Genomic DNA, 144,179 nt, shown 5'->3' on the forward strand with positions numbered 1-144,179 from the left:
GGCGCTTATCAAGGTTCTCCAGGATACTGCAGTCCACTCTGACAACACTCTGCACACACGAGGAACAGCTGCAACGGTATTCCTCGGCTTTGCCTGCAGCTCCAACACGTAGCGAGTGCGATCCTGCCTTTCTCCACCCTTCGCGGTCAGTGCGCACACTCCAGAGCCGGGGTGAACGCGTGAGAGGAAGCCCAGGCACACGGCGTCCATCACAAACCTGCTCATAATAGTCGCACGCCCTTTCCGCACGACCGCCGGAACCACAAGCTCGCCGTCAGCGCGAAGCCTGCCGGGGGAGACACTCTCCCGCCTCTCCCAATGGCAGCGAGCTTTCGGTGTTGCTGGGCGGGGCCGGGAGGACAAGATGCACGAGACACACCGCGCCTGCGCACTCTGAACCTGCCCTCCCCCTGCCTCTCGCTCTAGTGTACAGCGGGCGGGAGCGCGCGGGGCGGCGGTGGCGTGGAGCCGCTTGCGCTCGTGTCCGCGCCGGTGCAGAGGCGCCTGGGCCGCGCCCCTCCTGCCATCGGCTGCCGGGGCAGACGCAGGTCTGCAGGCCTAGGTGAGCGGGTAGCCTGCGCTGCCCCTACGGCCTGGCCATGGCCGACCGTGGGTGCCTGTTGGAGGCGGCGCCGCTGCCTCCCGAGGTGCGCGAGAGCCTGGCCGAGCTGGAGCTGGAGCTGTCGGAAGGTGAGCGCGGGAGGCCGTGGGACCCCGCCTGGGATCTTACACTCAGTCCTCCCACCCGGGACCCTGGCCTGCACCCGAGATCCCCACTCGAGACACCCTTGAGACTGCTGCAACCTCTCATCCTGGATCTCCGGAACCTCTCACACCAGATGCCAAGAACCCCGCAACCATGCATCCAGGAGCCCCCGACCCCGACTTTGTACCCCGGAACTCCTCTTTCGGGATGCCCCGCTATCCTTCACGCAGGACCCCATATCCCCACCCTTCCCTCACTTGGGACCCTGAAACCCTACACCCAGGATTCCTGCAACTCGTCTCTGGGGACCCCTGGAGTTCTTCACCCAGGACCCTGCCAGGCTCTGCAGCTAGGATCGCAGTCGCAGAGCCCCCGACTCCCCAGGCATCTGGCCCGGGGCCCATACTTGGCAGGGGCTGCTGGCCTCCCTAGGTGCCCACCTTCCAGCCCCAGCCTGGGACTACAGATTATGCACCCCTGGGCCTCAACTGCCTTACCTGTGAAATAGGGCAACAGCACTTTCAAGATTTTGAGGCTGAAATGCCCTTGAACACTGTATGTGCAAAGCGCTTGATAGTTAGGTTAGCCCCTTTTGTGGGACTTTGAAAAGTTAAACGAGCCCCATAAATGGTTGCCTGATTGATAACCACAAACCGAGGGAAATAGGCTTGGGAGGTGGAGGGTGGTTGATTTGATGTTGCCTCTCCTCAAGGTCTGGGTCCTTATAGCCCATTCAGCTGTTACTGGGAGAAGAGTAAGTTCTTCAGTAGCATGAAAGCCTCGTGGCCCTCGAAGAAAAGCCTATATTGTTTTTAAACTTTGTTTTGGAGACTGAAATGCATTTTCAGTTTTTAGAACCTGTGATTTCATGATCTTATTTTTGATGTAAGTTTTTAATTGGTATGTTTTGCTAGGGCTGGTGTAAATTCTTAAAATAACACCTAATAGACACTGGCATGTATTACCTAATTCTTACCGATTTTAGGGAGGTGGATGCTGTTATCTTTGTGGTGCCTGACTCAGGGCCACATAATACACACAATGCAACATCTGCAACTTTTTTGTATTTGCATTGCATTTTTTTTTTTAAATTTGGACTATGTGGCACATTTTAAAAAATGGAAGTGCTATTAAGATATGTGGATTTGAGTGATTAGATATTCTTGGAAAGTCTGAAATTAATGGTTCTGACAGGATCTGCTGTATGCATTTGTTAAAGCTCTTTATTTAGGGAGAATCACAAAGTTATTGTTTAGCTTTTTTATCTGCAAATGTGTTTTTGCAGATTGCTCCAAAATTTCTGCTTCATTATAGTCATTGTTCTCTCAGTTCCTTGTGGTTCTTTTTCTGTTTAGTAGGAGTTGACAGTTAACTAAATTGTTTCTTTTCCTCAAAAACTTCTTAATTTGTGTGACAGAACACAAGTATTTCAGTGAAAGGTATTTGTTAAGTAAACTGTTTATTGGTTCCATTTATACTGCCATTTTGGACAGATGTGCAGAGTCTGCACATCTTACCTTTTTCTAGGTAAGAAAAGGGAGTAAGATCGTGTAACAGAAAGAGGAACCTGAAACAGTAGTTTGAGCTTAGAAAGGGGTTGGGCAGCAAAGTGTTAAAGGAAAGAGACGTCAAAGTGCAGTGGCAGCCACGGAGGCAGCAGCCCTGGCATATTTTCCCTGTCCTAGACTGGCCTGACACCTTTCTTTGGGCCAAAGTAGGTCAGCAATTACTTTGGCACAGTCACACTTGGCCCTGCACCCAGGACACTTCCACACCTGTAATATTGGCTTCTACAGTTTTGTGTTGTGATTGTTGTTGACATGGGACTGGCTAGCAAAAGGGACCATGTTTTAAATAGAATTTTGAAATTTACGTACAGTGGCTGGCATCTATTATGTATTTCAGAATCTCCACTGAAATGTGACCTCTCAAAAATTGGGTTTGATCAGCTATAAGAGGAAGTAAACATCCGCCTTATTGACATTTCAAGGTTCTGGTAAAGAGTCACTCAGTATAGTGAGTGTTTTGAAACTTGCCATTGTGTTGGCACATGTTTGTAATCCTAGCACTCAGGAGACTGAGGTAGGAGGGTCACCACAAGTTCAAGCCCAGACTGGGCTACATAGTGAATTCAAGACACTGTCTCAAAACCAAACTGAACCAAACTAAGCCAAACCTCAAAAAACCAAAAAAACTAGTAATGTGGGTGTGTTTTTATTTTTATTTTTTCCCTTTGTGGGAATCAGGAATTGAACTCAACACCTTGTGCTTGACAGGCAGGCAGGTACTGTGTAGTAATATGTTTTTATAAATTAAAAGAGGATAGGGCTGGGGATTTAGCTCAGTGGCATAAGCACCTGCTTTGCAAGCATGAGGTTGTGAGTTCGCTCCCCGGTACTAAAAAAAAAAAAAAGAGTGTATTATTAAAAAAGCATGTATTAATAAGGAACTACAGTTCTACACCGAAGTAATGTTTTATCATCATTATTTTGATCAAGCAGAGGTTGTAAAGAGTGGTACTCTGTCTCTGTCCTGTGACCTTATCCTTCCCATATTCAGGGGTGAGGAGAAACTATTTTAGTTCAGAATAAAGTCTTGTCCAAACAGTGCTGGATAGCACTCACACTTTAGAGTTGTTCACACTAGGCAGATTAGAGGGCTACACTTTACTACAGACAAGACGCTGCCTTCTTGGATCCTGCGGGTGATTGATTCTCAGCCTGAATAGTCCTACTTCTATTCCCTCTGCAGTCCACAAGTAGACAACTGGATCTGCCCCCTGCCTGTTCACAGCTTCCTCTCCAGCAACCTCAGTGGTCTCTTATGAACCATTGTAACTAGGCTGTCTCTCATGGAAGCCTCTGGTCTTAGGATGCCATTTCCTCCCATAGGGAGGATTTACTGATTTTTTTTTTTAATAGATTCCCAAGAGAGTAATCCACCACAACTGGTTTCTCCCTAGTTTTTCTGCCTAGTTTTGCCTTTGCTGATTTAGGATCTCTTTCCGATTAACATTAGGGCAACTGGTGGAGCTACATAGAATGCCACTCTTTCTTAGGTCTTCCCCAACTATGAATACATACAGAGGAATTCTTACATTGGCTGCTAAAAGCATGTCAGGATGTTCATGGATGAAAGAGAGGTTATCAGAAGTATAGTTTTGATTATTTAAAGAATCCCCAAACCTTTGTGCTTTACTTATGATTGTAAAAAATACCTTGGACACACCTCATGTCTGATTTTGGCGTACACATGCCCTACATATCTTGAAGTTAGGAGTGCTGAACTACTTTGAAAACATGGACAATGATGTAAGGTTTGTTCTTTGTTGTGGTTAGAGATGAAATGCTCACACAATAGGTTGCATTTGTCCCACTCCTGCATCTTTATTCTTATTATTAGAATAAATAGACCAAGTTTTAACTGTGATCTATTTTGTCTCTTTCTGCATTCTGATAATGTAGGGACTCTAGCCTGAATGGAGTCAGATGAAAAGAGGTTGAAAAGCTCAGTTCATACTTACATGAAAAAGGCTCTTTCAAGAAATATTAAATCTTTTTACCTGTCTACTTTCTAAAATCTGAAGCGTGATTCTTTGTTTTTAAAATGATATCCTGACGTTGCCTTCAGGTTAAGAGATGTTTGGTGTGCTTCCTAAATATTTTGTGAAATGTAAAAGTTCTGATCTCTAAATTCTGCTCATCTGTGAAGTCTAGCCTAAACATCTTACTCTGAACCTTTCCTGATCCTCTGTGATGTGACATTTTCTTAAAACTCCCACTTCACTTGTGCCCTCTCCTGTAGTTCTTGACATTTTTTGTTTTTGTGTTTATTATACATGTTCATTAATTCAGGATTATTGAGTGCCCACTGGGTGCTAGGTAGTGTTCCTTAGATCTGTTTTTTTTAATTGCTCAAGGCTTTGCACAATGTTATAAAAGTTATATACACACACGGCAGAGACATGGATGCCTTCAAAGGAAGTTTGGGATAGAATGAGACTCCGTTTCAGGCTTGGTGTTTCCCCTAGGTGACCCTTTGTTGTGTTTCCTTCCAGGAGTAATCTCCTAGTGATTCCCAAACCATAGCTCATAGATCTTACAGGGTCCCTGAGATCCTTCCTGGAGTCTGTGAGGGAAAATTATGTTCACAGTAGTACTGAGATCCATTTCCATGTTCACTGTCTTGACATTTGCAGTGCTAAAGCCAGTCAGGGAGAACTCTTGGTACTTTAAACATGGTCAGCACAGGACATCCAAACAGCATTATTCACTATACCCACCTGCTGTTCAAAAAAAAGTAGCACCACTTTGATATAGCCACACCTTAATGAAGCAGGAAAGATGAGTTGTTGAGGATCACTGACCTTGAGAACTTACCTTTGTAATGGTATGCGTGAAGAATGTGAGGAGCCCTCACACTACATCAGAAGGTACAGTGCCTGTTGGAGGAGAAGCAGTTGAGCAGTTAGAGTTGTGATGAGCAACATGACCAAGTTGGTTTTGTTGTGAAATGCCACATTTAAGGGACATATGGATGGCAGACAAACTGTAGTTAATCCAGATTTGGGTATTTGGTTGATATTTTCCTGAAAACAAATCAAGGAAAATAATGTATTTTTTTTTTTCTTCCTCTTACTGTCCATCCCCCCATCCGTGGTGCTGGACATTCAACCTCACCCTTTACACTGAGCTAGATCTTTAGCTCTATTTTTTTTACTCTGAAACAGTGTCTAGCTAAGGTGACCAGGCCAGCCTCAAATTTGTGGTTCTCCTGCCTCAGCCTTCTGAGTAGCTGGGATCACAGGCTTATACCGTTGCACCTGACTGCATCTGCATAATGCTGTGAACCATGTTTTCCAAATGATCCTTGCACCATATTACAAAATGATCTAAAAGATCACTCAAAAGATAGACCTGTAGATGTTAATGTTGCAGTATGAAAAGTTCATTGATAAGCTTCTACATTTCAACTTTGCTTTAAGAATCTACCACTTCACTAGCTGTTGAGTAGTATCCAAAAGAGATTTATGGCAATCTGAAAGACTACTGAAATGCTCCCTCCTTTTCCAGCCACATCTTTTTGAGGCTATAGTTATTTAATAGGCTTCAGCCAGAACCACATGGCAGCAGATTTAATGCTAATATGAATATAAGAATCCAGTCATCTTCTATGAAGCTAGACATTAAAGTTGTAAAATGTAAAATACCTCTCCTCACTCGAAGTTTTTAGTACTCTATATTTTTATAAAAAATATTTATGTTAACATTTAGTAGGCTTATTGCATAGTAATTTAAATGTTTTTTAAATTCTGTTTTGTTTTTAATATAGTTTATGTTGATAGATGGGACACAAAGAGAAACTCTTGCTTATCTGCAGTAAATTTTAAGAATGTGAAAGAATCCTGAGAACACTGAGAGCTGCCAGGTCCAAACAACGTTAATAGAACTTTCAATGGAATACGTAGGTGTCACCATGTACTTATTTATATTTTTATAACATTTTAATGCTGTTGCCTGGCATAGTTGAGATTTCTCTTTATTTATTTGTTTGTTTGTTTGTTTGTTAAGATAGGGTCTTGCTATATAGTGCGGGCTGGTTCCAAACTCACTGTGTAGCACAGGCTGGCCTCAAACTCTCAGTGATCCTTGTGCCTCAGCTTCCTGAGTGCTGGGATTATAGGCATGCACCATCACGCTCAGCAAGATTTCTGTGTATGTACATAAAACAATTATTGTTTCAGGTGTTTAAATTTATAAAATGTACCTTTGAAAACATTTAAAAAGTACATTTTCTGACTACTTGCTTATGTGTACTATGTGGACAGAATTCATTGTTCTTGATTCATGAATGTTTCCTTTACAATTTTTTCTTTTCCTAGTAAATCATCCCAGTAAAATTGTCTCTGTAGATTTTTTTTTTTTTGGGTACCAGGAATCGAACTCATAACCTCACACTTGCAAGGCAGATGCTTGTGCCACTGAGCTAACCCCCCAGCATCTCTGTAGATTTTGATTTATAAGTTTCTTGATGAACATCAAGAACATCAAGTACCAGGACAAGTATCACATGAATATAGAATCTACAGTGTTGAACTCATAGAAGCAGAGTGGTGGTTACCTGAGGAGGTAACTTTTAGAGGTGACAGCTCGGTTTATGGTGCTGCTTATGTTGAAAATCTCTTGGATGTATACTTCAAACCTATAAAGATGTATACATTAAACATATGCAAGTTTTTGTCATTTGTATCTCCATTTAAAAAGGAGTATTCAGTACTGTGATTTCAATTTTAATATCCGATAACTTTATACATGCATCATTGCCAGCTATTCTGTACCTGTTCAGTTCCTGCCTTTGTCTTATAACTTAAAGTGTTTGCTTGTTTGTCTGTCTAAGGGCCGTGTTGCAGAGTGTGGGTGGTGGGGAGGACCGGAAAAGGAACAGTTCTCCAGTGCCCTCTGGAGGTCTGAAGGCTGCATTATTCCAGGGGACAGGGCACTGTGCAGGAAGGTTGTCATCTGACTGGTATGTGAGCAAAATCTTTGTTCCTGAGGTAAAACTGGACGAGCAGAAAGAGGCTGGGGGCAGAGAGTAAGGGGCAGTAGAGACTGAGCTGGCACTGGTCAGCTTGATGGCTTTGCTGTTTCAAGAATGCACTAAGCTGCCACATCCAGTAAATGCTTAGCAGAGGCCTTGTGTAACAGGTGATGTGAATGTTGAGAATTTGCTGTCTTGATGCAGTCACCTTCACTGTTAGCCTCATAAGTGAGGCCAGATGTGCCTCCTCACTGCTAGTGGTACAGCATTTCTGTGAGAAGTGACCTGCAGAATTAGGAACTGTCCACTAACTCCTTCAGTTTGCTGGGGGCCCCACCCTTTCCTGTGACACATACACCTCATCCAGGGGAACTTTTTGTAAAGAGGTTTTTCTGGAGATCCTTAGTCTCGTGTTTGCTTTTCGTACTTAGAACTCCTGGGGCCTGAAGGGCTGACCATTGGGGCTGGCCAGTCTTCCAGTGGTCCTGATCTTAACGCCAGGTGCTTATTGGTAGGAGGAAGGGGGGATGGCACGTGTTACCTCCTTGAGAGAGAAAGAGATGTTCTTCTGAGCATTACCAAGTGTGTGGCTGTTTGTGGGTGGGTGTTGCACATGGGCTACATAGTTCCCATCTCTCCTCTCAGCCTTAGGCTCCCTAAGTGAGATGACTCTGCATCCAGGGTTATAGAAGTTTGGAGAGATTGAAGGGCGGGACACAGGAGGGCTGGAGCGAAGAGTCTGGATATAGGGTCACTCTTGCAGTTGTGAGTGTAGGGAGCAGTGTCACCCCATGTCTGGTGCCTGGTGCCCCTTTCATGTCTGTGTCCTCAGCCAGCACTATTGATATGTGGCTCCTGTGATCTTCCTCTCATGACTAGGGCAGAGCAGGGCGCAGGATAAGTGTCCCATCTTTTGAGAGTTGGAAATAAAGATGACACTAAAGAGTTGTAATTTTATTTTTGAAAACATATTTAATCTTTCAGTGCATTAATGTCTGGTGTGGTATACAGACATTGAATGTAGAAATGAATTCATGGGAAATACTTTGTTAGGTCACTATGATATAACTGAAGAAATGGTAGAAATGAAGTAGGATTAAATTAAAGGAGAGCTTAGTTTATTTGACCAAGACATTTAAATTTTATTTTTTTAAAGGTTATTATTTAGGATCACAGCAGCTGAAGCAGAAAGCATGAACTCTGTTGCTCCGGGTCTCTGCACACAAACCTGTGCCCCAATATCGAGATGGCATTCCTTGGTATTATAGTTTGCTCCTGGTAGTGCTAACACAGTCCTTGTTGTTTAATGTTTATACTCTTAAATTATCTAACATTGCAAGTAGTATACTTGTCTGGGTAAAAGACTAAGAAATTACAACCTACTTGGCAGAGAAAGAATGTGTAGTCAATTAAGGCAAAACAGCTAAAGATAATTGTTACCTCTGCTATTTACCAATAAATAATAGCTTGGCATGCTATTCCAGGCTGCCCTCTCATGCACAGGAGGGAATGACCTCTGTGCCCAAAGGTTTCCTGGTTTGAAGGCTGCAACTCAGATAATGGCTAGGGAAAATGACCTTGCAGGGTTTCCTTTGGGGCTCTGACTTTGATGGACTGGCGTAAGGAAAAAGCAGAAATTTTGTTTCTTCTTCAGCTTACACTGACTATTCATGACTTAAGAACACTATTTTGGAAGTAATGGAACAAAGAATTTTGCTCCCTTCAGATTTAAGAACTTATGCAGTTATCTTTAATTAATAAAGAATCTTTGCACTGGGTCTCAGCTGGCATACTTGTTCATAAAACCTGTACCCACAATGCATTATATCTATGTTAGGCTCCATATAGAGGTAATGAATAGTAAACACAGTCATAGCGTGGTACCTCACGCAGTAGGACTGGTGACCTAAGAAGAGGAAAAGGCACCAAGGACAGGTGTACGAGGAGCAAAGGCCTTGAGGATGCAGCTAGAGGTAACTTTCTGTAAGCTGAGGCAAGCAGACCCTTGGCTGCACCTGAGTTTGGGAGGTGAGGATGGGTGTCTGTTGGTTAAGCCCCAGTCTGGTAGCTGAAACAGCCTGAAAGTGTGTTGGAGCAGAGTAGTCAAGGCTGCACAGGTCGATGAGCAGGTGGCTGGTGATGGGGTTTACATTCCATGTTAATGAGTTTAGATTGGGTTCCCTGGGGTCTAGACCTGTGTTGGAACAAGCTCTAATGCCTCGGGCAGCCAGTTGCATGTTGTAGATGCATGGGGGTAAGGAAGGACTGGCAGCTGTTGGCTCTAGAGGGATGCTTTCTGAGGTGATGGAGTGTTCTTTGCTGTCCACCATGGTGGCCACTGACCATGTATGGCTATGAAACATTTGGAATGTGGTCAGTGCTATTAGGAAACTAGGTGTTCAGTTTACTTTATATTCACTAATATTTAAAGAACAACAAATAGCTGGTGGCTCCCATATTGGACAGCATCGCAAAGTGCGTGGTCTACTTAAAGGCATTCTGTTAATGGGTTAAGAACCCTCAAGTCCCATTATGTGTGGTTTTCTACCCATGCTCTTACCTGTGGGGATGAAGTGGAAATGGTGGAAGTGTGGTAAGTGTGCGCATTCAAGAGCTCATGAAATCTTGTAAATAGTGATGGCCAATTTTCTGTTTTGAAAGGGACCCCCAGAGTGGTTCCTTTCAGGTGCTTGTTGTTTGTTTGAGACAGGGTATTGTTGTATAGCCCAGGTGGGCCTCAAACTCACAATCTGCCTGCATCAGCCTCTTGAACGCTGGGATTAGGGGTGTGCACCATGCACCCAGCTCTCTTAGAAGCTTTATTTTAAATAGTTTTTCCTAAATAAATGATTGAGCCAGCAGTTTGTTTTTTTTTTTAAGGATATTAAACAGTAAATTAAACCATACCTGTGTAATCTTTCTGGCTGTGTTTCTCCCCTCCTCAAACTGGTGTTTTTTTTTAATCTTCTTTTTGATTTGCAAAGATTATGCTGGCAACATGTGAAAGATAGATTGGAGGGGTCTGAAACTGGGGACAGAAAGGTTGGTTTAAAAACCTGTTGGAACCCAAATGGGCTGAGCCAGTGTGATGGAGAAGACATCAGAAGTTGAGCCAGCGGGCATTTGTGTGTAGCGGCTGTTGAAGGAGGCCACTGGTGTTTCAATGTGGGGACCAGGCAGAGGTGGTGTTGGATACATGGAACACCGAGACTGTGATGCATTAGGGGCACTGGATAGGTGGGCCTGGTACTTTTTTAGAAATAGCTGGGTTAGAAATAGCAGTTTGCGTTATTGGCACATGAATAGTAATTGAGGCAGACAGATATGATTGCCCAGAAGGGAGAACTGAATAATGCAGAGGGCTTATGACAGAAACCCCAGGAAGCCAAACCCGTAAGGGAAAGCAGAGAAACCTGGAGAGGCGCTGTTGCAGGGCTGGAACAAGAGCACAGATATTTGTGCACTGACACGGAAGATGGTTCAAGAAAAAGGCATGAGTGGAAGTGGAAGGTGTTCTGGTTGTTACACATGACCAGCCATTAAGCAAAGGAGACTGTCTTCCAGCTCTCATTGATAGGGTTAAAGATATTGTGAAAAATGAAAAGAAACTCATAGCAATCTTGATTCTGGAAGTCAGCATGGAGCATCAGAGTAGTGAGAGCTGTCTGATAGCAGATGAGGAACAGATGCAAGGCACCCTTTGCTGAGCTGGGTGGCCTGGAAGTAAGAGTCATGGTGGCGGGGTGGGGTTCCCTGCTTTTCTAGAGTATTCCCAGGCCTGCCATTAGGAGGCACTGTGGGTTGTATAAGCTCAGGGGACCTCTGGGACCCTTCTACAGTGCTTATTGTTGTTAGAGTTTGCAAGGGAATAGATTTAATACAGGCCACATAATTCATAGGATTGTTTTATAATATTAACCCAAAAAGTCAAATATAGAAGAGTGTAAGAGGTCTATTGGTTTGCTCAGAGGGCCCAATGGAGGTTTTCAAGGGTGAGGCCCCAAGGTTAAAGAATGCACATGTGCAAGACATCAATAACCACAGCAGGCAGCATGGAGCAGAGCAGAGCACAACAGTGCAAGAGCACAAGGACACCTGCATCTTTATTGTATAATTCTTATACAGGCTGTTATCTCATATTTACATTCTATATAGTAATATAACCAGCACATGTGTGTTTACCTTTGCTAAGTCATGGTTACATAACTGTATCCCTCTGTGCAGCTCTACTAGACAAGTGGCGTCATGTCCTCGGGTACCCTTAGATGTCCCTGACCTTTGAAGCAGTCTGAGTGGTTCCCCACATGGTCTGTCCATGCATAGAAATCCAAAGAATTCATCTGAGGGCCTGTATCCCATAGGACTGTCCTGCACAAGTCCACCTGAAGACCTAGGGCCCACGGCAGTGTCCTCCTACATGAGACCAGCTGGAGGCCTAGCGGTCTACCAGTGAGGTGAATGATCTGTGCCAGCAGGCTGAGGGTCTGCACTGGAGCCAGGAAGTGATGCTCAAGGTAAGGACCAGAGAGACCTCCCTACCCCAGGAGAACCACAGCCATCCTCAGCGATAGCGAGAACCTGAGCTCCTCTGCCAATGAGAACGTATCAGGAAAACCAGCAGGACATGCTTCTCCAGGAGAATCAACAGCACCATCTTCCCTTCCTGTTCTCCTTTTAGTCAGCGATCCTCAGGTGGGCCTTCCACACCCAATACCACACTGACTCAGTTCAGCTGGGTGTTCCAAGCTGACCCTTAGTTACTCCACTGTAGTGATCATCCGAGTGCTTTCCAGGAAGGATGCTGAGTGGGTTGATGTTTACATCCTTCTAGTTGCAGGTGTACTTCCAGTTTAAACACAGAAGTCCAGTGAGGGTAACACCATGGTGTGATTTCAGCTTACCGAGCAGTGTTTAAAAACCTTCTTCCATTAAATGTATGGTATGTTTAAAGGTTTATTAAATATCTACACATTCATGTAATAGATAACCAATTATTCTCTGGAATAATTGCATTTCTCTTCTCTGTGACAGTGTTACATATTTGTCTTTATGTCTCCATGCATGTGTAGGATCTTACTTGATTGAAATGGTATAATTTAAATAAGGTCATGAGCAGTGTAGAAAACAGGGCTTCTCTTCAGAGAAATGTGTATGTATATGTATATAGAAGAGATAGTTAAGATAGGTATATTACTGATTTCTCTGATTTCACTGAAGAGATATTTGTGCTAATTGTGCTAATAGTGCTAATAATATTTGTACTAATATTATTTGGACAGTTGAATACAGATGTCTTGTGCTATGGGTGAATGGTTTGAGGCAACAATGTGCAATGTATGTACAATTGTTGCTCCCTGTTTGATGTGTTTTGAAATTTTATTTTTGTTTGTGTTTTTTTTTTCCTCTTTGAAATAAAATGGACTGTCGTGAGACCTTTGGATGGAGTTACTTAGACTGACTTTAAAGATTCATTTGGAGAGGAATGATATTGCAGGTTTTGGTCTTCACATTTCCTAACATGATATAGTTTGTATTTCCTTAGGTGGTCTTTGATTTATCTCAGTCATGTTTTTAGTTTCTGGATAGTAATTTTACATATAGATCATTAACTACCGGATTTGAGAAGCAGTATCTTTCAGTTGTAGGACTTTGTGTTTTTAAAAAATTCACACTGCTGCTTTTTTTAAAAAAAATTTTATTTAAAAGGAAAAAGAGAAAAAACAAAACAAAGCGGTATAAGGGTACAAGTAATACAGAACTACAAAAAAAAAAAAGTAAGAAATCACCAGTTAATAGATTACACATTATCATCTTAGAGATAGTTGCTCAAGTCACAGTATCAAAGCATACAAAGTGAACATTCAAGCAGAGAGACTGCAAACAGTTGTGTTCAATGATCCAACCAAAAACATTAATATGGTCAGCTATTTAACACCCCTAAACACACTTGCAGTTGTATCCTTTAGAGCACTTTTTTCCCCTCTCTTTTTTACAACAAAATTTACACATTTTGGGTTTTATTACTCTTTAGTTCTTATTACTTTTTTTTTTGGAAGAGAATAAAGTCAAATATGGCAAAACAAAGCTGTCAGTCAAAACCAAGGATAGACATAGTACATGATGTAAAAACAGAGTACAAGGTTATCAACAATGGTTACCATAATGCCTCTTGTTTTCTTAAAAAGAATTGTCTATCTCATTAGGTATTATAAAGTTGAACAAAACAGTAGAGAACAAGACCAATAAAACTTAAACATTGTAAACATTACAGGACTTCCAAAGGAGATAATAGTCAAACCAGAATGGGCATCTTAGTGAATCTTACTGCCTTCAAAGTAGTTGCCTATACCCTTAAACTTGATGCTATCATACAGAATGGAACAGAGTCTAATCAGTCAAAACAAGATAGTGGGAGTATTACAGGACTTCAAAACAAGTTAATAGGAAATCAAAAAAAGTTACTATTGGGCTAATTTTTTAAATTTTTCCCCTTAATTAAAAAAAACATAAAAAATAACTAAATTTTTTTAATGAATAAGGGAGAGATTGAGATAAAAGAGGACATAACAACATAACAATACAGGTCAAAGCATGACTGTTTCAGCAACCTAGTGCTTCACCACCAAATAACCCAGCTTAATAGTAGTTACCATAGTGTCTGTCTTTTTCCTTGAAATATTTGAATATAACTTCATATACTATAGCTTCAAATATTTCCATATCAAGAAGCCCAGAATAAAGCCTTTCAATTAATGAGTGAAAACTTTATAAGGCTTCAAGGCCACATAATGGGGAATCATGATTACCACATACTTTTATATATTTGAATCATTACTTACATTAGGGAAACTATTCGGTATTCACACATCACACTGCTGCTTTTTAATTCCTTAAACATATTGGTCATGATGACTTTAAAGTTCTGTCATATATTTTTTCCCTGATTATTTCTCAGGTTCTTAACTGTAGCTTCTTGTTACCCTGTGTGCCTGGTTCTTTTTGATCAGGTACTAGGCCTTGTGTCTGGTAGTGATTTGTGGCTGAGATGTCACTGTACTCTGCAGTGAAGGGCTGCTTTGCTTTGCAGCGTGGGGGTTGGTTATCAGAAGGGAGATCACCTGGTTCCTGTGGAAAAGAAGTGGGCTCCAGGCCTGTGCTCCATTTGTGCCTGTGGTATGATTCTTCTATGTCTGGCAGGCATCCTGGGTCCTTCTCAGAGTGGCAGCTCACAGCTCTACAGAGCTCTACTTATTAGTTCACTGCCTGGATTTGCTTTTGCCTTGCAGGTCTGTCCTAGGCAAAATTCACCCCAACTCACTTCTTTATTTTGTCACTTTCTGATTAAAAAAAATCAAATCAAAAATCAAAAATTAAAAAATTTTTGAAATGCAACCTTTCTAGTTGTTTTAATGGTCAAAATAGTCTTGGCCTCCTAATTCTGCCAGACATAAATGGAATTGCTCTGTATGTTTCAGTTTAATGATTGCATTTCCTCTAGGTTATTAAAAACTTTGAGATAAAAGTTGTATTTTTAAAAGTTGATGTTCAGAAAGTCTCCTTTTTATTACAGATGAATGAGACAATATACTTTTAAACTCTACTATTGAAGTGGACTTAATGTACATTGCTCAGTGTTGAGCATGAATGATTTAAACACTGCAGTTAGGTTTGTTCTGCTTTTGTGTATAAGGTCTATGTAGTTAAAGAGCTTGGTGGTATGTGTGTGTGTGCTCGTGTGTGGTAATTGGGAACTGAAACCAGGGACTCACATTGAGCTACATTCTGAGCCCCTTTTTTAGCTTTTACATGAGACTGGCTTTCACTAACTTTTGATCTGCCTGCCTCAGCCTCCCAGAGTGCTGGGATTATAGGTGTGTGGTGCTATGCTTGGCTTGTTTAAAACCTTGAATATGGAAACTAACTTGGTATCTGCTTGAATATAGGACCCATAGTTACTGGCATGGTGCCCATATAAAATGCCCATCTCTGCAGATTTTCTCCTGTTCTCTACATAACAGGGTAGTAACTAAACTTCTTTTCTTTGTTGTGATCCAACCTAATAGTAGGAAAAGGATAAGAGCAGAAATCAGTGAAATTAAGAACAGAAAAGCAAACAAAAAACTAGTGGAACCAAAATCTGAGAAAGATAATAAAATTGATAAATTTCTAATAAGACTGACAAAATAGATTACCAAAATTACAGAAGACGTGCGTTACCAGTATCAGGAGTACAAGTCACTGTTGACCCCACAAATCTTGAGACGGGGATGGGGCATTACATACTTTGAATCTCTGTGCATATGCTTTCAACCACGTATGTGAAATGGACCAATTCCTTGACAATCATAAATTACTAAAACTCTCCCATAATGAAGCAAATGACCTAAATAGTCCTATAATTTTTTTTTTTTTTAGTAATGGCGATTAAAACCAGGGCCTTTGCAATGGAATGCATACACCTCTAGCATATCCATTTGTGTGTCCATCTGCCTACCTGCCTATCTATCCTGTCTTAGGCTTTCTTTCTTTCTTTCTTTCTTTCTCCTTTTTTTATACAATCAGATTTTGGTCGTACATTTTAGGTATATATAATGATCACATTTATCAGAGAATCTGTAAGCGTGCATGATATAACTTGTTCCTTTTTTATCCCCATTCCCGTTCAACCCCTCTCCCCCTCCCCACTTACAAAAGCTGTTTCCATGTTTTCCTCCTTTTCGCTCTCTTTTTTTTTGTTGTTTTTACTTTTTCCTTCCTTTTCCCCTCACTCATCCCTTGCCGCCCCGCCCCCCCATTTGAACATTTTCTTCCTGTTTCACTGTACTTGTTATACATTTTGGTCCTTATTTACACTTTCAGTTTTTCACCAGAGAAACAATGCATTTACATGTGTCTCTGATTTATTTCACTTAAGAGTATAATCTCGAGGTGCCTTGATTTACCTAGGAATGTCTCAAGCTTATCTTTCTTTATGGCAGAGAAGTACTCTATTGTATTAAAAAAAACCCACATCTTTGGTTTCTTTTTTAATCTTTTTGAGACTGGGTCTCGTTACACAGTTCAAGCTGGCCTTGAGCCCACTTTGTAGCCCAGGTTGGTCTCAAACTTGCAGCGATCCTCCTGCCTCAGCCTCTATGCCTAGGATTACAGGCATGGGCCACCATTCCCACCTTAAAAAAAACCACATCTTTATCAGTTCACCAGTTGATAGGCATTTGGCTGTTTCCAAAATTTGGCTACTATAAACTGTGCTGCTATAAATGTGGTGTGATATGATTCTTTTAGGAAGATGCCAAGAAGAGGAATAGCTGGGTTGAATGGAACTTCTATTCCCAGTTTTTTGAGGAATTTCCGTACTGATTTCCACAGTGATTACATCAGTGTACACTCCTACCAACAGTGGAGAAGGGTTCCTTTTTCCTCACAGCCTTGCCAGCATTTGTTATTGTTTGATTTCTTGTTAATAGCCATTCTTTATGGGGTGAGATGGAATCTCAGCATTGTTTTAATTTGTATCTTTTGAATAAGTATTGATATTAGACATGTTTTCATGTATTTATTTGCTATTTGTACTTTTTCATCTGAAAAGTGTATATTCGTCTCAGATGCCCATTTTTGGGTCTTTAAATTTGGAGAGTTTGGTATTTTTGTGTTCTTTATGTGTTCTCAATAGTAATATGTTATTGGAGGAACAGCCTGCAAACATTTTTTCCCATACTGTGGGTTGCCTTTTCACTCTCTTGGTGGTTTTCTTTTGCTGTGCAGAAGCTTTTTAATAAGATGAGATCCCAGTTGTTGATTCTTTGTGGTAGTTCCTGTGTGTTTAGGGTTTTGTTCATAAAGTCTTTGTATATACCAGTGTCTTCATGAGTTCTACTTAGTCTGTCTTTCAGCAGATTTAATGTTTCTGTTTTAATATTTAGATCTTTGATCCATTTTGACTTTAGTTTAGTGCATGGCAAAAAATTGTTGGTCCAATTTTAATCTTTGGCATGTGCAAAGTCAGTTTTTCCAGTGCCATTTATTAAAGAAGCTTTCTTTCAGTGAATGTGTTTGGCATCTTTGTCAAAGACAGGGTGTTTTTTTGTTTTTTGTTTTTTTTTTTTTTTTTTTTTTTTTTTTGGTACTTGGTATTGAACTCATGACCTCACACTTGCTAGGCAGGCACTTATGCCGCTGAGCTAAATCCCCAACCCCATAAGGTGTTTTTTGTTTTTTCACTTTTTGAGACAAGTTCTTACTCTGCAGTTCAGGCTGGCATTGAACTCCCAGTGATCCTCTTGCCTCAACCTTTTGAGTGCTGGGTTTATAGCCACCATGCCCGACTGCACGGGATAATTTCAATTCTTTTGCATTTATTTAAGCATGTTTTATGAGCTAATATGCAGTCTGTTTTAGGTAATGCCCTGTGTGCATCTGAGAAGAATGTGTATTCTGATGTTGTGGGGTAGAACGCTCTGTAGACATCTACTAAGTCCATTTGTTCAAGAGTTTGGTTCAGTTCTTATATTTCATTGTTGATTTTTGGGGGGTCTGTTTGTAACAGTGGGGTATTGAGATCCCACAGTGCAATTGCATTAGTGCTTATTCGATTTTTTATGTCTGTTAATATTTGTTTATATAGTTGGATGCACTGGTATTTGTTGCATACATATTTATGAATGAGTCAATGTGAGGGCAGCATTTTAGATACAGAAGACAAATTGTGGTTAGAGATCAAGAAAAGAAAGATTTCTTAAAAATAGCAAGGGACCACAGAAAAGTCAATCCAGCATTGCTAGACAGTGCCAGGGGCTCTAGGTCTTCAGTTGGACTCGTGCAGGACATTGCTGTGGGATCCAGTCCTCAGATGCATTCTTTGGGTCTCTAGTATGTGGACAACTTTCCCATACTCTTTTGCATTTGACTCTTGAATATTATAAAATAATCGTATAAATTATGTGTCCCATGTTAACATTGTTTCCCTTGAAACCCAGACTACAACACCCAGGCTGGGCTCTAACATGCATTCCTTCAACTTTTGCCTTTTAATGTGCTAGAATTACAGGTATGTGTCACCATGCCTGGTTTGTCTTATAACTTTTAAAGAAATCCAATACGTGGTTTAAAATCTTCTGGAAGATAAATCTGCAAGCCCATATGGTGTTGTTGGCAAGTTTCATCAAACACTTGAAATAACACCAATTCTATATGGTCTATGGCATATATTTTTAAATTTTTTCTTTAAAATAATTTTAGACTTAGGAAGTTGCAGAGATAGTACCTAGAAGTCATCTAGTTTCCCTCAGTACCATGTTATATAATCATAACACATAGTGGAAACAGTCTGCCACACATATTTTATTTTTTGAGACTGGCTCTCATTATGTAATTCAGGTCAGATTTGAACTTGCTGTGTAGCTCATGCTGGCCTCCAGCTCTTGATCCTTGTCTTAATCCAGTTTCTTTTTTTATTGCTGAGATAAAATACCCAACACTCAAGATTAAATGAAGAAAAGTTTATTTGACTCACAGTTTTTAGAGGTTTTAGTCCATAAGCGGCTGGCTCCAAGGCAGGATGGTACATGGCAGAGGGACAACAGTTCATTGTGGCAGAAGACAGCAAAAGGAACAAAAAGGGAAGCAGGAGAGTATCTTATTCAGACTGTTGTGATTAGGGCAGTGTCAATCCAATCAAATGGACTGATCTAGCAATCACCTACTCTTAATCCCTGCACCCTTAATCCTAGCACTGAACCATGAATCAATCACAAACTCTGTAGATTCAACTACCTCTGAAAAAGTCCATCTAAAAGTACATGAGACTTTGAGGAGATATCTAGATGCAAACCATGACATTCTTCCTGCCTCAGTCTCTCGAGTACTAATATTACAGGCTTGTACCATCATGCCTGACTGCCATGTGCTTTTTTTTGTCTTTTTGAGGCAGAGCTTCACTATATAGTTCCAGCTGGCCTCTAAACTCACAGTGATCCTCCTGCATCAGCCTTCTGAGTGGGACTACAGGTGTGCACCACCCTGCCTGGCCTTGCCATATGCTCTTAATGTGATTATTATGCTAAAAAAATTTAAATACTTAGAAAAGTATATGAAGTAAAAATTGAAATGTTTCACCCCTTCCAAAGCCAGATAAATTGATAATTGTGCAACCTGTCTATTTTCTGTATGCAAACAGATATATGCCTATACATACATAATTTTATTTACTTTCTTCGGAACAGTATCATTTTATACATGTATACTTGCACATTTTTTTCAACTTGTCATTTTTACTCAGTAGGAAACGGTAAGTCCATGTAAGTGACCTCACCCCAGTACCCCAAGTGCCAGGGCATGTTTTCATGTTGACAGGTTCTCTGGTACAGATGGGTAGCAGCTATGTGGCTTCGCTTCCTGGTGGACATGGAGCTGGGTCCTGTGTGTGCTGCTGCTCTTCTTGTGACCCTCAGGCACGGTGTCCAAACTTGTAACTTGCCTGGGTCTTGAGTGAAGAGGAATTGTCTTGGGCCAAATATAAAATATATAATTTAGCATATACATTTTACTTTTCAGGTTATTTTATGAAACAACCCAAACCCAAATTTAAAAAATAAGACTTAACCTGTCTACTTTGTAACAGTAATCACCTTTCTTTACTGGTAAACGTATTTGTAGGTTGATTGAAATACTATATTCCTGAGAATCAAGCACCCCACCCCCACCCCCAGTAGATGTTTCAGAACCTCTTGTGAGGATGACCATATATAATATAGCAAATATAGGGGATTTCTTTCTATCTTCTGTTTGAAGGCAAAGGTTGTTTTCACTGTTTTGTTTTGTTTTGCGCTATTCAATACTCTCTTTCAATTGGTTTTATAATGTTCTGTTTTTGGTTTGATTTTGCTATACCTAATTGACTGGACAACTATTGTGAAGATAATGAGATATACTATAGTACCTGTTACTGTCATTCCAGTATCCATCTGTGAAGTTCTGTACCAATTTCACTGCATTGTCTCGATTGGCTTTGTTGTGTCTTGTTCTGTTGTATTTTTACTGCCTTCAAAATAAAATTAAAAAAAAAAGAAATACTGCATTCAATACTTGCTGCATTTTACTTGCTAGGTTGCATGAGTGCATATATTGTCTGACGTGTGTGGGTTTCCTCTGGATTGATGGCAGCAGAAAGAGAGGCAGTTCATACTGGTTGTGGCATGCCCCACACAGCATCATCTTGTCACCTATGCAGTCCGTGCTTAAGCTCTGTACAGTTGAGTCATCAAAAATATAGCTAAGCTGAGCATTGTGGCACGTGCATTTGGGAGGCTAAGGCAGGAGGATTGCTTGTGCCACTGAGCTGTCTCTGGCCCCCACAAGTTAAATTTTATAAGCAAACCCATTCTCTTGTATCCTGGACTCACGGGAATAGTAGCTGCAACACAGAGTGTGCTCAAATGGGCAATGGTTGCATCAGGATCTATGAGTGTCTGGTGCATGAGTCAGATGAAGAGACTGCAGGGAAAGATGACTGTATGCTACCAACAGCACTGAGGTCAGGGTACTACATCAAGCATGCTTGTTGCAGTGAGGATGGGTTAGTAGTAAAAATGGTGAAGGAAGTAGGAAATAGATTCGTGACACGGTGCTCCTCAGGTCAGGTGAAAACACATGGACAGAGAACTGCACCCTTTCTACAGAACAGAGCAGTTGACTGATGCTGGAAGTGAAGCATGGTGTGGACAGAGGGATGAGTGCAGAAGGAGGAGACAGAGCATGGGGGGTGGGTGCTCAGTAGCCATTGTCCCGCTGGCTCTCTAGGAAGTCTGGACTTTAGCAGCTGCCTCAGGTTCTTCCCCAGCATGGCATTCAGTGCATACCCAGAGCTTCCAGTATACTTAATTTAGGTGTCCGACATTTAGAAGTGTCCACATTTTCATACAACTACCACAGTCAGAATGAATTCAACAATTCATCTAAGGGAAACACTTGGTGAAGCATTCAGTGACAGCAGCCTGATCTTCAGATTCTTCTTCACTGCTCTTCAGGGCAGAGCAGACGGTGAAGAGGGCTTAGAAAGCACTAAAAGCATGAAGGACAGTAGTAATGAAAATTGTACTAATGTATAGTTGTACCAAAAGGTAGTATTTAAAATTGCTGTAATACATACTTTTTGGTCTAAATACTGTCTTCAGAAAAACATCAAAGACCTGCTATTAGAACCTCACTTCTGTATTGGAACCAATAGATCAGGATGAACTTCTGTGGACTGGGGTGGAGCTCAGGGGCAGTACACCTGCCTAGCATGTGTTGAGGCTAAGGGCTTCATCCCCAGCACTGCAGGAAAAAGTGTGTTTCCCTGGAGGCACGTTTCTTCTTTGTTCCCAGGTGTTTTACCTTGTTTTGGATGTCTTTGTGACAATGATTGGAATAAGCAGTTCTTAAGTCCTCATCCAGGTACTTTGCCCAGATTGGGCTTCAGTTTGGTGGGTCCTTTTGTTTAATGCTTTCAAAATTTGAACCTGCACAGAAATCAGATAAATGCTGACGTGAGTTCTGTTGATTTGGAATGTAACCTCAGACTGCATTTTTGCCGAACTCCTGGGGGTTACTGTCTTAGTTACTTTTCTTTTTGCTGAAGAAAATTCCTGATGTCCAAAGTTAAGGAAGAAAAGTTTATTTAGCTAATAGTTCATAGAAGTTTAAGTCCATAATTGCTGGCTCCAGTGTGGTGGCTTTGCAGAGGAGACCAGTTCATGGTGACAGAGTTAACAACTTCCTTTAACAGTATCTTTCTGCCCCTCTTATACTTTATGGAGGCTTCTGGGATTAGGGTGGTGCCAGACCAATCAGTGAACTGATCACATATCCTTAATCCCAACATCACATACTCTAGATGTAGCCACCTCTGAAAAGTCTGCCCCCTCTGAGTGCATGAGACTGGGGAGACATCTAGACACAAACCATAATAGTTACTAATCACGATTTTAAAAAACTGAAGCATTATTTATATACAGTAAAATTCACCCTTGTAGCAATTCTCTGAGTTTGTGACAAATTCGTGTAGTTATGTGACTACCAACTCCATGTCATAGAACAGCTTTACACCTTACATTCCTTGTAGCCTCTTGACAGCACGTGTCTGTTCTGACTTCACAGTTCTGTCTTTTCCAAAAGTCATGTAAGTGGAATAATTTGAAGTGGGGCTTCTTCACCAGGAGCTCACATAGATCTGCCCACATGGCTGTACCTGTGCTTACTGCTGATTTGTAGTCCATGGTGTGAACCTATTAGAGGTGACCGACCCAGTCACCCAGTTCAAAGACATTAATGTTGTTTCCAATTATAAATCAATTTTTAACGAAAAATGTTGGAACTTTAGAACAAATTTAATACTCTTTTTCTGTTGCTTTAGGTGACATCACTCAAAAAGGATATGAAAAGAAAAGGGCAAAGCTGCTGGCACGATATATTCCACTTCTTCAAGGTAAGGACAATACTTTCAGGTGTTTTATTTATTTATTTCAAATCCAATTTACTCAAATAAAAAAAAGAAACTACAACGAAATTTCAAAACACGTCAATTTGAGTAAGAGTGGTATATACATTGTACATTGTCATCCCCAGATCATTGACCCAGAGCACATGACATCTGCATTCAATTGAGCAATACCAGTACAAGTCTTTCTCTTCAGTGAACTCAGAGAAATCAGTAGTATAACTATCTTAACTATTTTTTTATATACATATACATGTCTTTTCTTTCAGTTTGTCAAACTAATGAAATAATATGATGTTTACACATGTGTCTTAATTTCATTAATGAGTATGTTCTCAAGGTGTATACATTTACCTATAAAAGTGTCCAGTTTATCATGCTTTATGGCTGTATAGTGCTTTATTATATAAAAATACCACATCTTTTTTATCCATTCCTCAGTAGATGGGCATTTAGATAGTTTCCAAGATCTGGTTATTACAAATTATGCAGCTATAAACATGGGTGCACATATATTGCTATGGTATGTTTTCAATTCTGGGAAAATACCCAAAAGGGGAATACCTGGGTCAAATGGAATCTCTGATCGTAGCTTTCTGAGGAATCTCCACACTGATTTCCAGGGTGGTTGGACACTCTACACTCCCACCAACAGTGCAGAAAGGTTCTCTTTTTCCCCTCCACAGCCTCTCCAGCGTTTGTTAACTCATTGATTTCTTGATACTAGCCATTCTTTCTGGAGTGAGATAGTATCTTAGTGTTGTTTTAATCTGCATATCTCAAATGACCAGTGATGTTGAACATTTTTTATTTATTTGCCATTTGTATTCTGTAACTGAGAATTGTATATTCATCCCGATGCCCATTTCTGGATTGGGTCTTTAAATCTGGGAGGACTGATTTATTTTGAGTTCTTTATATGTTCTCAATTGTAATCATTTGTCTGAGAAGCAGCTGGCAAATGTTTTCTCCCACTTTTTAGGTTGTCTCTCCACTCTGTTCGTGGTTTCTCTTGCTGTGTGAAAGCTTTTCAGTAGGGTGAGATCCCAGTTGTTAATTCTTTATGATTAGTTCCTATATTAGTTCCTAGTTCTTTATACTTAGTTCCTATTAGTTCTGGGTTTTGTTCATAAAGTCTTTGCCTACACCAGTGTCTTCAAGAGGTTTACCTACTCGACTTCCGGGAGAACATGGCGGACAGATAACAGCAACTACCGGAGGCTCTCTGAAAAACTAGGCTCAGAAGCCAGGTATGGTGCGGACTAAAGAGACATAAGCAGGTAGAGTTATGCTCTGTTGACTCAGGAACGAACTCGGCTGAGAGAAACCAACTTGGAATGCAGTCCTGGTGCTAAAACAGGAACAGAAAAGTCTCGCTGCTGAGGCTGGACCCTGCGCCATTGGAAGCCGCGATTTGGGTTTCCCGCCGCGCGGTGGCTGGCTGCCTCTACATCGGCTCGGCAAGGAGAGAGACGCGCGGAAACTCTGAGAATGGGAGTCTGCGAACGGAGTCGAAAACAGGACGGGCAGGGAGGCATGTTCTGACCTGTGGCGAGGTGAGTGAGAGAAACTGACACTCCACCACAGTTTGACTCCAGTGGACTTTCTGGGCCCGAGCAGTCCTGCGGGAGCAGGGCGCTGTGGCGACTCCAGCCACACATTCCCCTCTCGGGCGGGATTGGTGAAAAGTGCCTGGCCTGCGTAACGCTGCTGGCGGACCCCGTAGGCTGGCCCAACCCAGATCCCAGAGCCTGACGGAGGCCGGGAGGGGCGGGCCCCCGCGTAGGCTGCCTGGTGTGCAGCAGTGAGTGGGAACACCTAACCGGCGCAATTCGATCAGGCTGTAGCTGACAGAGAGAGAAGCTGGGCCTCTCATATAAGCTTGCATATATAAGGAACAGAGAACATGGGAAGAGGCAGCAACAAGAAAGGCTCCTCAGCCCCCAATTCTGAGAAACAGGCAATAGCAGACACCGCACCGATACACATAAAGCACCATCTAGAGAGCTTCATAGACCAACTCAGGGATGAAGTTATCAATGACCTGAAGCTAGAAGTATGCAAAATAGTTAGAGAAATGCTAAGCCCCACCCAAGAAAAAACAGATGGTGGAATGGAAGAACAGAAAAAGAGGGGAGAATTGTTTGATGGAGAAAACAGGGAAAGCATAGAATACGTGAAGCAGGTTCAAAGGGACTACCAAGATACTAAGAAGTCTATTGAAGACTGGCATAACAGCTTGAAAGAAACTAAGGACAGACTATCTGAACTGGAAGGCAGAATTGTAATATGGGAGAATGAAATGAAAAACTTCTTAAAAATAACAAAGAAACAAACAGCAATAATACAAAGACAAGAAGATGATAAGAGGATCCATAACTTAAGGATTAAGAACATAGAAGAAGAAGTAGGGACACAAACAAATGAACTACAAAAGCTACTCACAGAAATAATCCAGGAGAATTTTCCTAATTTAGCAAAAGGTAAAGATACTCAGATGTATGAGGCATACAGGACCCCAGCTACCTACAACCCAAACAGAGCAACACCCAGGCATATAATAATAAAAATTCCAGAAATTCAATACAAGAACAGAATATTAAAAGCTGTCAGAGACAAGAAACAGACCACTTACAAGGGAACACCCATCAGAATTACAGCAGATTTCTCTGCACAAACCATCAAATCATGAAGAGCATGGGGGGAAATAATTCAAGCTTTGAAAGATAATAATCTCCAGCCAAGATTGAGATATCCTGCACAACTGTCCCTGGAAATTGATGGAAAAACAAGGTGCTTCCAGGATAAAGAGGAACTGGGGGAATTTGCAACCACCAATTCAACTCTACAGAGAGTATTGCAGGATATTCTAAAAAAAGAAAAATACAAAGAATCCAGAAATAGTGAGGCCACAACTAATGGAGCAGAGAACAAAGTGAAGAAGACAAACTGACAGCTACTGACAGAATAAGAGCTCAACAGAAATGAGGCAGAGAAGATTGGATGATAGGAACAGCTATTTTGGAGAAAATGACATCTTAATAGGTAATACTGATTTAGTATCATCTTGTTTTGAAGTCTCATCTAGCTTTTGTCCTTCTGTCTCCAATGGTCTAAATAGGTTGTATCTTACTGGATTTTATTATGTACGATAATATAAGCAAAAACCTTTTAAAGACAAGGAGATTATACAGAAACCATTATTCATTTTCTGTTAGTCGATTCTAAATACTCTGTAATGCTGTCATTCTCTTAAATGGTTTTACATTGTTTTGATATACTTAATGCTACAGTATACGAAGTTGTACTCAAGGATTTCAAGGAAAGAGACAATATGGTAACTACTTTTAGGTCAGGATTATCTGGTGGTGAAACACTATTCTGCTTAAATGGTTATGTTTCGATCTGTGTTGTTTCGTTGTTATGCCCTCTTTTATCTCAATCTCCACTCCATTATTTACTTTTTTAATACTTTTTAAAATTTTTATCCTTTTAATTAAAGGAAAAAAATAGCAGGATATATTATAGTAACCCACTTTGACTTTCTATTACCTCGATTTAAAGCCCTGTATTACTCTCACCATCTGGTTTTTAACTGATGTTCCCCTATTCTGTTTTGCTGGATAGTATCAGGTTCGAAAATTTAGGCATCAGCTGTGAAGATAATGAGATTCATTATAACGCCCATTCTCGTTGACTTTTATCTACTTTTGAAGACCTACAATGTCTCCAATGTTTTGGTTTTGTCGGTTTTGTTCTTTACTGTCTTGTTCAATTGTATTATAACTAATGGTATAGGCAATTCAATTAGAGATAGCGGGAGGCATTATGGTAACCATTGTTGATCACCTTGTATTATGTTTTCACATTATTTATTATGTCCACCCTTTTGACTTGACCGATTCTGTTCTGTTATGTCACATTTGGTTTTACTCTCTTCCAAAAAAGTAATAAGAACCGTGAGAGCAATGAAACCCAAAATGTGTAATAGTCATTGTACAAAAGAGAGGAAAAGAAAGTGCTCTAAACTATATAACTGCATGTATATTTAAGTGTATAAGATAGAATATGATATCACAGAGTTTTATTGGATCATTGAACAGAACTGTTTGCAGTATCATTGTTGGAATGTCCACTCTACAAGCTTTAATTTTGTGACTTGAACAATTATTTCTAAGATGACAATATGTAATCCATTAACTAGTGATATCCTACTGTTCATTTTTTTTCTGCAAATTTGTATAACTTGTACCCTTTCTCTGCTTTTTTTTTCTTTTCTCCTTAAATAAAATTTAAAAAAAAAAAAGAGTTTTACCTACTCTATCTTCCAGCATATTTAATGTGTCTGTTTTAATATTAAGATCTTTGATCCATTCTGATCTTAGCTTAGTACATAGTGAAAGATATGGATCCAGTTTTAATCTTCAGCATGTGTAGGGCCAGTTTTTCTAGCACCATTTATTAAAGAAACTAACTTTCTTCTAGTTAATGTGTTTGGCACCTTTGTCAAAACAAGATGGCTTAGTGTGTCTGCAGTTGTTTCTGCATCTTCTAATTTATTCCATTGATCTTTGGAATCTCTGCTTTTTGCCAGTACCACACTGTTTTTGTCATAGTAGTTTTATAGTATAATTTCAAGTCAAGAATTGTGATACCTCCTGTCTTGTCTTTGTTACTCAGGATTGCATTTGCTTTTCTAGATCTCTTCTGATTCCAGATGAATTTTAGGATTGTTTTCTCTAATTCTATGAGATGTGCTATTGGAATTTTGATTGGCATCTCACTGAATATGAATAACAGTTTTGGAAGTATGGCCATTTTCTCTTTATGGGTACTTCCTATCCAAAAGCATGGATAGCTCTCCATTTTTTCTTTTCCTTTTTTTTGGTACCAGGGTTTGAATTCACACCTTGCACAGGCAGGCACTTATGCCACTGAGCTAAACTGCCAGCTCTCCATTTTCTAATATCCTCTTTAATCTCTTTTTTTCAGAGGACTGTAATTTTCAATGTAGAGGTCTTTTCCGTCCTTCGTTAGATTGACTCCTTGGTATTCCATTTTTTGGGATGCTAGTCTAAAAGTATTATTTCCTTGATTTCTCTCTCAGTGAGTTTGTTATTTGTATATAAGAAGACTATTGATTTTCAAGTGTTGACTTTGTAACCAGCTTGGTTACTCAATTTGCTTATTAAACCTAGAAGTCTTTTGATGGAGTCTTGGGGATTTTTTAAGTAGAGTATCATGTCATCTTCAAATAATGATACTTTAGCTTCTTTTTTTCCTATCTTTATTCCTTTTCTTTCTCTTACTTAATTGCTTCACCTAAAGTTTCCAGGACTGCGTTGAATAAGAGTAGAGACAATGGACATCCTTGTCTTGTTCCTGATTTTAGAGTGAAAGCTTTCAGTTTTTGTTCATTTGGTATGATGTTGGCTGATGGTTTGTCATAGATGGCCTGTATCAGATTGAAATAAAGACCATCTATTTCAGTTTTTCTGTAGGGTTTTTTTATCCTGAATGGGTGCTGGACTTTGTCAGAAGCTCTTTCTGCATCTGTTGAGATGATCATACAATTTTTGTCCTTGGCTCTGTTAATGTGGTATATTACATTTATGGATTTATGTACGTTGAATCATCCCTGCATCGCTGGGATGAATATCACTTGATTATGGTGCACAATCTTTTTGATGATTTGCTGCACTCTGTTTGCTAGTATCTTACTGAGAATTTTTGCATCGATGTTCATTAGGGAGATTGGCAGGTAATTTTCTTTCTTAGCTGGGTCATTTTCTGGTTTTGGAATCAAGAGTAATGCTTGCTTCCAGGAATGAATTTGGGAGTATTGCTTTCCTTTCAATTTCATCAAAGGGTATGAGAAGTAGTGGTGTTAAGTCTTCACTAAACTTCTTGTAGAATTCAGCAGTAAATCCATCTTGGCCTGGGCTTTTCTTTGTTGATAGGTTTTTAATTACATCTTCAATTTCATTTATTGATATGGGGTTATTTAGGATTTTCACACCTTGATTCAACTTTGGTAATTCATATGTATAAGGAATCTGTTGTCCATTTTTCTGTGTTTTTCATCTTATTAGAATACAAGTTTTCAAAGTAAGTATAGATGATTTTCTGGATTTTTGTAGGACCTGTTGTGATTTAGCCCTTTTCATTCCTAATTGAGTGGATTTGAGTCTTTTCTTTCCTTTTTTTGATAACTTTGGCTAAGGGTTTGTCAATTTTATTTTATCTTTCAAAGAATCAACTCTTGAATTCATTGGTTCTTTGTATTGTTTTTTAGTCTCCAGTGTGTTAATTTCTACTCTGATCCTTATAATTTCCTCCCTTGTACAAGCTTTTGGTTTAGCCTGCTCTTCTTTGTCTAAAAGTTTGAGGTTCAGCATTAAATTGTTTATAGTGCTTGTTCTGTTTTCCTGATATGGGTATATACTGCTGTAAATTTCCCTCGTAAGACTGCTTTCATTGTGTCCCACAAGTTCTGGTATGTTTTATTGTTATTATCATTCAACTGTAAAAGCTTGTAATTCTTCTTTAATTTAATCTGCGAACCATTGGTTCAGTAGGCTGCTATTTAATTTCCATGTGTTAGGGGCTGGGGATATAGCTCAACGACACAAGCACCTGCCTGGCAAGTGCGAGGTTATGAAATTCAATCCCTGGTACAGAAAAAAAAAAAAAAAAAAAAGAAAGAAAAGAAAAGAAAAAAGAAAAAAAGAAAGTAATTTCCACATGTTTATAAAGTTCTTATGGTTCCTTTTGGCATGGATTTCCAATTTCATTGTACTGTGGTCTGGTAGTATGCATGGAATAATTTCAATTGCTTTGTACTTACTTTAGCATGTTCTATGAGCCAGTATATAGTCTGTTTTCAAGAATGTCCCATGTGCTGCTGATAAGAATGTGTAGTCTGATGTTGTGGGATGGAACACTCTATAAACATCTACTAAGCTCAAAAGTTAGATTTAGTTCTAATATTTCATTATTGATTTTTTTGTCTAGTTGATCTGCCTTTTTGTGACAGTGGGGTATTGAGGTCTCCCAATACAATTGTATTAAGGCTTATTTGATTTTTCATGCCCATTAGTAATTGTTTTATATAGCTAGGTGCACTGTTACTTGTGTGTGTGTGTGTGTGTGTGTGTTTGGTGCTGGGGATTGAACTCATGACCTTACGCTTGGCAGGCAGGTAGTTAAGCTGCTGAGCTAAATCTCTGGCCCTGTTATTTGTTGTATATATGTTTATGATTGTTATCTCTTCCTCTTGAACTGTTCCTTTTACAAAGGTGTAGTAACCTTTATCTCTCTTCATCCGTCTTGGCTTGAAATTCACTTTGTCTGCAAATAGAATAGCTATTTTCAGGTGTTTATAACAAATACATGTTGTATACAGCTTGATTTAAAAATTGACCTAGCAGATAAAACCCATCCCATTCTGCAGAGCACCCACAGTATGCAGGCACTTGGGTCACTGAAGATTGAGAGTTTCAGCAGGCCTTTCCAGAGTTCACTGCTTATTTGCATCATGTTGCTCTGTGCACAGGAGTGTTCCTCAGACCCTGGGCTGTCGCATTGCCACTCTTCACCAACAAAGCTCAGTCCATGCAACACTGAAGGCCAAAATAACTCTCATAGAGATAGTGGCAGCGTGGGAAGTCTCAGAAGGGAGTGTTGCCCTTGGAGCACCTTGAAAGCACACCAAGTTGGCTAGTCAGGGACCCTGAGGCCACTGATAAAGAAAAGGAAGAAAATGGCTCCTCCAGAAATCAGCGTATCATTTCCTTGCGGAGCTGAGACTAGTGGCTTCTGAGTCACCTGGGCATTTCATTTCTTAGCCTGCCAGTGGCTACATTGATTTTGTTTTTCTGTATAGTTCTTAAATTTAAAAGCATATAGAAGATGAGCTTGGTGGCACATGCTTCTAAACCCAGCACTTGGGAAGAAAAAGTCATTCAAGGATAGCTTGGACTACATAGTGAGTTTAAGTCCTGAACTTTATATTGAGATCCTGTTTCAAAAACCAAAAATAAAATAAAATAAATAAAAATCAGAAAGCATGTATAATGCTTTATACTGCCTGTGTTAGTGTGATAGATTTTATAATAAATTAAGAATGTTGAACTTATGTAAATTTGAGTAAGAAATACCCAAATGATTAGGTCAGTATAGTTCTAAATGTAGCTGAATGGATTTAATGAGGTCAGAAGACCCACTCTGGGTATAAATGGCACCAACCAGTAGACTGGTAGCCTGCATGAAATAGAAATGGGAACCAAGGAGTGTCTTCCAGAAACTCCTGTCTTCACCTTTGCTTTGGGCATCTCTCTCCAGGCTTTCAGTGCAGAGCCTTCAGCTTTCAGCCACTGACTTGAATGGGACTACAGTGTGCTCCAGGCCTTTGGCTTTTTTTTTTTTTAAATTTTATTTAAGGAGAAAAAGATAAAAAAAGCAGAGAAAGGGTACAAGTTATACAGGTTTAAAGGAAAAAATAAACAGGAAATCACTAGTTAATGGATTACATATTTTCATCTTAGAAATAATTATTCAAGTTATAAAATTAAAGCTTATAAAGTGGACATTCCAACAGTGAGACTGCAAACAGTTCTGTTCAATGATCCAACAAAATTCAGTAATATCATTATCTATCTTATACACTTAAGTATACATGCAGTTATATCGTTTAGAGCACTTTCTTTTCCTCTCTTTTGTACAATGACAATTACACATTTTGGGTTTTGTTGCTCCCACAGTTCTTATTACTTTTTTGGAAGAGAGTAGAACCAAATGTGACATAACAGAATAGAGTTGGTCAAATCAAAAGGGTGGACATAATAGATAATGTAAAAACATAATACAAGGTGATCAACAATGGTTACCATGATGCCTCCCGCTATCTCTAATAGAATTGCCTATATCATCAGTTATAATAAAATTGAACAAAACAGTAAGGAACAAAACCAACAAAACCAAAACATTGGAGACATTATAGGTCTTCAAAAGTAGATAATAGTCAACCAGAATGGGCGTCATAATGAATCCCACTATCTTCACAGCTGTTGCCTAAACTTTCGAACCTGGTACTATCAAAGCAAAACAGAATAGAAGAACATCAGTCAAAACAAGATGGTGAGAGCAATACAGGGCTTTAAATCAAGATAATGGAAAGTCAAAGTGGGTTACTATAATATATCCCGCTACCTTTTCATTTATTTTCCCTTAATTAAAAGGATAAAAATAAAAAAGTAAATAATAAAATGGAGATTGAAATAAAAGAGGGCATAACAGCAAAACAGCGCAGATCAAAACATAACCATTTAAGCAAAATAGTGTCATGACATAAAAGTAGTTACCATATTGTCTCTTTCCTTGAAATCTTTGAGTATAACTTTGTGTACTGTAGCATCAAATATATCAAAACAATGTAAAACCATTTAAGAGAATGACAGTATTACAGGGTATTTAGAATCAACTGACAGAAAATGAACAATGCTTTCTGTATAATCTCCTTGTCTATAAAAGTTTTTGCTTATACTATCATATATAATAAAATCCAATAAGATACAACCTGTTTAGACCAATGGAGACAGAAGAACAAAAGCTTGCTGAGACTTCAAAACAAGATGATACTAAATCAGTATTACCTCTTAAGACGTCATTTTCTTCAAAATAGCTGTTCCTATCATCCAATCTTCTCTGCCTCATTTCTGTTGAGCTCTTATTCTGTCAGTAGCTGTCAGTTTGTCTTCTTCACTTTGTTCTCTGCTCCATTAGTTGTGGCCTCCACTATTTCTGGATTCTTTGTATTTTTCTTTTTTTAGAATATCCTGCAATACTTTCTGTAGAGTTGAATTGGTGGTTGCAAATTCCCCCAGTTCCTCTTTATCCTGGAAGCACCTTGTTTTTCCGTCAATTTACAGGGATAGTTGTGCAGGATATATCTATCTTGGCTGGAGATTATTATCTTTCAAAACTTGAATTATTTCCCCCCACGCTCTTTGTGATTTGATGGTTTGTGCCGAGAAGTCTGCTGTAATTCTGATGGGTGTTCCCTTGTAAGTGATCTGTTTCTTGTCTCTGACGGCTTCTAATAGTCTGTTCTTGTATTGGATTTCTGGAATTTTAATTATTATATGCCTTAGTGTTGCTCTGTTTGGGTTGTAGGTGGCTGGGGTCCTGTATGCTTCATACAACTGTGTATCTTTACCTTTTGCTAAATCAGGAAAATTCTCCTAGATTATTTCTGTAAGTAGCTTTTGTAGTTCATTTGTTTGTGTCCCTACTTCTTCTTTTATGTTTTTAATTCTTAAGTTATATATCCTCTTATCATCTTCTTGTCTTTGTATTATTGCTGTTTGTTTCTTTGTTATTTTTAAGAAGTTTTTCATTTCATGCTCCCATATTACAAATCTGCCCTCCAGTTCAGATAATCTGTCCTTAGTTTCTTTTAAGCTGTTATGCCAGTTTTTGATAGAGTTTTTAGTTTCCTGGTAATCTCTTTGAACCTGCTTCATGTATTCTATGCTTTCTCTATTTTCTCCATTAAACAATTCTCCCCTCTTTTTCTGTTCTTCCATTCCACCATCTGTTTTTTCTTGGGTGGTGCTTAGCATTTCTCTAACTATTCTGCTTATGTCTAGCTTCAGGTCATTAATAACTTCATTCCTGAACTTGTCTATGAGGCTCTGGAGATAGCGCTTTATATCTATTGGTGCTGTGTCTGCTATTGTCTCTTTCTCAGGATTGGGGGCTGAGGAGCCTTTCTTATTGCTACCTCTTCCCATATTCTTTGTTCCTTATATATGCAAGCGTATATAGGAGGCCCAACTTCCTTCCCTGTCAGCCACAGTCTGATTGAATTGCACCGGCTAGGTTTTCCTGCCCACCGCAGTGCACCAGGAAGTTGCAGACCAGGCAGCCTATGCGGGGCCCGCCCCTCCAGGTCAATCTACCTTCAGGTGCTGGGACCTGGGCTGTGCTAGCCTACTGGGTCTCAGCCAGCAGTGTCACGTAGGCTAGGCACTGCTCACCAATCCCACTTGAGAGGGGGATATGTGACTGAAGTCACTGCAGCACCCTGTTCCCGCAAGTCTGCCTAGTCCCAGAATGTCCTCTGTTGGAGTCTCCTAGACCGTGGAAGAGTCCCAGTTTCTCTCACTCACCGCAGGTCAATGCACAGCTCCCCGCCTGTCCTGCTTTCAACTCCGTTCACTGATTCCCATTCTCAGCTTTCATGAGTCTTTCTCCCTGCCAAGCCAATGTAGACGCAGCAGCAGCGGCAGCGGGGAAACCCAAATTGCGGCTTCCAATGGCGCGGGCTCCAACTTCCACACTGAGGCTTTTCTGTTCCTGTTATAGCACCAGGATTGCATTCCCAGTTGGTTTCTCTCAGCCCAGTTCGTTCTTGGGTCAGTGGGGCATATCTCCTCTTGCTTATGATTCCTTACTCCGCACCATTCCTGAATTCTAAGCTGGGTCTTTCAGAGATCCTCCGTAGCTGCTGCTATCTGTCCGCCATGTTCTTCCGGAACAGGCCTTTGGCTTTTAACTGAATCTTCTGAACCTCCAGTGCACAGACAGACCTTTTCCACTGTTTTATATCTGACAGCCACTGTAAGCCTACCTTGCAAATCCTTATATATTCGTGTAGCTTATATTAAATTGGTTTCTCTGGTGAGCACTGATGGATGCATATGCTGATTTTTTAAAATCAAAAACAAAAACCCAGAGTAAAATTAGAATTGATGGAAGCTGTTAAAGTATCTTATAATCCATTTGCCAAAAACACCAGCAACCATCAGACTAAACAATCACATACTTAGCAGAGTTGAAAAGGAAGGTTTCTTATGCCTACTTCTTTTATATTGTTTTGGTGGTCACCAAATCTATGAGGAAACAAAGCTGGATAAATATTAGGAAGCAAGCTACAATCATCTTTATTTGTGGGAAATAACATTTTATACCTCAGAGATCCAAATTGTGGCTTATTTAACTGTGAGAATAAGTAAGTGTCCTTGGTTCTATATGTGTAAAGAGAGGAGACAAATATGTAAGATCAATGGCTTTTCTTTAGCAATATGAAAGAAGCCTCATTTATGATGAAAATAGATTATTAAATAGTAATACATTTTACAAGAAAGATATAAAATCTATATTAGGATCATAAAATCTTTTTGGAAGAAATAACCAATACCCTAAATATATGGAGAAAAATACCAATTTCCTAGGTGAAAAAACTATAAAGCTGAGTTTCTTTTTTTTTTTGGAGGCAGGTTTTCACTATGCAGTTCAGGCTGACCTTGAGCTCACTTTCTCGCTAAGGCTGGTCTCGAACTTGCAATATCTTCCTTCCTCAGCCTCCTAAAGTATGGGATTACAGGCATATACCACCATACCTTGCTTAAACTAGAGTGTCTAAATCAGTGTGTGAATATAATATAGTCTGGCCCAAATAACAGATTTTTTTCTTTTCTTTTCTTTTGTTACTGGGGATCAAACTCACAACCTCATGCATGCCAGGCAGGCGCTTATGCTGTTGAGCTAAATCCTCAGCCCTGATTTTTTTTTAAACTTACACTTGGATAAGAAAAGCCCAGGACGTGTTGATTCACTGCAGAATTTCTTAGAGATGATCTAACCACCAACACTTCTCAAACTCTTTAATGAAATCAAAAGGGAATTGGTCATTTCTGAAAGAAAGTCATTCCTGATGCCCAAACTAGAAAAGGACTCTACCAACAAAGGACCAGTCTTTTTAATAAACATAGGTATAAAAATCCTCAGTAAGATACTAGCAAACAGAATGCAGCAAATCATCAGAAAGATCATACATCATGACCAAGTAGTATTCATTCCAGGAATGTAGCTACAGTTCAATATATGCAAATCAGTAAATGCAACATACCATGCAAACAGAAGCAAGGTCAAAAACTCACATGATCATCTCAATAGATGCAAAGAAGCCTTTGACCTAATCTAACATCCATTATGATAAAAAAGTTCTGAAGAAAATGGTTGTAGAAGGTCTTTATTTCAGTCTGATAAAAGCCTCTGTGACAAACCAATGGACAGCATCATATGAAATGGAGAGATGCTGAAAGCTTTCCCTCTAAAATCAGCAACAAGACATGTCTACCAGCTCCACTCCTGTTCAGTATAGTTCTTGAAATATTAGCCAGAGTGATTAGACAACAGAAAGAAATAAAAGGGATATGAATAGGAAAAGCAGGGCTGGGGATATAGCTCAGCGGAATAAGTGCCTGCCTGAGTTTGATTCCGGGTCTTTTCCCGCTCGTCAAAAAAAGGTGAATAGCAAAAGCGGCAATCAAATTATCATTATTTGCAGATGACATGATTCTTTATATAGGAGATTCCCAAAAACTGTACCAGAAAGACTCCTAGAATTAATAACCAAATTCAGTAGTGTAGCAGGACTGTAAAGTCAGCACTCAAAAATCATTAGTGTTCCTGCATATCAATAATAAATTCACCAAGAGGGAAATTTGGGAAACAATACTTTTCATAACAACATTAAGAAAAATGAAGTGGTTAGGAGTTTGCCTAACCAAGAAAGTGAAAAACCTCTGCACCATACTACAGTACTCTAAAAAAACTCTTCTACAGATTAACACAGTATGAATCAGTATACCAATAGTATTTCTCACAGAACTAGAGAAAATAGTCCTAAAATTTATTTGGAATCAGAAGAGACCTAGAATAGCAAAATCAACTCTGGGCAACAATGACAAGACAAAGAACATCACAATCCTGGACTTCAAGTTATATTATAAAGCTGTAGTGATAAAAGCAGCATGGTGTTGACAAAAAAATATACTAGTATATCAGTGGAACAGAGTAGAGGATGTAGAAACAACTTCAAATACACTCAGCTAGTTGATCTTTGACAATGGGGCCAGTTACTCTCACTGGAGGAAAGATAGCCTCTTTTAACAATTAGTGGTGGGAAAACTGGCTATCTGCATGCTGAAGATTGAACTTAGACCCACATTTATCCCCTATACTAAACTAAGAATGGATCAAACACTTAAAGATTAAATGAAAAATAATCTACTAGAAGACAAAATAGGTAAAACTCTTGAAGACACACCTGTACACAGAGACTCTAGATATAACCTCAGTTGTATAAGAAATAATACCAAGAATCAACAAATTGAATCATATCAAATTAAAAAGCTTCTGCATAGCAAAGGAAAACAACCAAAAGAGTGAAGAGACAACCTACAGAATGTAATTTTTTTTGCCAGCTACTCCTTAAAGAACTAGTATTTAGAATATATATATATATATATATATATGTATATGTATTTAAAGATAGTAAAATCCAACAAACAAAACAGAACAAAGCCAATCAAAACAACACAGCAAAATTGGTTCAGAACTTCAAAGCAGGATACTAGGAAATCAACAATAGCTACTATAGTATATCATGTTATCTTCACAATAGTCATTCCATCAGGTATAGCAAAATCAAACCAAAACCAAAACAGAATAAAACAAATCAAAACAATATTGAATAAAACAAAAATAATCAGAACAAAGCAAAACAGAACAATATTTTGTTTCAAAGACAAGATAGAAGGAAACCCCCATATTTAACACTATCATCCTCCCAAGGGATGCTCAGACCGCTGGCTCCAGACCTGCAAAATCAACCAGACAATGCAAGTATTCAGTTGCTTTATGTACCTTTGTTGCAATAGCTCAGCCTGTCCTCTGAACCTGCTAGTTGCTTGTGGGGTGGGGTTGTATTTGTTTCTCAGTCCATGCATTCATAGACTCATGGGAGGTGGTGACTTTTCTCTTCCTGAAAGACATGCGGCTTGCACAGCTTCCAGAAAGGCTGGCTAGTTGGCCTCTTGTTGGATCCTCCCAGTCCCAGATGGCTGATTTTTGGGAGGTGCTGACTTCTCTTCCTGGAAGCTTACCAGAAAGGCTGGCTAGTTGGATTTAGGTAGAATATATAAACAACTGAAAAAAATTAGACATACCCTCAGATTTAAAGATCCACTCAAAAAATGAACATCTGAAATGAATAGATACTTCTCAGACAAGGGAATACAAATGGTTAACAAATATATGAAAAAGTGCTCGACATCACCGGCCACTTGTGAAATGCAAAATTAAAACAATCCAGAGATTCCATCTCCCTCCAGAGAGAATGACTGTCATCAAGAAATCAGAGAACAGAGGCTGAAGAAGTTTGGAGGCTATTCACAGGCCCCTTCTGCATTGCTGGTGGGAATGTAAACCAGTGCCACCCAAAGGAGATTAAATCAGTATGGAGACTACTCAAAAACTAAAACTAAGGCTGGGTGTGGTGGTGCATGCCTGTAATCCCAGCACTCAGGCTGAGGCAAGAGGATTGCTGTGAGCTCAAGTCCAGCCTGGGCTACAAAGTGAGTTCAAGGTCACACTGAATTGCATAGTGAAACTCTGTCTTAAAAAGGCAAAAACAATATAAAAAACCAAGCAAACTTAAAGTAGAAATTATATTTGACATAGCAGTACTTCCCAAAAGAGGTAAAGACAGCACATTACAGTGATCCATATACACCTATATTTATAGCATAATAATTAAACTCTTGGAAGCAGCCCGTATGTCATCAGTATATGCAATATTTACACTCCATGGAGTACCACTCTGCCATAAAGGATAAACCTGAGTCATTGTAGGAATATGGTGCATCTTGAAACCATCATGTTAAATGAAATAAATCAGATGCACAAACTTTTTTTTTCTTTTCTTTTTTTTTTTTTGAGATGGGGTCTCGCTATGCAGTTCAGGCTGGCCTTGAGCTCACTTTGTAGCCGAGGCTGGTCTCGAACTCACAATGATCCTCCCACCTCAGTCTCCCGACTGCTGGGATTACAGGTGTGAGCCACCACGCCCGGCAAGCTATACAAACTTAAATGCGGCATGGTTTCTCTGACATGAGAAACCCAATATACAGTGGTACCTCCATTCATGAATGCTTTTGTTTCTAAATAGTTTAGTTCACAAACAGAAGCATTTGGCAAAATTTTGTTTTTGTTTGCAAACTGTGCATCAGGTGACAAAAGACTGCAGCTATTTTTCCCACACAAACATAAATAAAGTATAAAATAAAAGACAATAGGAAAAATAAAGCCTGGGGCTTGGAAATAATGATGCATTAGAAAGAGAAAAGTTCTAAGAGTATCTAGTAAATTTTGTTTTTTTGGTACTGGGAATTGAACTCAAGACCTCACACTTGCTAGGCAGGTGCTATGCCACTGAGCTATATTTCTGGCCCCAAGGCCAATAAATTTTTGAAAAAAATAATACTAGTGTGAAAGGACTGATCTTTGAAATATTAAGCCTGAGAGTGTAGGTCCCACATAATCACAAGTGACTATCTGTGTGCAGAGTAAATGTCAGTGGAAGAGGAGGGCCAGCAATGACCGAAGATGACAGGGGGCAGGATTTATTTCATTGCTGGTGCTGCCTTTCTGGAGGCAAGAGCTCTCTTCCTCTCCAACATCTGTGACAGCAATTTCAGAAGAATCAAAGCCCTAAATATGCTTTTAGTTATAACAGTTACTAAATTCAAGAGAATATTCAAAATACCTTTGAGTGTTGTCTTCACAGGCAAGTTTGGAGACCTGGAAGCTGACAACGAAAACACAGTGTTAAGACTTGTGTCTAGATGTCCCCCAGAGCCTCATGTGGTCATAGGTGGAGCTGGGTGTGTGATGCTAGGATTGAGGATGGGAATGATTCACAGTGGGACGCTAGGGTTAAGGGTGTGAGTGCTGTCCACCCCAGCCTGGATAAGATACAAAGGACAGAAAGAGCTGCGTGGTTCTTGCTTGTTGCTTGCTGCTTGCTGTCTTCTCTGCGATGCCCCTCTGCCATGCCACCCTGCCTTGGAGCCAGCCAACTATGAACTGAAACCTCTACAAACTCTGAGATACAATAAACCTTTTCTCCTTCAACTTTGGGTGTCAGATATTTTATCTCAGCAACAAGAAAAGCAACTAAGACAGACAGCCACAGACGTAATTGGCAGCCCAGACATCCAGCCAGGCCACAGCTCTGTGGTGCATGGTCCAGTGCATCTCAGCAAAGACCTCTCCTTTGGGTGGGACTTAGTAGCTGAGAAAAGTGAATAGAAATTCAAAGGTGAGCAAATGTAAATGGGCAATAAACATTATGTTCAACCTCTTTACAAGTATAGAAATGCAAATTTAAGTGAGGCATATTTCTCTTACCAGAGTGGGAAAAATTTTAAACTTTTATAACACACATTCCTGACAAAAGATGTGGGGAAGCGGCACTTTCATACATTGCTTGTGGGAGTGTGAATCACTGTAACCTTTTTGAAAGTTATCTCTTGATATTTGGTATAACGAAACATACATTTCTTTCATCCAATAATTTTAGATTGAATTTTGTTTGTATCTTTAAGTAAATCTATCTTAAAGAATTAAAGCATGTATATTTTGGCATATGAGGATGCCTGTTTACTTACACTGTCATACCTTGGGTACTCAACTTCTTTTTGAGACTTGTTACATTTGGTACTGAATACATATTTTTTATTTTTAAGATAGGGTCTCACTGTGTGGCCCAGGCTGGCTTCAAATTCATGGTGACCTCCTGCCTAAGGCTTCTGAGTGCTAGCATTATAGGCATGCACCACTGCAGACCAAGCAGGTGGTGTAGCCAGGGCTGGCTCTGCTGGCCAGAGCACTGGTCTCTGTGCACCTGGTAGCCAGTGTCGCCCTTGTAGTTTGCTCTTGCTACTCTTTCTTCCACCTTTTCACCTGTCTCTATTTGGGGGCCACTGCTAGCCCCCTAGTGATGAGATGTTCTCACTTAGGGTTTGCTGACACTGGGGACAATGCTGGGAACAAGTGGCACAGGCCATTCTAGAGTCAGGAGACAGCTATATTGTGGAAACAGGCTCTTTGACGGTGTTCTGTAGAGCCCACTGCTTCAGGGACCAGGGGCTCCCACATTTGACTGAGCTGCTGGTCCTGTGTTGCCAAGGGTGCTCAGAGGGTGTGACATCTGCTATACAGATGGCAGTGTGGGGAAAGGGTTGCATGGGCCTGGACACTGCTCTGACCCCAGGCCAAGGCTGTTTTGTGCTTGGAGGGCCACACTGTGTTGTTGCAGTATACAGTGTTTGTAGGAAACGTGTTTTAAATGGATTTCCATAACTTGGAAATAAATTGTTTATAGAAAATATTCCTTTAAAAATATGTTTCAGGAGTAGATCCATGCCTGCAAGCAGAGAATCGACTCTCTGGGCCCTCCCTGACCACAGCTGCACTCAAACCACAGAAGTCCCGGCCCACCAACTCCAGGGATGAGCGCTTCCGGTCAGGTAAGCTCACAGCCAAGACTGAGAGCTGGGCTGGATAGACACTTGTATTCCTGCCACTGAGGCTGTTGGTTAGTTTTTCTTTGTCAAAATCCTTGCTAAGGGAGCTGTTTTTATTTAAGCAATGATTTACATCATCATCAAATTATCATCATGTTGTTCAAAAAAAGAGTTTAGGTGGGCATGGTGGTGCACACCTGTAACCCCAGCACTTAGGAGACTGAGGCAGGAGAATTGTTATAAGTTCAGGGTCTTGTCTCACAAAAAAGAAGTTTAACCTTCACATAACCAGTCTGTTTAATGTGTCACGTCTCTTACATACTGGTTTTCTTAGAAGAAGCTTACAGAACTTGGGAGAAATCTTTCTCCCACCATAACATAATTGTGTATGTAACCGACTTTGTCCACTTTTGTACAGGGAAGTCTGGCTCTACTGTCATAATTTCTATGCATTATGGAGTTGCTATGTATTTTGCTATTTCTTTACTTTGTAATCTATAATCTTGGGGATTTCCTTTTGATTTGATTTCTGTCACTGTCAGTGCTTTTATACATATTTAAATTTGTTTTTAATTTGGGATTATCCGAATGCCTATTGAAAAAACTGTTTTCAGTTATAGTTCACAAATTGATAGCTTTTGGGCATTCCACCTGTTTAACAACATTTTCCTCTTGTGTAATTGTATGTTTTTTTAGCATTTAAGTCCTTCTTAGGGAAAGTTTCAGTAGGTATAATGAAGTGGTAATTTTAAGACTATCAGAAAAGAACATAAAGATTTTAAGTGTTTTTCTTCAACATGGGAATATGAAGAAATTGTTTAAGAAATATTTGAATAGAAATTTCTCACTAGTTTGTGTATTCACTTACAAAAAACCAAACCACACACTAAAAGTATCTTTTCTCATTTTTTATAATACTGTACACCCTTACTATCGAGTTCAGGGACAAATGTAAAAGCCACCTAAAATCTCTGTCTCTTGAGGGTCATACTTGGCATTTCCTGAAACCCAGGTTGTACCCCATCAATGGATTGTGTACAAGGTGCCCTTTGTCCGCCACCCCTGGCAACCCAACACTTCCATGTAATCAGTGTGAATAAACTGGTTTCTACCTTTGCAAACCATATAGTAGATTCTGATTCTTTGTCTTCTGAATGCAAGTCTTTTATTATAAATAAGATGTGTCAGTATTTTCTCCCAGGCTGTGATTTGTCTTTGCGTTTCCTTGAAGTTATCTTTTGAAAAGCGGTTTTAATTTTGATGATGTCTAAGTTATCAGTTTTTTTTAGTGTCTAGAAAAAAGCTTTGTTTGCTCTGATGTCTAAAAAATCTTTTCCTAACCCAAGGTTTGTCTTGTATTTTCCTGTAGAAATATTGTAGTTTTAGGTTTTAACTTTTGATCTATGCATTTATAGTTAGTTTCATTATAAATTCAGATTATGAATCAGTATATTCACTCATTTTTACATATGGATACCTAGTTGTTTGTGCACAGTTTGTTAAGAACACATTGCTTTCTTCAGTGAATTCTTCTCCCATTTTTGCCTGAAAGAAGTTATACATAGGTGTGTGTGTCCCTTTTTGCCCTCTGTTCTTACCATTGACCTTTTATCTGTGAGGCAATCATGTTCTCTTAGTGTTGAAACCAGTTATTCAGTCCCCCAATCTTGTTTCTGTGTTCTTTTGTGTGTAACATGTTTAAAATTGATCTCTTTGTCATTGTGCTGTGGACTAAATTGTATATCCTCGGGATCATGTGCTGAAGCTCTTAATACTCCAGGGGATGGTATTTGAAGTAGAGGCCTTTGGGAGGTGACTGAGGTTAGGTTAGGATGTGAGGATGTACCCCTTGCTTTGGAATCAGAGCCCTTATAATAAAAACCTTACTACATGGCCACCAGTTGAGTACACAGGGAAAAGGCAGCATTTACAGCCAGGAAGAGAGCCTTCGCCCAAAACTGACAGTGCTGGCACTGTGATTTTGGGTTTATAGCCTCTAGAATGTTGAGAAAATCAGTTTCTTCCTGGCAGTCTGAGCAGACTAAGATACATTGGTTTTGAGTCGTTTGTTTTCGATGTGCCTAGTGGTGTCTGTTTCTTGTGCTCAAGGTTTTTTAAGTTTCTTAAATATTTTGATTTATATTGTCTAGATTTTTAGTATTGGGTTATTTTATCTGTAGTGTTATTTTTAGTGATAGCAATAAAGTTCAAAGTATGTGGTTGCAGTGACTTGCATGTCTTATGTGGATCCTCTTTAAATTTCTTTGTCTTGCTTCTGAGCACCTTCTAATATGAGGACTTTCAGCTGACTACTCAGGTGGGAATGCTTTATAAATGCTGTGTTTTTGAGAATATTTTTGTGAAACTTTCAAGTTTACACAATACTTTTCCTGGATAGTAAAAATTCTAGTTTTGGCACTTTTTTCTTTACCATATTGTCTCCTTGCATCTGTTGTTACTCGTAAGTATTGACCATGCTCATTCAGGGAGACTGCCCTTCCTCTCTGAAAGCTTTTAGAGTTGTCTTCTTGTCTTTGTTGCTTGTAAATTTTATTGTAATGCATCTAGGTGTGGATTTTTCACTGTTTGATTAATGATCTATACACCATGTGAATGTAAGGAGAGCAATTTAAATAATATACAAAATGTGTATCATATAATAACTTTGGGACCATTAAAATATAGTGCTCAGATATAGCACTTCATTCCACCCACTATCTCCCTTCCCATATAGTTTGGTTTGGTTTTATTTTATTTTATTTTATTTGTACCAGGAGTCAAACTCATAACCTCATGCTTATCAGGGAAGTGCTTGAACCACTGAGCTAAATCCCCAGCTCTCCTATATGGGTTTGAAGCAAACTTTAGGTTGAGTCATTTAGATGTTATAATATTCTTGGTCTCTGTATTTGAAAAGAATGTATAGTAGTCCCCTTGCCCCCTGTCCTCAGGGGTTTCATAGGGATTCCATTGCAAGATCCCTAGTAGTTGTCTGAAACTGTGGAAAGTACTACCCCTGTGCGCATTGTTACTGTACAAACACACGCATATTTAATGACATTCATGCCTTAACTCAGCACTTACCAGGTACAGCTATAACTTTCATAGTTTGAGGTGTAACAATAAACTTTACAAATTTCTTTTTTCCTTTTCACAATTTCACAGATAGAAGGGGAGATCTTAGTGACCTTAGCATATATCCCCATTTAATGTTCTGGTGGTGCTGGGGATTGACCTGAACTCTCTGCATACTAGGCAAGTGCTCTGCCACTGACCTATTACCATTAGTCCTTTTTATTTTTTGAAACAGCATCTTGCTAAGCACGCATGCTGGCCTTGAACTTAGGATCTTTGTATCTTAACCTCTTAAGTAGCTGGGTTTACAGAACATCATGCATGACTGACACATACTTTTTAAAGGAAAAAAATAGCATATTTATTAAGTAGTATATTCCACTAGAATTTAGGATGCAAGATTTGTCTGCATTTGTGTTACTTTTCCCTCTCAATATCTAGGTCACCAGCGGTGTTGTAATGTGCCCTTCCTTTGCTGAATCCAACATGACTTAGAAAATCCTCATTGTGACAGTCCCTTCACCACTGTGAACACTGTGCTGAGAAAGTTGAAGGCTTTTTGTGAAATTCTTTATCTGCAGCAGTTGTTTCTGGAAAAATAGGCTGAGTAATCTTACTCCACTATTGAAAAGTCTTTTGGGGTAGTGTAAGCTGGTAAATGAACATGGATTACTGTGTCACTATTTTCGATTTGGTGCAGTTATTTATTGATTGATGGATTGATTGGTCTTTTTGAGACGGGGTTTTGCTATGGAGTTCAGGCTGGTTTTGAACTCCCTTTGTAATCTAGGTTGACCTTGAACTCACAGTGATCCTTGTTTCAGCCTCCCGAGTTCTGGGATTACAGATGTATGCCACCGTGGCCATCTGTTTTAATGTATAGCTGTGGAAATATTTCCCTGGTTCTGAAATAAGACCTGTAAACAATTGGAAGTTTAAGGAGTGTGGGGCAAACATGTAAGAGTGAAATAGTAGGTAGAACTTATGCATCTTTTACATTCAGTGAAAATATGAATCTGAATTTTGTGTCATAACCAATTTGTAAAAACATTTCAACTGCTCTTTTTTCTTATAGATGTCCACACTGAGGCTGTGCAAGCAGCTTTAGCCAAATACAAGGAGAGGAAGATGCCTATGCCATCGAAAAGACGTTCTGTCCTTGTGCATTCATCTGTGGATACCTACACCCCACCAGGTATAGTAAACGTGTGGGACTCAGACCAGTGGACATAGTGCATGTTCTCACTGAGGTGGGGAATCCTTCCCACTGTAGTAGGATTTAGAAAATTTGGAGATGAAACATGTACGTGTGTGTGCAAATTCCTTACTTAGAAATCTGTAGCATACACAGTATTGTTCTTACTCCAATGGATACTTGCATTCTGTGGGACTTTATGTGTGTATAATACTTATATCTATATTAATATCGATAAATTTTTTTTACTAAGATACTACTTAATGTATCTTAGTAAAGAGAAGAATCGAAAATAAGTACTCACGAATAATAAAGCTTCCTAAATTAAGACTTCTAAAATTATCCTCATCTTACCCCTACTTTTAATATGTTGTTATCAGGATTTGTGTGGGATAGTATAAGACCAGATGTTTTTGGGTATATTTTGTGGTTTTGTTGTTGTAACCATTAGAAATGAGAAGTTGCGCTTGGGCTAAGTTGTCAGGGTCTAGTGGCTTCACATTTATGAGCTCTATAGCTGCCCCTCATAATTCTAAAAAGCAAAAACGGTGACACTAATTTTTGGCTTGATGCATTTACAATGGTTACACAGTAAGCACCAAACATACCAGATTCACAAAATAATTTACTGTTCTTGATAATGCTTCTTTGCTTGGAAAAAAAGTTTAGTGTTAAAGAAATGTTAGAAAGGGCTGCCAAATTATTGTTTTTGCTAAATAATGCTATGGACATTATCCAGTTCTAAAAACTTTTTTTCATAATTGTAAAACCCATAATAAAATGCAGTTAGTCCTGCTGGATCTTTTGATACGTGTCTGTAACCCTAGCACTTTGGGAGGCTGAGGTAGGAAGATCCCAAGTAAAATCCCAGCGTGGGTAACTTAATAACTTAGTAAAAATTCTATTTCAAAATAAAAGAGAAGGGGCTGGGGATTTAGCTCAGCGGCATAAGCGCCTGCCTTGCAAGCAGGCAGTCGTGAGTTCGATCCCTGGTACCGATAAAAACGAAAAAGACCAAAAAAAATAAATAAATAAAATAAAAAAATAAATAAAAGAGAAAGGCCTGGAGTTGTGGCTATGTGCAAAGACACTGGGTTTAATTCCCAGTATCTGAAAAACAAATGCAGTTATACCGATTTGATAGATCCTGAGTTCAGCTGCTGACTGAGGGAAGCATGGTTTTGGAGAAGGGATTCTTTCTAAAGGTGTTTCACCTGTTTCCCTAAGAGGACCCCCCCTCTAGAAACAAGCTTCTGCCCAGCCAGGATGCTGCTGGGTGTGGTATTGGCTATGTGGGTGTGCAACAGAAGAGCACGTCACTGGCAGGGTGTCCTGTGTTTAGAGGTGCAAGGCTCTCTTCACCTCTGCTGTGCAGTTCCTGTGGCCAAGGCCTCTCTGGGGAAGTTGAGACTCCTGGGCACACCTCCCTGCAGTTGAGCTCTTGCCTGACCTTATAGTTCCAGGCGACCCAAGGTGCCCACTTGCTCACTTGGGTGACGGGGTCGCCCCTCTTGACTCATCCCGACATCATGCCTATCATCGTTATTTTAACCACAGACACGTCATCTGCCTCAGAAGATGAGGGCTCTTTACGGCGACCCGGGCGACTCACCTCCACTCCGTTCCAGAGCCATCCCGGCGTCGAGCCTTGGCTCGACCGGGTTATTCAGGGCTCGTCCACCTCATCCTCTGCATCCTCCACCTCATCTCACCCGGGAGGGAGACCCAACGCCGCTCCCACTGCCGCCGCTGCGCTCGCAGGCCTTGCGGCCCACGCCCACATAGGTTAGTAACAGGACAAGGTCCGACCCTGCTCTGCCAAGGGACTGAGGTTTGAGGCCTGATGTCACATGCTGGCTGGTTCTGAACTTTAGATCACCATAACCCTCAGCAGTGGAGAAATATTTTTAATGTGCCATCCATGTTCAGTCCTGAAAACTAGTAGCATGTGGGCCCAGTGCTGACTGCACCTCCACCCACTTCACATCTGGAAGGGCCTGTGGTAACAGGCAGTTCTGTGCTTCTGGCTCTGGCAGCCCAACTCATGCAGGCCTAAGGTGTGTGGTGCGTTGATGGTTCCTGGCCCCTCCTGCTCTTGAGTCAATGGGCAACACTGCAGCTGCTGGTGGTCATGACACCATCCTTGGCTGGCTTCCTGTCATCAGTCTTTTCTTTTGGCTACAGGGCCATATATATCATGTCGTCTGGGTGAGTCCTGAGCCAGGGGCTGGGGCTACAGCTGGGCCCAGCTGTCTTCCTCCAGGCACCTGTCAACTGGAAAACACTGTGTCAGGCAAAGCTGTCATAAAGTTATGTGAATCTTTTCTAAATGATGCAGCCCTTTTGATTACATTAATGTTAGGAAAAACAAAAAACAAGCACCAACATAAAACCCCACAACCTTCCCTCATTTGAGACCCTATTTGTAAACAGAAACAGTGGTGTGGTTAGCTGGGTAGGGCTGCTATGTGAAACCTGAGTACATTCCTGCACTAGTGCCTTGAAGTACAGACAGCATGGTTGGAAACTTCTCTTTATCCTTCATTTTGCTAGTCGTAGAAGACAAAACCCAGTTTCCTGAGATCACATGGCTGCTTAGTGGGGAAGCCAGGGTTGACTCTGTTTTCTGGATCCCTTTGCACTCAGCTGGGGAGTACTTGCAGGGCGGTGGGTGGTGGGATCCCCACAGGCCACCCCAGTGCATCAGTCTTACATTTGGACATGGTTGGGGTGAGTAGGGGTTTCAAATGGCCTACAGCTTCTGTCCCTGTATCTGCTATGTGCATTTTTGTGTTTTATGTTTGAGTTAGTACATGCTGTGTGTGTATTTCTGTTGGACATGTATCTTTCTGCCATAGTATAAGTCAGGTAGAGACTCATGGTGCTTCGTCTGCGCCCATGCTGTCCCACACACAGAGGACCTGCACAACCTGCCTCGGCAGCAGGAGCTAGTGCTATTGGAAAACAGCCCCCCTTGATGGTGTGGCCTGCTTGGTGTCCTGTGTGTGGCCACCTTTCCTCAAGAAGACTGACAGCTTGAGGACAGCCTTGGCATTGTATTTTCCTTCTCTGTTATCTGGAGATAAACTTTATTGAAACACAGTTAAAGCTCATGTGAGAGAAACGGCAGCCCCTGAGTGTTGCATTGTGTCTTCTCCCTAAAGTTCTCAGTGACACAGTGACATGGTGGGAGGTGCACCGTGCAGCTACAGATCCTCAGTGACCCCTGGGTGTCCAGTCACTGATCTTGGTGGGCGGTGAGGAACACAGGCCTGTTTATTGTGAAGAGTCAAGCAGAGCGCTGTTTGAGCACATAGCCTTCCGCCCTTCAGGAATTGTGTTTTTTAAATAAGCTCTTTACTGTAACATGTTTGAATTTGGTGTTCCCAGTCTCTGAAAAGAAACTGGCTGTCAGTACTGGTAATGTGGGTTCGTTTCCCACAATGATGGATGACCCCTCTGTGTCTTTCAGATGTGTCCTCCTTTCCCATTTCCTTGGCCTCACATAGACATGTTATGATTAATTCTAGTACATTTAAAAAAATAATCTCAATTTGGACTCGAATGCCTTCCTACAGATTGTAATTCTTGTATGCCATTTTTTTTTTTTTTCGGTACCAGGGATTGAACTCACGACCTCATGCTTGCAAAGCAGGCGCTTATGCCACAGAGCATAATCTCCAGCCCTCTTGTATGCCATTTTACAGAACATACTTGACTTGAATTTCTAAATCTTAAAATATAGGTAGAGTGGGGCTGGAGATTTGGCTCAGCGGCATAAACACCTGTCTTGCAAGCAGGCAGTGGTGAGTTTGATCCCTGGTACCGATAAAAACGAAAAAGACAAAAAAAAAAAAAAATAGGTAGAGTTTCTTTAATCTGCAAATCAGGAATCTAAAATCTGAATGAAACTTTAGGTATCACATTGGATCAATTTAGATTTCTTTTGGAGTTTTGGATTAGGAATGCTCGAAGTATACCAGTGTTCCTAAATCCAAAACAGTTTGTTGTCTGAAATGTGCTGATCCCAAGCACTTTAACCTCTGGGTCTTCTTCTTTTTTTTTTTTGGTACGAAGTATTCAACTCACGACTTCATGCTTGCCAGGCAGGCACTTGTGCCTGCTGAGCTAAACCCCCGGCCCTAAAAGGAAATTTTTTATTCTGTACTGGTGATCGAACTCATAACCTCACATTTGCTAGGCAAACGCTTATACCACTGAGCTAACCCCTGGCCTCCCAAGCACTTTAGATAGGCATGATGGGCCTGGGCTCATTTTCTCTATTCTTCTTATAAAATCATTCTTTACTTCAGTTTCTAACATTAGATAATTCTTTAGTTTGAACTAAGGAAGGAAATATGCAGAGTGGATTAAGTAAGAAACTTGAGATAGAACATATAAGGTAAAGGTAATATAAAAATTAATTCGTTTTGGATTAAGGAAATCAAATGCAGTCAACATTTTGATACAAATATAAATACCTATGCTTAAAAGAAGTTAAATTTTTAGTTATAGTAATTAATTTTTGAATGTAATTTTTAATGCAAGGTATTTTAAATGCTTTGTAGTATAAAAATTGCCATGTTTACTTTTACTTTTTTTCACCTGTACTTTTTATATCATTTATTTTGGCTGGACTTGAGAGCTTGAGGCAATTTCTTTTTTAAACTGAAAGAAGCTCCTGGTAGACATACTTTATAATGCTAATTTGCTTAACATTAAGCTCTTTCACAAGTTGTGGAAATTAGGTCCGTAAAGCTTCAAGTTTTTCTAAAAGGCATATACTTCAGCTTTCTATATATGTGAAAAATTCTTACTTCGCATTGTAGCTAGGTTAATAAAATAATAGATGAGTAGAATAAGTATGTAAAACAGTGATGGCAAACAATTTAGAATCCAGTGCTCAAACTGCAACTCGAAACCTACTTACTTATTTAATGCAAAGTACCAACACTACAGTTATACGTGAATATTGAGGTTTTAGTTTAGAAAAAAACAGCTCATACATTAACATCTTTTGTCTTAAAAGAAAAACAACATGCATGTCAGAGGTTCACCACCCCTGCTTTGGAGTGTTAAGAGGTCAGGGCAAGACTGGCAGTGCCTCTGCTGAAATACTAAGCAGATTCCAGTCTTTACCCAGCAAAGGCTACTGTGGATTTTCCTAGGTGGACAAGTATCTCTGTATTTGGTAGTAAGGTAGCATGGGGTCCTGATTAGTGCTCCTGCACAGTGTCTTTCCATGTGGCAGGCTCAAGTGCACTGATAATTCCTGCTGTCAGCCAGTATTCAGAAGAGATAAATGTGCTGTACAGTGAAAACTAAGCACAAAATTGTAGATTGAAACGATAGAAGGACCAATCCAAAAATGGGCATCTGGATGAATACACAATTCTCAGTTACAGAATACAAATGGCAAGTAAATAAAAAATGCTCAACATCACTGGTCATTTGAGATACGCAGATTAAAACAACACTAAGATACTATCTCACTCCAGAAAGAATGGCTAGTATCAAGAAATCAATGAGTTAACAAATGCTGGAGAGGCTGTGGAGGGGGAAAAAGAGAACCTTTCTGCACTGTTGGTGGGAGTGTAGAGTGTCCAACCACCCTGGAAATCAGTGTGGAGATTCTTCAGAAAGCTAGGATCAGAGGCTCCATTTGACCCAGGTATTCCCCTTTTGGATATTTTCCCAGAAGAATTGAAAACATACCATAGCAATATATGTGCACCCATGTTTACAGCTGCATAATTTTAATAATGAGATCTTGGAAACAACTTAAATACCCATCAGCTGAGGAATGCATAAAAGAGACATGTTATTTTTATACAATGGAGTAGTACTCAGCATAAATAAGGTTAATCTTGAGGCTTTCACAGGTGAATGAATGGAACTAGAGACCAAACTTAAGTGAAATAAAACAGATTCACATGTATAAACACTGTATTGGTTTGCTAGTGTAAGAAATTGAAAGTAAATAAGATCCAATGTAGTATAGTAACCCTATATAGTAGAATATAGTGAAAGGAAAAGAAGTTCCTCAAAGGGAAACTATATTGTTTGATCAGTTTTGCATGCCTTTATCTGGTAAGCTGAGCAACTATTTTAAAGATAATAATATGTAATGAAACAACCATTGTTAAATTCCTGTCATCTTATTTTGAAATCCTGTATCACTTTTGTTGTTGTTATTGTTGTTTGGCTTTTTTTTTTTTTTTTTCTTTTTTGCTTGATTACTAATTTTTCTGTGCTTTTTTTCCTCTTTAAAATAAAAGAAACAATAGAAGGAATACTTTAAATCATTTTTATATCTTACATAGTCTTATTAATTTTACTTTTTTTCGTTTGCTTGTTTGGTCTGGTTTTTTGAGACAGGGTCTCACTATGTGGTTGAGGCTGGTCTGGAACTTACTGTATAGCCCAGGCTGGCCTTGAACTTGCAGTGATCCTCCTGCCTCAGCCTCCCAAGTGTCTCGAGATCACAGGCCAGCACCACCATGCCTGGCTTATTAATCTTACTTTCAGAAGTTGATTGTGTTTTCAGTACTGCAGGTGGGTTTTTTGTTTGTTTGTTTGTCTTTTTGAGGCAGGTATCTCACTTTGTTGCCCAGGCAGGCCTCCAACTTGTGATATTCCTGCCTCAGCCTTCTGAGTTGTTGGGATCACAGTGATGTACAACCGCATCTGCCTCATCACTGTAACATTTTTAACTAGCACTTGGAATAGGTTTAATTTTTGTAATTTTATTCTTTGAGGCCTGCAAAGGTGTAGTATCTTTGTGACATCCAGCATACTTTTTAGAAGATTGGTGGCAATTTGTACAAGTCTGGCTATTATTTGATAATCTTCCAAAAACACTTGATTTCAGATTTGTTTCTGCTTTCTTGAGGGAGAATTTCTAACTAAAATATTGTCAGACTATGGTGTTACATACCTGTAATCCCTGGCCTGGACAACTTAGTGACTTAGCTAAGAAAATAACAGAACAGCAACAACAACAACAAAATTCTGTCTCAAAGTAACAACAATTTTTTTTTAGAAAGGGCTGAGCATATAGCTCAGTGAAAATGTTCTGGATTCTATCCCCAGTACCACAACTAGTTAGTCAGTCCTTTAGTCAACAGATGATTTTGCCAGGCTGTTGTGGTGACAGCCTCTGTGCTGTGGGCAACAGTTGTCAGTCTGGACCCCTTTGAAAATTGAGTCCCCCACTTCGCTTCATCTCCACATAACGTCTAGCTGAGCCTTTTGGTCAGCCAGGAAGACAACACTAGCCAGGGCAACTCATTTGCCTGCTTAACTCCATACAAGGAGTTAAGCTAGTGAAATTCCATACAAGGGAGATTTGAACAACCATGGAACACTTACTTGAAATAACAGCCACTTTCCTGAATTTGTTTTTCAAAAGCAGATGTACACTCTGCCCCTCCTGATGTCACCACCGGCATTGTGCATCACTCGCACTATGAGCGACCACAAGTGGCCTCGGTGAGAGGTGTCCCTCGGGGGTACAGTGGCAGCGTCCTGGAAACAGCAGATGGTAAGCATCCCTTTCTTTTTTTTGAAACAGCAGAGCACAAGTTTTCTGTTTGGGTATTAAAATCAGCTTTGTGTATTCCCTTTAACCACCTATAAGCAGCCATCCATTGTAGCCCATGAGCATATGAAAGGAAACTAGTGTGTGCAGTGGATGTTATCACAGAAAGCATGGAATGCAGAGATAACTGAAAATACCTATGGAGTTGGTCAGTCAAGGAACCAGAAGAGTAGGGAGGGAGGAGCTGCAGATCTAGACTGGGTGCAAAAAGAGTTGGACCTACAGCCTTGGCATGTTGAGCAGCCGTGGCAAGCTCCTGCCTTCAGATGCAGTGCTCTGGACAGAGCAGGCCTCAGGCCATGAGGGTGCCTTGGCCCTCATCCTAGTCACCTGTGAGGTTGGTGCTGCTGCAGGGGGGATCCCCTGTGTGGGTTCAGAGGTGCTGGTGACCTTTCAAATGCCCTCGTTTATAGCCTTTCTTCTCCGCGACCCCGCAACCAGCCTTCCCTTGGGGAGCCTCTTTTATATGTCAGCCTGGTGCCTCTCCTCAGTATGCCCTCCTGCAAGCCATGAGATTCTTTGCCTAACCCAGGATCACAAAAGTTTTTTCCCAGAACTTTGTACTTGTAAGTTTTACATTTAAGTGTGTAGTTCATTCTAATTTTAGCCAATGTATGAGGTATGAGTAAAAGTTAATATTTCTGTTTGTGGATATCTAGTTATTCTGACATCACTTACAGTAAGGAACATTCCTCCTATCTAGCTTTACTGGCATCTTTAAGAAAATCTGTAGACCAGTTATGTGGGGCTGTTTCTGTAGTGTTGGCCATTGCTCTCATTCTTGTCTGTATACCAACGCCTTATGCAGCCACAATTGCTGTGGTTTTATAGAAGTTGTCTAGTTTAAGTCCTCTGTGTCTCCTTTTACAAAAGTGCTTTAACTATTCTAGTTCCTTTGCAATTACTTGATTAAAATCCATTTGTTATTTCTCTAAAAAAAATTCCTGCTGGGATTTTTTTTTTATTTTAAAGAGAACAAAAGAAAACAGAATGAAACAAAGCAAATCAGAACAGGAAAATGCAAGCAACACAGCACTTCACAACAAAACAACTGGACATCAACAGTAGCTAACATAATGTCTCTTTTCTTTGAAATAGTTGAGCATACCTTCACACACAATAATATCAAACATAACAATATAGTAAAAAAGCATTCAGAAGAATGAAAGCATTACAGAACTTCAAAACCAAATAACAGGAAATGAACAATGGCTGCTATAATATCTCATTTTCCTCAAAAAATTTGTCTATAACATCACACATAATAAAATCAAATGAAACACAACAGGATAGAACTAATCAAAACAGAAGAACAAAAGCATGGTAGGACTTCAAAACAAGATGATAGTAAATCGGCAATAGCTACCATGTTTTATTTTGTTCAAAATAGTGTTCATACCATCTTACATAATAAAATCAAACAAAACAAAATAAAATCAGACCACTGAATGAAAGCATTATAAGACTTCAAAACAATACAATAGGAAACCATGATTACATAATATTTCCCATTATTCAGAATAGCTGCCCTTACCATCTGAAAGCATAAAATCTAACAAAAGAGAGAATAAAGCCAAACCTAATAAAATTGTATAAACAATGCAAGAGTTTCAAGATAAGATAATAAGAAATTGACAATAGGGCCAAGAATTTAGCTCAATGGCATGAGCGCCTGCCTTGCAAGCGCCAAGTCATCAGTTTGATCCCTGGTATCAAAAAACAAAACAGAACAACAAAAAAGAAATTGACAGTAGTTTCCACTTTTCCCTCTCTTTGCTCTTTTTTTTTTTTAAAAGTTTATTTAAAGAAAGACTAAACAAAACAGAAAATGGGTAGAAATAATACATACTTCCAAAGAAAGAATAAACAGTAAGAAATCACTAGTTGATATTTACATATTGTCCTCTTACAAATAGTTGTTCAAGATACAAAAGTGAAGCATATAAAGTAGGATTTCAAACAGTGAGACTGTAACCAGTTCAACAAAAAATCACTCTGAGCAAAGAATAATAGTATTGCTGGGTTTCACATTAATGTACTCCTGGATCAGCACTTGGTACTGTAGTGTCTCTTTTTCTTCAAAGTATTTGTTTATTTCATCATGTGTCATAAGATCAGTTCTCATAAACTGTTTATTGATTGTCTTAACATGTATTTCTATCCTTTCTGTATTAAAGGGAGGAACAAAACAAAGCAAGACAAAACAAAACATATTCCTATAAACACATGAAATGAAAAAGACATATAAGACCATTGTACAAGGAGTTCTACTGTAGTTCCTGTGATGTCTCTTGTTATCTTCAATAGAATTGGCTATATCATCAGACATAGGATAATTGAATATATCAATACATAACAGTATTATAAATAAAAACACAATTTTTATGTAGTATAAAACTTCAAAAACAGGTAGTAATCAAGCCAGAATGGGTATTGTAGTGAGTTTTGTCCACTTCAATGTAATTGCCTAAACTCTCAGACTTGCTACCACCAATTATACAAGTTTTGAATAAAATCTGTTAATACCAAACAGCAATCAAACAAACCAGATTTAATAAGATCAGTCATGATAAAACAGTATAAGTCATACAGGGCTCCAAATTAAGTTAATAGGAAATTAAAGATGATTACTGTGCTATATCCTGGTGTTTTGAGGATAACTGTCTGTGCCCTGAAATCTAAGGCAAGTAGACAAACTGGGACAGAATAAAATCTATCTAAGCAGAGTGGTGTGAGTAATATGGGTTTTAATTCTTGATACACTATTAACAATATCTTGTGCCGTCTTCTTAAAGACCATTCCTCCCCTTTCACTTCCCCAGGGTAGACTGTGTATTTTTGTGTCTTACCTAGACTCTCAGTTTTAAATTGGGTGTGTGTGTGTGGGCGCAACCTGCTATTTACCTAAGTGGTTCCAAACCTTCTCCTCCCTGGACTTGATCTCTAATTGTATTCCTTTACCTATTAAAGCCTGTCTTTCCAACCTATCCACAAATACTGGTCTAGTTGTCCCTATTACTCTCTGACTCCCTGACCCATAAAGCATTGTTTTCCAATATTGGATTTTCAGTCCACATACCCTTTTTCAGGTTAATTGTATTTCCTATAATTGTATTTCAGGTTAATTGTATCGTATTTCAGTGGCCCCTACCTCCTGATCTACTCTACCTGTGATTCTCTCTCTTTTTTTTAATTTAGTTTATCAAGGCCATCTATATTAGAATTTATAACCAACCTTCTCTGCCTCATTTCTGTTGTGCTCTTTGTTTGGCATTAGTTATCTGCTTGTCTTCTCATTCTACTTTCTGCTCCATTCATTGAGGCCTCTCTGCCACTGTCCCTAGAATCCTGGTACTTTTCTCCCTCTCTAGAATGCTCTGCAGTATTCTCTGTAGAGTTGGATTGGTGGTTGCGAATTTCCCCAGTGCCTCTTTGTCTTGGAAGAATCTTGTTTCTCCATTAATTTCTAGAGATAGATTTTCAGGGTACATCAATCTGGGCTGGAGGCTATTTTCTTTCAGGGCTTGGGATATTTTGCTCCAAGCTCTTATTGACTTGATGGTTTGTATCGAGAAGTCTGTTGTAATTCTGATGGGTCTTCCTTTATAGGTGATCTGTTTCTTGTCTCTAACAGCTTTTAATATTCTGTTCTTATATTGAATTTCTAGGATCTTGATTATATACCTGGGTGTGGCTCTGTTTTGGTTATAGGTGGCTGGAGTTCTGTATGCCTCATATGTCAGAATATAATTTCCTTTTCCTATGTTTGGGAAGTTTTCCTTAATTATTTCTGTGAATAGCCTTTGTAGTTCCTTTGTTTGTACCCTTGCTTCTTCATTCACATTCTTTATTCTCAAGTTTCAGATCTTTTTGTTCTCTTCTAGCCTTTGTATTGTTACTTCTCATTTCCTTGTTATTTTTAAAAAGTTTTTCCTTTCATAATTCCACATTGCAAACCTGTCCTCCAGTTTGAATAATCTATCCTTAGTTTTTTTTCAAGCAGTTTTGCCAGCTTTCAATGGAGTTTTTAATTTCCTGGTAATCTCTTTGAATCTGCTTCATGTATTCTATATTTTCTTTATATTCTTCATCACATGGTTCTCTCCTTTGTTTGTGTTCCTCTGTTCTTCCATCTGTTTCTTAAGAGGTGTTTGGCATTTCTTTTATTAATCTATTTGTATCTTGCTTTACTTGATTAAATATTTCACTTTTGAACTCGTCTATGAGGTCCCAAATATATTTCTTCATGTCCACTGATGCCATGTCTGATATTGTATGTTTGCTGTCCTCAATCTCTTTTGTATTTACCATTCTTGGATCAGTGTTCTCAGGGTTGGTGACTGGGGGCTTTTTCTTATGGTTTCCTCTTCTCATATTTTTTGTTTCTTCCATACAGGCATATAAAGAAGGCCCCAGTCACTTTATTTTTATTGATTCTGGTTCTTCTGCAAAGGGCTGGCTAGGTGACCCTGCCTACTCCAGTGTGCTATTGAAGTACAAATAGGGAAGGAAGGTGTTATGCTGACCCTCCCTTCCGGGTCAGCCAGCCCCCACCCCCCCAGGCCTTCACTTTGCCTTACTTAGTGTGTGCAGCCTGTCCGGAGTTGGTCTGGGACACCCTACTGGTTCCCAGCCAGGGGCGTGACCCAGGCCAAGCACATCTTACCAGTCCGTCTGGGAAGGGAACGACTGACTGAAGTCTCTACAGTACCTTGTTTCTGCCAGTCCTGCCCAGTTTCAAGATGTCATTCCCTTTCCTGCGGAAAGGTTTTACTCCCAACACTCAGCCCAGGTCAATGCAGGTCCCCTACCGGCTCCGCTTTCTGTTGGTCTTGCCAAGCCCCGACCTCAGTATGCCCGCACCCCAGGGCGACCATGGCTCAGGCAGAAGCAGCGAGAATCTGGGCAGTTCGCTCAGCCACACGAGTTTGGACAGGCCAGCCAGTGTGGTCCTCTGGTTCGCTGCTCCCTTCTGCCCTCACATCTCCTCACCAAGGCCTTCAGGCTTGCTCGCCACCAGCTTCACTGTGCCTGTGCATCTCTGGGTTTCAACAGTGCTTCTGACACTGGGACCGGCTCTGCTGAGAGTGCCGCCAGCTACTGCCTTTTTCTGTGCAAGTTTTTCTTTCTTTCTTTCTTTTCTTTTTTTTTTTTTTTGTCTTTTTCATTTTTTTATCGGTACTAGGGATCGAACTCATGACTGCCTGCTTGTAAGGCAGGCACTTATGACGCTGAGCTAAATCCCCAGCCCCAAGTTTTTCTTTTTTATAGTTCTTTCTGTGGACTTGAATTCTCACTTTAGTTTCTTCCTGGGTCCAGGGGACCTACGTCTTTCCTGCTTTTCCTTCTCTAGAATGCTATATTCCAGTATCTGGGCTGTTTCTCTCAGAGAGGCTTTAAACTAAAAAGCAGCAAACTAAGCTGCTTACTGTTCCGCCATCTTCTGAGACCTTCCTGCTGGGATTTTGACTGACACTTCACTACATCCAGATCAACTTGAAGAAATTCCAGACAGTGAACTTGTGGCAGATCACCATTCACTTAAATCTTTGAAAAAATTCTGAGTAGTGTTCACAAGTGGTTTGTAGCTTTCAACAGAGTTGTTACATATAATTTGTTAAAATTATCCCAGAATGTGTTACATATTTGATGCAGTTGTAAATTGTAAAGAGTATTAAGGTTTGTCCCAATTACTTTTTGTTAGGCTATAGAAATGCAATTGTAGGGGCTGGGGATTTAGCTCAGTGGCATAAGCGCCTGCCTTGCAAGCAGGCAGTCGTAAGTTCGATCCCCGGTACTGATAAAAAGGAAAGTATGGATTCCTGTATAGTTATAAGATTTCACAAAAAATTGTTATACATAATTCTTTGGGGCTGGGGATTTAGCGCAGCGGCATAAGCACCTGCCTTGCAAGCAGGCGGTCATGAGTTCGATCCTTGGTACTGATAAAAATGAAAAAGACAAAAAAAAAAGAAATGCAATTGTATTATTGATCTTATATTTGTTCTAGTAGCTTTTCTTTTGATAGAATTCTCAAGATTTTCTAATGCATGATTACACTGGTTATGAATGAAACAGCCTTGTATTTCCTTTCCAAATTTTGTCTTTATTTTTCTTGCTTTATTTTACTGTCTGGAACTTCTGATACTGTGTTTGTTAGAAATGTTGCATGTGGATATTCTTGCCTTGTTTCTAGTTTTTAAAAAAGTATTCAGTTTTCCATTTTCAATTGTGACACTCTATATAAAAGTTTATTATCATTCAGCAGATTGATAAATTCTCTTTCCTTTAGGTTTTCTGAAAGTTTTATCATGATTTTTATCAAAAAAATTTGTTTGAGGTTTTAGGAATTGAACCTTATATCTTTGTACTGAGCTACATCCCCAGCTCTTTAAAAATAATTTTTTGTTTTGTTTTGTTTTGCTTTGTTTTGAGACAGGGTCTTGCTAAGTTGCAAAGTTGTCTAGGCTGTGCTTGAATTTGTTCTCCTCCTGGCTTACCTTTCCAGAGTGCTAGGATTATAGGCATACCACCATGCTCAGCTAAATTATTTTGTTATTTTGTGAAATAATCATGTATTTTATTTTTTAGTCTTTTTTAATATAGTAAATTACACAGAGTTCTTTTTTCTAAATTTTATTGCAATAAAATACTGTACTAATTTAATTGTGGTTAATGTAATTCTTTTTTTTTTTTTTTTTGAGACAGGGTCTCACTACATAGTTCAAACTGACCCTGGACTCACTGTGTAACCCGCAGCTGTTTTCAAACTCGATCAGCTTTCTAGGTGCTGGGATTATAGGTGTGTACCACCAAGCCTGGCATAATTTAATTCTTTTTTGATGCTGTTGTAAAGAGAATTGTTTTTATAATTTCCTTTTCAGATTATTCATTGTCAGTGTATAGGCATGCTGACTTTGTCTTGCTACTTTGTTGAGTTCACATATTAGTTCTAACACTTGGAGTGGGCTGTCTGTAGGGTTTCTACAAGAGGATCATTCAGTCTGCAGACAGATAATTTGCCTCCTTTGCAGCATGAGTCTTTACTATTCTTCTTGACCAGTTTCTCTGGCTAGAACTCCTCTACTGTGCTGAATGAAATGACAAGAATGGGCATCCTTGCTCTTTGCCTCAGGATTTCCTCCTATCTTTTTAGCTTGTTCTTCTTCTTTTTTTTTTTTTAATTTTATTTAAGAGGAAAAAGAGAAAAACACAAAACAAAACAAAGCGGTGTAAGGGTACACGTAATACAGAACTACAAAAAAAAAAAAAAACCAGTAAGAAATCACCTGTTAATAGATTACATATTATCATCTTAGAAATAGTTGCTCAAATCACGGTATCAAAGAATACAAAGTGGACATTCAAACAGAGAGACTGTAAACAGCTGTGTTCAATGATCCAAAAACACTAATATAGTCAGCTATTTAACACCCCTAAACACACCTTGCTATTATATCCGTTAGAGCTCTTTTTTTCCCCTCTCTTTTTTACAACAAAATTTACACATTTTGGATTTTATTACTCCTTAGTTCTTATTACTTTTTTGGGGGGGGAGAGAATAAAGTCAAATATGGCAAAACAAAGCTGTCAGTCAAAACCAAGGATAGACATAGCACATGATGTAGAACAGAGTACAAGGTTATCAACAATGGTTATCAACGTTGTCTCTTGTTTCCTTAAAAAGAATTGTCTATCTCATTAGATATTATAAAGTTGGACAAAACAGTAGAGAACAAGACCAATAAAACTTAGGCATTGTAAACATTACAGGACCTCCAAAGGAGACAATAGTCAAACCAGAATGGGCATCTTAGTGAATCTTATTGCCTTCAAAGTAGTTGCCTATACCCTCAAACTTGATACTATCATACAGAATGGAACAGAGTCTAATCAGTCAAAACAAGATCGTGGGAGTATTACAGGACTTCAAAACAAGTTAATAGGAAATCAAAAAGAGTTACTATTATATATCCTAATTTTTTAAATTTTTCCCCTTAATTAACACAAACATAAGAAATAACTAAATAATTTTTTTTAAAGAATAAGGGAGAGATTGAGATAAAACAGGACATAACAATACAGGTCAAAGCATGACTGTTTCAGCAACCTAGTGCTTCACCACCAAATAACCTGACTTAATAGTAGTTACCATAGTGTCTGTCTTTTTCCTTGAAATATTTGGATAAAACTTCATATACTATAGCTTCAAATATTTCCATATCAAGAAGCCCAGAATAAAGCCTTTCTAATTAATGAGTGAAAACTTTATAAGGCTTCAAGGCCACATAATGGGGAATCATGATTACCACATATTTTTATATATTTGAATCATTACTTACATTAGGGAAACTATTCGGTATCTTTTTAGCTTGTTCTTCTAGCAAGAAGGTTATTGAATTGTGTTGATCTTTGAGAAAAGTGGCTTCTGATTTGTTTTTTGATTTTCTCCTGTCATGCAAGTTTATACTCTTGTATTCTTTCTTTTTTTTTTTTTTGGTACTGGGGATTGAACTCATGACCTCACATGTTGAGCTAAATCCCCAGCCCCTCTTGTATTAGTTCTTAACTCCTATTTACTTTGGGTTATTGGCTTTTCTTTGCCTAGTTTCTTAGGGTGATTTCACTCACAAGTTCAGACCATTCTTGTTTCTTCAACATTGGGAGCGTTGACCCCCTTCTCAGTGCACGCCCCACATTTTTACACGTTGTCTTCTCATTTTCAACTTTTAGCCCCAGATGTATTCTGTCTTCCTGTGTCTCCAGTTTTGCTCTATTTTTATTTAGATTTTTTTTTTTTTTTTTGATGCTAGGGATTGAACTCAGGACCTCGCACTTGCCAGACAGGTGCTTATACTGCTGAGCTAAGCCACCAGCTCCCATCTTTTATTTAGAAGTACGCTGGTTAATATCAACAAATTTCCAAATACAGCATTCAGTATTTCCTATATACAAGTGCTGCAGCCACTCTGAAGCAGGGGACGGGAAAGGCTGAGAGGAGCCCAGGGTCTGGCTGGATGCCCTGGCTTTAGGCTGCTGTGCTCCTTGCATGGGCTGGAGAAAACGGCAGTCAGACCTTTAGCTTTTTCCAATTTATAGTGTTATGGATGAAGAGATTTGAAAAAAAAAATTTTTTCTTTCAGTAATGGGGATTGAACTCAGGCCCTTACATATGCTGGGCCAGTGGTTTGCCTCTGAGCTGCAGCTCAACCCTAAAATTACATTAGATCAATGCTGGTATAGGGCAGAAGCAAAGGTGCTGCTGTTGGTGGGAGCAAGGCTTCTCCTGTGGGAGAAGGGGTGCCCAGACATGAGCGAGGAGAGGCAAGACTTGATGTCTTGGATGAACACAGGTGTCTGAGTACATGGGTGCTGTGTGTGAGAACATGTCGCCCACAGATGTACACGTGGACCTTGTACACATTGTCATCCTGTGTGCAGAAAGTTGCCGAGATGCTGTCTGGCTGTGCGTACCCCAGTGTGCCTGCACCTTGCTCCCTAGCACCCTCCCTGGAAAACCAGGGCTCGTGGCAGCACTGCAAGCTCTGTGGGAGAGCACAGGACGGGTCTTAGCTGACTTTTGACCAACTCTTCTGGGCACCGCTTCACAGGGCTGCCATCACCCCCAGCACTGTGTCCATTTCGCCTGTTTTGGGCAGCACGCTGAGAGCTCACTGAGGCAAACTCTGGCCATCTTTCTGATGGACTTTCTGTCTCTCAGAACAGAATGGTGTTTCTTAATAACTACTCAGGTAGTTACTAAGAGGTTTTATTTTGTATGGATTATATCTCCTGATATTTGCCGTATTAGAAATTAAAACTTAAAATTTTTTTAAATTATTGGTTCCCCTAAAAATAATAAACTCATTACATGTTGACATAAATCTCACATACTTAAGAAAAAAGTTTTCCAAAGATCTCTCTTATGAGTAGCTAATCAAAGCACCTGGGTTCCCACATGTGGTTTGCATGTCTGTGGCAGCATCACATGTGTGTGCCTGGAGATAAAAAATGCAAATGATATCTTTGTACTACCTTGGAACAGTCCTGACCTCATGAACCTTGGAAAAGCATCAGACTTCTCTGGGCCACTTTGAAAACTGCTAGCTTAGAACCAGATCTGTCTTAGAAGGCATTAAGAAGATCTATGTCAATGAATTGAGTGATGCCTGGCACACTTTTCTTGGGTGTGATTTGTCTTGACCTTAATCCTTTCTGTTTCCCCTGTGACAGGTGTCCCTGTGAGCAGCAGAGTGTCCTCCAAAATCCAGCAGCTTTTAAACACCCTGAAGAGGCCAAAGCGCCCTCCTCTGAAGGAGTTCTTTGTGGATGATTTTGAGGAATTATTGGAAGGTAGAGTTCTCTGACTTAAGCTTCTGTATTTGTGTGACCTAGGTGGCCACGAGTCTAGAAATGCAGCAAATGTGCATCGGATGTAAGTTACAGCTGTTATGTTGGAACACAGTAGAATACTTTCTCTCTGCTCAGACTCTGGTCACCTTTTGTGATGGTGACTATAGAGCCACATGTGCCTGCTTTGTTTCATCAGGTAGAACGTGCTGAGGTGAAAGTGACATAGCATTTTTCTGTGCATCTGCTCCAGTGCTTAGTACAGGGAGATTGAAAATTTTGGTCAGTGTTTAAATTTTAAAAACTTATTACAGTAAATGACACATTGCCAAAAACAATGGACAACTTCTGACTCTGCCCCAAAGTCAAAATGACCATGAAAGGTAAATGTTTTGAATTGATTCACCACATCAAGGCAGCTAGGGGTGCAATCAAAGACACTCAGGAAAGAGGACTTCAGAATTTTTAAAAAGTGGCGAGAACAGAATAGTTTCAAAATGAAGGAGGAGAGTGTTTTGACGTGGATTAATGATGATGTGTCTTTTATGGTAATGCATGTAAAAAATCTAAACATTGACCATATTTCGTGATTACAGCTCATACTTTATAAAATTGCCTTTGTTTCATTTAATTTACATTATTTAAATTTTTATTTAAACTTAAATCTGAAGGGCTTATCTTCCCTTTTTTGTCATTGTTTTGTTTTTGATTTTGAGACAGGGTCTCACTATGTAATTTTGTCTGGTTTTGAACTCATTATGTGGCCTCAGCAGGCCTTGAACTTGTAGTAATCCTCTTGCTTCAGCCTCCTGAGTGCTGGGGTTGTAGGTATGTGCCACCATGACTAGCCCTCTTGATTTTATATTTTTATTATTATTATTATTATTATTATTTGTCTTTTTGAGACAGGGTCTCACAATGCAGTTCAGGCTGACTTTGAGCTTACTTTGTAGCCCATGCTGGTCTTGAACTTGCTGCGATTCTCTTGCCTCAGCCTCCCAAGTGCTGGGATTACAGGCTTGCACCACCATGCCTGGCTCCCCTTGGTTTTTTTTTGTCCTTTTCCTTTTTTTTATCGGTACTGGGGATCGAACTCACGATGCCTTGCCTGCTTGCAAGGCAGGCGCTTATGCTGCTGAGCTAAATCCCCAGCCCCTCACTTTGGTTTTAAAATACTCAATTTTCAGGTAAATTTGGCGCCTTAGAATTATAACCTCTTATTTATGAATGGAAGGTATATTTAGAATAGAAAACAAGGAATATAGATTTGCCTTTTAAAAAGAATATTGAGAGGCAGAAAGGATCACAAGCCCCAGACAGTGTAGAAGTCGTGCCCATGGCCAGCCTGTGAGGGCTGCTGGCCCTCAAGCACCTGCTCTCTCTGCTTTTGGAGCCAGCCGTTGTTCTTCCCCTTGAGTGTAGCACCAGGTGTTTGGGCTTGAGCTGAAGTGGCTGTGCTTGCCTCAGTTGTACTCTTTTCCCTGGGCTGCCCTGTGTCCGGGGGGTGTTTCCCAGGGCTGTGGGTGGTTTTTACTATCATTTCAAAACCATCACTGTCTATGGCTGAATCTTTTAGTCTTCTGGCTAATTGGCCTGTTGCTATAATAATGATAAAGCTATCTAAACAAATAATTGTAAGTTATTCATAGTTGTTTTCAAAACAAAATTATAAAATATGAATATAAAATAACAGAATTTGTGCATGGCATGGTGAAATGTTGATTTTTTAATTTTGATTTTGCTTATAGTTCAGCAGCCGGATCCAAATCAGCCAAAGCCTGAGGGAAGTCAGATGGTGGTGCTGAAAGGAGAGCCCCTGGCAGTGGGGACCCCCTGGCCTCCGTCCCTGCTGGCTGCCCTGCAGCGGTGGGGCACCACCCAACCCAAAGCCCCCTGTCTGACTGCACTGGACACAACAGGGAAGCCCGTCTACACCCTCACCTATGGCAAGTGTTCACAAAAAGCTGTGCTTCCTCTCGGCTGTAAACTATTACAGAGCAGCACAGCATGGCTGTATGGTGGATGCGTGTTATAAAGCTCCTTCCCAAAAAGCCAGCACAGCTACCAGGTGCCAGAGACACACAGCATGCAGCCACCTGCAGACTTTGTTCTGAGCATTGGAGGGTTTAGTGTTTGTGTATGTTCCGAACAATGTAGTTCACTTCTCTATGATTTTGAACTTTGTGTAAATGGAATTATGCAGCCATAGTTTTTGTGTTTGGTGTCTTTTGGTTCTTGATAGTGTTTTTACGTAACACAACTTGTGTGCACATATGCCACTTAATTCCTTTGCAGAGTGAATGTGTCCTAGGGGCAGGGAAGCCATTGCTCAGCCACTCACTGCTGGCTAGTGTTCTGTGAGTCAGATTACATAAAAGGCATTCTTTATGTTTGCACTCATTTGCCAAGCATGGTACTCATCCACAATGTTGTATAAAGGGGTTGTTTATTCTCATTGGTAAATACTGTATTTGCTGGATTCATCAGGTTGTTTCCCTTCTAGGATTGTCTTGGTTACTTTTACTTTTCTTTCATTGCTGGGACAAAACACCCGACTCCTAAAATGAAGGAAGGAAAGGTTTATTTAGGTTTCAGTCCATAATCAGCTGGTTCAAAGGCAGGGTGGCATGGCACCAGGGCAACACTTTAAGGGCAGCAGCCAAAGCAAAAAGAGGCAAAAAGCTTTTCCTCCCTGATAGTGTGTGCAGGCCACCCTACTCCCACAGCCCAGCCCAGGATTGGTTTTATATATATAATCACTCATAAAATCTCCTTTGCACAGGATGAGGATATTTACAAAGAACGAATCCTGGCTCCCTGCTGAGTCTCTCAGTTGAACTTCTAAATTTCTCAGTTTGACACAATGTATCAACCATAACAAGGGTACACAGTGTTCTAATGAATATTGTTTGGTTTGGTTTTGGTTTTGTGGTGCTTAGGTTGGAACCCAGGTCTTTGTGGATGCTAAGCAAGTTGGGTACCACTGAGCCACCCCTAGCTCTTTTATGAACGTTCTTACTGGTGTTCCTTGGTGAGCAACTGCAAGCATCTGTGCTAGGTGTAAACATGGAGTAGCTTGCTCTGTGTTAGGACATACTACTGTGTTTCATTTTTTTGTTTTGTTTTGTTTTGAGACAGGTTCTTCCTGTGTAGCCCAGACTGGCTTTGAACTTGCAGACATACTCTGATCTCAGCGTCCCAAGTTCTGGGATTATAGGAGTGCACCACCATACCCAGATCCACCAGTGTTTAAGAGTTGCAGCAGCTCATGCCTGGAGCAGCTGTGGTGATGTTACGTTGCTCCATATCCTTACTGCACTTGTTATTGTCTCTGTACTTTCAGTCTTTATTGTGAATAAGTGGTTTATAGTGTAGAGTTAGGTTCTAATTTGCGCCATGCATTTGCTGGATGGCTAATGATGCTTTTCAGGTGATATTAGGGTATTTTGAATATTTTATTTAAGAGACAGGGTCTTACTAAATTGCTAAATTGCCCCGTCTGGCTTAAATATGTGATTCTCTTGCCTCATTATCCCAGAGTGCTGAGATTACAGGCTGCACCCAACTTTGAAAAAAAAATTTTTTGAAAAAAAGGTTTCGCTATAAGGCTGGTTTTGAATTCATTTTGTAGCCCAGGCTAGCCGTGTACTCGGTTATCTTTCTGCCTCAGCCTCCCAAGTACTGGGATGACGGGCATGCATCACCACATCTGGTTTGTATATTCTTTTATTAAAACTATTAAAATTTGGGCTCATTTATCTATTTGCTAACTTTTTCATTTTTATGCCTACTTTTTATCAGTTACATGTTTTGTAATCATATTTTATCATTCTTTGGCTTGCCTTTTAAAACTTCTTTTTGTGACTTTTGATGAATGAAAAATCTTGATATAGTCCTTTTTGTGTGCTTCCCCCTTTTATTGTATGTAGTGTTGCCCTGTTTACAATGTCTTTGCCAAACTTGAGGTCCTAAATATATTCTACAAGTCTTCTAAAAACTCATGGTTTCCCTTTTGACATTTAGGTGTTTCACCCCATCTGAAAGTTAGCTTTGTGAGTGGTATAGGCTGCAATCATTTTCTTCTCCTATGAGATCTGGTTGGCTCAGCATCATTTATAGGGAGGTGTCCTTCCCCCACACACCGCAGCACTGCTTTGTCACACATCAGGCAAAAAATAGACTGGCGGGTGTGTTTCTTGGTGTCTCTCACAGCTGTATCCGCTCTGAGTTGCCACAGCTCCTAAGTCTCAGCATTGAGGACGCGTCCTCCAGCTCTGTGATTGTTTCTTGAGATTGTATTGGCTGTTCTTGGTCTTCTGCATTTCCAAGTAAATATTAAAACCAACTTGTCACTTTCCACGAAATTTCCTGCTTGGAGTGGCGTTGTATTGCATCTGTAAAAGATTGGTAATATAGTGATAAAGTCTTCCAGTTTGTGACTGTCAAATATTTTCTTCTTTTTAAAGGATGCCTTGATTTCTCTTAATAATGTTTTCTTTTTCTTTTCTTTCTATCTTTTTTTTCTTTGTCTTTTTTTTTTTTTGTCTTTTTCATTTTTATCGGTACCAAGGATCGAACTCACGACCGCCTGCTTGCAAGGCAGGTGCTTATGCCGCTGAGCTAAATCCCCAGCCCCCTTCTTTGTCTTTTTGAGACAGAGTTTTGCTATGTAGTTCAAAATGTCCTTGAACTGACTTTGTAGCCCAGGCTAGCCTCAAACTCACATTAATCCTCCTGTCTCAGCCTCCTGAATGCTGGGATTATAGGCGTACACCACCACACCTGGTTTTGTTTTCATGCTTTGAGTACAGAATTCTTGAACAATTTTTATTATATTTATTCCTTTTTTAAACTTTAAAACTTTTGTTCTCCTATGCCCTGAGGGCTTAGCACTTTTCCTGAGGGGCTGCCTATGCTGTGAGGCCTCCTGTAGGGGTCAGACATTCATAGATTCCCCACATAAGCAGCTGCGCCCCCTCCCAAGGTTCTCTCTTTGTAGTTTGAAGTCTTGGTCTTCTTTGCCCAGCAGCTCTTGGTGCCTTGACTAGTGACTTCTTTGTTTCCTACTTGAAGCACAGTCATTTACAATTCATTCCTATTACATTATGTGTAACCTATTCATTGATGTTGAGTAAGAAATATTTCAGAATGTTGTTATCTGTACTGTTGATGGACAGTTGGTGGTTTCCAGTTGGAGCTGTTAGAAGTAATACTGCTGAGGCATGGCCCAGCCTACACACTAGCATGAATTCTGCAGGCTGACTGAAAGCAGTTGGTCTGGGATTATGGGACTTGCCATACTTGCTAGAGAGCCAAACTTTTCTAGGTCACATTTACTCACCAGGGTATTGTCAGGCTTGCTAGTTTTAGCTATTCTATTTAGAATAACATAGTGTTGCATTGTGCGTTTTCTTGATGACTGGGTAAGTTGACATCTTTGTTACTTTCTTGTTGCTGGGACAAAATACCCAACACCCATAGGTTAAAGGAAACTTTATGCTTTCTAGAGGTTTCAATCTATAGTCAGCCAGCTTCCTGGCAGAAACAGAGTGGTAGAGCGGCACAGTTCATTTCATGGCGGCCTGGAAGCAGAGTGAAAAGAGGACCTGGAGGAAGAAATGCCCTTCCAGGCCACACCCGCAGTGGCTGCCTCTTCCAGCCAGGCACCACAGCCTGACAGTATGCTTAGCCCCAAACTTTTCTGTAGATAAATACGCCCATGAGTATAGTTCCCCACTATGATCCAGTCACCTTCCTAACACCTCACCTCTGAACACATGAGGCCTTTGGGGAGGCCTTCTAGATCTAAACCATAACAGTGAAGATCTTTTCCTATCATTTGGGTTTTCTCTTTGATTAAGTAACCGTTAAATCTCACATACTTTTTTTTATAGATATAGGATATAGTAGGTCTGTTTTGCTCAGATTGCCAGCCCTTTTGTCAGGGATGTGCTATATGTGTCTTTCCCCCTGTGTGACTTTGCCTTTAAATCTGTAGTGTGGCTCAGGGAACACAAGTTCTATCCTGTTTCACATTTTCTTTGTTAGTTCATGCCTTCTGTGTTCTACTTAAAAACTTTTCCCTAGGCCTCTATCGCAAAGTTACTTGATCACTTTTGGAAAGTATTGTTTTGTTCACATTTGTTTGTTTTGTTTACATTTATGCAGACTATCCCTCTGCAACTCATGAATGTGTTTTTGTTTATGGGGTAGAGATGAGTTTCAGGGTCAGTTTTTCAAGGATGGTCACCACCTGTTCATTCTTAGCTATAGAAAGGACCATCTGTCCCACTCTACTGCTGTGACACTTGGGTCCTCAGTCCAGGAGTCCACACTTGTGGGATTTGGCCTTGTCTTTTCTTTTCTCTCTCTTTCATCTCTCTTTCTCTTCCTCTTTCTGTCTGTCCTTCCTTCCTTCCATGCTGCAGATTGAACCCAGGACACTGAGCCATATCCCCAGTCCTTTCAATTATTATTATTATTTTAAAAACTTTGAGATGAGGTCTCTAAGTTGCCCAGACTGGGCTTCAACTTGCAGTCCTAGTGCCTCAGCTTCCCAGAGTGCTGGTATCACAGGTGTGCCTGATTAGCGTGGGTACCATTGCAGTTGTCCTTTTATCTGGGGACTGACTGGCCACCCTTATCCCCAGACCAGATAGCCATTCCTGATATCTACTGCTTGCAGTCTCAACTTCATGGTCTTCTCTTCCTGTCTTTTTCCAGAGCCTTTTAGCAGTTTTGTCCTGCATATTTTAGAGCTAGTTTTAGAATTACCTTTTCAAATGTCATATCCTATCTGCTGAGATTTCAATGAGCATTGTTTTGAATCTGTTTGAGCATTACATTATTGAGTCTTTTGTCTCAATAAAGCTTTATCATTATCTATGAGACTTTGTATATTTCTTTTTTATATTTTTTAAAGTTTTATTTAAAGAAAAAAACAAAAATGGTAGAAATAATGCATAATAAAAAACAGTAAGAAATCACTAGTTGATAAATTACATATTGTCCTCTTAGAAATAATTGTTCAAGTTACAAAAGCAGGGGCTGGGGATTTAGCTCAGTGGCATAAGCACATGCCTTGCAAGCAGGCGGTCGTGAGCTCGATCCCTGGTACCGATAAAAATGAAAAAGACAAAAAAAAAAAAAGTTACAAAAGCAAAGCATACTCACAAATCAAACCTAGTATCAATAGATAAGTCATTGGTTATCATACAGTAGAATAATAAATAAACATTTTAGTGATACCATTACAATTAGATTAAAATATATACACTAAGTATCTCAAACTGAGTCACAAGAGATTATTTATTTATTTATTTACTTATTGTTCTACTACTGTATAATAACCAAATGGCTTATCTATTGATACTAGGTTATTGATACTAGGATTGATTTGTGAGTGTTCTTTGTTATACTGTTTTTTTTTTTAAATTTTTTTTTAAATTTTATTTAAGGAGAAAAGAAAAAAAGCAGGGAAAGGGTACAAGTTATACAGATTTACAGAAAAAAAATGAACAGTAGGAAATCACTAGTTAATGGATTACATATTGTCATCTTAGAAATAATTGTTCAAATCACAAAATTAAAGCTTGTAAGGTGGACATTCCATCAGTGATACTGCAAACAGTTCTGTTCATTGATCCAATAAAACTCTGTGATATCATTTTCTATCTTATACACTTAAATATACATGCAGTTATATAGTTTGGAGCACTTTCTTTTCCTCTCTTTTGTACCATGACTATTACACATTTTGGGTTTCATTGCTCCCACGGTTCTTATTACTTTTTTGGAAGAGAGTAAAACCAAATGTGACATAACAGAACAGAATCGGTCAAGTCAAAAGGGTGGACATAATAGATAATGTAAAAACATAATACAAGGTGATCAACAATGGTTACCATAATGCCTCCCGCTATCTCTAATAGAATTGCCTATATCGTTAGTTATAATACAATTGAACAAAACAGTAAAGAATAAAACCGACAAAACCAAAACATTGGAGACATTGTAGGTCTTCAAAAGTAGATAAAAGTCAACAAGAATGGGCGTCATAATGAATCTCATTATCTTTACAGCTGATGCCTAAACTTTCGAACCTGATACTATCCAACAAAACAGAATAGGGGAACATCAGTTAAAAACCAGATGGTGAGAGTAATACAGGGCTTTAAATCAAGGTAATGAAAAGTCAAAGTGGGTTACTATAATATATCCTGCTATTTTTTTCCTTTAATTAAAAGGATAAAGATAAAAAAGTAAATAATGGAGTGGAGATTGAGATAAAAGAGGGCATAACAACGAAACAGCGCAGATCAAAACATAACCATTTAAGCAGAATAGTGTTTCACCACCAGATAATCCTAACCTAAAAGTAGTTACCATATTGTCTCTTTCTTTGAAATCCTTGAGTACAACTTCGTATACTGTAGCATTAAGTATATCAAAACAATGTAAAACCATTCAAGAGAATGACAGCATTACAGAGTATTTAGAATCGACTAACAGAAAATGAACAATGGTTTCTGTATAATCTCCTTGTCTTTAAAAGGTTTTTGCTTATACTATCGTACATAATAAAATCCAATAAGATACAGCCTATTTAGACCATTGGAGACAGAAGGACAAAAGCTAGATGAGACTTCAAAACAAGATGATACTAAATCAGTATTACCTATTAAGATGTCATTTTCTCCAAAATAGCTGTTCCTATCATCCAATCTTCTCTGCCTCATTTCTGTTGAGCTCTTTTTCTGTCAGTAGCTGTCAGTTTGTCTTCTTCATTTTGTTCTCTGCTCCATTCGTTGTGGCCTCTCTGCTATTATTTCTGGATTCTTTGTATTTTTCTTTTTTTAGAATATCCTGCAATACTCTCTTTAGAGTTGAATTGGTGGTTGCAAATTCCCCCAGTTCCTCTTTATCCTGGAAGCACCTTGTTTTTCCATCAATTTCCAGGGACAGTTGTGCAGGATATCTCAATCTTGGCTGGAGATTATTATCTTTCAAAGCTTGAATTATTTCCCCCCACGCTCTTCGTGATTTGATGGTTTGTGCAGAGAAATCTGCTGTAATTCTGATGGGTGTTCCCTTGTAAGTGGTCTGTTTCTTGTCTCTGACAGCTTTTAATATTCTGTTCTTGTATTGAATTTCTGGAATTTTTATTATTATATGCCTGGGTGTTGCTCTGTTTGGGTTGTAGGTAGCTGGGGTCCTGTATGCCTCATACATCTGAGTATCTTTACCTTTTGCTAAATTAGGAAAATTCTCCTGGATTATTTCTGTGAGTAGCTTTTGTAGTTCATTTGTTTGTGTCCCTACTTCTTCTTCTATGTTCTTAATCCTTAAGTTATGGATCCTCTTATCATCTTCTTGTCTTTGTATTATTGCTGTTTGTTTCTTTGTTATTTTTAAGAAGTTTTTTATTTCATTCTCCCATATTACAAGTCTGCCCTCCAGTTCAGATAGTCTGTCCTTAGTTTCTTTCAAGCTGTTATGCCAGTCTTCTATAGACTTCTTAGTATCTTGGTAGTGCCTTTGAACCTGCTTCACGTATTCTATGCTTTCTCTGTTTTCTCCATCAAACAATTCTCCCCTTTTTTTCTGTTCTTCCATTCCACCACCTGTTTTTTCTTGGGTGGTACTTAGCATTTCTCTAACTATTCTGCCTACTTCTAGCTTCAGGTCGTTGATAACTTCATTCCTGAATTGGTCTATGAGGCTCTCTATATGGTGCCTTATGTATATTGGTGCGGTGTCTGCTATTGCCTGTTTCTCAGAATTGGGGGCCGAGGAGCCTTTCTTGTTGCTGCCTTTTCCCATGCTGCCTCTTCTTCTCTGTTCCTTATATATGCAAGCTTATATAAGAGGCCTAGCTTCTCTCCCAGTCAGCCACAGCCTGATCGAATTGCGCCAGTTAGGTGTTCCTGCTCACCTCTGCGCACCAGGGAGTTACGGACCAGGCAGCCTACACGTCTCCCCTCCCGGCCACCGTCAGGTTCTGGGATCTGGATTGGGACAGCCTACCAGGTCCGCCGGCAGCGTCACGCAGGCCAGGCACTTTTCACCAATCCCGCCCGAGAGGGGGATGTTTGGCTGGAGTCGCCACCGTGCCCTGCTCCCGCAGGACTGCTCGGGCCCAGAAAGTCCTCTGCTGGAGTCAAACTGTGGTAGAGTGTCAGTTTCTCTCACTCACCTCACCACAAGTCAGTGCACGCCTCCCTGCCGTTCGCAGATTGCCGTTCTCAGAGCTTCTGCGTGTCTCTCTCCTTGCCGAGCCACTGTAGAGGCAGCCAGCCGCCGCACGGCGGGAAACCCAAATCGCGGCTTACAATGGCGCGGGGTCCAGCCTCCACAACGAGGCTTTTCTCTTCATGTTTTAGCACCAGGACTGCATTCCAAGTTGGTTTCTCTCAGCCCAGTTCGTTCCTGAGTCAGCAGAGCATATCTCCACCTGCTTATGTCTCCTTAGTCCGCACCATTCCTGGCTTCTGTGCTGAGTCTTTCAGAGAGCCTCCGGTAGTTGCTGTTATCTGTCCGCCATGTTCTCCCGGAAGTCGTTCTTTGTTATACTGTTGTGGCTGCCTTGATGTCCTGAATTTAGATTCAGAGCATTTCCCTTTATGGTCATTTTGACTTTGTGGAAAAGCTGAAAGTTGCATGATGCCTTATTCTTAGTGAATAAAGGACACGAGGACACAGAGTCATGTTTTCAGGAGTCTTTTCATTGGATAGCACTCAGTTGCAGCATTTATCATATTTTTTAATGACTAGGACATTTACCAAAGAGGACTTCAGAACTGCTTCTTTTTATTTCTAGTTTAAGAAGGGTTTTAAAATCATTTAAAATCATGAATGATTGTTCATTTCTTCCATTTATTGAGATGATTTTTTTCATTTTGGTTCTGTGAGTGAAACAAATTATGTGAATTTTCTCTTAAATTTCTTTCTATTCTTGGGGTAAAACTGACTTGTTCATGATGCATTACTTTTATATATATAGCTGGATTCAGTTTGGAAAGCTTTATATACTTTAATTCTTGACATTTTGAGCTGACCCTTAGAAGAAGGCTAACATACTGTATTCAAGTTGAAAATTTTTTTCAGTTCCCATAGTTACAGTGTGGCACCTAGTTTAATATTATGTATAATGGAATTTGCAATTTGAGATTTGTGTTACATCAGGGTGAGGTTGAGGCTGCTTCAGGTGTTGGGAGTAGATTTGAGAGCTCCAACATTATCACTCCTGCCTCTGCTCACCTCCCCAGATACCTCCAGGCCTCCTCACCTCTCCTCTGTTATGCCTCCTATCTTCCTGAGCCCAGCTTTTTGTTGTTGAGCTCAGCAGTACTCAGGACTGTATGCTGGATGTGGAGCCTGCTCACCAGGAGGACAGTATGATCCTTGGCCATGGGGCGGGTGTGAGGCCACAAACACACTTGTCAGCCAGCAGCTCTTCTGAGTAAACCACATAGGGGAAAACAGGGCCATCTCATGGGCTGCAGGAAGATTGAGTACATATATGCTGCTCCTACCAGCGATGTGGTGGAGGGGTATTTAATGTCATGTGCATGGGTGCACAATGCAGTGTCTGTGAAAAAGGCAGGATGAATATGACCCCATTTCTTGAAAATGATACGTAAATGTACAGTACGTGTGTGTACACTATCACTTTCTCTGCTAACTTTCTTATACTCTAAATTTCCATAATAAAATCCTACTTTAGTTTTATATTAAAAATAAGTATCTGTTTTTAAGGGAAAACAATGATGTTCACTATGGTGTTGTGCAGAACAGTTATCAGGTGGAAACTGTCTGGATTTCTAGTATAGGTTAATAGTGTGTTGTGGAGTATGATGATTGCAGCATTAAAACATTAACTAATAGTTTCTTAATTTTTACATTGCTTAGTATTTTTATTTCATTTTAGGCAAGCTGTGGAGTCGGAGTTTAAAACTGGCTTACACTCTTCTTAACAAACTAACCAGTAAGAGTGAACCACTACTTACGCCCGGAGACAGAGTGAGTACCCAGAATGTGGCTTTATCAGAGTGAGCAAAATACAGATCAAAAGACCTATTTTACTGAAACCAGTTCTATGTGATGGTTAGGGTTATAGCATTAATGCAAGGAATTTGAAGTCAGCAATGGAAAAATATTAAATTTCCAGCAATGGAAAAACTTTGTGATGTAGCATAAAATTATCATTCTTATTGTCCCTTACTATCCATCCTATCCTTCCAAATTCTTTTATGTTTGACTTCATGTGTGTTGATAGTAGTAAATTTTAAGTTTCCACATACCAGATTTCATGAGTTAATATTGTTCTTACTTTCAAACTCTAAATGTTTTCTATTTGTCTCCTTTCCTATCTCAGATAACTAGGTAATATGCCCTTATCTTTCTATCAAAACAGAAGCAAAAGGAACTAGAAGCTGATTTCATATCCTACTCTGCCCTGTATATTTGGCAGTGGTCACATAGGGTTATTTAAGTTAATCAAAATTAAATAAAACAAAAATTTAGCCCTTCAGTCACATGAGCCACATGTCAAGGGCTTAGCAGACATGTTGAGCTAGTAGCTGCTATGTTCGACACTTGGGAGGTGGAGCATTTCTTTCACTGTAGAAGGTGCTGTCAGGCTATATTGCTATAAGCAGGTTTACTGGAAAGCAGGAGAATGTGGTAAAAACTAGCATGCAACTGAGTGAGACCTCCTAGTGACAAAATAGCCCAGTACAGAAATGGCAAGTTAACAAGCTGACAGAAAGTTCTGAGAAACTCTTTCAGGGTCTCACCTTTAATATGAGCTATGGCCAAGCACATTCCAAAGGGAAGAAAGAGGGAGAGTGAGAGAGAAAGGAAGGAAGGAGAAAAATTAGATGCAGAATAAATTATCTAAGATCTGAAATAAGATGTTGTTCTATAAATCAAGAAAAGGATATGAATAGGAAAGACCAAGTGGTGGAAGTTGGAAGGAAGAATGGAACCAAAATGAAGACTTAATCAAGAAGGCCTAGTGCCAGACCAATACTAGGAGTCCCAAAAGAGAAAGAACAGAAGCAGAACATCTTAAATGACAGTAGCAATATAGAACAAGATCGTAGACACGGAGAGCATTAACATGCTAAGTGAATACGGCAGCCTCACTTTATAGCACAGAACTGCAGAGCTGAGCAGCACCAGGGCACAGAGAAGAATCACATAGCTTTGGGGCAGGGTGGGGGCCCAGCATATACAGAGAATCCCTAGTCACAGTGGCTTTGGGGCTTGTAAGTGGTAAAGTTAAAACTGAATGAAATAATGATTGAAATCCAGGAGTATGACTTTTAGTTCTATTCCCAGACATTCAATAAATGTAAAGATGGTGTAATCATTTTCAGACATGCAAGACTCAAAATAACTTGGCTTGCAGGCATTCTTTCCTGGCAGATTCCTAGTGTTGAGCCAAATGAATGAGTGGGATTCAAATGAGACAGCCACATGGAGGTCCTAGAGTGACCCTATTAGTCACAGACCAGCGAGGCAGAACCAAGAGGAATAGAGTCTTACATGGGGGGAAGTGGTTGGTACCACACAGCTGGCTGGTTATTTGGAACATAATGTTGATAAGCATTTGACCTTGGAGCATTTTAGAATAAGTTGGCCAGCACATGTAGAAAATGCAAAGCAAGTAAAAATAGCAGTGGCTGTTCTCATCAGAAAGATATATACTTGGCTGAAAAATATAAACCATGTGAGAATGATGCTTTGTAGCAAGTTGTGCTTGTAGATAAGATTTTATGTTATGCTGTAGAATGAGTCTATATGAATCTCTGATTTATGTGCTTGAGAATGAATCTAAGAATCACATTTACTTTTCTTGGAAAATGTTCTTGTCAGAATGAAGACTTCAGATGCTTTCTTGACTTAAAGAGAACCCATGTAGTTATGTTAATCCTGAAAAGATCCACACAGTCACAGTGAGTTAATCAGAAATTGGTGGCAAATTCAAGCTTCTGTGTTGATTAATTCATAAAAATGAATAAATATTCTTCTTTTTAACAAATTCTCTAAAATTCTCTTTTCTGTACCAAACATCTAGTCCCAAAGTTTAGGTCATATTTCTGGGCCAACCACTTTTAAATATAGTAAACAAACTTTTGAAAGATGGTTTTTCTTTTTCAATAGTTGAACATTTTAGAAATTTACTTTGTAAACCCAAGAACAGAAAGATGATAGACACAGCTTGAATTCGGCTTTATGACATGGCAGAACTCTACGGTTACCCTCATTTTGCCTTCTCCAGTCCCTGTGTTAAGCCTCCTCAGTTAGGCACTCCCTGACTTACTAGTTATGATTTCAAACACAATTGTTACTACAATAGTTAAGAGTTATATAGTTCCATAAATGGCTTTAAATTTGACCAGATATTATACATATTGAAAATTGGGGTGATGGGCAAAGGAAAGGGGGAAGAATATAAGAGAGTAGATATTCATCTACTAATAGGAAGTAAAGTAGACATGTAGGTATTTTAAAAAATAAAATAAGCAATGCAAACATAATATTTAAAATATGAGAATAAACAACAAAAGATCTACATCCAAAATATTTTAAAAGTAGTTGTTTTAGAGTGGAAAATGGTGGAGCATGTGGCTATTGTTTTGCATTCGCATTTTTATCATTTTAGATTCTGTATTTTTGAAATTTTTAATATAAAATGAAATAGTAAAATAAAGCAGAACTGATAATTTATGCAATAGCAGCATGGATCCCAGTGGGAAGAGGGAAGGCTTTGGGGTAGGGGCCGGAGGTATGTGGCTAAGGTCTACCCTGCCCTCCATTCCCTGTGCATGCATTTAAACCACAAATGTGGATCTGTTTGGCTAGAACTTGGACGTGTGGTTTTTTTTTTTTTAAAAAAGCTATTATTTTTTTATATAATTTAATTCCTTGTCCACTTTTCTTTTTGTACTGGGGATCGAACTCAGGACCATGCGCTTGCAAGCTGAGCTAAATCCCTGGCCTTCCTTGTCCACTTTTACATTAGTATAAGGGGTGTTTCAACTGGGCTAACTGATGGTAAATGACAGCTAGTGTGAATAGGAACTGGATCTGTATCTCTAACCAGCATAGGTTAAGGACCAAGAATCAATTCCAAGATTAGATTTTCTTAAATAAGTTTGGAAAATAATTTAAAAAATATGAAATATCCAATTCCATTTGGCCGACAGAGACTTTACAAGTTTGAAAAGACTCAGTCATTCCACAGTAGATTTTCTGACTTTTTTTTGTATGATTGCAGGTAGCACTCGTGTTTCCAAATAGTGATCCTGTGATGTTCATGGTTGCATTTTATGGATGTCTTCTGGCGGAGCTGGTTCCTGTCCCCATAGAAGTGCCGTTAACAAGAAAGGTAGCAAACCTAGGCCAGACCTGAGGCCAGTCTCTTGCAGTTTTGTTGTGAACTTGATGGTCCAGGCTATGTGCCCCCTTCTCCTTTACTCTGAGCTGGAGACCAGCAAGCCAGCACTGCTCTGAGATTATTAGTGGCAGGCAGGCCTTCCAGGATGACAGAGAGCACTTAGATGCATTTTGTCTGTAGACTCTTTGCTGGCAGAGATTCCAGGAACACTCAGGTGAGGTGTGACTGTCCTGTCACCTATTTGAATTTCCCAACAGAAATGATGGGCATTTTTTTCACTTCAGTGATCAGAACTTGTGATTCAACAAGATTTTGTTAAACATTAAACATTTACTCTAAACATATGATTGTTCATAGTTCTAGTTTTAAATAAGCTGAATGGAAATTCATCTGCATTTCTATTCACTTATGACAGAAGGCAGTTTTATTGCTGATAAATTATTAATGTAAGGACTTGCTGCTGTTCTAAGTAGCCATACCATTTTAGATATAGATATCAGTAATTGATTATTGAACCATATCATTTTAGAAGTAGAGTTTTCTGTCATCTTTTGCTTGTGTTCAAGGTATTAAAGTGAACACTTTGAACAACCAATGTCTGAGTCCCACAAATAAAATTGGTAAATAAATATCAGATGTTTGAATGTAGTGTTTTTTAGGAAAGAAACTAGAGATTTGTAAAATTTACATGCCAAAAATGATAGAATTTGGGTGAAGGACGTGCACGGAGAAAAGCTTGAGTGAAAGGAGAAGTGTTCCTGTGTGGGGATGATCACTGTTATTGCTTTAGGGCTCCCCTGATTAATTTGGAAATTTCAAACGTGACTCAGTAGGAATTTCAATGGCATTATTTTTAAGAGTTCATTAAAATGCATTTAAATGTCATTTGTAAGAATAAACTTTAAAAATTAGCCCATTATCTAAAACTTCATATTTCATTGCAAAAACAAAAACACTTTTTAAACTTAAAGTAACTCACAGTTTATGAACTGTTTTCATGAAAATACAATATTATACCAGCAGTAGCCGTTGAAGGAAAGAACTCTGTTCTTGGTCGTGGCAGGGAGCACTGGTGCACTGGTGGCTGGGCTGTGGCTCCTGCCAGCCTCCTATTTGTCTGTGGTTGCTGTTTCTGCAGGATGCAGGCAGCCAACAGGTCGGGTTTCTGCTGGGCAGCTGTGGAGTCGCCCTGGCCCTCACCACAGATGCTTGTCAGAAGGGCCTGCCCAAGGCACAGACAGGAGAGGTGGCGACTTTCAAAGGTATGATCCTCAGGGACACCAAGGAGTCAGGGCTTTGACTAGGCATCACAGTCCAGAAGTTTAAAACAGTAGAGTACTGACAGGTCTTCATCAAAGGTGATACTTTGTTTAAGGCCCTGGATCTAGTTCAGTGTCTCTACTTGTGCTGTCCAGTGTGGGGACCATTGGCCAGATGTACCTACAGAAATCAAAATGAAATGAGACTAAAACTGGAGTTCCTAAATTACCCAAGGCTGGTGGCTGCATGTAGGACACAGGCTCCAAGTGTGGAGAGCAGAGCCATCTGACTGCCAGTGATGCATGTTCCCTCTCTGTGTCACAGGCTGGCCTCCCCTCGCCTGGCTTGTGATTGACGGAAAGCATCTGGCCAAGCCCCCCAAGGACTGGCACCCTCTGGCCCAGGACATACGGGCTGGGACCGCCTATATTGAGGTAAAGATGCCCCTAAGTCAGTACACAGACATATTCCATATTCTGAACTCTTTACCCCCTAACTGGGCCCCTGGAGTGCAGACAGTAACAATGGAGTATGTGCAACAATCTCTTGGGCACCTGCCCTGGATATCTCAGGACCAGAGTATGAAGTGCTTCAGTGACCAGTGGAGAAGAAACAACCACAGTTGCCATTTTAAAAACTCTTTTAGCCTCTGTTCTGCCCACTGTGGTCTTTGGAAGTACCATATAACGTTGTTTTCCTTTGAAATCTTACAGTATAAAACCAGCAAAGAAGGCAGCACAGTGGGTATCACGGTGTCCCATGCGTCCCTACTGGCCCAGTGCCGGGCATTGACCCAGGCGTGTGGATACTCTGAAGGTAAGGGCACAGGTGGGTGGCAGCTTCTCCTGTCTTGCATAGGTCTCTGATGTACTTGATCACACCCTGGATGCTGTCACTCCCACGTGGATCCAGCCTGGTGTTGCCTTTCCCCTTTGGTCTGGCTGTACTGCACAGGGATGCTGCTGTCCTGTGGCATGCCAGACTCTCTGCTCATGTTGCTCAGGAATGTAAGCTGCCTGGATTGAGCCTGGGCAGCTCCACTGGGGCTCTCTTAAGTCACGTCATGTGCATATTTATTTCAGGGAGCATGAACCTACAAATCAACAATTTATTTACACAGTGGATTGGCTCAACTTGTGAAGTATAGAAGGGTGGTGTGTTATATTACAAAGGGCAGAAAACTGCTTGAGACATGTTTTCTTTGGTGTTGTTTGTGAAGGTGGTCTTGGCTTAAGCTCTTCTGCATGTAAACACTTAAGTGTAATCTGTCTGGTCCTTAGTTGTTTCTTGGTAAAGTATAGACAGCTCCTGATTTACTGTTAAACATCAGATATTTAACTTAGGCAAATAGTTTGAAATTAATGTTTAATAGTGATAGATAATTTTATGTGTTTATGGAGTAAAGTATAAGAAATTTTACAAACTGTAAAACTGTATTTATGGTAGTTTTCTAACATTGCATATAATACTAGAATAAAACAAAACTAGAAAGTAAAATTGGATATATATTTAAATATCTACAGTAGGGCTATTTAAAAGCAAGTGGTACCTTGTGGACCTATTAGACTTCTGTGGAGATTTGGAAAAGGGCTTCAGATACTTTTAAAAATAATTTTTAAGTTGGATCTATCAAATCAAGTTTGTGGGTTCTTTCCTCTCCACTGCAGTGTTGATATAATAGTGTTCCCTTTAAATTGGATTCGGTAGCTAACAAGGAGAGGGAATTGTACCATTGATATTCAGAATGCAGCAGCACTTTCTGGCACATAAATCAGCCCCCTCTGTCTACCTGGATCTGTCTTAGGGACCACCTGGGATGCTGGTGGCTTTTGAGGAAGAGTCTGGTTATTACAGCCCTGGTCACTGTCCTCTGCCTTATATGAGGTGGCAGTCAGAGGACTAGGCTGAGGCTGAGCAGAGGACTTTGTAGCTCCCTGAAGGGCATTACATACTGACTCTGGGTGAGGAATAAGCAGAGGAGAAGGGGCAGCTATGTGAAGGAGACACAAGCCACTGCTTTGAGGAAAGATATAGGGCCACAGCCTCTAGGTTGACAGCTTTGGGGGTGACAGTGAGAACAAGAGTGTCCATGGTAAAGTGTGTGGTGACATATCATAAAGTTTCTTCAATGTATGACATTCCCTATGGCCTCAGATTCATGATAAGGATTGTTCTGTATTTCAATTCAAAAATCATAAGCTTCCAGTAATTTTAGTAGATAGTGAAATTATTAATTGGTGCATGGTGTTTGAAAATGCCATTCCTACTTTCTAAAACTCTTGCTTGTTTGTGATATACTCATCTTAGAATTTCTCTAGAAAATGTGCAACGTTTGTGAAGTGCTGCTTATTGGTTTAACCTTCTTTGTCTGCTTTCAGCTGAGACATTAACAAATGTGTTGGACTTCAAAAGGGATGCTGGTCTGTGGCATGGAGTGTTAACAGTGAGTGTTGTTCGCTAATGACTGGCTTAGTACTTAGTGGTGAGCCAAGCCTATGAAATATAGATGTGTTGGTCTGGCTTTGCTTTTCTGGTATGGCTTAATCCTGTTCACCCTGGTGGGTTCGTCTCTTCTTCTCTCAGAGCGTCATGAATAGGATGCATGTGGTCAGCATCCCCTATGCACTGATGAAGGTCAATCCTCTCTCCTGGATTCAGAAAGTGTGTTCCTACAAAGGTAATGCATTCTGCCCTCCCTTGACTTACCCTTCTGTGAGAAGTCTCTTTGAACTGATCTTTGGTGGCCAAGGAGGAACAAAGCCAGTATGTATTACTGCAGTATGAGTGAGGAGCTGTGACTACCCATGCTGATGTGCCCTACCTGTGGTGACAGAGTTGATCTACCAGGTCTCCACGACAGCACCCAAGTGCAGCAGTCTTTGCTTGTCCTAACTTGTTGGAAGCATGGTGGGGACTCAGTAGACAGTGAAGTCAGCACTGAGGGCCAAGTCTATGTATTGACATCTCAGGCTTCTCTCACCTCACAGCCCGGAAGTCAGGTGATAGAGTGGTGCTGGAAGTGGGGCTTACTTAAACCAGGACCATTGCCCAAGGTGGGAGTGGCATGAGGTAAAATAGGCAGATATGCACAGCACCATAGAAAGCTTCTGAGAAAAAAAAGGTTGAAAATGACTTGTGGATCACATCCAAGTTATATCTCAAAATTGACTTCTGAGAGCTGATGTAGGTCAGATGGCCTGTGAGAATGTGCCACGCAGAGCAGGCACATAACCTGGGACAGCAGGACCTATGCCCTCTGTGCAGCCTCTCTGCACGTGTCTGGGGTGTCAAGGTGCCTGCCCTCGTAGTGATATAGATGGTGCCTTCTCTGCAGCCCAAGCCGCGCTTGTGAAGTCTCGTGACATGCACTGGTCACTCCTAGCTCAGCGAGGCCAGAGGGACATCAGCCTAAGCTCCCTGCGCATGCTGATTGTGGCTGATGGTGCCAACCCATGTGAGTAGGTCCTCCGCATCTCCCACAGACCTTGGCTGCCAGTTCCATGGCTAACTGTTGAAACAGAATCTGTGGAGAAACAAGGCATTTTTTACTGTCACTATTGCATAAAATATAAATGTTAAGGTCATAATACTCACTTCACCCAGTGTACCCTATCTCTTAGAAAATGGGATTCATAGTACCCTGAATCTCTCATCCCCTGTCCATCTGAAGCCAAATAGAACCTCTGTCCTATAGCTCTGCTTGCATTTCAGCCCCCCCCCCAACACCTGGGGCCACCATATTTCTGCTCAGACCTACCACAGTCTGCACCATTGAATCTGAGTGTCATCCCCCCCAGGCTGCCCTCCCAATGCCTTCTTCGGTGGCCCTGCTGTGGCCATAATTTGTCCATGTTCGCTGCAACACATGTAGTTCTCATATTTCAGCCTCAATATGCTGCTCCCCTACTGTCCTTCAGGATGCCTATTTGTCCCCCGTCTCCTGAACAGTGTGATCATCTTGCCTTGGAAGACACCTCTCCCCTTAAAAGCATGAAGTCTGCGGGCCACTGTGAACTGCCCCTTTCTTTCTGTTCTGCCCTGGATTAGAGGAGATTTATGATGAGTCTCTTGGTTCCCAGCAGTGCTGTGCCACCTTAAGCTCTGAGATATACTTCTTTAACATCCACTTTTGCAGCCTGCTACTCTAGAGTTACCACCCTATGGTAGCAGGAACCTTCCCAGTGGAGGACATGTTGGGGGAGTAGAGTGGCCCTGCAGCTAGTCATGCAGACCACACAACTCTGAGGCCACTGCAGTCCTCAGGCACCCAGGCTGGGCCTTTTCAGGACATGGAAGGTTTGAGCCACAGATGTCCTTAGTTGCTCAGGAGGCTCTGCCCATGACATGACGGAGTCTGTTCTACCACCTGATTTTGGAAAGGCAGGGGAGGTCAAGGTCTCATCACACACAGGGCTGACTAAAGACCTGTTGAAGGATTTCTGGTCTCTAGACTCTGCCTCTCTAAAACGTAGCTTGCCTTGTGATATAGGCTTACTGCAAAACAAGGCAAAACAAAGGAAATATTTGCAGTCACCAGAACTGTGGGTGTCCTGGAGATCTGGTGCTGCCCTCTGGATGCTGGCCCCAGTTTCCTCTCATATTTGTTTTATATTGCTTTGTACAGGGTCTATATCTTCCTGTGATGCCTTCCTCAATGTCTTCCAGTCCAGAGGCCTGAGGCCGGAGGCCATCTGTCCTTGTGCCTGTTCTCCTGAGGGCCTGACGGTTGCCATCCGCAGGTAACTTGTCACCTGCTGCATCTTGGGAACACTTGGTTGTTCACTCATTTCTAATGGTAGGAATCTCAAGGCCATACCTGTTGCTATCAATGTGCCAGGCCATCTCTACATCAATAGTGTGGACCAGGCCCCATCCCCTCCCCACTCTGGATTTGCACAGGGAGTTGGGTCCTTGAACTGAGTACTGGGTTCTTGGAGCATGCTGGCTTATTATTTTCCAAAGTGCTCTTTCCCAAATCAAGATGTTGTCATGTCACTGTTAACTGTAGTAAACACCATAACTGAGGAACTGCCCCTCACACTGAGGGAGGTTCCTTAAACCATGAGGTCTGTCTACCCTTCTCCTCTGAGAAATGCTGCCCTTGATTTTCCTGATGCTGTGCCTAATGACTCACCCCGGCCTTCGGAGCTTAGAACAGTGCCATTGTATTCCTCCAGTGTGTTTGTGGGACAGAGATCTGAGAAAGGCTCTGCTGGGCCACTGTGGTACAGGGAGATGGAGTCTAGAACCATGGGACTGATAAAACTCTGCATATTTAGTCTCAGGGCTTCTCCTTTTGGTCCTTTGAATGAGTCACAGCCTGGTGACCTCTGCTGGTTATTCTGCTGATCTGGCTGCCAAGGGTTTCAAGTGCCTACCCCAAGATCACCAGCAGAAACTGAGTACACTGAAGGATCTGCCCAGGCTACTGCATGGCACCTGTTGCCCTGCAGTCACAGCCACTTCTAAGAGCTGTGACAACAGGACACTGCAGCAATGGTTCGGAGACTTTGACTTGAAGTCGTTAGAATACACAGGTTCTTGACATTAGCAATTCTTTGGTGTGGAATTGTTCTGCAGCCAAAGTGGGCTGTCAGTGCCCTCTTCTTAAAGGGTCACCCAGCCTGCACTCAGGCATCCTGCTGGTGCTCATGTTCCAGACCACCTGACCTGGGAGGCCCTCCTCCAAGAAAAGCTGTCCTGTCAATGAATGGCCTGAGCTACGGTGTGATCAGAGTTGACACTGAAGAGAAATTGTCAGTTCTGACGGTTCAGGATGTTGGCCAGGTGATGCCTGGAGGTAAGAAACAACCGGATTTGTCTGCATCCTGCAACCAATTGATGAATAAACAGGGTCACGGATGTGTCAGACTTTGTGTTCTAGAAACAAGTAAACAAGTAAGATTTCTTTTAAAAATTTCCAATTTTTTTTTTATCTTTTTGAGACAGAGTCTCACTATGAAGTTCAGACTGGCCTTGAGCTCACTTTGCAGCCCATACTAGTCCTTGAACTCACAGTGATTCTCCTGCCTCAGCTTCCTGAGTGACAATTTCCTTTTTTTTTTTTTTTTTTTTTTTTATTGGTACCAGGAATCAAACTCATGACCTCCTGCTTGCAAGGCAGGGGCTTATGCTGCTGAACTAAATCCCCAGCCCCTGACAATTTCCAATTTGTAAAATATTTCTCAACATACTTTTCCCATTGTATTAACGTGTGTCAGTGGCCTGTGAAACTGCCCTGTAGTTCTCAGGTTTTGAGGTGATGGAGCTGGCAGCTCACTGCCCCAGGCAGGTAGTCCTCACACCTCACACCTGCTGAGGCATTTAACCCCCAGCAAGGTATGTGGCGCACCCCTGAGGAAACAATAATGTCCACAAATAACTTGATGATTATGTTTAACTGAGTAGCTTATATCAAGAACATGTTGTAGTAGGAACCTGACAGGGAAGCTTCTTGGAAATTCCTGTACATTCTAGAAAAATCTACATGAGCCCTCTCACAAAGCTGGCCCCATGGATCATGACAGTCACAGTCCATTGAGGGTTTCCTTGCCAACCCTGTGGCAGTGCATCAGGTGGGGGATAATACAGTGGTCTCCCTGCAGATGCAAAGTTTCACTGAGGAAATAAGGCAGAGTCTAGCCAAAGGCCTCAGTGACACTCACACTTAGAGAAACACTCCTCCTGCTCTGTGGTTGCTCCTCATTGCTGCTCTGCACCACTGCTCCAACTCCCCTCGTCCCATGACAGCCCCTCTAGGCTTACGGATGGTGTCACACCTTTTTTAGTGACTTCTAGAAGTAAAGGCCCATCTCTGACCCAGTCACTGGATATATCATTTTTTCCTACAATTTTAACTCACAAAAGAAGATCAATCTTATAGAGTACTTGAACCTGTAGATAAAACATTTTTTAAAAATACCAGAGAATAAAGTCTCAATGTTCATATGTATGACTAAGTACAAGTAACTCTTGTAACCTTGTAAGGTTACTCCTTGCAAGCAGGAGGTCGTGAGTTTGATCCCCGGTTAACCTTGTAAGGTTACTCTTGCAACCTTGCTGGAAAATGTGATGAGTAATTTTTTGAATAAATATAGAAAATGTCCGTAAGTGTACTCACTTTCTTTACCAGTGTAGATTACAACAGGACAAACATAATGACCCCTGGCATATGTATGTGTACATAGTGCTCAGTGACCCCTAGGTGTGTGTGTTCACTTACATTTGGGCACATGTGTACAGTGACTCCTAGGTATATGTGTGTACATGGTGACTGTAAGGCATGTGTATGTGCATTGATCCCTTAGGCATGTGAGCTGTGACTTCCAACTGTGTTTGGGTGTCCAGTGACACATAGACGTGTATCTGCATAGTGCCCCTAGATGTGTGTATGTGTATATACGCAGTGACCCCTGTGGCTTTTACGTGTCTGTGTGTGCAGTGACCCCTGGGTGCACGCGCGCGTGTGTGTGTGTGGGTACAGTGAGCTGCAGGCACATGTGAAATAACTCTTAGGTGTGTGTACATGCACGGAATCCAAGGTATATGCATGTGCACAGTGTCTTAGTTACTTTCCTGTCACTGAGACAAGGAGGAGGAGAAGTTTATTTGGCTTACAGCTTCAGTCCATGGTTGACTGTCTTCAAGGTAGGAACAACATGGTAGAGGGGCATGGTAAAGGAAAAGGTGCTCAACCTGTGGCAGGCAGGAAGCAGAGACAAGAAAAGAGCCAGGGAAAGAGATAGAACTTTCCAGTCCTACCCTCAGTGACCCACCTCTTCCAGCCAGGTCTCACTTTGATATGCTATTCATCTGTAAATTCATCAGTCTACTGAGAAATATGCTGCCTCCATGATTCAGTTATCTTCCAAAGCCCTACATCTGAACACATGAGATTTGGGGAGACATTTTATATCTAAATCATAATATTCTGTATTGTGACCCACAAAACACCTATGTTCATCTCTTTATTCCAAATGCAGTAGAAGTCACCAAAGTTTTAACTGTTTCAGTATTGCTGAAAAATCCATCTCCAAAGTCACTCTGAAATTTCAGGCAAATTCTTAGCTGTAAGCCCCTGTAAAAGTCAGGAAGTTAAATATTTATAATATACAATGGCACAGGCCAAACATTCCCACCCCAAAAGGAAGAAACTTGGAGATAGAAAACAATAGGACCAAAGCAAGATCAAAACCCAGTAGAGCGAATGTTAAATCCTGTAGCTCTGTGTCCAGCACCTGGGGCAAGTTGTAGCAAGATAGGAGCTCTTTGGAGCTTGGCATTGCCAGTCACAGTCCGTCTGTGTCATTGCTGGTTACAATCCACATGACATTTCTTCGGCTGGCCCCACTCTACCTGTGGCTCTCAGCAGATGTTCCATGTTCCTAGGGTCTCTACTATAATTTTATTTTCACTCTCACAGTTTTACCCACTGCCGTCTCCAAGGGAACACTACTTGACCTCACAGGCCTTCTACTACAATCTGGGTAGAAGCCTGCATGATCCCATAAATCTTGAATTCTGCATGCCTGTGAAACCACCACCATGTAGTGATGCCAAAGTCTTCTGATGGCTGAAACAATACCAGGTACCCTTGAATTATGACCAGGGAGATCTGTGAGTGGTTGCATGGCTGATCATGATGAAATGAATCCTGAAGGACCAATGCCCTAGGCAGCCTTCTCAGCAGGCACTTTCTTAAATGAAAGCTTTATAGTTTTGCACCCTTGAGCTTGCAAAGGGTAGGGTATTTCTGATTCCTAAGAGCCATCTTTTGAGCCATCTTTACTATTGTCCTCAGGAAAAGTACTTGGCTTCTTGTAAATGCTAATCTTTTTAGCAGCCAAGCTCAAATTGACCCCAGCTTTTCAGGCATTTCCATTCTGGTCACTAGCAGGATTTTTTAAATTATTGATTTTTGCCTTTTGGTCCTGATTCTTGCTTTAAAAGAGTAAATCTTGCTTTAAAAGAGTCAGCAGAACCCATGTCAAAGCCTTAATCTTGAAATGTCCTCCACCAGATTGATTAGTCTGCCAGTCTTAATCTCAGTCTTGTGCAAGTCTCAAAACATGAGCAAAATGTACACATATTTTCTGCCAGACCATTACACATGTGACCTCTAACCCAATTGCCAATGGAGCCTTTGTTCCCAGCTGAAACCGAGCTTGCCCTTTACTATCAGCATTTCTATCAGCATTCTAGCCTTCTAAGCGCTGACTGGAATCTCCTATTGAATCATTTTACAGCATTCTAGAGCTTCTCTAGCCAGCATCTTTAAACCTACCTAAATTCCTATGAACCAGTTCCCAAAGCTTCTAAACTGATGGTCAGGCACTGTCACAGGAACAACTGGTACCAATTGCTATCTTAGTCACATTCTTGTTGCTGGCACAAAATACTCAACACCCACAACTAGCTTATGGTTTCGATCCCAAGGTAGAAAGATACGGCAAAAGAAAAGATAATACATGGCAGCAGGTAGAGAGATGGGAGGAGCCAGGGAGGGAGACGTAACCTTCTAGAAGGTCATATCCCCAGTGACCTGTCTCTTTCAACCATATTGTCCTCCTAGCAGCAAATGCAGCTACAGATCACCAGTGAGTTAATTCACTGATAGGTATAGCATCCTCACTGTTTACTTACCTTCCAGAAGCCCCACCTCAGAACACCTGAGACTGACTGAGGATATTTTATATCTAAACCGTAGCATAGTTACCCCTCTAAATGTGTGTATACAGTGAATCTAGGGGTGTGTGTGAGTGTGCGGGTGTGTGTGTGTGCACACAATCACCACCTTGATGTATGACCACTGTATATGCATGTGCACATTGATCCTAGTTGTGTATGTGTGTGTACAGTGTCCCACCAGGGGTGTTTGTGTGTGTGGTAGAGCTTCTCTGGCAAATGTGTGTCCATAGTGCCTCCAGGCATGTGTATATGCATTGCCTTCAGGTGCATGTGTGCACAGAATCCCCTGGGCTTGTGTATGCATGTAGTAACCCTAGGCGTTTGTATGTGCAGTGACCTCAGAAATACATGTGTTGATGAGGATCCCAGGGGCATGTGCATGCATGCACAGTGCCTGCAGACATGTGTGTGCATCTACTTGTATGTGTACATGTGTGTACAGTCTGTCTTCTGGGGCTTTTTCTGTTTTCTCAGCTCCTCCATTATCCCTTGCAGTGCCCTGGCTGACACCAATTACCTAGACTTTCAGTCCCTATGGTTCCCTGTGTGTGCGGTTATACTGCCTTCCATTATTAGTGCCATAGTTTTTATAGCAATATGAAGTGGAATGTTAGGAGGGGTGCATCTTTATGATTTTAATTCTGTCTCTGTGCATGCCTGAGAGTCTTGTATGAACCTGGCTCTTCCGTATGGTGAAACAGGTCAACACCTCCCTGTACTTTAGCTTTGTACTCCTAGCCTTCTGTTTCCTTATGTGTTGGCTGGGATTTACACCTAGTGAATGTGTGTGTGTGTGTGTGTGTGTGTGTGTGTATATATATATATATATATATATATATATATATGCACATATATAGAGATATATTTTAAATCTAGCACCTTGCACATGCTCAGCAAGTGCTCTACCAATATCTACTTCCTTCTCACATTTTATTTTTGGATGAAATAAAACTCACCACATTGCCCTAGCTAGCTATCCTGCTTCAGCCAGGTAGCTGGATTACAGGTGTGTGCTACCACCCCAACTGTGTTGTACTTAATCTCTCATAGTGCCTATTGTTGTTCTGTGGTGCTGAGGATCAAACCCAAGGGCAGGAGCATGCTAAGTGAAGACTTAATCACTAGGTGAAGTGTGTTACCCATGTCATAAATCCTTAGAAGAATGTGCATCTGTAATATCTTGTTTCTATAACATCAAATATGGCAGGAAGTAGGGTTTTGTGAATAACTTGTTTAAATATGTTTTTCATATGCAACTTTCATTTTCTTTCCTTTTTAGCTAGTGTGTGTGTTGTGAAGATAGAAGGTACCCCTTATCTTTGTAAAACTGATGAAGTTGGAGAAATATGTGTGAATTCTAGTGCAACTGGGACAGCATACTATGGTTTGCTTGGAATCACGAAGAATGTATTTGAGGTTTGTACCTTTTCCTGCTCTTCCTGTTGAAATCAAGTCCCATGAGCATTGGGAGGTCCAGGGTGCAAGGGCACTGTGGGCAGAGCAGAGGTCAGGTGTGTACAGTTGCAAGGTGCCCTTTAGTCCTGCCGAGGAGGCCTTGTCTGTCATGGAGCAGTCAAGCCATGTGAACAGTCCAGAGTCCATAGGAGCCAAGAGACTCTGACTTTTGGAGCGTCTTCCCTCCCACAGAGTAGGGTGACAACCAGATGTTAGGCAACAGTGCTGTCTTTCTGGCAGCCAGTTAATATTCACAGGCTGATGTCCCCTCTTTCTCTATAGACTGTTCCTGTCACTGCAGGAGGAACCCCTGTCTCAGAGAGACCTTTCACTAGGACAGGCCTGCTGGGCTTCATTGGGCCTGTGAGTATGTCCTCTTCTTTGGGAGGTTGGGCAGGGATAGAAGACAGCTTGTGGCAGATGAGTGTGTCCCTGTTGCCCTGCTTTCCAAACTGCCTACCCCCACCCACTGCCTTATCTGGATGCAGGTCATGCATGGTTCTGTGGGACTGGGCCCCAGACCCATTTGGAGGCTACTTGGGCTCTTTGTGGTGGGTGAATTTATTTTTCTTTTTGTACAGGGTGACAAGTACGTTGCTATTGTTGGTATCATTCTTTATCATTTTGTGTGTCTAAAATACTTTAAAGAAACACTTTTTTTGTGATATCTTGGCCTAGAGATTCTTAACTGGGTGACCTTGCCCCCTTCTTTCAGGAGACATATGGCAGTCCATGCTCAGGGGAGGAGAGTCTGCTGGTAGTGTAGATATCTAGTTGTCTGGGTGCTGTTTAGCACCTACCATGTACAGGTTGGCAACTGGGACCAGCATTTTCCACAGCATAGAATCATAATTGAGAACTCCTGCCTTTACCCAGTAGTTTCTGAACTCTTTTATAAACTTTACTCACAAGCTAACTGCGCTATGTCTCCCAGCAGCCACCCTTTAGCTCATGCCCACTTGCTGCTGCAAGATGCCAATAGCTCTTTTGATCATGTGAGATATGCAATTCTGTGTGCTTTTGGCTCTTCCTGGCTGGGCCTGACCACGCCCCTCCCACAGGATAACCTCATCTTCGTCGTGGGCAAGCTGGATGGGCTGATGGTTGTGGGAATGCGCAGACATAATGCAGATGATGTGGTGGCCACCGCCCTGGCTGTGGAGCCTATGAAGTTTGTCTACAGAGGCAGGTGATGCGCTGTGGAGCCCTTTGTCTTGGGTTTCAGGATCCACCCTAGAGAGTGAGAAGTCTGTGTGGTGAAAGGAAAACCCAGTCTGAACTTGCACAATCTGAAAGCTCTTATACTTCTGAAAAACTTCACAATCATGAAGATATTTACAGTAGTGGTACCAAAGTTAGCATTCTCATTGTCCGAAGTATTTGCTTAATTCCTTAAAAGAGTCCAGTGAACTGGGCAGAGAGACAGGAAGGCAGCTGCTGGGGAAAGATGAGTCAACAGAAATGGGTCCCTCTTGTTTTAGCCTAAAAATATAGATTAAATCAAAACAGGATTTTCTCTACGTAATCAATGAAGGCAAATTCTTATTTCTAGTAAAATTAGTGATACATACACAGCACTCTGGATTGCTCCTGGGGTAAAATTCATGCAGCTTTTCCATACATGTTAAGTAGGACCATTAGAGATTCCCATTTCTACTGAGTGGGTAATTGGACCTCTGGACTGTGGCACAAGAGGGCAGGGAAGCATTTAGGGAATTTCCTCTAGCTCCTTTCACTGCCCAGGCCTTCGGCCCTGCATAAAGCCCTTTGATGGGTTCATTCAACCGTTTAAAATTTTACAGTTCTAGAGGAGTGCCTTTGGTTATCAAACTGAACCAGGCCAGACCCTGCCTTTAAGTATTCCTAAAGAAATTTCTAGGAATTCTTCGAAACAGGTTGCACACTTGCTGCTGTGTGAAGAAACCCTGTGGATAGTCCACAAGGAATATGGGACACCCACTCAGGATGACCGCAGGGCAGAGTATGTGAGGGCAGCCACAGCTTGGACAGGTGCACCTCTCACCAGTGACCTGCCTCTTAGCAGAATCTTGGTGCAGGTGCCTGTTGGTGCAGGTGTCTGTGGGCCGGTGACAAGATGGAGTAAGGTCACGCAATCCTCACAGAGTAACTGCTTAAACTGAACACAACAAACAGGATATACGCAATGGGTGCAGCTAGAGAACAGATTGAGAAAGTGGAAGATCAGATTCAGAAACTACATGAGAAGTAAAGAAGTAGAAAGTTTAAAAAGATTATTGAGAGAGAACTTGCAGACAAACAGGCTCAGGAAAAGGGTTATGTGTGGGCCCAAGTAGTTGTTAGAGGAAGCAGAGTCAGGTTCTCAGGATTCGGACTGGGGCTGGGTCTGCAGGTGTCCCTGGCATGGCAACCTTATCTGCTCTCATAGCAAACCGTAATGAAGGCTCACAGACCGTGTCAGACTTCTTCGCAGCAGAATTGATGCAAGGTGACAGTGTGATAATGTCTTTTAAGGTTTTATTATTATTTTTGTAAATTTTCTTTTGAGACAGTGTCTTGCTATATAATCCAGACTAGCCTTGAGTACTGTGTGGCCAGGGTAGCCCAAACTCATGGCAGTCTTCTTGGCTCAGCTTCCTAATAATTGAGATTACAGGTGTGCACCACTACTAGATTTTATATGCATCTAAATGGTAGCTTAATTGTTGAGCTGTAATAAAAATATCCTCAGGCGTGTCCAAAAAAAGATCCAATATGTCGAAATACTTTTGGACAAGGTATTAAGAGAAATAAATTTAAGAAATGCTACAGAGTTATAGCAAAAAGGTTTAACGGGTAAAAACTGTTGGTTTAAAAAAAGGTATTTGTGTGGAGTGGGTGTGTACACACTTGCCAAAGGAAACAACAAGAGATAAGTCTATAATGACCCAGAATTAGAATGATAGACCTACTAGTCAAAGGGCTTTGGTGCAGCAAAATAAAGATAGCTACTCAAAGTCCAAAAGAAGAAAAAGCAACATACGCACACACATGCACACACACAAGGGTTTGTTGGAATTTCCTAGAACAGAAAAAAGTTAAAATCCAGTAATTATAATACTTGTGATTAAGTTAACTCAGTGACGGAGAGATTGAATCTGGTAAATTAAAAAACATACAGTAGAACTTAGAAATGTGCACATAGGTCAACATGAGAATTAATTTTTCTTTTAAAAAGTCTGTGGCTGATTGATTGGATTACTGTTGAAGTCTTGGCAGTTTTTGTGGATTGAAGCTTACTTCAGCCAACCTTGAGGAGACTATTAGGGTGAACTTTAGGCGTTTGTGTATTATGTTTCTTCCATTTCAAGGGAAGAGGCTCCTGTGTTCTCTTGCTGTGTGATCACGTCCCTTCATTCCCCTCAGGATCGCTGTGTTCTCTGTGACCGTGCTGCATGATGACCGTATTGTCCTTGTAGCCGAGCAGCGGCCCGATGCCTCAGAAGAGGACAGCTTCCAGTGGATGAGCCGTGTACTTCAGGTGAGTGCTGGACAGGCACTTTCCCTACAGTGCTGAGAAGGTGGAAGTAGCTTGGAGAGTTCTGGATTTGTGCAGTGCCATAGCTATCATGGCGCCATGCCAAAAGTGCCCTCCCCCTAACTCTGCTCCTGTGGTTGGCATGTGGCATCATCTGTTCCACAGAAGTCCATTAGCACATCTTAAAAAGTAACAGTGATTTATTGATGGAATTAGGTATCTAGTCACTGTTCAAATGCCCCCAGTTACCTAATGATTGATTAGTTTGTTGTTAAAATGAGGTCATAAATCACTCTTGGGATTATACCTTTGAGTGTCATTTAACATGTCCAGTGCCTATTGTTTCTGTTTGTTGGTGTGTAGATCTAGAAGTTGGATAGGTTTCAGGGCCAGCTTTTTGGCAAAACTTCCCCTGGAAGGTGGCACATGGTATCTGGTGATTCTTCTGTTGCTTGGGACACTTGTGTCCTCTGCCTGTGATTCATGATTTCAGAGTGGTGAGACTTTGATTCTGTTACTCCTTGATCAAGTGGAGCTACCAGCTAAGTACCTGGAGGGTAGGTTGTGCAGGAAATCAAATGACAGTGAACTTTAAAGTGATGACTCTTCCTCTAATCTGCCTTTTTCCATTGGCTGTTTCAGTTTACAGTAACCTTGGTTTTCACCTTTCAGAAGTCAATGGGAAGGTCAGGCCCAGGATGCATGCCTATAATCCCAGCATCCTGATAGACTAAGGCAAGAGGTTTACAAGTTTAAGGCCCACTTTGGCAATCTAGGCTCAGTCTCAAAAAAAGGTTGTAAAAAGGATGGGGGAGGGGTAAGATAGGGATGTAGCTTAGTGCGAAGGCTCTAAATTCAATCCCCAGTACCACACAAAAATAATAATAAGAGTTAATGGGAATGTCTTGACACTCCTCTGGATCTGTAAGGCCACAGTAGAAACAGGAAGCTCAGGCGTTGGGCTGTCATGTCAGTTTTTCCTTCCAACCCCTGGAGTCAAGGGGTCAGAGGTCACCGTCTGTGTACTTGATGTTGTCTACATTGTGAGTTTATTCTGAGAGTTTCAAGTAAAATGCAAGACCACAGGGATCTAGGTTATTGGCCCCTTATTTTTCATGCTGAAAAATGGTAGTTGCTGATGATTGGCATAGAATCACTCAGTGACTTCAAGCCCCTCAGTATCCTTATTGCCTCAAAGTGGTAGTCTTCCTGCCACCTCACAACAGTATCTGAGAGCTGCTCACACAGTTCTGCAGATCTTTGCATTTTGCATACCCCACTGCAATGGACTGTCGAGGCTGCAAAGTCATTAGACCAAGCTCCTTGAGTGTGCTACCAGTGTGTGTGGTTGGGTCAAGTTCATCTGCTTTTTTTTACTTTCAGTCATTAGGGATTGGCTTTTAAATTTTTAAGTTGGTTGTGTTTAAAATATAAGCCTGGTTACAAATCTACATGCAAGGATGTTCAGAGACATCTGGCTTCTGTCCCTATTCCTCATTCCTTTCCTTCAGGAAAACACTTGATGTTGCTTCGATGGCTATTGAGCAGTGTAGACTTAGGGTTAGGGTATATGTATACACAGGTGGAGTTTCCCCTTTATTAAACACATGATAGAAAAGGGCACTTGCTTCTTGCCACCTTTTCTCACCTAAAATTTCCGGGGGTCATTGTCACCTGGTCTTGGGTCTTCAGGTCCAGCATGGTGTACCTATACTTCTTACCTTCTTGGGTGGCAGCTGGTGCCCATCAGGGACTTTCCCTTACAGGCCATTGACAGCATCCATCAGGTGGGTGTGTACTGCTTGGCCCTGGTTCCTGCCAACACCTTGCCCAAAGCTCCTCTTGGAGGGATTCATGTTTCAGAAACCAAACAACGATTCCTGGAGGGGACCCTCCATCCGTGTAATGTGCTGATGTGCCCACACACCTGTGTTACCAACCTTCCTAAACCTCGTCAGAAGCAACCAGGTGAGCTATAACAACAGGATACCCTCCATTCTTAAAGTTGAGTGTTGTGGACCAAGGGCACAGCCCCATTAGATCCTACAGTGGTAATACCCACTTTTGGGTGCTGGATTAAGGACTAGCGCAAGTATGTGCACCAGATATTGTTTACCATCCTGTCTTTGTAAAATGGAACCCCAAGTAAGGTAATTTTGCCATTTGACCTATGTGATAGTCTCTACCTGCTGTTAGGGATGGTAAATTTGAAGATGACATCTGAGCCGTGGAGAGCTAGGAGATGGCTCTGGGAGAGAGATATGATGCCCAGGAGCAGACCTGGTTTCCTGCTGGCAGAATCCTCTGCTGGCCACTGCTTGCCCTGTGCCAGCCCATCTGTCCTCAGGAACCAGCTTCCTGTCATGGCCCTGTGACCTGCCATAACTGCAGGGTTGATGGGGCCTTGAAAGTCTGTCAGTGATCAATTTCCTGTCCCTGATTTTATACATTAAAAATTTTGTTTTGTTTTGTTTTGTGATTTTTTGGTGCCAGGGATCGAACTCACAACCTTGTGCTTATCAGGCAAGCGTTTGAGCCACTGAGCTAAATCCCCAGCCCCTATACATTTAAAAATTGAAGACTGGTTTAACTATTTACATGTATTTTGTCATTATTTTAGTTATGCAAATTTTTATTGCAAGCTGAGTTTTTTTTGCAAATTATTGAACACATAAAATAATTTTCTGACTTATGAAATATAGTAAAATAATAAAATATATTAAGAATTTGGCTGAGATCCCAAGAAAGATGTCACATAGTAAATTTCTCAATGCGACAGAATTTATATAAGAGAAAAATTCTCTTTGTCACTCCACATAAGTAGCTGGTTTTCTGAATACCTCTATTTTGAGAGGAGAGGTAAATGGCTAATCAGGTGTATTTCACAGAAACAAAGTCACATGGTGATTCTGGATTAGACCATGTCAGTTTCTCTCTCTCGGAATCATTTTCCAGAAGTTGGACCAGCCTCAATGGTCGTTGGGAACCTGGTTGCTGGAAAGAGAATTGCACAGGCCTCCGGGAGAGAGCTGGCCCACCTGGAGGACAGCGACCAGGCACGGAAGGTGGCAGGCGGCTCCTGGGGGCACATGGTGGTGGTGGTGGTGGTGGTGGTGGAAGGGCCATGGGCTGGGAAGGCAGCCACAGGCTGAGCCCCTCTTCTGCAGTTCTTGTTCCTGGCGGATGTATTGCAGTGGCGGGCACACACCACCCCAGACCATGCACTGTTCCTGTTGCTGAATGCCAAGGTAAGGGATCCTGGTCAGTTCGGATGGTCTCTTCATGTCCCTTTCACTCTCATATTGCAGAAGAGCATCCTGTTAGGCTTCAGCCCCATCTGGTGGGGTTCTCTGCCTGTTCCTTTCCTTGTATAGTCCCTGTTGCTTTTTGTAGTTTACACAGAGTTATTTCTATTGATTTTGTATTTAGCAGGAAAATTCTCATTAGTTCTGTTTTAAAATCAAGAACAGTATACCTTACCTGTTTCTAAATTTGTGAACTAAAAGGAAATATTTATGTTGTAAAACTTAGGCATCTAGGTGTTTTACATTTGTTTATAGCTTTAAAATGACAGATACTGGTTACTGCCCCAGCCCTGCTGCTGGGCAAACATATTCTCAAGTGTTTTGAGTTCCTGTCAGTACTTCCTGCCATACAAGGAGCATCTAGGATGTGAGAAGCTGCTGCACTCACATCCCAGGCTTGGGTAGAAACCCCAATGAAGAAGCCATGTGGCTCTCTACTGGCCACCTCTCGTAGTGTGAGTGCTTAAACATGCAGAGGTGCTGGTCTCCCTGTTCCAAGAAAGGCTAGGACTGCTCACTCAGTCAGAGGTGTTTTCTAGTACCTTCTCTGTGTGCACAGTGTTGAACAAATAGAAAGGACCCTGCTCTCAGCATATATAGAGGACATCTTGTCTGGGAGAAACAAGTCCTGCAGGAAAAGGCCATCCTTGTTCCGTGGTGTATCTCAGTGAACTTTCATTTCTCAGCTGTGTTCTGAAACACACAGCTACAAGGACTGGCAGGCAGCCAAGTGATAATGTGCTCATGGTGAGACCCAAGATCTATGAGGCAGAGGGTAGGGACTGTGGGGCAGGGCTGGCTCAGCAGTGGGCTCTGAGTTGAATGTTCAGTGGGCTAGAAAGGCGTGTTTTGGCTTTTATCCCAGGGGTGTAGTGGGATGCCTAGGACCAGACCAAGCACCAGGAATATGATGCTGCCCATGAATATGAGTGTTTTCTCTGGGTTATAAGCATTTGGGGCCTGTGTCAGTGAAACCCTAGATGGCAGTTCAGACAACAGTACAGCAGGGTCAGAGGCAGGACCTATAAGAGGACCTCTGAGTATCCTGCATGAGTATATAGAGATTTGACTTTGAGTGCATATAGATCTTCACTAGGGAAATGCCAGCCATGGGATGAGGTGAGCACAGATGGACCAGGCCCAGTATGGTGACATAACTGAGTTGTGTGGAGCCTATGAGCCAATCTTCCAGGCTTTTACCCAGGAGTTATTCTTTTTTTTGTGTGTGGTATTAGGGATCAAACTCATGACCTTGTGCTTGGCCAGGCAGGCGCTTATGCTGCTGAGCTAGCAGGAGTTATTCTTAAGAACATGCTGCCCTTTGCCCCAGGGGAAGTCTGTGTTTGCACAGGGCGTGGCTGTGGTAGGGGCTCCAGTCTTGTCCCTGTAGGGCTGTTACCCTCAGCCTCCTCTGGGCTGGCAACTCTTGATACCTGTGTAGCATTGAGCGTTTGTCTCCATCCTTGGCTCCTCTGCTGACATCTGCCGTCAGTAGAATCCACCCATTGAGCCTTGGGAGTTATAGTGTTACCAGGAGTTTTGTAATTGTTAGATTTAATTGCACTTGTCATTTTCTTAAGAAGGACTGCAGATTGTGAGGCCTGCCTGTCCCAGGAAGGAGGTTACAGAGAGTCTGTACCTAAAGGGTCATAACCTGGATGCCCCCAGCAGAGGCCTGGGATGGAAGGTTTGTTGCAGTTGCGGAGCACATGCTGCACAGACCAGTACTGCAGTGCAAAATGCAGTAGCTGAGAGATGTTTACTGATTGTTGTTTATTTGTATTTATATAACATAATACCTGCTTCTGAGAATAGAGCTGATGAATTGGAAAGTGGCTTACAGGTGGCTTTAAGCCTGATGACAAATTATTTCAAAAGACAAACTAAAGGAATGTGGCTATTCTTTGTTATGTTATGGGGTTATTTATTTATTTATTTATTTATTTATTTATTTATTGGTATTGAGGATCGACCTCATGACCTCATGCTTGCCAGGCAGGCACTTACGCCACTGAGCTCAATCCCCAGCCTAAAAATTTTTTTAAAGAGAAAAGGACTTCAAAACAAGATCATAAGAGGATAACAATGGTTAATATATTGCATGTTGTTGTCTTCAAATTAATTATAAGATATCAGCATTTAATTGTCAAGACAATATTAGTATGAACATTTCTTTTCAATGAACTAAGAAATTAGTAGCATAACTATCCTAACTATCATATATAACTTTATTTTGCTTGTCCTTACTTTATTTTTTCCAGTCCCCCTTCCCAGTCTCTCTCTCTTTTTGAAGCTTCTTCCCATTTTACAATATCTATTATACGTTTTGAATCCTATTTACCCTTTTAACTTCTCATACTTGTTATGTTATGTTTGAATGGTTGTTTTGAGGGTTTTTGTTGTTGTTGTTGTTTTGTTTTGAGACAAGCTCTTGCTATATAGTCAGGCAAGTCTTAACTCACTAGGAACTTTGAACCTGCAGCATTCCTTTTGCCTCAGCCTCCAAGTGCTGGGATTGCACGCATATGTTACCACGCCTAGCCTGTGTTTGAAATATTTTGTCAAAAAGGCAGAAGGCTTCCCTTTACATACTTCTGGCTCTGTTCTGGATGAGTGTGTCCCTCCAAGCTCTCCTGAAGGATAGTGGGAATGCCATCCCTCCACTGCCAACAGTGCAGAGACACCAGCACTCATCTGGGACTGAGGTTGTCTTGTAGGCAGAGTTCCAGGGCAGGCATCTGTCTGCATTTATCTGCACACTGATGGACTTGATTGCCTCCTAGGGCACGGTCACCAGCACTGCCACCTGTGTCCAGCTGCACAAAAGGGCTGAGCGGGTGGCTGCCGCTCTGATAGAGAAGGGCAGACTGGATGCTGGGGACCACGTAGCTCTGGTCTATCCCCCAGGTAAGCACACACCTAAGATATCCCCTTCCACCTTCCAGAATGGAGAACAGCCCCTCCCCTGAAGGTGGCCACCTTTGTATCCTCTGGAATAAGACCTGTGTCCCTCGTGTTTCTTTGCTGTCAAGAGAACAGATGATCAGGCTCAGCTCGTGCCTTCTGGCCCCAGAGCTGGAAGCCATTCTCTCTCCAGGGACTCTGGCTCTGATTCTGTAGCAGAAAATCTGGGCAGTTGGGAAGCCCGTGGCCCATGGTTATGTCTCCTTGAGATGTGGCAGGTCCTGAACACATGCACTTGCCTTCAGTGCAAATTTAGAGTTGTAGGATTTTACTCAGCCTCTTCTGAAGTAGCATCTTTTTCCTACCTGAGGACTCACAATTCTTCAGCACAGAAATGACAAGGATTGTGATGTCCTGTGGTCACTCATTTGTTTTACCCCACATCACCTGTAGCCTTTTCAAAATAACAGTGGCAATATTGTGAGCGTTTATATGAGAACAAGTTGAAATACTGGCATGTACGCACACACTTCCTTCTGTCTGGGTCTGACTCTCTCTCTCAGTGGCCACTCCGTCACTCTCCACCCTCACTAGGGTTCCACAGGTGGCCGTGCCCCGTGCTCCCCTCAGCCATCTTCCTGTGCTCTGGCTGTGCTGCTTTTGGAGGCCCTTTTCTCACACTGACTCCTTAATAAGTTTTGGGACCTTGAACATAGCTCTTCAAGGCCTGTCTGCTTGCAGAAAGCTGCTTTGACTCACAAGTTCCCGTTGTGCATTCCTCCTTTGCCTTCCTACTTCTATTCCTCCTATCCCTGAGTGAAGTCTTTGTCATCTGTCTTCAGTAATTGTCATTTGCTCTTCTACATGTCTTCCTTACTAAATTTCATTTTGAGTATTAAAGTCTCTCTTTTTTTTTTGTACTAGGGATCAAACTCACGACCTTGATCTTGCAAGGCAGGTGCTTATGCCACTGAGCTAAATCCTTGGTCTCTTCATCTTTTTTATCTTAAATCTTTTATGTGTTTCTGAGGCTCTTGAAGCTTTATCTTCATTTCAAAATGATTTTTTCAAAATTGTTTAGTTCTTCCTCATCAGATTGTCCTGTTTCTCACTTGTGTATCCTGTTTTGTTGTAGATGATTTTCTTCATGTGTTTTAACACATTTTGAAATGGATGGTTAGGGTTTTATGTTTTATGTCCTCTTGACCATGTTCTCCTTGTGTGAGCAGTGATGCTGTCTGCTCTGCGTTCTTTTTCATGATGGCAACCTGTTTTCCAAGCTTCTCTGCTTTGTCCTCTGCCCACTCTTGTCATCTGCTCCTGCTGCATGGCTCCTGTCTCAGTTCTGCTTGTTTTGTCATCCCCTCCACGGCTGTCTTCTCCCTGGATGAAAGTCTGCTTCGTCTCACATGTTCTCATTGTCACCAGCAGAGGAGGGCATTTCCGTGGCAGGGCTTCCCCTCCTGGTTCTGAGCAGACCTCATAGCATAGGAGACAAAGCACCTGTGCCCTGCTGGATGCTTTCCTTTCTCCTCCCCCTCCTCCCTCTGCTTTCCCTAGCCCTCACTCCTCCCCCATCTGGTGGGCACCTCTTTTCCTCTCCTTCTCTGACTCAGAGATAAGCACAGCCAGACATTAGCTAAAATGGTGAAAACATTTTATCCAGTGACTACTGACAGTGGAAGAGCTGAGCTCTCTATTCCAGCTCTCAGGGTGTTTGGGGGAAAAGATGAAGGAGGAAAGCCAGGGCTCCCTATCAGAAATGAGCCAGGACAAAATCTGAAGCCTGCTTGTCCATAGGATGCTGGCCTTCACGGAAAGGGCCAGCACCTTGATGCTCCTAAGGAATTCTGTTTCCACGGAAGGGCTTTCAGGCCTCAGAGAGACCGGGTGGTGGGGTGCTGTACTGGGGCAGCACCTCTTCTTGCTGTGTGGGCCTTCTTGACAGGCATTTTAGTTGTGGCTGGGGTCATCCTGGAAACAGGCCTGATGCTGCTGGGTACTGCACTGGAGTCTTGTCCTGTTGGTAGCCAGGCCTGGACTCAGGTCAGGCACTGCCCACTGGGTCTTGGGTTTGTGTGCTGGCAGCTCAGCTAATGTTTAGTAGCTTTCTTTTCCCTGATGTGGCACCTGTGATGCATACTGGTGTGTTTCTCTATGTCACTTGTGTGTCACATTGTGGGTGATATGTGTGTCGGTGCTTGTCTGGGTGATAATATAGTCTCACTCCTGTGAGCATGTGTTGTGTTGCTGGAAACTCGCCAGTTTGTTTTTCCCCTTATGGGTCAGAACTGCTGCTAGCATGTGCCCGTGTGTGTTCTTTTCTAATTTCCTCACCTCTGAACCCTTGACACTCACCTTCACTGTCTGGTGCTCTGCTCCAGCACTGCCCTTGTCCTCTCTGTCTCTGGAGCTCTGGGTTCACTTCTGGATCTACTCTAGGTCTCTACTGTTTTTTGTCTTGGTTTCCTTTGTGTGTGTTTTTGCTCACTTCTGACATCTTTGCTTTATCTTTTGAGTCACTTGTGGTTCAGCAGGGGCCATTCTTTCTCATTTTATCTGTTGGGTGCTGCAGCTCACTTGGCATCTCCTGCATAATGGAGTCCTTCCCTTGGGGCTGCTGTAAGGCACAGATGTAACTTGTTGAGTCTCCAAGCTCCCTCAGGTAGAGGCAGTTTGGTGTATTTCTTGATATCAGCCACATCCTAACTTGGACACCAGAGTCCCCACCAGTCTTACAGTCCTCTTGTTCTTTTCTGTCCATGGGGTTGCTTTCTCAAGGGGTGAGGGTAGCTCATCCTCTGCACAGGGGACCCAAGTGCCAAGGGAATATCTGGGGCATTGTAAAGCCCCACACTGTAACACTGTAGGGTGACCTTGAGAGGGACAGAGCCTCCAAGAAGCCTTAATGTGGCCAAGCAGAGCCAGCTGAGCCTGATCTTAGGAGGACAGGAGCGTTTCCCACCCAGAGCTGGGGATGCCATGTCTAAACACCCTCATAGGGAAGGGCCTAGTTCCAATAACAGGATGTGAAGGGGTTGCCTTAAATACTTCAACAAAGCAAGAGCATCAGAAGAAAGGGCTCCTTGACTATGATGGGAGCATGTCCAATAAACCTAACATAAAATGAAAATATCAGAAATTGAAAATGTATCAGATGGACTTGACTCTTGTGGCAGCGCAACACACTGCGGCACGGCTGCTCTGCTGAGCTGTCCCCACTGCTGCTGCCTCACATCAAGAGGAAAGATCATACCAAACATCACTCGCCTGGGAAAAGCTCAGAATTCAAAATACAGTTTCTTCTGAACATGTCTTGCTTTTGCATTATTGTAAAGTTGAAAACTCTAAATTGACCCACCTTGAGGGATCATCTGTGTGATCTTGATCACTGAGACTCAGAATGGTACCTTTAGGGCCTGATACTGTTCTTTGCTTTTTGGTTTGATGCTGTTTATACAAAAAGTTGTTTTTCAGTGCTGGGCCCTAAACATGCTAGGCAAACACTGCTGCTAAGGTACATCCTTAGCCCCAAAACTTGAATCAAAAAATGAGGTAACTACGTGCAGACATGCGCAGCACATGTGATGTGTGTTGATGAGGACTAATCCTGAGAGAGGAGTGACCTAGCTTGAGAGGCAGGATGTGGGAACTTGAGTTTTCACCACATTTGTTGGGGTACCAGGGCAAGAGGACAGGTACTCGTGGTATGACCTCAGTTCCTTGGGCTCCAGGAAAGGGTTCCTGGCTCCTTGGTTGAGCCTTTGGGCAGAGTGCTTTGTGTTCGTGCTATACACTGCCAAGCTGCCTTGCCAGAGGGAGCCACCTGGACATCAGAATGAAAACCTGGTGAAATCTCCAGGATTGGAACAACAGGTGCAAATGTCTCTCGTGGCCCACTTTTTATATGAATGTTCAAACTAGCCTTGAGCTGATGTGTGAGGGTGGTATATATGGGTTCATCTAATCCCACTGCAGCTGGAGGGCTTTGGTGCTGGAGGGAACCAGTGGGAAGAGCAAGGGAAATGTGTTCTCCCATCAGACTGACTCTGGAAAACAGGTTTTAAGCATGACATGACTTTCTCCCAAGTTTTAATTATGGAGGATCCTCAACTATAGAAAAGCCAGAAGAGTGTGGGTGGTCACTTCTGGCCTGCTAGGGGAAGGGAGCAGGAGAAGTTGGGCCAGTACCAGCCCTCAATGTCCCAAGGGTTCTCCCAGCCTGTTGGGGTGTCTGGAGGCACAGCACCTCTGCTGTGGTGGCATGAGACACTCCACTGCAAACAGCTGGTCTCACAGGTTCTCTAAGTCTGTGCAGATCCACCCAGCCCCTTACAGTGCCTAGCTTCTCCAGGGCTCTGTGTATACATGGATCCACTCAGCCTCAGTCATGGGTCTCCCTCTTGCTGTGCAGGGCAGTACATGGAGCCCATGCATATCCTCAGACCCCACCCCATGGCTATCCCTACACTAGGCCTCCTGGATATGCAGCTGACCAGTATAGCTGTATCACAAGAAAATCGTGCTTAACCTTGACTGATCTCTCTGGACCTCACCGAACCTGGACGTGGGTACCCACATGCTGGGCCCTGTGATGACCATCTGCTGCATCTCCCCAGGGGTGGATCTCATCGCTGCCTTCTATGGCTGCCTGTACTGCGGCTGTGTACCTGTCACAGTGCGACCCCCTCACCCCCAGAACCTCGGCACCACACTGCCCACCGTTAAGATGATCGTGGAGGTGTGCATTCTCCCAGCTACCAACTGAGGTCTTGGGTGGGAGGCCACGGACCATGGGTGAGTCCCTATCTCTGTCAGGGGTATAGGGAAAGGGCAAAGCTAATCTGGCTCTCCTTTCCTGTGGGTGCAGGTCAGCAAGTCTGCATGTGTCCTCACCACACAGGCCATCACACGGTTGCTCAAGTCTAAAGAGGCAGCTGCTGCTGTGGACATCAGGACCTGGCCGACCATTCTTGACACGGGTATGTGTCCTCAGAGCTGCCCTGTAGGACAGACCCCTTTTCTTTCTTTTTTGTAGCGTGTAAATGTTAAAGTGAATATTTCAGCTTCATTGAATGGTGAGAAGACTGCTAAATGGATCCTTGGATCTGCCTGCTAGGGTGGACACAATGCATGAGATACTAGGCGCTGCTGTTTCTTGTGTGTCAAGGTCCTCATCGGTGGTGAACTCCTCTCCTTTCAGCACCCTGAAGGGTAGGGACCAGTGCCTTACCCCTCTCCTTTGCCCTGCCTGCACAGCAGGCTGGAAGTTATCTGAAGCATTCTGCCAATCCCTTGGTGACACACTTGCTCCTTGTACCCTTAGTGATGCCATGCTCCTGAGATGCCCTAGGGTAGACAGGGAAGAGGCTGAAACCTCTTTGCCTAGGCAGTTGGGTCAGCTTAGTGAGTGTCTCACCCTAGGGCTGGGCATAGACCTGCCCATCTAGGGAGAGGTATTACCCAGCAGCACCTACCAGCATTGCCCATGACTGGCAGAGTGTAGCTGTCAGGAAGACAGGACCCCATCCATCCTCTTACGCCGTTTGTGCTCCAGGTGCTACATTGGTGGAAGTCAGAACTTGTTTGGTCTGTGCTGCTTTCCTGGTCCTGGGTTGGCCCAGGGAGCTGGTACTGGGGTAGCTGGAGTCAGCGGAGGGCCAGGCTCAGCACAGACTGCCTGGCTATAGCCCTGCAACCTCCAGAGCTTGCTTCAGCCTTTGATGACCTGCATCTGGTTGTACATGGGGACAGCAGCAATGTGTGCCTCACAGGGTTGAGAGAACCTGATGAAGCCACTGAGCTGGGACTTCTGTGCTGCTCCTGCTATTGTGGAAGTTGTGGGCTCAAGTGACTATGGCAGGTCCTCATCCTCTGACCATTTTCTTACTTAAAAAACCAAGTAGCTTCTTGCAATTTTATGGCCTGGCTGCTCCTCCATGCCACTCTCCCCCACTGTCTTTGTCCCCACATGCTCAGCAGTCCTAGTGGGGCTAGGTCAGATGACAAGTCTGTGAAGATGAGAGTGAACTGCTCAGTGCACATGCAGCCTGCCATCTCACAGCGTGGCCAATGTGAGCTCACTCCAGCTCCCCAGCCACCCTCCGTACAGAGTGGCTAATGTCCCTGGTGTCTCCTGTTTAACAGATGACATACCAAAAAAGAAGGCAACGAGCATTTTCAGACCGCCTTCCCCAGACGTGCTTGCATACTTGGACTTTAGTGTGTCAACTACTGGGATATTAGCAGGAGTGAAGGTGGGTCCCAAGGGAGCACCGATGGCCTGAGCCCTGCACATGGAGGAATGGGCAGGAGGGTGGGGAGCAGCATTGGTGGTAGCGCCTTCCTGTCTAAAGCCAGAGCGATAGTATTGTTTCTTTAAAATTATGCTTTTGGTATATTTTAGGTATACATAATTACTACATTCATTATAGAGAATTTGTACCTGTACATAATATAACTTCATTCTTTTTTCCCTCCCATTTCCCTACTCTCCCTTCAACCCCTCCTTGCTTCCCTACTTAAAAAACTGCTTACGCTTTTTTCTTCTTCTCATCATTTTTTTCCTCTCCTTCTCCCATCCTCCCTTGCTAGTTCCCCTTCCTATTTGGATATTTTCTTCTATTTCACAGTATCTATTATACATTTTGGTCCTTTCAGTTTTTCTACACAGGAGAGACAATGTGATATTTACATGTGTCCAATGTATTTCATTTAACAGTAAGGTCCCAAGGTGCATCCATTTACCTAGAAACGTCTCAAGCTTATCGTTCATTATGGCAGAGTGGTACTCCATTGTATAAAAAACCACATCTTCTTTATCCATTCAGCAGGTGATGAAACACTATTGTTTCTTAATGAACCCCCCAATTAGACTAGCCTGAGAACAATGCATATTTTGATGTTTTATGGTAATGTCTGAATCACTGATGCTGAACCTTTTTAGAGCTTCAGTGATAAGGAGCAGCCTGCTGCAGCGTGTGTGTCATGAGTTCCACCACTGCTGTGAACTTGCTGAGAGGTGGCTGTGCAGGACCCCCAGAGCAGGTGGCTTTGAGAAGTCTGCTTCCTTACTAGGAGCTAAGAGTGCAATTAAAATTCGTTTGTCTCACGGATTTCCATGTGCCGTTTCCTGAGTGTTTATCCATGTTATTTTTTTAATTTTATAAGCAAAAAAAGAACAAAAACGATAATACGAATTTCAAAACAGAATAATAGATTAACACTGGTTACTATATCACATATTGTTATCTTCAAATTAGTTTTTCAGATTACAAGATGTAGGTGTGAAAAAATGATCAAACTAACAGATTAGTAGTATAATTATCTATCGTATATATACACACATATTATGAATGTATAAACAGACATATATAGTTTTTCTCTTTTCTCCTTTCACTCATCTCAGTTGTTCTTTTTTTCCCTTTCACTTTCACAATATCTATTGTACATTTTGGATCTTATTTACTCTTTCAGTTTTTTACATTAGGGAGCCAGTACGATATTTACACATGTGAGTCTGATTTGTTTCACTTATGAGTATGGTCTCCAGAAAGATGGGCTGTCATCAGTAACTCAGCCAATAACAAATGCTGGCAGGGCTTCAGAGAAAAAGGGAACCTTCTCCAGTGTTGATGGAAGTATAGACTAGTACAGTCACTGTGGAATTCAGTGTGAAGATTCCTCAAAAAACTAGGACTGATAGTTCCACTCAGGATTTGGAAAAAAAAAAAGAGAAAGTTCCATTCAATCCAGCTTTCCCCCTTCTGGATATTTTCCCAGAAGAATTGAAAATATCATACCATAGTAATACATGTTTATAGCCTCATAATTTGGTTTTTTTTTTGTTTTTTGTTTTTTTTTGGTCTTTTTCGTTTTTATCGGTACCAGGGATCGAACTCACGGCTGCCTGCTTGCAAGGCTGGCGCTTATGCCGCTGAGCTAAACCCCCAGCCCCTATAGCCTCATAATTTGTAATAACCAGATCTTGGAAACAACCCAAATACCCATCAACTGTGGAATGGATAAAAAAGATGTGGTATTTTTTTACAATAGAGTATTACACAGTCATAAAGAAGGATAAACTTGAGGCTTTTATTTAGGTTATTTTGAGATGTGAGCTAGCTGTCTTTGAGGGAAGTAATGTGAAGCTTGGCAGTATGAAACTGCATGCCCATCTGGCTGCTGAGTACAGGGACATGCCATCCTTCCCTGTATCTTCCAGATGTCGCATTCGGCCACAAGTGCCTTGTGCCGCTCTATAAAGCTGCAGTGTGAGCTGTACCCCTCACGGCAGATCGCCATCTGCCTGGACCCCTATTGTGGCCTCGGCTTTGCCCTGTGGTGTTTGTGCAGGTGAGTGGTTTGCAGACACTCACGTGGTTGTCAGAACTTCACCTTCTAAGATGACTCCATGGAATGTCCTGGAAGCTGAAGAGATTTGAGAGTGGGTTTGCCAGGAGATAAAGTGAGTTGGATGGGGGCTGAGATTGAATAAGTAGTAAGGGCACTTTTTATTAACTCCAAACAGCACCTGTTCTTAGCATTGGTAAGAGTCTACTTGAGTCCTTCACATGATAGAAGACGGTAATGCCTCCCATAGTAGGAAGCTTTGTAGGTGTCCCTGACCTTCTGTGGTACATGGAGGGGCAGCAGGACCTGCATGTTACCCGCCCACAGCATGTATTCTACTAAAACTCTGCTGGTGTGAGAGCAGATTTGTACAAGAAAAGGTGTCCAAAAGGAAGGAAAGAGCAGTGTCCTATGCCCCCTTCCCAGCTGTTCTCTGCCCCACAGTGTCTACTCGGGACACCAGTCGGTGCTGGTGCCCCCACTGGAGCTGGAGAGCAATGTGTCCCTGTGGCTGTCTGCCGTGAGCCAGTACAAGGCCCGAGTTACCTTCTGTTCCTACTCAGTGATGGAGATGTGCACCAAAGGTCTGGGCTCCCAGACGGGTGCCCTCAGGGTAAGTGTTAGCCGGACGCTGTGGGTCATGGTGACTCCGAGCTGTTGTCTAGGCCCCCTCCCATGACAACTCCTTGTAGCCCTGGGGGTCATCTGCCTTTTACACACCCAGAAGGAGGGTGTGTGCCACATAGGATGGTGGCATGTGGGTCAGAGTGTGTGTGCCACATAGGATGGTGGCATGTGGGTCAGAGGGTGTGTGCCACATGGGATGGTGGGATGTGGGTCAGAGGGTGTAGCTCTTGCTCCCATGTTTAGTTTCCCAGCCCGAAACAAGGGGATGACACAGGCTTGTGCATTGCCTTTGCACTCAGACCTTGGGCCAAGCCCCATGTGGGTCCCACACAGAAATTTCCTAGATAGTCAGTGCTCAAGGCCTCGGCCAACTCCTGCCCTGCTGCAGATGAAGGGTGTGAACTTGTCATGCGTGCGCACATGCATGGTGGTGGCTGAAGAGCGGCCCCGGATCGCATTGACGCAGTCCTTCTCCAAGCTGTTCAAGGACCTGGGCCTCCCTGCGCGTGCTGTGAGCACCACCTTTGGATGCAGGGTCAATGTGGCCATCTGCCTCCAGGTAAGGTGATGCACCCAGGTTGACAGTACCTCCTGCTAGCACAACCAGGGACCAGCAGTTCCTCTCATGACTCTGTGCAGCTTTGTACCTGCCTGGTCCATTTTTCCATCTTTGAGCATTTGATGTTTTGTTTAGCCTTGAGAGCTATATTCTTTTGATTAAGAAAGGCTTATTTGCAAACAAACAGAAAAACAAAACAGTGTGTGTTCTACTTGGAAGAATCTTTAAGTTGGTCATAATATACAGTTAATTTTTAAAAAATAAGATTGAACTTACTGATTTAAGACATTGAACAATTTTAAATTGGTTCACTAATAAATGTGATCATTTGGGTTGACTCATGCATTTTTTAAACCTGTAATAAGACACAAAGGAAATAGGAAATTTGAGGGCCTGGCATGCTCATTGTGGGTCTCCTACCTCAGTGTTCCAGATTTTGTATTTCTATGTCCTATTTCACTTCTTTTTTTCTTTTTCTTTTTTTTTTTTTTTTTGGTTCTGGGGATCAAACTTATGACCTTGTGCTTGCCAGGTAGTTGCTTATGCAGCTGAGCTAAATCCCCAGCCATCTATTTCACGTCTTTCTGAAAACTTCCTAAAACCAGACAGCTTATCTGATATCTACATATTGGGTGCCTTCCTTGACATATCATGGAGAATAGCAAGAGGAAAGATCCCTCTTGTCCCCGATGAACCATGGCCCTGCCTGTGTTTCCATAGCATCTGCCCAGCACATGCCAGTCCTCACCTGGCAGTATGTGGAAGGCGTGACTCCAAGCAGAGGCCACATTTGTCACAATAGCATCTTCTTTCACTGATGTCCTCTCACCCACTGAAAGCCTCTTGACTGCCCTGAGCCTGAGGAGGTTGAGTGGGTTTCATCTGTGTTCCGTCCTGTGGTTGGGACACAGGCTAGATAAAGTCTGAGAGTTGAGCTCTTGCCCTGAATCTGAAACCAGTGTCCTCCTTGCTAGATACAGGAGGGTGTCTGGTGTTTGTTGGCACATGGGTGCCATCTGTGACTGCACAGCTCTTCATAGGATGTCAGTGGTTACTGTTATATAGTGATGTCTTTTGCTCTCTTTTTCTGTTCATTTCTCACGGGGCTCGTGGCCTTCTGTTTGTGTTTCCTATGGCTGTCTCCTCCCTGTCTCCCTCTGCTGGCTTCCTTGGCCTCTGTCAGCCCAACAGGCTGGGAAAGCTGGCTGAGCAGGTATGACCTTGACCTCACCCTCAAGCTTGTTGGTGCCTTTCTATACATAACCCAGCCCCTGCCCTGTAAGTTCATGTGACCTTGTGAGTTTCAGACAAATACATGTTTCTTTTATTGTCTTACTTTGTTCATAGTGGGCATCGTTTGACATAATACAAAATTCTTTTGTGACCAGATTTAAAATCAAAACTATTTTCTCTTTCTTTTTTTTAAAAATTACAACTATTTTCAAAAATACCAGTTTGTAACATTACTTTGGAAGGAAGGGCTCATGTTAAAAGTTTTGTTTTAATTCCAAGGTGCATATAGGTGATGTTACTGGGATCTTCAGGGAGTACTGTTGATCAATGTTCATTTCATTTGATGTTCCATATCCAATAAAATGGCACATCCTATCGTTTAACCAGGACTAATGTTAAATGGAAAATTTAGAAGATGAAATGAGAATCAGCCTTCTTTCTCCCCTGAGAATTTTTGCTAGGCTCACTCCCCAGCAGAATGAGTGACAGGCAGGTCCTGGTTGGTAGAAATGTCCCAAGCTACAGTGGTTTTTTCATCCCAGTAAGACCAGTAAAAGTGGAAATAAAAATGATTTGATTGGTTACCATTCAGTGTAATTGAACACTCACTTGATACCAAGCCCTGCGGGTGTTCAGAGGGACAATATCAAACCCTGCCTGGGGACTCCCAACCTCACAGACCTGAGCTTTGGGCAGGTGGCTGCAGGGAGTAGCACTACCGTCCCAGATGAACCCACTCCTCAACCTGGGAGGAGCTACCTGTATCTGTGCTGTGAAACTAGAAGGGGTGTGAGGGCTCTGAGGAAGTGCTTCTGCTCCCTTTCCAGGGCACTGCTGGCCCGGACCCCACAACTGTCTATGTGGACATGAGGGCACTGCGCCATGACAGGTAATATCCCTCTTCAGTTTGTATGGCCTTATCTACACTTAGTAGTGGTGTGTCTCAGATTGGTATCCTCCAGTACCTCCAGGATGCTTGTGTTAGGGATGGCTGGCCAGGTCAGAGCTTTCTAGGACCCTGGTTTTAGGGGATGGCTGGCATGGTCAGGACTCTTCACAACACTGGGTATTAGTAAACAGCTGGCTAAGTCGGGACTTCCCAGGACCATGGATGTTGGGGATGGCTAGCAGGACATCCTTCCTCAGGTTTCCAGATATTTGTGGATGGCTTGCTAGGTCAAGGTCATTGACACTGTGAGGATAAATAACATTATGGATTCCCTCAGGCACAGGGAGCTTGGTGCTCTACCTTCTTTCTTGTGTCCTCTTAACTGCAGTGAATGTCCCTATCCTTTTCCACTCATAATCAACAAGGGTGACTAAACATTAGGTGTTTGCTTTTCAAAGGGATGAGTAGGAAACAGGAAAGCTAGCTAATAGCAAGAACTTTCTCACCTGATAGCATTTCAGCCTCTGCCATAAGTTTCACAGCAGGAAACTTGTAGGGCCATCGTGTGCTCTGGCTTGGCTGTGCATCATACTCAGGGTCCTGCCATCTGGGAAACTTGGGTCCAAATTCTGGATCTTCAGATGTTGCCAGGGCCCAGCCAGGTTGCATCCAGAAGGGCCCCGGAGAAACAAATTGCCCAGTGGGTGGGGGCATGCCTAGGTGTCCATGCCACAGAACCTTCCTCATTGGTGGCGTTCCCTGTGCCACCTAAAGTCTGCTCAAAATGGTCCTGGTAAATTTTTTTATGAAAGGCTGTCATTCTGGCTGTTGCCCATACACTGACCCTCAGAGTGATAATCATTTTCCAATCACCTTGTGATTTTCGTTTTTAGAATTTAACTATCTGTGTAGAAAATTGTATTCTGAAATTTTTCCTCATTAATTTTTAGGGTACGTTTGGTAGAACGGGGTTCTCCACATAGTCTGCCGCTGATGGAGTCTGGAAAGGTAGTAGAACTTGAGTCTTGTACTCCCTGGACATTTGTCCTCTCTCTCAGTCATGATACAGGAGGTTCTGGGGCTCCATTCCCTTTTGAGCCTAGTGACTCTGGGCAGGTGTGATGGGGTGCTATTGAAGCTTCTTCCTCCTTCCTTGCCAATACTCGAAGTCTGAGGTGAAGTCTCTGAACACAGGTTGAGCTCAAAGCCAGGAGGGAGAATCTAGACACACAGAGAAGGAACTCCCACGGAGTGGGCATGAATGGTCAGGGCCTGGGGCAGAAGCCTCCTCTCACCTGCACTTCTAGAACCACAGGGTGGGTTATCAAGTGTTCTGGGTTGCAGAGCACTTTGCTGATCAGGCGTCCTCACTAAGTTTGACCTCAGTATGGTGACCTCATGGGAGCAGGGGACCACCATAAACCAACCCAGGTCAGAATCAGAGTAGGCCAAAACTTCTGTGCTGATCTGTAGAAGCACAGGTGTGCCCCTGGCCCTGAACTGGAGGAAACTGATGCCTTGGATGAGAGTGACAGCAAGGAAGAAAAGGCTTTGCCAGGGCTGTAGATGAGAGATGATCTGCTATCCAAGATGGTCCTGGCCTGGTGAGGCCCCCAGTGACTGTTGGGCTGAAGACTGAAACTACATGAGGAGAAACTGAGGAGCTGTCAGGAGTCAGCAGGCACAGGCACAGGAGCAGAGTGGGCATTCTTAGAATCAGGGAAGGATGACTAGGCAGCATGAGAAAGGGTGCCAGGCTGGTAGAGTGGCTGGTGACCTATGCCCAATATGCCCAGGAGCCCTAGTGGCCAGCTCAGCAACCACTGCACATCAAGGGCTAAGACACTCTGGGGACCCCTTTCTGTACCTTCACAACCCCCAAAAGCAAGGGACAGAACTTGTTAACATGTGCTCACTGCTATGCCATAGGTGCTTTTGCAGAGACAGGATGGTGCCCAGAGAGGCCAGCCATACAGCGACCAGCCCAGAGATCCCTGCCAGGCAATGGGGTAGCTCTGGGGCACTATTGTGCAGAGTGCATGGAAGTCTCAAGGCCCACATGGCTGAAGCCAAGTGAATGAACAAGGACAAGGTCTTGCAAAGTTTGCCTCCAGCCCCCTTTTAAAGTTGCTGTCAGTGGACTAGCAGGAGCTGAATCAGATCCTGCAGAGGACGGCCCATGTGTGGGAGACTGAGGCTTCTAGCCTCTTCTAAGCTAGGTTTCATGCTCCTTGCGGTCTTGCGATTCTTTGTCTGTGCTTTTGTCCTTGGGAACTGCTTGTGCCAGTTCCTATCCTGCTGAATGTGGTTGCTGTGCAGTTTCACTTGCCTCTCTTGGGGGACTTTCTTTCCCTCTCATTTTGCCTGCGCCTGATCTATCTGTGCTCTGTTTTTGAGCTGTAGTTTTGGGGTCCAGGTAGGCTGCATAGGGAGAAGGTAGAGGCTCCAGCAGCATGCTGGAAGACAGAGCTCTCCACACATGGCAGAGCAAGGAAGGGCCTGGTGCCAGCTATGGACTGCTCCTTTCTGTTAATTTTTCCCTGCTTCTACCTTTCTGAGACCTGCACTGTCACCATTCCTGTTTCACACATGAAGTAACTGAGAACACAGCAACTGACCGAGCCAAGGAATGGGCCACCAGGTCTAGGTGTGGGAGGCTGGGTAGGGTACAAGCATGGGAAACATTTCTCCACAGTCAGATTCTTAGTGAAGGAGAGTCTCTGTAGCTACCCTACATCCGGCCTCCTGCAGGGCCAGGGCTGCAGGTGGGCCCAACAGTCCTCTACCTTAATGAAAGCCCAGGATAAACAAGCCCTCACCCAGACTTCTGCCCTCTCCTGACAAAGTCAGGGTCCATTGTCAGGAACTGGGGTCATTTTGCTAACATTCACAACTTATTTCTATTAATGCCTCATATATCTTTTTAAATTTCCAAGTAAAGAGCTGGGCGTGGTGGCTCATGCCTGTAATTCCAACACTCGAAAGGCTGAGGCAAGAGGATCATTGCGAGTTCAGACCAGCGTGGGCTACAAAGTGAGCTCAAGGGCAGCCTGAACTGCGTTCGTATCAAGACCCTGTCTCAAAAAGACAAAATAAAATAAAATAAAATTCCAAGTTAAATTTGAAGTGACATCAAAACTTCCTGATCTCCCTCAGGCAGCCAGTCCTGCCAGCTAGCTTCTGAGGGGCACATTGAGTCAGGAGGGGAGAGGTGCCATGCTTTCTTTGACAAGGACCTTTAACAGTTCTCCTCCTTCCAGATCCTCCCTGGGGTGAAGGTCATCATTGCACACACTGAGACCAAAGGGCCCCTTGGAGACTCCCACCTGGGTGAGGTAAGTGGTAGCCAAGGCGATATGTGGGCTCTTCGGGAGGTATGAGAGCCCTCCAGCCTTGCCAACTTTGCCCTTCCTGCCTCAGGTTCAGAATTTTCAATCCTAGACGATCAGTTATGTCTTGCAGAATATCAGAAACTGTGTTCTGCTTTCACCCAAGTACTTGTGCTCCAGACCAGCTCCTGTGTAGGATTTCAGGGTGCGGTGGGGCAAACAGCCTTTTCCCCGAGTCACACCACCAAAAGAGGGCACAAATTTTCAGGTCATTGGGAGGCAGAAGAGCTGTAAGAAACCAGCAGCAGCAGCATGGAAAACTGCTACCGTGAGCAGAACCCAGCAGCTGCTTCATACAGAGTGGATCCAGTGCTGAGTGACGGGCAGAGACCTAGGAGAAGCTAGGAAGAGAACCGTGGGGCTCAGGGACAGCGCAGGACCCTGGTGCTGTGGATGTATGACTGTGAGGAAAGTCATGGTTACAAGTGTGCTTGTGCCCAAACATCTGCCATGATCCAAAGTAGACAAGGTCCCTCACTGGCAGGGGCAGGATACAGCCTGTCAGTGATGAGGAGGGGCATATAAGGATCCATCAGGCACAGGGAAGGGCAAGTCAAAGCCTGTCACTCATAGGGGGTCTCCCAGGACCTGTAATTGTAGGCAGTGTGGCTTTGTTGAGTGCAGACTGCATCAGAAGGCCCCAGTCAGGCTGTCTCTGGGAGTAAGACTTGAGGAGCATGCTGTCCAGTTGCTGTCCTCACTCCAAGTGTGAACAGCACTATTTGGTCTCCTTGATGGCCAGCCTAGGGACTTTCAGAGAGTAGTACATATCCTTCCCTGCCTGGCTCAACCAAACAGGATAAGGGTGTGAGCTTGCCCTCCCAGGTGTGCAAATAGCATCCTGGTGGAAGATGTCCCTGTCCCAGGCATAAGTGTAGTACACCTGAGGGGCTCACAGCCTCATCCTACTTCCTGGCCTGCAGAATCTAGTTTTCAAAGGCAGGGGATAACCCTTAGGAGATGAAAGCCTGAGTCTGGAGGACCCACCTTCAAGGCAGCTGCTCAAGGGAGGAAACTTTGCCAAATGCCCCTTCCCCTTCAGGTACTGCTGTGAGGTAGTGAAAGCGTAGAGTGTTGGCTGGGTTCTGAGCACTCTCGTGTGTAGAGAGTGCCAGCACCTGAGGGCTGTGGGTGCATTCCTCTGGTCTTACATCTGTGCATGTGTGAGTGGCCAGCATGATACACAGGTGCCATCTCCATTAGGCCATTGCCCTGTTTCAGCACAAGTCTGAGCAGCTGTGTTCTCACCCCAGAAGTGACCCTCATTCCTGTAACCTGTCCCCACAGTGGACACTAGCATGGCCCTAGGTCTCTTTACCCTCAGCATTGAACTGATGTGAGCAATCTGGGTTCGTTTCTACACACAGTGTCATCTATCCACACAATATCAGTGATGACATACAAATATTCCCAAGACAAAAGAAGGAAAGGTTTATTTGAACTGTTATGTTTATTTTCGATGCCTGTAGTTGTAACAGTTCCCAAAATAAGATGCTAAAATTAATTCCAGCCACCCCCAGTTGGTGCACTTTTTCCTGAGATTATCTGTGGCCAACAGATGTCTCAGGATAGAATCTGTACTTGGTGGTTTATCCTATGCCCATATTCTTGTCCCCTGGCCCCCACTAGATCTGGGTGAGCAGCCCCCACAACGCTACTGGGTACTATACAGTCTATGGTGAGGAGGCACTTCATGCTGACCACTTCAGTGCCCGTTTGAGCTTTGGCGACACTCAGACTGTTTGGGCAAGAACTGGCTACCTTGGCTTCCTTCGAAGAACAGAGCTCACTGACGCCAGTGGAGGTGAGGGGGCATAGTGAAGTGCTTGCCTCGACACTGCCGGCTGGGGTTGTGCTGCTGCTGCAGGAACCTGGCTTGTTCAGTTAGGTGTCCCAAAATGATAGTCCCCTGTACCTGCCTGTATCCTCCCTGCTTGCTCTGATCCTGTATGTTTCCATTTAGGTGAAGGACACGCTCCAAGAGCAGTTTTCTCTGAGAATTACTTTTTCTCCCTTTATGATTGCCCCTTACTGTCTTATACCATGGCCTTTATAAGGATGTGGTGAGAAGGCTGGAAGGGTCACCCCCAGCAGCGCAGTCTCCCCACTCTTTACTAGTATGGCAGTGCTGTGCACAGCTCACCAGCCAGGAGTAGCAGGCCCCCACCCCTGACCCATGCAGAGGTGTGCCCAGTGTCAGAAGGCCACAGCTCTCACACCAGCCCTTCCAATTCAGAGCTTTCAGAGTCCCTATGGTTGCTATTTCCAGAGATAAAGATGATTTTAAAATACATACTTACACATTGCTGTACCTTTGCTGAGGTGATTGCTCACAGCACAGGACAACCTGGGTTGCCAGTATCTCCACCAACTCTCTCTGCATGTTTTGTATCATGTACCCCCTGTGCCCCAAGCACATAGACACTGGTGTAATAGGCTGCCTGCCCTGCCCTGAATGTGTGCACATGTGTTCATAGAGCGACACGACGCGCTGTATGTTGTGGGGTCTCTGGATGAGACGCTTGAGCTGAGAGGCATGCGGTATCACCCCATCGACATTGAAACATCTGTGATCCGAGCTCACAGGAGCATCGCAGAGTGGTAAGAGCCCAGGCCAAGGGCAGGCCCTGCATGGTCTGCCCAGCCCTTCAGTGATCGCAAGCACTGCCAGGTACTGCCAGTCATGAGGGCAGGACACATTGCGTGGTCACTGTGGTCTTTTGACACAGCTAGACTGCTATCTTAGACTATTTTTGTTCCCTGAAGATGCTAGGATCACCACCTTTCAAGAGTGCCCTGGCTTCCGAGGATTCTTCTTCCTCTAGACATGTTTCTAGAAAATAGCACCAGAGTGTGTGTCATTGCCTTCATTGGTTCTTTTCCCTTTTTCTAAGCAGCTTTAAATGAAGTGACACTCTCTCTCAAGGTCCAGCCAAAATCTAACAAATGTGTGCCAATTTTTTCACTTTTTTGGCACACTTTCCCAAACACATGGATCCCAGTCCCTGTACAGGTCCATGTGACACCCGTCTCCTCCACAGTGCTGTGTTCACCTGGACCAACCTGCTGGTGGTGGTGGTAGAGCTGGATGGTCTGGAGCAGGATGCACTGGATCTGGTGGCACTGGTGACCAATGTGGTGTTGGAGGAGCACTACCTAGTGGTAGGTGTGGTGGTCATCGTGGATCCAGGTGTGATCCCCATCAACTCCCGGGGAGAGAAGCAGCGCATGCACCTGAGGGATGGCTTCCTGGCCGACCAGCTGGACCCAATCTATGTGGCCTACAATATGTGAGCATCATGCGGCAGAGCTCAGGGAGGGAGCCAGAGAAGTTGTGAGGCGAGGACATGCTGCAGTATCCCCATCCCGGAAGAAAGGGGTCCAGTGTTCTTGGGGGGTTTCTCCTTCCTGTGCTTTTACTGATCCATCTCAACAGTTCTTCAACTCTCATTTTAGAAAGCACATCCTGGATAAGCTAACAAAATATTTGTATCTGTCAAGTACATTTATAGAAATATGAAAGCCAGCATTTTTTTAATAAGCAGAATCTTGATCAATTATATTTTATTTTTGTCATGATTCTGGGGATTGAATCCAGAGCCTCATGCATGCCAGGCAAGCACTTACCACTGAGCCACGTGCCCAGCCCTGAAATTCAGCTTTTGAACAGAGTGATTGGTATGGGCTCTTGAGCAGTCATAGATACCACAGTTGTTCTCTACTGTCCTGCAAGTTTACATTTCTTAAGGATAAAAATGCAGTTCTTGGTATCTAAAATTCAATTATTCCCAACTCAAGTGGCAGTTTCATCATATGTGGAATTTATTCTAGATAGGACCTAGAGGCCTCGAGTACAGGGCAAAGCCAAACTCAGCAAGACCGGGAAATGGAGCCTACCCTCAGCCTGCCGATCCACAGTGTGGCTGAGCATGGTGCTGCTTCTTTGCCAGTTCCATTATTGAGACAGATGTGACAGTTGTCTACGTATTTTGTTGGAAACACTCAGTAAGTGCCATTTTGGACTGTCAAGTTAGAGGCTTTGTTTCAAAAAGATAAACCAATATGTAGTTTCAAATCACTTTCCTGCTTTGAAACTTACGCTGTTTGGTTAAATTGCTACTTTTCATAACATTACAGCTTTCTTCTCATGGGAGTATACTGAATGATTTTTGTCCCAAGTCAACAGATTTGGAAGCACTGGTGGTGGTCTTGTTTCCCTACCATCATGCTGTCCTTGCATCCCACACAGTTGTGGGGGCAGGGGCAGGGAGCCACTGTCCCATGTTGATTTTGGAGATGGTGTTACTCCTCACTGGCTTTTGCATTTTGAATCGTGTGCCTATAAAATTATCAATTATTTTATTCAAACCATTTTTAGTTATTTTACTCATACTTGACTAAACTGAGTTATCTACTATTATGCAGAAGCGAAATAAAAGAGAATGTAAAATCTTTTGGATACTTCTGAGAAACTGAAGTCAAGCATGAATCTAAAAGCAGATTATTTTTATATAACTAAGTAAGAGTGTATTATGGAATTGTTGGGTTTTTGGGACCTTGAAGGTGGAGAAGTTTATAAATCACGCATGCTTCCCAGAAACAACCAGGTTTTTCTGGAATTAGCCTGGCCCAGTGCCTGTTGTAGCTGTTGTTCACAGCAGGTCTGGCCAGCTGGGTCAACTCCAGTGTTACTCTGGTTTGGCTACAGATAGCACTGTGTGCAGTAGCCCTGATTGCCCATGACATTGGACTGTGGTGTAGTATATTGAACAGGCTGAAATTCTAATAATCCTGTTATAATTATGTACAGAATCCATGTAACATATTGTTTGGCATACAGAGATTTTCACAGTGGACTATTGGACATTCTTTACAATGTCTGAGAAGAGAACAGAACTACCTAACCCCAATCTTCTACCTAACCCTAACCTTCTTCATGTTGTAGTTTTTTTTTTAGCAAACAAAAATTGTAAGCTTTTTGTATTGAAGGGTCAGTGGAAGTAAGACAGTATCTGGTAAATTAAGATTTTATGAAGTGCATTAAAATGTATTGAAATTTTTCTCTGGGGATTATGTATGTCACACTAAAATATTTTATATCATTGTGTTAATAAAAGTTATTGACATTTTGTAAACTTGCATTTTGAAATGTGTGAGAGGTTTTTAAAATTACACCAAATAGGATATATTTTAATTATTTCTTTTAGACTATAAAAGAAGTTGTGCTTATAGTATAAAATCTAGAAAGCACATTAAAGTGTAAGGAAGAAAGTAAAAAAAATCTATAATCTTATCTCTAACAACAACATTAATATTGACATAAATATTCTCAGGGATTTCCTTTTAAAAACTTTTTACAAAATTAGGACCATATACTGATTTTATAATCTGCTTTTGTACTCAATAAATTACCAATTTTTAAATGTTACAATACTCTTTACATGTTTTAATGACTCCATCCTGTAGGTGTGCCACAATTCTTGCCATCAACCTGTTGTTTCAGCAGTGCCTGGTGAACATCCTCTTAGATGTGGGTTTTTTTTTTTTTTTTTCCATTTTCAGATTACAGTGACCACTTTAGGCTCTGTTCTCATGCCTGTGTGAATGGATCAGTCTGTGCCAAGGATTTTGGGTTCCCACTGCCCTCAAGAAGGCCAGAACGGCAGTGTGAGCCGAGGCTTCTTTCCAGTAGAGTTGGCAATGGGTTTTTGTTCAGGGTTAAAGTTAGATGACTAATGTGTTTTCATGTATTGCTCATGACCATTTTTATTTCTAACTAGTGGCATACTGTTCAGATTTGGTAGTGCTTATGCTCATTTTTTTTCCAATTTATAGAAGCTTTTATACTAAGAATATAAATAATAGTCCCTGTTTTTCTAAGTTTTTACTTGTATCTTTTTAAAATTATGTTTAGTTGTACTTACTTTCAGACTGTGAACATAGCTAATGTATTTCAGAGCAGTTCTGCTGGAGTGATCAGTATAAGCTTAAAAAGCAGCACATGGAGAGGAAAACTTGGTTTGTATCTGCTTAGGTGCTGCCACAGGCCAGTCTTGGCCTTCCAGGTAGAGTTCTTACAGAGGACCAATGAATATTTCAGAACACCATGCACATGTTATCTGCTGTGTATAGGAAGATAAGGAAATGCATCTCCTTTCATCTTACATAAATTTTGGGTCTTAAAGGATTAGGGCACTGGTGGCAAATCTATGGCATGTGCTTTGCAGTGGCATGAGCCAAATTGTCCCACAAGTCAAGCATCTGATGTTCAGATTTAATTGCAGTGCTGGTACTTTGTGATAAATAAGTGGGTTTTATGTTGCAGTTTGGACAGTCTCTAAAAGATTCACCATCACTGTATTAGGGAATTTCCCATTACACTAGATACAGGAACAGTGTTTCAACATTGTGTAGCATTCAGCCATGCAGCAGTACATTCAATTCAGTAATAGAGAGTTCTTTTAAAAGGTTACTACCTGCAAAATTTTAAAACTTTTTTATATTTTTACTTCTTACTGAGTAATTTGTGGTTAAGTGCAATGATTTTTTAAAGTATCCAGGCAAGTGTCTAAACTTTAATAAATTCTGGAGCTTAAAAGTACACTAACTAAAATTAAAACCTCTGATTAAGGGGATTCAGAGGTAGGTTTGAGCAGGGATAAGAAAAAACTAACCAACATAAAGATGGAGCAACAGAAATTATTGAATCTGAGGGACAAAAAAAAGCAGAAGGGGCTGGGGATTTAGCTCAGCAGTGTAAGCACCTGCCTGGCAAGTGCAAGGTGGTGAGTTCGATTCCTGGTACCCCCCCCCCTGCCCCCCCCCCCCAAAAGCAGAAAAGTGAGTAAAGCCAAGAGGACCTCTGGGAAATCATCAAGCCAACACAGCATACACACATTTGGGGGGAAGTCTATAGAAAATGATGAAACAATGGCTGCATACTTCTCAAATTTGATGAAAGACATGAATAAAATATACAAAAAATTAAGAGACTTTAAATAAGATGGACTCAAGAGATTACACAGACATAATCAAGTTTTTGAAATCTCAAAGGCAGTAATTTGTCACATATAAGATACTGAGATTATCAGATTTCTCATCAGAAATTGGAGACCAAAAGGCAGTGGGATGCTATATTAAAGTGTTAACAGAAAAACAACTCTGAACCAAGAATCTTATACCTGGCAAAACTGCCCATCAAAAGTGAGAGAAAAGCCAGTTTTGGTGGTGCATGTCTCTAATCCTAACACTCAGGAGGCTGAGATAGGAGGATCAGAAGTTCAATGCCAGCCTGATCACATAACAAGAACTGATATCAAAAAAAGAAATCAAAACATTCTGTGTTAAACAAAAACTAAGTTCATTACCAACAGAGCTGCCTTATAAGAAATGCTAAGGAGTTCTCTAGTGAAATGAGAAGACACTAGACAAGTCAATGAAAAAAATAAACCACTTAGTCAAGATAAGTGGGCAGTTACAAACTCTGGTTATCATTGTAAGTGATTTGTACTTGCATTTTCTGTTTCTATATGATTTAAGAGATTAATACATTTACAATATTAAAGCTGCTTTTCTGACTTCATTTTGTTATTTCACATTTTGTTTTCTACACAATTTAAAGGTCAAAGTGCTTTAAAGAATTTTTTGGGGGGCATACAATGTATAAAGATGTGAGCTTCTGAGAAGATGGTGGAGTGCTGAGTAGCAAAAATTTGGTGTCCAGACACTGGAATATAGCAACATGATGAAAGGAAGTGGGTCCGCAGGACCAAGAAAGATCTGGAGTGAGAATTGAAGCACACAGAGTAAAGAGCAAGACTTCCACAAAGAAGGAGATGGCAGGTGATGCTTTCTCACTGCGCCTGTACTCATTGCATGGGAGGGCAGCTCTAACCTGCAGAGGCACAGTGACTACTGGTGACCTCACAGGTCTCCACAGAGAAACACACCAGTGGAACAGAGCAGTACATGCTGTGGACTGCAGTGGCTGTTGAATTATTTGGGTTCTGACATTCCCCAGGAGAGAGCCATTGGCCATTAGCCATTTTGGAGAGGGACCAACTGAGCTCAGAACTCAGAACAATTACCGGCTAGCTCCATCTAGTGGCTCCCAGTAACAGGGTCATGGAGCCCACTTCAAGTCAGCAGGAGGTTAGGGAGCTGAGTTCAAGCCAACAGGAGGCACATAGATTGCTACAGGCTAGATGAATCTATTTCTAGCCTCACAGCCAGAAACCAGCTTGAATTTCAATGGATCAAAAGATCAAAGCTCCCTGTGATTATCCACTACCCCACCATAAAGCTACAGCTGACTTGCTGGAATTAATCAACTCAGACCTGAACTCTGCCCACATTGTCTGCCAGTGACAACAGAGACCCATCTGGAAGTGGACAGTTTTGTGGTTAATTTTTTATATTGATTTTTCTTGATCTTGTTTTTATATGATTGTGAACACAGCTTCTAGTATGTTTTTCTTCTGTTCTGTTCTTGTTGTTCTTGTTTTCATTTCTTCCTTCTCTCTTTTCTCCTCCTGTCTTCACGAAGTTTGCATGATCTACCTTTGTCCTCCAGCCTTACTTCTAATCTCTTCCTCTTCTTCTGGTTCTCTAGTTTTCCTAATTGAAGCCTTTTAAGTTTTCTCCCCTGTGGGTGAAATTGCCATATTGAGGGCTTATGTACTGCATAGTTTTCTGGTTCATTTTAGATTTTGTAATGTAACCACAAATCTAGTTTATATAGTTTAAGGTGGCAAATTAATAGTTACCTCAGTTTATCATTTTCTAAGCTGTGTGTGATGCTATTATTATTGCAGATTATACCACTGTATCCAAGGTGACATAATTGTTCTAATCAACTGTTCTTCCTGGAATACCAAGACTTAAATTGCCTAAGGGTCATAAAAATACTATAAGCTGGTGCCAAAGAGCCAGGGGCTAGGCCAAATGAGCAACAACTTCTCATCCCCAATAAACTGAACAGATAGGATCTTGTAACCGAGTCAAAACCCAAAGCCAGCTAACCCTGGAAGACATTTCTGAGAAGTAGTCATTTCCTAAGGATTCTAACTACTAGCACTAAAGCTACTGGCTATAGGGAGTTTATAAACATCACCTCAGGAATTAAACTTAAAAAATAGAAAATGAGAAGGTACTTAAATAGACTTCCACTTCACCAAAGGCAAACTCAGAGCAATGAGGTAGGGCAATCTGAAAGCCACCCACCTGGCCTCTCTGAAATGGTAACAGTAGAAGTAACAAAGCGGATGAATGAGGCTCTACCAAAAAAAAATCAAATCAGAAATGATTTCTCAGATAACTACACAGATGGTGACCATAAAGAAAGACATGCTTAGTGACTCCAGAGCAAGTGCAGATTGAAAGAAAAAAAAATAGAAGAGCTTAGTAAAATGATGGGAACCATGAACACCTAACACAGGAAAGAAAGGAATCTATTAAATAGATTAAAACAGATACCCAGATGATTAAAAATTCCATTGAAAATGTATACAGCACAATGAATCAGTGTGCGGACACAATTTCCAATATATAAGATAGGATTGTGGCTAGAGATCATGAAAAGAAAGATTTCTTAAAAATAACAAGGGTCCATGAGAAATCAATCTAGCAGCTGCTAGACAATACAAAGAAGAAGAACATTAGATTGATTGGATTCATGACAGAAAACTTCCTAAGTAGGGAAAAATAATTTGACATACATATAAGTGAGGCATATAGAACTCCAGTTATCCATGATCAAAAAAAAATCTACAGCAACTCATAATAGATAAGTTTCCAGAAATTCAACACAAGAACAGAATATTAAAAGTTGTTAGAGACAAGAAATGAGCCATCTATAAAGCCATCTATAGGGCTTTTCCTGTAAAGGAAAGCCCATCATAATCACAGCAGACTTCTCAACACAAACCCTCAAGTCAAGGAGAACTTGGACTGTAAGTATTTCAAGCCCTAAAAGAAAACAGTGTCCAACACAGATTGATGTACTTCTAAAGTTTATGGAGAAATAAGATACTTCCATGACAAGGAACAAGTGAGGAAACTCATGAACACCAACCCAGTACTCTAAAATGTTCTGAAGGATATTCTACAAAGAACCAGGACTACAACTCCATGAACCCCAACAGAATAAATCCACCAGGCCAGGTAAGCAATTAAAAAGAGGCAAAAAAGGGCACCACCAACAGGAAAATAATATGACAAGGATAAGTCAGTACATATCATTTATAACTACTAATGTTAATAGTCTCTATTCATCAGTCAAAAGAAACAGACTGGAAGAATGGATCAAAAAGCAAGATCCAAAAATATGCTGCATATAAGAAACATTTAATGCAAAAATTTGTGGGCAGAATGGCAGAGAGTCGAAAATAGTATTCCGTGCAACAGGAACACAAAAAAAGCAGAAGTAGTTATCTTGTTTGCAGACAAAGTGGATTTCAAGCTAAGACTGATTAAGAGAGACAAAGTCACTATCTCCTGGCAAGGGAACAATCCAAGAGGAAGAGATGATCAAATATGCAACAAATACCAGTGCACCCAACTACATAAAATATTTACAAAGATGAAAAGTTAAATAAGCACTAATACAGTTGTATTGGGAAAACTCAATACCCCACTGTCAAAAATAGACAAATGTGCAGGGACAATTTGGGTGACTCCCCTTGAATGCAGAATAGTTGCTTCAGCATTAGTTAAATGGAGTCTTATTTCCATGTACTGATATGTACAGAGCTGGCTATGGCATTTCCTTATCTCTTCAGTTAGCTATAATCAATGCAAATAAGGATGGCTGAAGTACTGATACATAACCTTTAAGATCAACTGACATTTTCCTGTTTTCTCACATTGTGTTCTCTGTTAAACAGTTGAACTCAGCAGGATGGCAGAGCCAGTCAGCTCCAGGAATGTCAGCTGGGTACAAGCCTCAAAGGGCCATGACTTCCCAGAGTACAAAAGTTTGCGTATCAAAAACTGAATCAACAGCCTTCTAAAACTATTTGAATACTACCCTAATAGAGTTATATGGACTGGTCCTTCTGCATGTCATTCTCTTTGAATGTTACAAAGATGCTTTTCTCCCTACCTGGGTAGCTAGCTCATTATTCATGAAATGCCCAATCCCTACTGTCACTAATCCTTAAACTATTCCTTTCTTTATGAGATAATAAATTTCTGGAGGGGCCTTGGATCAAGACCTTTGTCCATATAACCTCACTTGAATCTGACTTAGGAACGCTTGGCTGCCCATAACTCTGAATATGTCTTAGTATGTGCTGTCACCATGGATTGCATTGGAAGTGGTAGATTAGAATTAACTTGCTAGGATTCTAATTATGCTTCAATGGGATTACAAATATAACTTCCTTTGCTGGATTTTTTTTTTTTATCGTTACCGGGGATCGAACTCACAACCACCTGCTTGCGAGGCAGGTGCTTATGCCACGGAGCTAAATACAGCCCCCACAAATACAACTTTCTAAATTGTGAGGAGGACTAAAAAAGGGATTACAATATTCAGTATTTGAACTACAATAGACAAATCAGCTTGACAAAATCAATGAAATTTTAGAACTGAACCAAAGTTTTGAACAGGTGGACTTAGTAAATGTGTACAGTTTTCCATTCCACAACATTAGAATATACATTCTTCTCATCTGCACACGGGACATTCTCCAAAATAGACCACATACTAATTCACAGAACATGTCTAAGCAAATACAAAGGAATTGAAGTAATCCTGTGCATATTATCAGACCGTAGTTCAATGAACTTGGAAGTTAATGGCAAATGAAACCACAAGGATTTCATATGCATGTGGCAGTCATTTAGCCCTCCTGAACAATGAGTCTCAGAGAACATTAAAGGAGAAATGAGTTTCTACAATTAAATAATAGTGCCAGCACGATGTACGGGAACTTATGAGACACAATGAAATAGTCCTAATGAGGGAAATCTATAGCAGTGAACACCTATATCAGGAAAAGAAACCATACTCAAATAAACAAACTAATGTTGAATCTCAAGTTGCTAGAAAAATAACAGCAAGTCAAGCTGAAAGCTCCTATGAGGGAGGAAATTATAAAGATTAGCAAAGAAAGTAATGCAATGGAGACTAAAAAAACAATACAAAGACTCAATGAAGAGTTGGTTCTTTGAAAGATTAAATAAAATTGACAAACCTTTAGCCAACCTTATCAGAAAAAGGAAGGAAAATGCTCAAATCCATTCAATTAGGAATGAAAGGGGTAAAATTATGACATGTTAAGAAATTCAGAAGATCATCACTAGCTACTTAGAACCTGTATTGTAAAAAGATGGAAAACACAAGAAATGGATAGATTTCTAGGCACATATGAATTAGCAAAGTTGACTCAAGAAGATAGGAAAATTCTAAATCAGTGTTAGTGAAGTTGAAGATATAATTTAAAACCTACTAACAAAGAAAAGCCCATACCCTGATGGATTCACTGCTCAATTCCACAAGAAATTTAGAGAAGACCTAATGCTACTACTTCTCAAACTCTTCAATGAAACTGAAAGGGAAACAGTACTCCCAAATTCATTCCTGGAAGCAAGCATTACCCTGATAACCAAATCCAGAGAATGAGCCAATCAAAAAATAGATATACAGGCCAGTCTTCTCTAATGAAAAAATACACCAAAAGTCCTCAGTAACATATGGGCAAACAGGATGCCACAAATCATCATCAAGAAGATTATGTACCTTGACCAAGTAGATTTCATCCCAGGCATGCAGGGATGTTCAGCATACACAGATCAATAAATGTATACACAGTATTACCAGAGCCGGGGCAAAAACCTTATGACCACTGGCTGCAGAAAAAACATCTGTTGAAGTCTAACACTCATGCTTGATAAAAACCCTACAGAAAATTGAAACAGATAGTCTACATTTCAATATGATAAAAGCCATCTGTGACAAACCAACAGGCAGCATCATACTAAATGAATAAAACCTAAAAGCTTTCACTCTAAAAGTAAAAATCAAGATCAGGATATCCACTGTCACCACTCTTATTCAGTGTAACTCTGCAAACATTAGCCAGAGCAATTAGACAAGAGAAAAAAATAAATAAGGATAAGAAAGGAAGAAGTTAAATTACCATTATTTGCAGATGATATGATATTCTACATAGAAGACCACAAAAATGCTGTCAAAAGACTAATAGAATTAATAACCAAATTCAGTAGCATAGCTGGCTATATAGTTGACACCCAAAAATCAGTAGCATTCCTGTACATAAGTGACAAAACTCACTGGGAGAAAAGTTAGGGAGACAACATCGTTCACAATAGCATTCAAAAATAAAAGTACCTAATTTAATAAAGTAAAAGACTCCTACGTTGAAAATTACAGTACTCCGAAAAAGGAGATTGAAGAAGGTATCAGAAAATGAAAAGATATCCCTTGTTCTTAAGTAGGAAGAACCAATATAGTGAAAATGGCCACACTTACAAAATTGTTGCACAGATATGCAATCTTGATCAAAGTTCCAACAGCATTTCTCACAAAATTAGAGAAAACAATCCTAAAAGTCATTTAGAGTCAGAAGAGACCTAGAATACCAAAGGGCAGTTCTGGGCAACAAAGGCAAGACCGGAGGCATCACAATTCTTGACTTGAAACTGTACTACAGAGTTTCTGTGGATAAAAACAACACAAAACTTGCAAAATTTTTTTTAAAAATAAGGGTCAATGGAACAGATTAGAAGAGTCTTAAATAATTCCAAACATACTCAGCCACCTTATTTTTGACAGAGAAGCCAAACACCTTCACTGGAAGAAAAATAGCTTCTTTAATTAGTGGTGCTGGAAAAACTGACTGTCTGTATGCCTAAGATTAAAACCACACCCATATCGTTCACTATGCACTAAACTAACATCAAATAGATCACAGACCTAAGTATTAAAACAAATACTAAATGTACTGGAAGGAAAACTAAGTAGAATTGTTGAAAACATTGGTGTAGGCAAAGGCTTTAATGAATGATACTCTGCTCACAGGAACTATCACAAAGAATCAACAAGTGGGATCTCATCTTATTAAAAAGCTTTTGCATAAAAGAGAAACCACCAACAGAGTGAAGAGACAACCCACAATGTGGGAAAACATTTTTCGCCAGCTGTCCTCAGACAAAAGATTACTCTAGAATACATAAAGAGTTCAAAAACATCAGACCCCCCCCAAATTTAAAGACCCAATCCAAAAATGGCTATCTGAAATGAATTGAGACTTCTCAGATGAAGTAGAAACAGCAAATAAATATATGAAATGTTCAACATCACTGGTTATTTGAGAGATGCAAAGTAAAACAACGCTGAGATTCCATCTCACTCCAGGAAGAAAGATTTCTCAAGGTCAACTAATAGTAAATGCTGGAGGGGCTTTTGGGAAAAAGGAACCCTTCTCCACTGTTGTTGGAAGTGTAGACTGGTGCAACCACTGTGATAATCAGTATGGAAATTTCTAAGAAAACTAGAACTAGAGGTCCCATTCGACCCAGCTATTCCCCATTTTGGTGTCTTGAAAGAATTAAAAGCATTGTACCACAGGATATATGCACACCCATGTTTATAGTGGCACAGTGTTTAATAGCTAAATCTCGGAAACAGCCCAAATGCTCATCAAGTGGTGAATGGATAAAGAAGATGTGGTTGTTTTATACAGTGGAGTGCTACCCTGCCATAAAGAAGGTTTAAACTTGAGGCATTTCTAGGCAAATGGATGGACCTTTACTCTTAAGTGAAATAAATTGAACACGTGTAAATACTGCATTGTTTCTCTGGTGTGAGAAACCAGAAGTGTAAATAAGGACAAAAATGTATAATAGATATTGTAAAATAGCCAGAAAATGATCAAATGGGAAGGGGAACAGGGAGGGGGGAGATGGAAAGAAATGAAGGGAAAAGAAAATGAGTAAAGAACAAAACAATGGAAACAAAGCTTTTGTAAATAAAGAGAAGAGGGTTTGAAGGGAAGGTAGGGGAATAGGGAAAAAAGATCTATCATGTACAGTTATAAATCTTTTATGATGAATGTGATCATTATACCTACAACATACCAATAAACAATTTAAAAATCTATAAAGATGTAATTCTGTGACATCAACAGATGAAAGGTGTGGGACCTTGGCTACTTATAGAGCCAAATTTTTAAATGATACAGAAATTAAGCTGGTAAAATTCAAGTTATAATGTTAGAACTTTAAATACCATGATCCATCGAACTATATGCTATCTACAAGGGATTCATTTTAGGTCCTAAACATAAATAGTCAGAAAAGGAATAGATAGCACATGAAATTAGTAATCAAAAGCAAGCAGGGACACCTATACTAAAAACAGACAAAATTGACCTTAAATTAAAAAAAAGTTACAAGACACAAAGAAGGACACTATATTAATAAAAGGTTCAATACAACAAGAATATATAACAATTACGATCAAAGTACATAAAATGGAAACTGCTAGAATTGAAGGGAAAAACATTTTATAATAATTGGAGACATCACTCTACTCTCATAATTGGCAAAAGAAGTAGACAATATTAGTAAGGAAATAAGAGGGTTTAAGCAATGCAATAAATCAGCTAGCTCTAACAAACAGAGTACTCCAACAGAATATACATATTCTTCAGTGTATCTGCAACATTTTCCAAAATGTTTAGTTTGGGTTAAGCCCCAAACTAAATCTCAATGGATTAAAAAAAGTTAGATATTATACAGCATCTCTTCTAGAGTCAAGTAGTATGAAATTAGAAATCAATAATAAGGAAAATACATCTGGGTTAGGCCAATCACAGATCCTGTCCCTGGTAAGTGGCCCTGGTGGGGGGGGGGGAACAGCGTGAGACCTAACCAGACCAGAAATTACTGAGAGCTCCTGGGCAACCCTTTAGGGGAGAGGCCAGGCCTCAGGGAAGGGGACCTGGTTGCACTCCTGCCAGCTTTCCTGGTGCCCCTTTCCCCCAGTCAGCCTCTTGCCGACCTTGGGCAGCATCTGAGGATAGGCTGAAGCCTGGCAGTACCACTTCTGGGACCTTTGCTCCGGTCCTGACCCAGCAAGTGTTTTGTTTTTATTTTATGTTTGAACACTATAGAGAATTGCTACAGTAATCTTTTTATATAATGCAAGTTCAAGCAAAAAATCAGCTCATTAAAACAAAATAGAAAAAGGAATGGATAAGATTAGTTTGATTTTTTTTTTTTTTCTGGAGTGACTTCTAATAGTTCTGGAGTAAGTTGATCTTTATTAGTAACTTTAATTATTTTGAACTTATTTGAATATGCAGATACAGAAGCATCAAGTTCAGCCTCCCACTTCTTGCCTTGACTTGACCAGGTGGTTAACAGATGTTCTTTTAGCATAAGCAGGTCAAGAATGACCTGAATCGATGGAAAGACTTGTCCAAGAGGCCCTGTGGTCCAGAGCAACAAACACCCCCAATCTGGACCTTGCAGGCACACGTTTGAGGACAGCAGAAACTGTCAGGGAGTTGACGTTACTTGCTGCATAGCTAGCTGGAGGGCAGATCTAACTCCTAGTTTTGAGCCTAGCCATGCTTCTACACACATATCCTACAGGGCCAGTGAAGTTTCATCTAGAAGAAATCTACTGAATGCAGAATTTTGATTCTCAGTTCTGTTAAAGTCAGCACTTGCTGGTTTGTGAGATACTTTTCCATTTAGGGTGGTTTGCATTAACTATTTACTCAGTAATCACAGCTCACTGTTAGATAAGGAATTTAAATACGACCCTGCTCTTTTGGATAGGAGTGACAGTGTGGTCAGGCCACCTGTAGTCTTTATTTAGGTGAATGATGAACAAATGTAATGAAGGGCAGCCTTTTCCAATAGATGGTCAAGGCTTTGTATTTTTGGATGTATTGGAAGCCATTCTGTACGACTTCTTTGGGTAGTCCTTTTTCCCTCCCTTGAGCTAGGATTCTACAAGGCCATGATGGTTTGTGCAACCCATACTTTATGATAAAAATTGACTTTCCTAAGTGATTATTGCCAGTAGTTGTAGAACCAGTCAGCTCACACAAAAGCCTAACAGCAGAAATGACACAGCAATTTAAGGAGCTCTGGGGAAGAAGCTTTCAATTTTTCATTCACAAAGCAAATCAAGCTTCCTAATTAGCTACACATGGCTGGAAAGCTTAGCTCTTACTGTTCTGCCAATACTTGTTCTCAGATTCCCTGCATGACTGTTGTCTCGGTTACAGGAACAGCTTGGCTGCTTTCTCTCACTCATGTTCGAAGAACTCGTGGCAGGCAGTGGTCACCATGGCAACAAAAGCCATAAATTCCTGGAAGTCACATTCGCCATCTCCATCTTCATCCAGAGTGTCCATGACTTTGTCCACAACCTCCTGTTCTTTGATTTCCTAAGAAAGATAGATAAGAAAAGTTGCCTACCTTGTTTTTTTAATGGGAATAAAGAGCCATGGAAATGTGCGTGAAAGTTGGATGACTGGTAATTTGCATTGCAAATAACCCCAACATAGCGAATGAAAAATGTCATATTTCTTCTGTGGCTTAGGAGTCTGTGGGCCTCATAAGAGTCTCTAGAAGATCTAGGCCTCTCCACCTCCTTACTTTAGGTCCAGTGGGACCGTGATTACTTTAAAAAACAGATGGAATCACCAATATGTGAAAAACTGAAAGGTGTTATTCTTGAAAGCTCTGGAAAAAAGTAATAATCTCTGTCAGCCTGAGAAAATGACTGGAAAGAAGAAATGAACTTTTGGTACTTCTGGTGTGTGTGTGTGTGGGGGCACATAGCAGAATCCCTATTGTAAAGGCTTCCAGCAGATTATAATGTTTTGCTGAAGTAACTTGGAAACATGTCCTTTAATTATTAATTCCTTGTGGTTTTGTTACTGTTTGTTAGGAAGTGTTTTCCTAAAGGTTGTCCTGCTTGAAAGCAAAACCAAATGCATGGTGAGGTAAACACAGGGAAAAGAATGTGGGTATTAAACCCTGTGGGTATTAAACCCTGTACATAAATGCAGATTATTTAGAATAACAAAATTCTAGAACAGGAAAGCTTGTCTTGAAAAAGTTGAGTAGCATGGCTTCTCAGAATGTAAAAGGTTCAATGTACAGGAGTGATTCCCACGGAGTTAGGCTAGGATCTGTAATCATCTACCAAAAGATGAATGAGAGCAGTGTATACCCTTCATGTACATCATAAGTACTACCATTTGGGTTGGTTAGGAGGCCCACATGCTGAAGACTTGGTCTCCTGCCAGTGGCTTTGTTGGGAAGTGGTAGGGTCTTAATAGGTGGGGCCCAGTGGGAGGATGCTAGTCTCAGGAATATGCCCTTCCTCTCTGCTTCCTGGCCACTGGTACCTAAGCTGCTTTTTGCCAACGTGTGCCCTCCGAGATGTTCTCTTCACCACAAGCTCCAAGCAAGAAAGCTGTCCAACCATAGAGTAAAAACTCTGCTAGTCAAAGTAAACCTTTCCTCCTTTGGTTTGATCTTTTCTGGTATTTGTTGTAGGCATGGAAAGCTGTCACAATAACTTTTCTCCTAAACTAAGTCACCATGATAAAACCAGGCCAACAAATGTTTTTGATACTTTGAGATGCTCACTGAGAATTATCATAAATTGTGATTCTTACATGGTAAGCTTTTCCAGTAATCATTAATAACAAATACTTTTATGTAGTACTGTTCTACATTACTCACTAAACACTCTTTCCATCCTTGTCATAGTCTTTTTAAATAGGTGAAGAAACTAGAACTTTTTTATGAAGTCAAAAGCAGAATTGGGACAGGATGACTGAGTGGTCACAGGATAAGACAGCTGTCACCCTGTGAACTTGAATACTTGAGAAAAACAATCCAGAATCAGATTCAAGGATGCTTCCAGCAAGCCTGCAGGCCTGTTGCCTCCAGAGGTAGAGTGTGCCTTTGGGTGGGTAGGACAAGAGAATTATAGACAGTGTGTCTTGCCTTGCTGCTGGAGCCTAGGGCCTGTTGTCCTGCAGGAGACATCTCAGGAGGATGGTGTCCCATCCTCAGGTGACAGGGTCCTGCCATAATGTCATCTTCAGAATTGGCACATAGTTACCAGTATACAGAGTCATTGGCCATTTCTTCTATGTGTGATTAATCACTTGAGTGACTCACAAGGAAGCACATTGCATATCTGCCTTGGAGTGTGATTAGAGCCAGCCTGTGTTCCAGGCACTGAGGGTTTATCAGGTTACAGGTGGATTACAGGTCATTTCCACAGGACATGGTGCTGATGGACAGTGGGTGGCTGGCCCAGGGTCAGTGGGAAGTGGGTCTTTGATACAGGTACGAGGAAGTGCCTACAGCATGGATTTAAGGGGACCCGTGGAGAAGGATCTGGCTCATCAGGAGCCCTCATGCAGTTCTCTGAATAGGGACAGCCCCTTGGCTGCATCTAGTGTCCCAGGTAGTTCCCTCCAAGGACCCAGAACTTCCAAAGGATGTGTAGAGACTTCTGTTGTGTGCTCTGTCAGGTGGTCATTCATCACTGATGGGTCAGGCTGGGTGCTTTGAGAACACAAGCTGTCTGCTGGGCCTGCATATCTCAGTGTGAGTTCCTGAGTACTCAGTAAATGTGTATGGAGTGAACATCTGTATCTTCATCTCCATGGAAATATCAAACACCTGGACAAATCCAAAATGTATTTTTTTCCCTAAAAGCTTATTTTTAACAGCATGTTTATATGTTCTCTTTGGCCTATTTTAAGACATAGTGTTTTTCTATCCCCATTCTGCTGTCATTATCACTTGTAAATCCTTTGATTTTTCAGGGACAGATGGTAGGGACATGGAAACACAGGGACCCTGAAAGCAGCCTCCACACTGAGGGAACTGTCATTCAAACGTTTCCAGAAACAAATCAGGAATCCCAAAACAGTCTTTAGAGCAGCTCAGAAGCAAATGTAAGGTGCTTTTGTAAGTAGGGAGGAAAATTAGCAAATCTGATTTTAAAAAACAAGACTCAGCCCAGCATGATAGCACACTCCTATAATCCCAGCACTTGGGAGGCTGATGCAGGAGAATCCTTTGCAAACCTGAGACCAACCTGAGCTACAAAGTGAACTCAAGGCCAGCCTGAACTACATAGCGAGACCCTGTCTCAAAAAGACAAAAAACAAAAACAAATAAAAAAACAACCCCCAAAAAACCCCAAACAAGACTCACCTCTAGGAAGTGGGAAAGCTCATTGTTGATGAGCTCCTTAAGTTCAGATTTCTTCAGCTTGTGCTTGTCACCTTCTCTTCCAGAATATTGATGGAAAACGTCAATGAGGGCCACCACAGCCTTCTCCAGCTCAGACATCCTAGGGACCCACAGAGGGAGAAATGCCTCCTCACGCTCGCTGCCGTGTGTGTACACGAGGTGCTCATGTGTTACGACCTTAGTCTGCTGAGGGGTAGGCTGGCCTGGGCTAGTCTCTTGAGGCCTGGCTGCATAGAACGTCCTGGGAGTCTACACTTTTATCATACACTTTGCTATGCATTTTAGCTCCTCTCCTCCCTGTACCCTGTGGCCTATGGGATAAGCCCCCTAGCCTCTGTCTTCTGGTTGGTTCAATGGGAAGCTTTGGCAACAGCACCAGGAGAGAGCAGCTAGGAATTCAGGGTCAGATTCCTGCTTCCTCCTCATGGTCTTCCCTTCTCCCTAGCAGGGTATCCAAATGGAGTAGTTTGAGGGCAGACTGGACTTGGAACAGAAAGGTGAGTAGGAACAAATCAGCATGTAAAAATAATAGTACCCTTCTATTAATAAAAATTAGAAAGGCCAGTTGTGGTCGAACATGCCAGTACTTCTAGTTGGGACACTGAGGCAGGAGGATTGCTGGAAATTTGACACCAGCCTAGGCTACATAATACATTCAAAGCCAACCTGAACTACATAGTGAGACCATCTCAAAAACGATTAAAAAATACAGTAGCAAGTATACTGTATATTACAATAACTTATCAAGATTTAGGAAGAAAAATTCAGATTTTCCAAAAGAATTAAGTAACAAAGTGTAGGGGTTTATCTTCCTTTGAGTTTATGTATATATTTGAGCTATTTTAAATAAGGATATATGTAAATAATATTTAATGGGTGAGGAATATAACAAAAACAGCTGTAAAATTCATCTGGAAAAATAAGAATTGCCATATTAAAAAAAAAAAAACAAAACAATGAGCGGTGTTTGATCTACCAGAAATAACTATTTAGAGGCTCCAAGATGAAGCTAGTATTCCAACATGGTAGCATAGCAGAACCACCTTATGGTCCTGGAGATGCCTGCTTAGGACAGGAATGGTGGCTGATTCACCAAAGCAGGAACAGTGCAGAGCAACTGAGAAACTTCCTGTATCCCTCACAGTGGATACCTGATGCTGTGCCATAGGGTATCAGCTCCATTCTGGGACGGCAGCACACCTGAGCAAGGATGCTGGTGGCTTGTCTCACAAAAACAAGCTGCTTAGGCAGGGAAGCTTGCTAACTTTAGACCTTGAGTTCTAATTATTAAATAAAAACTTTTGTGCTATCATATTTTTATTTAAAAATTAAATATTGTTGAAAAATATTTCCCATGTTAAATTTATCACATCTTAAAATAATTTGTAATAAAATGCTTATAATTTTATTTCTGTTCTTCTAAAGAAAATGGCATTGAAGATTTTTTATCATGGCTTGAACTTTGCTAGTCTTCCTATTAATGATCAGTGTGTTATGTTTTGCTCTGAAGTCCCTAAAAAATCTAATTTGTCATGTACCAATAGTACAATTCAGATGGACTAAAACATTTAACATTTCATATTCATTCTTTGCACTCAAGTTTTCAGCTTTTTTAAGCTATAAAACAAAATCTCAAAAACCTTTGCATTATTCTCATTCTTAAAGTCTATGAAAACAGGGATTTGGGAAAGTTAATTATTTTTCTATGAATTATGACTTAATAGTATGTTTAAGAAGAAAGGGCACAAAAGTTTTTTAAAAAGAAGAAAAGGTATGAAACATACACTTCATGTTCTAAAACAGTCCTTCAAATTTGGTTTCTTCATAACTGTACTACAGATTAACTAAAAAAGTTTTCCTGTAAAATTCTTCCCTTGAGAAATAGTTGGTAGTTCATAAGTTATTTTTTAAGGTAAATGGACATTAATATCTATATTTTCTTCTTACTTCAGTCTGTGAATGTTTCCATCAATCTTTTTATATTCAAAACAAGAACATTTGGACCTTTAACATCTTGGAGTGATACCTTCCATATCATGTGAGGGGCCCTCCGTAGAACGGACTTTCCTGTCTCCTAATCTATGACTTAGGAAGAGTAAAACCTAGGGAAAAAATCCCAATTTCTTCCACCTATTTCATAACTTGTAATTATTTATAAAGACATTCTCAGTTGTCATATGATTTCTGGGGATGTGAGGACTCTGGCATTCAGAAAGAAGGAAACTGCAAAACCAGGGTACAGTTACCCAGAGCCATAGAAGAGGCAACTAGGAGGAAGGTAAGTTGGGGTTAACCTGGCCTTAGGCTCAACAGCAGCCCTCAGCCCTGGAGGGAAGCAAATTTTTACCCTTTGTGGAGAAGGAGCAGTGTTTGTGGGAAAATGTCAACAGTCACGTCTGAGCTACTAGACCTGGAGTTCTCTGGTTTATAGAAATAAAAATGGCAAATGGATCTGTAGCTGTCTGATTTTAATATAGTCAAGTGTCAACAAAGCAGCAACAACATCAACAGTAAAGTTAGGCCAAAAATACATATACCAATAGCAGTTTTGCAATGTCACCAATTGATCCAAAGGGGCTTTTTAAGCTACTACTCAATTTCCAGCCAGAGTCCTTGAGTCCCCCACCCCGCTCACAAAGAATTTTTTTCTTTAGCATCCTCAGCCAGGGGTTCTCTCACCTCCTGATCACCTCTTCAGTGGCAGCGTCTCTGGCTACAGCGTCCTGAGCAGCTGGGGCAGAGACAGAGGCAGTCTTTTATTCCTTCCTCCTGGGGAGGTTTGGTGAGGGCCCTGGCACAGTCCTACTGCAGCGTGAGGCAGCCAATGGGGATGGAGGGCAGGGAGGTGGGGAGGTGGCAAGGCAGCCAGATCCACACACAGGCTGCATTGACCAATGTTCCAGGGGACTTGCTGGGCAGCCAGATTGTACATGGTAAGAAAGAAAGGGGCAGGAAGTGGGGAGTCAGCTGTTATGCCTTAAAAAAAAAACTTATTACATAAATACTGATGTTCTTCTAAAGCCAAAGTGGGGGTGGGGAGAAACTGGATTAATTGGTTCTAACAGCAAATGTACAGCCAAGAGCTAGAAGCTTACAAATGCTGACTGAATGTGAGAGATTGGGTGGCCTGTGCCTGGTTTCAGCATACAGCCCATTGAGCTCCTCTTCCAGCTGTCAGCTTCCAGATTGGTGTGGCACCTGATGGATGTTAGGATTGCAAGTGATTAGTCCTGGGCCACATGGGACTTCTCTAAAAGCTGCCAAGCTCAGTGTCTGCATGAAAATTGGCAATACGTTGGTTTTTAGGGAAACTCCCTTGTTTAAGTTGATTGAAGACACATGCCAGCTGCGCCTCCTGGCTTTTCATGTCATTCTAGTTGAAGTTCACAGGCTGTCCAACCTGGACATGCTTTGGATATGTCACATCCAAATGCCTGTGTGTGCTCCTCATCAGGGCCCTTGGTCAGCCAGCTGCTCATCTTTAGCTGCACCTGAACTGAGTCTCCGTGCCTGTGCCCTGGGAATGGCACACATCCAGGAGATTGTCTCAGTCTGGAACCCACTGTGTCCCCCATATCTATATGAGCACACACTGTGACCCCTACTTCTTCACCTGCTTCACTATGTTTAGTGAAGAGTCCGGCACATGCTTGCTCTGTGATGCACAGAACTTGCCTGAGTCTGAGGAAGAAGCAATGGGATCAAGGTGTTGAATGTGGGTGAGGCTATTCCTGCAAATGGGACCTGGACCCTGGATCCCCCCAGTGTACACACGCATACTTTAGCCTACTTCCTGGGGCCTACGATGTTCTGCTCTGGGAGCCAAGCAGGCTGCCCTCTGCGCAGAGCTTCCCCAGCTTCCTAGGTATCCCAGGTGGTACTGCACCCATCTGTGCCAGGCTGCCACTGAAGGGCTAAATGACTGGGGTTGTAAAATTATCACAGACCTATTTAAGCTAACCTCTTGCCCTGTGCTGAAGTTCCATGGATTGTGCAAATGGGAAGTACTGCCAGCAAAGCCAAGTGGAGACTTCAACTGTAGCTACAATGCCGTGGAGAGATCCTTTCCCCATCCTCATTGATCTCCAAAAAGTTTAAATTTGTAGTACCATGGAAATGTTATTGGAATTCTAGCAAGTCAATTCCAATCTATCACTGCAGTGCAACCCATGATGAGAATAAAGGCATTGAGACATTTATAATTATAGGGAGTTAAGGGGTCCTGAGTCTGGCCTGGATAACAGTTCAGCAGAACAAAGGCCATGACCCAGAATCTAACCCAGATCTGAGACTCCCCTTGTGTTATGGTTTGTATCCAGGGGGCCTCTCCCAAGCCTCATGCAGTCATAGATACGGCTGAGTCTGGTGTTTGTGCTTGGTTCATTGTCTGGTGCTGGGATTGGTGGTGTGAGTGCTGTACCTGCTCAGAGGTGGAGCCAGCATATAGTGTAAAAGCAGGAAGGAGATGTGCTTTGCTGTCTCTTTTTTGCCCTGTTTGCTCTTGCTGTTTGTGGTGGCTGTGAATGGCTACCCTGCCATGCCATCGTGCCTTGGCACCAGCTGATTATGGACTGAAACCTCCACAGTGAGCTAAATAAACCTTTCCTCCCTTCCTTTTGAGTGCCAGGTGTTTTGTCCCAGCAACGAGAGAAAACTAACAAAGACACCTTGACAAGCTCACCATAGGAGGGATGGTATCATGGGAGGAATGTGAGCAAGAGGTGGAGATGCAGTGATGAAACAGGAACCCAGAGTTGGGGTTCTTTCATAACTACTCTTGCAAAAGCAGCATTAATCTCTTTACAGGGCAATGTCCTATGACCTAGACACCTCCTATCAGGCCCTATATCTGTCTATAATCTATCATCTATTTGTTTATTATTCATCCATCTAACTTTTTTTAACAGTACTGGAAATCAGACCCAGGGGTGCTACCACCAAGCTACTGTCTGAGCCTCTTAGTCTCACAAAATTGCTGAGGTAAGAGTTAAACTTATGATCTCAGTTTGTAATAGCCAAATCTTAGAAACAGTCCAAATGCCCATGTGTTGTAGTCAGGGTGTTTGACGAAATTGAGGACACATACTTTTATAGGATTATTTTATAATATTCACCCAAAAAGTCAAATGCAGAAGAGTGCAGGAGATCTGTTCACACACTGGAGACCCAAAGAATTCAGCTGAGGGCCTGGCTTCCACAGCAATGTACTGCAGGAGTCCATCTGAAGAATTAAGAGCCCATGGCAGTGTCCTCCGAGCAAATCCAACTCGAGGCCTAGAGCCCACAACAATGTCTAATGCAAGTCTGTATGAAGAATCTACACTTGAGGGCCGGAGGTTTAGCCCAGTAGCACAAGCACCTACCTGGGAAGCAGAAGGTTGTGAGTTCAATCTCCAGTACAAAAAAAAAAAAAAAAAATCTGCACTTGGAAGGCCTGAAGGCCAGGTGGAAGCTAGAAAGTGTGCACCAGTGGGATAAAGGATCTATGCCACTAGGCTGAGGGATCTGCACTGGAGCCAAGCAGTGACACTTGTAGCTAAGGACCAAAGGACCAGAGCTCTCCACAAAAGAACCATAGACATCCTTAGCAATAGTGAAGACCTGAGCTCCACTGACAATGAGAATAGCTGGGTTCATATCAGGAAAAGCAACATGACAAACTCCTCTAGGAGAATCAACAGCACATCATTTTCCCCTCCAGTTCTGCTCTTACGCCATTGTAACAATCCTGAGGTACGTTTTTCATACCCAAAACCATGCTGATTCAGTTCAGCTGAGTGTTACAAGTTGACCATTAGCCAGTCTATCAAAGCCTTTCCAAATTAATTCTCAAGGCTTTAGAGCCACGTGGCCAGGCAGCATCACAATGGCCCCACTGTCTTAGTTATTCTCTCTGGCTGCTTTTGCTGTCTTCCGCCACCATGAATGGGTTGACCCTCTGCCATGTACCACTCTGCCTTGGAGCCAGCTGATCATGGACTTAAACCTCTACTATAAGCCAAATAAACCTTTCCACCTTTAACTCTGGGTTTGGATATTTTGTCTCAGCAACAAAAGAGAAGTAACTAAGACAAATACAATGGAGTACTACTCTGCTATAAAGAAGGAAAAATGATACTTTTTTTACTGTTTAAATTTTTTAAAATTTTATTTAAAGAAAGACTAAACAAAACAAGAAATGGGTAGAAATAATACATACATTCAAAGGAAAAATAAACAGTAAGAAATCACTAGTTGATGTGTACATACTGTCCTCCTACAAATAGTTGTTCAAGATACAAAAGTGGAACATATAAAGTGGGAATTCAAACAGCGAGACTGCAAACAGTTCAACTATCCAACAAAAACTTAGTAATATGGTTATCAGTCCTATATACTTAAACATACATGCAGTTATCCATATCTTCATTTATGTTGAGATTAAACAAACTAAAGCAGGCTAAAATCATTCTGAACAAAGAATAATAGTATTGCTGGATTTCACATCATGACACTCAGGGATCAGCACTGGGTACTGTAGTGTGTTTTTAATTTTATTTAAAGAAAGACAAAACAGAAAATGTGTAGAAATAATACATACTTTCAAAGAAAAAATAAACAGTAAGAAATCACTACTTGATTACAGATTGTCCTCTTACAAATAGTTATTCAAGATACTAAAGTGGAGCATATAAAGTGGGAATTCAAACAGTGAGACTGCAACCAGTTCTGTTCAACTATCCAACAAAAACTTAGAAATATGATTATCAATCCTATATACTTAAACATACATGCAGTTATCCATATCTTCAATTATGTTGAGATTGAACAAACCCAAGCAGGCTAATATCACTCTGAACAAAGAATAATACTATTGCTGGGTGTCACATTATGACACTCCAGGATCAGCACTGGGTACTTTAGTGTCTCTTTTTCTTCAAAGTATTTGTCCATTTCATCATGTGTCATAAGATCAGTTCTCATAAACTGTTCTACACATGCATGAGTCTTAAAATATATTTTTATCCTTTCTGTATTAGAGAAACAAAACAAAGCAAGACAAAACAAAACATATTCCTATAAACACATGAAATGAAAAAAAGACATATAAGACCGTTGTACAAGGAGTTCTACCACAGTTCCTGTGTTGTCTCTTGTTATCTTCAATAGAATTGGCTACATCATCAAGCATAGTATAATTGAATATATCAGTACATAACAGTATTAATAAAAACACAACTTTGTATATAGTATAAAACTTCAAAAACAGGCAGTAATCAAACCAAAATGTGTATCGTAGTGAGTCTTGTCATCTTCAGTGTAGTTGTCTATACTCTCAGACTTGATAATATCAATCACATCAGTTTTGGATAAAATCTGTCAAGACCAAACAGCAACCAAACAAATCATATTTAACTAAGATCAGTCATGATAAAACAGTATAAGTCATATAGGGCTCCAGACTTGGTAGGAAATTAAAGATGATTACTGTACTATATCCTGATGTTTTTGGGATAGCTATCTGTGCCCTCAAATCTAAAGCAAGTAGACAAACTGGAACAGAATAAAATCTATCTAAGCAGAGTGGTGCAAGTAATGTGGGTTTTAAATCCTGATACACTATTAACAATATCTTCTGCCATCTTTCTTAAGACTCTCCCTCCCCTTTCACTTCCCCAAGGTACACTGTGTATTTTTGGGTCTCATCAAGACCCTTGGTTTTAAATTGGGGAGGGGGGGCAACCTGCTATTTACCTAAGTGGTACCAACCCTTCTCTCTCCTGGACTTGATCTCTGATTGTATTCCTTTACCTATTAAAGCCTGTCTTTCCAACCTATCCACAAATATTGGTCTAGTTGCCCCTATTACTCTCTGGTTCTCTATCACATAGAACATTGTTTTCTCATATTTTATTTTCAGTCCATGTACTCTTTTTCATGTTAATTATATTTCATAAAAATAGCATCTTAGTGGACCCTACTTCCTGATCTACTCTATGTGTGATTCTTTTTTTTTAAATTTAGTGTATCAAGGTCATCTATATTAGAGAT

The 144,179-nt window shown here is 41.5% G+C and overlaps 2 protein-coding genes across 8 annotated transcripts; one reads left to right on the plus strand and one right to left on the minus strand.

The window, feature by feature from the left end:
• Nucleotides 1-403: 403 nt before the first annotated feature.
• On the plus strand, nucleotides 404-121,018 carry Dip2a (disco interacting protein 2 homolog A). 7 transcript variants are annotated; one of them, XM_063224698.1, is made up of 39 exons: nucleotides 404-690; nucleotides 22,635-22,706; nucleotides 40,982-41,098; nucleotides 45,246-45,365; nucleotides 46,923-47,150; nucleotides 52,777-52,908; nucleotides 63,199-63,318; nucleotides 65,064-65,261; nucleotides 75,245-75,336; nucleotides 78,602-78,712; nucleotides 79,860-79,983; nucleotides 80,306-80,415; nucleotides 80,695-80,797; nucleotides 82,360-82,424; nucleotides 82,565-82,658; nucleotides 83,316-83,435; nucleotides 84,606-84,720; nucleotides 85,642-85,781; nucleotides 90,948-91,084; nucleotides 91,406-91,486; nucleotides 92,185-92,312; nucleotides 94,508-94,622; nucleotides 96,386-96,587; nucleotides 97,575-97,675; nucleotides 97,787-97,867; nucleotides 100,708-100,831; nucleotides 105,448-105,569; nucleotides 105,699-105,810; nucleotides 106,976-107,085; nucleotides 109,053-109,183; nucleotides 109,625-109,793; nucleotides 110,196-110,366; nucleotides 111,550-111,579; nucleotides 112,427-112,488; nucleotides 113,439-113,496; nucleotides 115,749-115,823; nucleotides 117,507-117,681; nucleotides 118,355-118,478; nucleotides 118,919-121,018. In XM_063224698.1, exons 1-39 carry the CDS (start codon nucleotides 600-602, stop codon nucleotides 119,169-119,171), a joined length of 4,713 nt encoding a protein of 1,570 aa, XP_063080768.1. In that variant the 5' UTR covers nucleotides 404-599; the 3' UTR covers nucleotides 119,172-121,018. The 7 variants fall into 7 exon arrangements, with proteins under 7 accessions (XP_063080768.1, XP_063080771.1, XP_063080767.1 ...); XM_063224697.1 differs by having other exon boundaries at nucleotides 405-690; nucleotides 97,575-97,684; XM_013144992.3 differs by having other exon boundaries at nucleotides 405-690; nucleotides 52,780-52,908; nucleotides 97,575-97,684.
• Nucleotides 121,019-132,146: 11,128 nt separating this feature from the next.
• S100b (S100 calcium binding protein B) lies at nucleotides 132,147-139,029 on the minus strand. The gene is made up of 3 exons (XM_003463149.5): nucleotides 138,828-139,029; nucleotides 136,110-136,248; nucleotides 132,147-133,306 (listed from the first exon to the last, which is right to left on the minus strand). Exons 2-3 carry the CDS (start codon nucleotides 136,245-136,247, stop codon nucleotides 133,166-133,168), a joined length of 279 nt encoding a protein of 92 aa, XP_003463197.1. The 5' UTR covers nucleotide 136,248; nucleotides 138,828-139,029; the 3' UTR covers nucleotides 132,147-133,165.
• Nucleotides 139,030-144,179: the final 5,150 nt, after the last annotated feature.

This window comes from Cavia porcellus, unplaced genomic scaffold (genome assembly GCF_034190915.1).
Source record: "Cavia porcellus strain 051 isolate PalLab524CR breed Dunkin Hartley unplaced genomic scaffold, mCavPor4.1 scaffold_15, whole genome shotgun sequence".
Classification (NCBI taxonomy): domain Eukaryota; kingdom Metazoa; phylum Chordata; class Mammalia; order Rodentia; family Caviidae; genus Cavia; species Cavia porcellus.

What these genes read in the sequence shown, in the direction of transcription:
- Dip2a (XM_063224697.1), top strand. Translation starts at nt 600, where the DNA reads ATGGCCGACCGTGGGTGCCTGTTGGAGGCGGCGCCGCTGCCTCCCGAG. An exon ending in AGAGGTGGCGACTTTCAAAG is followed by an intron (nt 79,984 to 80,305) that starts GTATGATCCTCA and finishes TCTGTGTCACAG; the next exon opens with GCTGGCCTCCCCTCGCCTGG. An exon ending in TGTGGCATGGAGTGTTAACA is followed by an intron (nt 82,425 to 82,564) that starts GTGAGTGTTGTT and finishes TTCTTCTCTCAG; the next exon opens with AGCGTCATGAATAGGATGCA.
- S100b (XM_003463149.5), bottom strand. Translation starts at nt 136,247, where the DNA reads ATGTCTGAGCTGGAGAAGGCTGTGGTGGCCCTCATTGACGTTTTCCAT. An exon ending in AGCTTTCCCACTTCCTAGAG is followed by an intron (nt 133,307 to 136,109) that starts GTGAGTCTTGTT and finishes TATCTTTCTTAG; the next exon opens with GAAATCAAAGAACAGGAGGT.